This window comes from Leptidea sinapis, chromosome 28 (genome assembly GCF_905404315.1).
Source record: "Leptidea sinapis chromosome 28, ilLepSina1.1, whole genome shotgun sequence".
In the NCBI taxonomy this organism is placed as follows: domain Eukaryota; kingdom Metazoa; phylum Arthropoda; class Insecta; order Lepidoptera; family Pieridae; genus Leptidea; species Leptidea sinapis.
The window spans coordinates 8010268-8128978 of record NC_066292.1 but is presented as its reverse complement, the minus strand read 5'-3'; the positions used below and the strand labels follow the sequence as shown (position 1 = coordinate 8128978).

Sequence of the window (118711 nt, the reverse complement as noted above, 5' to 3'; positions counted from 1 at the left end):
GTTTATAATTTTTAAATATTTTGATTATATTATTACTAAAACCATAATCTCCTCCATCTGACAAAATTTTATACTTTGCAACTAAAATTATTTAAAAAAAATATGAAGTTTTTAATGGAGTCATTTACAATGGTACGGGGCCCTTCCTGTCCGAGTCGTGCTTGACCGCTAAGTACACGTGACCGTGAGGCTATTACTAGCGAGCTCATCAAGAGACTTATGGAAAGATTTCTGAATAGTTTTTTAATACCTAATTATCAACATTTGCATACAAGACTTTATTCATACCCATAATTTGAAGCCTCTGTAAAAGATGCTGAAAGAGTTAGCTTACTGCTAAAATTAAACAAGCCCGTCCTAGTAACCATAATATCATCCAAAGGAGTGTTATTATGAAAACGGATGATATAATGTTGTACTGAATTCCATTACAACACTCGTTTGGATGATGTAATGGTTATTAGGACATGGAGTGTTTTAATGTTGGCAATAAGCTAACTGCTTTAGAATCTTTAATAGACGATTTAAAGCATTGGTGTAAATAAATGGATTTATAAGAATGGCTCACACTTTACCAATGACATGACAATTAACAAGTGCCGGTCACTACTCGCTGGTCACTTGGTCAGTAGAGTGCAGAACTGCAGGAGGTAAACATGGTGCGCGCGGGCTTTCTGTATGTATGTTTGTTACTTGCGTCTGGCTGTAGCCGTGTAACGGGTGAGTGTAGTGATTAAAATTAGTGTTTATAATTTATATATCGCGGCTTAGAGAATTTATACATCTAGATAAAGTCTCATGCTGTTAGACAACCGATAAAAGGAGGAATATTTGTTTAGTGTGCGTGATAAGGTACTCGCGATTTGTATGACAGTTTGCGTTAGTGTGAGTGAATTTGCTCAATATAGAGGTTGGTTTCAAATTAAATTTTTTTCGACGTTTTCACAGCTCTCATAATCGCGGCTTTAATATTGTGTTGTACACAATCAAACATCACATTCTACATTATAATATATTGTTCTGTAATTATTTAGCGTGATATACTTCCAGACCTCCAATTTACTGATAACTGTGCAAACCAATCAATAACCGATGACAATTATCATTATTGCTTTCACATCGCGTCATAGCTGGTATCGTCCGATAATAAAAATTTCGACATCAAATCAAATCAAAATCACTTTATTCATGTAGATCACGGAAATGACACTAATCAAAATCACTTTATCCATGCAGATCACGGAAATGACACTTATGATTTTTTTTATGGAATAGGAGGATAAACGAGCGTACGGGTCACCTGGTGTTAAGTGATCACCGCCGCCCACAATCTCTTGTACCACAGGAACACCAGAGGAATCACAGGAGCGTTGCCGGCCTTTAAGGAAGGAAGTTAATGCTATAAAATATAATGAATGTTAAAAAATGTTTTTTTTTTATTACTGAATTTACCGCCACTTTATAAAAAGTTTATAATGAGAAGAAATGGCAAGAAACTTATTGCCATTCTTTTTTAAATCAACATTTACATTTTGATCATTTTACAAATCATCTCAAATACAATATAATTATGTAAAGTGATGCAACAATAATAGTCAATGCCTTACACGAGTAAGTCAGAAAAGTAAATGTAAGTTAATATAAAACATAAGTTATTGAGTACAGTAGCTGCATCATCCGCACACACCGATAATAAATAAAAGTATTATGCGACCATTTTATAAGCGATTATAAAATAAAAAAATAATTACGTAAATCGGATCATAAATCTCAGAGTAATCGGTGTACATACATAAAAAAAAATCCGATTGAATTGATAACCTCCTCCTTTTTGAAGTCGGTTAAAAAGATATAATAATAGAAAGTTATAATTAGTAATAATAGAGATAGTGCTTTGGATTTAATTACTATTTCTTTTCTTTTAATAAATTTCTTTTGTCTGTCAGGCATTTCTTGGATCATGTTGTAAAAGTAAAAAAATGGCTCTGTCGTCAATCCTATTACTCCACTGCTGAATATCTAAGTGATCGGACAGCCTGGGACTAGATTATGATTTCTTTATAGAAATGACTATACCATATTGTATATTTTTATTGAAAAGAGCGCAAAAAAGGAATGCTGGGAGAGTTTCTTGCGCCACTTCTTCTCTCTCAGAACGCAATTTGTTTCCGAAGCGGTAGTAGTATCTAGTAGTTAGTAGAAATGACATCAAAAAGAATTCTAAAGGAATCAATTTTGAGATAATAAATGCCTTTTATGCCTTTTAAAGCATATGTATATAAACGCCCCACAAAAAACTTACTAAATCGAATTAGCCGAGTAGTAGGCATAACAAGCTCATGTTTGGTCCTGGTGCTTACTAAGAATATCACAGCTTAGCAAATTACCTAATGTTCCTATGAACATACATAACATTATCAAGAATATATGGAGGTGCAGCGGTTACAATGATTCCTTAAAATTTTCTCTTAACTCAATATTGACATAATCATATCAGACCAATCTAAACTGTAATGAAAAAATAAGAAGAAAAACAAAAAAAGATGATGCACATAGATGATATATGTATATAGCTCAAACTATACTGGCCTTCAAAAGTAAGTATCACACTTTTAAAATTGGGATATCGTTTTAAGTTCACAAGATATACTTTAGAAATAAAAAGGATTCCAAAGAGAATTTAATTTTTTACATAAAAACTTTATAGTCGGTAACCTTCTTTTAAGAATTGGCTGAAAAAAAACTTCAAAAACAAAACCATTCCTTTTTCAAAGTGGACGTTTCCGAATTACAATTTTACCATTCACATTTTTCTTTCTGTTTTAAATTTTTTTCCAGATCGATGGGTCTTGTTTTAAAAATGTATGCTAAAAAGCACATGACATTTATTTATCACGCCTCTTTCAGTTGAAGAATGTGCTAGGATCATGGCTTTTCTGGAACTAGGCATCAGTATGCGTCGCACTGCAAGAATGGTGGGTGTGACGGTACGAATGGTCCAGAAGGTAAAGCGAAGGTACGAAGAGACTGGACACCATCTGAGGAGACCTTGTAATGGCAGACCCAGATGTACCAGTGCCCGTGTGTTAAGAAATATAGTATATTCAGGAGGTCGGTATCAGCGTGATGGCTTGGCCATCAAGAAGTCCTGATCTCAACCCGATTGAACATGCCTGGGATGAGCTTGGGAGGCTAGTCAAAAATCGCAGACCACCACCTACTACCCTCAGGGCACTAAAGCAGGCCCTGGTAGAAGAATGGGAGAATATTCCCCAACATCGGCTCCGAAACCTAGTGTTCAGTATGCTAACCGGCTCGAAGCTGTAATCAGAGCTCGAGGAGGTATCTTTTTTAAGTTAAAAATGTTACTAATGTATAATTTTAGTTTCTAAAAATTAAAGCCTATAAAATTTGCAACAAAACGTTTTTAATCTTAAATCTCTACCTTCTATAGTTAAGAAAAAAATTTAATTTGAAAAGTGTGATACTTACTTTTGCAGGCCAGTGTAGAGTAAGATGTAAAATATTGTTGTAGTAGAGAAATAAAGACTATTTTTATTTTTATTATTTATTTTTATATACCAATCTCATGATAATTACAGCCAAACGCAAACACGGCGGCTGGCCCGAACTTCGTCTTGTTAATTAGTTCCGATGTTCCTTCCTTCAGACTTCATTTCGCCGACAGTTACCAGATGAGTTATATGTCATCATGATAGGTTTCATAAGAAATTATATTTTGTTGGTTAGTCTTTTTTTTATGGAAAAGGAGGACAAATGAGCGTACGGGTCACCTGGTGTTAAGTGATCACCGCCGCCCACATTCTCTTGCAACACCAGAGGAATCACAAGCGCGTTGCCGGCCTTTAAGGTAGGTGTACGCGTTCTTTTTGAATGTTAGGATTTTAGGTAAGTTAGGATATCATCCACACCATCTGGATGTGTGGCGGTCCTCCACAGTGCGGTTTTCAAGGAGCTTTCTTCCGCGTACTACAAAGCTGTGGAATGAGTTTCCTTGTGCGGTGTTTCCGAGTACGACATGGGTACCTTCAAAAAAAGCGCGTACTCCTTCTTTAAAGGCCGGCAACGCTCCTGTGATTCCTCTGGTGTTGCAAAAGATTGTGGGCGGCGGTGATCACTTAACATCAGCTGACCGTACGCTCGTTTGTGGTCCTAGTCCATAAAAAAAGGTACCCATGTATCGTCCCGGAAACACCGCACAAGGAAGTTCATTCCACAGCTTTGTACCACGTGGAAGAAAGCTCCTTGAAAACCACACTGTGGAGGACCGCCACACATCCATCATTATCCTGATACCGTATGGAAGTCCAGACAGCCATATTAGCTGATGCTTATCACTACATTAAATGATAATTCCAGTTTCATTATTTGCAGTATTTTCAACACACTGCCACCACCTATAGAATAAAACAGGTGCCCTCATTTTTGTAATAAATACCAATATTACAAACTGTTATTATTCTTAATGGATGTGCGAAATATTCTTTCAAATAAAAATTTAATTTTTCAAATAAGTTTGTCATTAAAATTCTCTTTTGATGTTGATCGGAGTTACTATTGATGACGAAAACAAAGCAAAAGAATATTAATATGAGTCAAACACCCTCTGTTCACTTCCGCACGTACATATACAGGAAAACCAGTCCCATAACTGTCACGTGCTACACAAAACAGCTATTTTAAGATTCAATTGAGTGGTATACTTGTGTCTAAGGCTCTGTCCACATACAAACTACGACTCAACCCAGCCAATTCTCCCTTCCTTGTCAATCTGACTGACTCAGTCTTTCTCTATCGTTTAGCTTTTTTAAGCTATTGCATAGCTTCTATCGCGGGCCTTGAGCGTGGAGACCGAATCCAGAAATTCCGTAACGAATATAACCTAACACTTACTTACTAGATGTATATAGATATTTTGGCGCGGTCATTACAGTTGTTGTGGAACAGCGGTTATCACGTATGCTTTTTGTGCAGAAGGTCCCAGGTTCGAGCCTGGGGTACATCTTGATTTTTACTCAATTCCCGCTTGCTTTTTTTAAAATTAATTTTATCAAAAAAATAAATATTGCATAAATAAAATAAATAAATAATTATAATTGCATAAGTTGATAAAAAATGCTATGCAATAGCTTTACCGCGGCAGTCCCCGAGTGTCACACGTCTTTTTTTATTTATATTAGTTTCTTTGGTCGTCATTTGTCAAATGTAGAGTCGCCCCGACAATGGTGTGTAGGTTCGTTATTAGCAGGGAATATTTCTTATATTTTTAGATGTCAGTATCTTCTGGAGGTTCGATTGTTTATTAATCAATTAGTGATCAGAGTACTTTGAGGTGTGGATGACACTGTTCTACCAACGGATAATGCTCTATTATTTATTACTTGTGAAGACTCCACAAATGAAACTTTTTGTATCGCAGTATAACATAGAATTCCATATATTTGGCGATGTAATATTATATTTGGCACAGCGGCCGTTTTGTATTTTTACTAGTGGGAGGCTCCTTTGAGGCGCCTATTTCTGCCGTCAAGCAGTAATGTGTAAACATTATTGTGTTTCGATCTAAAGGGCGACATAGCTAGTGAATTTACGGGACAAATGAGACGTAACATTGTAACGAGCGCAAATGTAGTGCCGCTCAGAATTTTTGGGGTTTCAAGAATTATGAGCGGCACTGCATTGTAATGGGTAGGCCATAGGGCGTATCAATTACCATCAGCTAAACGTCCTGCTAGTTTCATCCCTTATTTTCATAAAAAAATAGCCGCAGTAGACTCAGTCAATCAGCCGTCTACGTACTACAGGTTATGTTATGGGAGTCTGCTGCGATTCAAGGTACCTTGGGTACCTTCAGGTAGGGATCCCTTGAAATTTCATCAGCACTACAATATTTTTAATGTGAATGCAGGGCTGATACCATAAAAAAATCAAAACATGTCCTATTTAATCAAATTAAAAAAGAAAATGTAAAACTCGCTTTCGAATTCAATCTATTTAGTTTCTTCTCTTTTTCTACTATTTTGACGGTCACTTTTAAGAACTATAACAAAAGGAACCATGTTGTATACAACTGTACAATACTGCTGTCAACAGGTCGACTTGGTAGGTACCTACTGAAAATCAGTGTTGGAAACCAATTCCAAAAATACTGAGTGGGTGTCCTTTGCATGACGTCGTATTTTTAATTTATTAATTTTACTATGTATATATGTTTTGTGTTGTCATGTATAATGCAATCTTGCATAATGCTTACTTTACTATATATACCATAAAGTGATCCCGTACATATATATAATATACTTAATATAAAACAAGGTAACTAAAACGGAGGCTCCTTTGCACATGATGCCGACTAGATTATGGGTACCACAACGGCGCCTATTTCTGCCGTGAAGCAGTAATGTGTTAGCATTACTGTGTTTCGGTCTGAAGGGCGCCGTAGCTAGTGAACTTACTGAGCAAATGAGACTTAACATCTTACGTCTCAAGGTGACCAATGCAATTGTAGTGTCGCTCATAATTTTCGGGTTTTTCAAGAATCCTGAGCGGCACTGCATTGTAATGGGCAGGGCGTTTAAATTACCATCAGCTGAAAGTCCTGCTCGTCTCGTCCCTTATTTTCAAAAAAAAATTCTCTCATTGTTCGATTAATTAAATGGTCCTCTAGAGCTGGAAATGTTTGTCCACAGGAGGCGGCGAAGATGTGCAGGCGCCGTCGGTGAAGACCCCGGCCGGTTGGATCACGGGGTCCTGGATGACGTCACGCCGCGGAAGAGCCATCCAGGCCTACCGTGGCATCCGGTACGCGGAGCCCCCCACCGGCGACCTGAGGTTTAGAGTGAGTAGACATAGAGGAGATATAGTTCCATATCAGACCTATTTCATTTATATATGGTGCTTATAACGAAACTGTAGTGGATTTGAGGCAGATCCTTCTATATAATAAATATCTATATAAACATATACAGCGGTATTGCACTATTCAACAACAAGTCAAGCATGTACCACAGAAAGTATAATTTGGGCTGATATGGAAGACGAATGGTGAAGAAACTTCGCCGGACCGAGGTTCGAGTCTCCTTAAGAGACTATAGCAGTGACAGGCATCTGTGCACAGGATGCCGGATAGATTATGGGTACCACAACGGCGCCTATTTCTGCCGTGAAGCAGTAATGTTAAGCATTAGTGTGTTTCGGTCTGAAGGACGTCGTAGCTAGTGAACTTACTGGGCAAATAAGACTTAACACCTTATGTCTCAATGTGAGAGCGCAATTGTAATGCCGCTCAGAATTTTAGGGTTTTTCAAGAATCCTGAGCGGCATTGCATAGTTATGGGCAGGGCGTATCAATTACAACATACAACCTCAGCTGAGATCAGCATAATATTATCACAACAGCATTGGTCAGCATTCCTTATTTAACCTTAGCGTTTGGTATATAAAAGTTACTAGAGGAATTCTAGAGATGATTTAGGAATAAAAAGTGTAATCTATTTATTAAAGATAAAAGATAAGATGGTTATATTTTGTAAGTTAAAAAAAGTGTACACTCATGCTGTGTTACAGACTCGTCTCCACTGACACGACGTAGTGACCATCTGACATGGAGTACCACCTTGTGCGGAGGCTTCTATTGCATGTTCACACTTAAAATTAGGTGCCAGTCGAAAGCCCATACAATAAAAATATAAGTAAGCACTTCTTCGGGAAGTAAAGCCCAAAGCATATTATGTCTCTTTTTTCTCTAGCACTGAAGAAAAAAGCATAAGATGTGTTAATGTTTTTCTCAGAACTTTGATTCCTGCCGTTGCATTCCACCATCACAGCACACGTTTCGAGCACCAATCAAACTCACCACCGGGATGCTGTGATCTTGATCAGTGTGGTCCTCGAGGAGTCCTAAATTCTTTATTTCGACCAACAAAGGATCATAATCTGTCAGTTACTTAAAACATAATGTTAGTACAAGAGTCTTAAAATCTAAGCTTTCCTAACCGAGGACCGACTCGTCAACACTTGTAACGTACAGGAGCGAACAATCGAACCTCTGCGAAAATGCCCTCAGAATACAATTGGGGCTAGCTTAGTACGTAAAGTCTTAAGACCGCAATAAAAGGTGTAACAATTTTCTTCCAGCCACCAGTGCTGATCAGGCAGTACGCCGAGGCCGTGGATGCCACTGCGGATGGCCCGGCATGTCCGCAGCCCGACATCCGCGTGGAGCAACGAGAGGACTGCCTGCGACTCAACGTGTACACCGCCGCGAATAACGGGTGCTAACTATATTAACACTACCCTACACTGAGCATCACATTTAACAAATCAAAAATATTTTTATTTCATAGGTAAATCATATTACACTTGAAATATGTCATTGTTTTTATACAACTCATTCGGAAGGCAGGTTTCCTCAGAGTAGAATGAGCAAGAAACTCTAAGGTTGCTCATTTTCAAAACAGATTAGGTGTTACAAGTTCTTATTTTAATGCACTTTACAAATCAGTTCAATTACAATATATGTAATGGGACGCAACAAATATACACAAACGTCAAACACAACACAAGAGGTATTGAGAACAGTAGATGCATCAATCCACACATGCCTTAATAAATAAAGGAATTATGCGAGCATTGTCACATAATCTTTTCCTATGAAATGTATGATAATATGTACCATATGTGGGAACTATAGCTTCAGAAACAAAAGACATATAGGATTACTATCTGGAAGTTTGTTTGTTTCGCGTTTGCCTATACCACTGAATCGATTTTGAAGAAATTTATTACAGAGATAGACAAGAGCTTGGAAAGGACATAGGTAATCTTTTTATCGCGAATAAAAAATAAAAGGCTTGGGGGGGTTGAAATAGGGGGTGGAAATTTATATGAAAGTTCGTCATTATCGAAGGTAGCACCATGAAACTTTTAAATATTTGTTCTAGCGTTTTTAAAATTTAGACCTGTGTGGGGTGAAAAAGGGGGGGTAAATAAAAGTTCTATAGTTTGTAGCTTATAAAAATGTATTAATTAACCACAGCAGATTGTAGCGTATTATTTACAAAGTGAGTATATTAAAAAATAAAAAGTGCTGCCCTAAGTTACTATTGCACGCGCATGAAGTCGCGGTTGAAGGCTAGTATTAAATATGTGCAAGGGGAGCAATGGCTGGTCTATGCGTCATACTTGTGAACGAGCGCGGCTTGTGGTACCTGATCAATCCTATCATCGGGTACTCTGCATTTTTGGTAAATTTATGTAACTAGTGAAGCTGTACATTAATGTCAATAATAGAATTATAGAAAAACATACATTGTTAAAGCAATCTGATATTGACCTAAGTGAATAATTTACTTTTCTTTCCTTTTTTCTTAATCCCTTCATATATTATTCTATCGATAGATATAGCATAACATAATCTGTGGAAGACCATAAAAAATCAGGGCGCGCTGTAAAAACAGAATTCGCCAAATAAGGAATAAAAAAAATATCGCGAGAAATAAAGAGGGCATTTTTCCTTTGCACAGGATGCCGACTAGATTATTAGTACCACAACGGTATCTATTTCTGCCATGAGGCGTTAATGTGTAAACTTTATTGTGTTTAAAATGAGACTTAACATCTTATGTCTCAAGGTGGCGAACGCAATTGTGGTGCCGCTCAGAATTTTGGGTTTTCATGAATCCTGAGCGGCACTACATTGTAATGGGCAGGGCATATCCTTAGCTTTACTTTCCCATTCAATTCATAAAAAAATCAAAGACATCTAAGAAGGCATGAGCCTTGGTGCTCGTCGTCAATATCCAGGAGTCCATGGTGTACTGTAAAAACCCCTGCAGCTAAGGAGAGCAGCTCAGAGCCACTGTTTTAACCGGGGTCGATCGAAATGCTTGCTCTCACGATGTCTATAGGAGGATTATGCAGCACCTAACAAACTCCTACTCCTACTTGTAGAAGATTATAAAATGAAATAAATAAAATAGCGGAATTTGTGAGAAATGGGGTCGGATGGTTGCTGTACAAGGGCAGTTTTGGCAAGCATCTCTCAAGTTGGATTGATGACCAAGTTCTGGCCGCATTCATTTTTGGGCACATCTATGTCCGAGAGTGGACGTCTTTTGGCCACCATGATCAATGACAATTGTTTGCTATATAATGGCGTAAGCCTGTGTCTAGCCACCGCACCAAGTTTAAAATATTATTATTATTTCAGGAGCAAGGGTCGGCCTGTTGTCGTGTACGTCCACCCCGGGGGGTTCTACTCGGTGACCGGCAGGAGTGAGTTCGCGGGGCCACACTACCTGCTCGACCACGACCTCGTACTTGTCACCATCAACTACAGGCTGGGCTCTCTGGGTAATGAGGCCTATCTATATGACGGACTGTACTTGGCTGTGATCACGTCACATGTTCTTTGTTTCTTCTTTCCCATGAGTCACTTCATTAAGGATAACGTGTAAAGGGTACTTTAAAGGTACAGACGCTAAAACAAGCAAGACTTAATCATCAAAAGACCGATCTGAAGATAATCATTTAGAGTAGGAATGTCAATTTTACCTGTTAGAACTAGATGGCATACATTTTTCGATGGAAAAGGAGGACTATCAATCACCTCGATCCATTTGACCGCGTGCAACACAGAGCAACTCGAATTGTCGGGGACCCAGTGCTCTGTGAACGGCTGGATCACTTGGCGTTGCGTAGAGACGTCGCTTCATTGTGTGTCTTCTACCGCATTTATCACGGGGAGTGTTCCGAAGAGCTGTTTAACCTGATTCCTGCCGCCGAATTCCACCTTCGCACGACACGCCACAAGTTAGGATATCATCCCCACCATCTGGATGTGGTGCGGTCCTCCACAGTGCGGTTTACAAGGAGCTTGGAATGAACTTCCTTGTGCGGTGTTTCCGGGACGATACGACATGAGTACCTTCAAAAAAAGCGCGTACACCTTCCTTAAAGGCCGGCAAGGCTCCTGTGATTCCTCTGGTGTTGCAAGAGATTTTGGGCGGCGGTGATCACTTAACAACAGGTGACCCGTACGCTCGTTTGTCATCCTATTCCATAAAAAAAAGGACTAACGAGCGTATGTGTCACCTGGTGTTAAGTGCTACTTTTGTGATAGTGTCAAGTATTATAAGTCAGTGCTCACTGTCTAACATAATGCCATAAACCAACACTGGTTTTTATTATTTTTATAAAATTACTAACTAATGCACTGTTTAGCAGCCGTTAGCTTTCTTGAGATGTGAAATCCTTTTATATTCAGTTTCTTATATATCTATCCATATAAGTAGATAGTAATCAATAAATGTAGTGTATTTATCATACAAGTAGGTCGTGCAGTTTTAAATTATTTCAGATAATTGCTTCTTACAGGATTCCTGAGTATGGGCAACGAGTTGGCCCCCGGGAACAACGGGTTCAAGGACCAGGTGGCTGCGCTGCGCTGGGTGCGGAGGAACATAGCATCGTTCGGAGGAGACCCCGAGCTGGTTACCATCGCGGGCTACAGCGCCGGGGCCATCAGCGTGGCGCTGCATATGGTGTCGCCCATGTCCAGAGGTGGCAAAATGTGTACCTTATTAAAAAAATTAGCAACCTCTTACCGCATCAGCAAGACCACGGAAACATTGCAGGTAGATGTAGCTTTGCCTTCTCCAGAATACGGGTCCCCCGACCGAGGACGCACGGGAAGGTATTCTTTCTCTGGTAGAGTCGGCACTCATTTTAATATAGATAAACCTCTACCGCCATAAATCACAGCAATATTACCGGGCATATATCCCATGAATAATCTTCTAGTCTATAATTAAAACTTCATGTGATTTACCAATCTATATCATTGACGTATCTTCAAGGCATTATATTTCAGATATTTTAAGAGTGATACATTTATCCAGGATTGTTCCACCGTGCAGTGTCTATGAGTGGGTCTCCGTACTGCCAGGTGAAGATCCCGCAGCATCAGCGTCACCTTGCCGAGAAGCAGGCACGGCTGCTCGACTGTCCGACTGACCCTCCTGCACAACTTTTGCACTGCCTGCGAACTGTACCCTGGCAAAAGTTTGGTGACTCACTTAACGGTTTCCGTGTAAGTATCCACCAATGTGATGCACAACCAAAAGTCCGCACCAAAAACCATGCAAGGTTTTTCGGGGGAACAATATAAATTAAATATGTTAATATTATTCCAGGATTACTCTATTGATCCCATCCTAATCTGGCTACCGGTCGTGGAGCAAGACTTCGGGCAGGAGAGGTTTCTGGAGCAGCATCCCCTAGACGTCATCAAAATGGGGAAGTTGTACTCGGTGCCCTACATCGTAAGCCAGACCAGGGATGAGTTCTTTTGGGAAGCATTTTGTAAGTTCCATATATTTATATAACTCATTAATTTTTATATGTACTATACCTGACCAGTAGGGTCGATCGACGTGCATTTATTTTAACACAAATTACGTACTGTCGATATTCCGAATTACTGTAAATAATAATTTGCGCCGTGCAACACAAATGTTCGATACGTATCACAGTACTAAGTGACATGTCTCACAAGACACGTCACTTCGTAATCGTAGCCTAGAGGCATTATTTTGCTATCTACATCATCTATTATAAGAACTTTTCCAAAGAGCTGTTTGGTCGCAAACCTGCAGCAAACTTTGAGCATTACTACAGGCTAGAAAGTGAAATCTATTGTAAGCATATGTGGCATATGTAATAAGAACTTATGTATCTTTCTCAGACTTCGTTTAGATTTTAGACCAATGTGCGTTATTTTTGTCGCACATAGTGCAGTTCCCAAGAGATACTCAGAGTGGACTATGTGGCAGCTGTGTCCGCGAAATCAACAGGAGAATCAGGATCCCATAAGATGCTAAAAGTATATCGCCTTTTATATATGTCCCGACTAAACAACATCTGGAAGAAAAGACAAATTGGTATCAAAAATAAGAATACACTGATACGTCCACTAGTTTGCCCTATTTTCCTGTATGGAGTAGAAACGTGGTCAATCCTGGCCCGAGAAAGGCCAACGTTTGATGCACTCGAGATGTGGTATTGGAGGCCAATGTTAAGAATACCTTGGATGATCCTGAACCAGCTCCGAATAAAAACACACTTGTCCACCTTATCCACATAATGCGCAGGTGCGACGAAAGTTTCGAGAAAGTAATTGTGGAAATACCGAAGGCTTGTTCTTCAACAAGATGGATCGACCAAATTAAAGACTCGACTCAAATTCTTCACGGTTCTTAGAGACGCGCTGGACAGAAGCCGGTGAATGTAGATCATCCGTTCCAGACGCAACCCTAATGCTGACCATGATCCTCAATCATGAGGGACCGATCCCAGAGAGATAATATTATATTCCGGTGATGCCGGAGAATATGAACGGCCTTCAGAACGGACAATCAGCTTTATTCCCTTATTCTAGAAAATTTATTGAATTAGGCGTTACTTTGCGGAAATCCATAATTATACAAATGATTTAAGTATTCTTTAGTGTTAATTCCGCCAATATTTGTCTTTAAAACAATTTGACACGTGTTTCGCCTCTACACGAGGCATCCTCAGGACGTGTTGTCTCGCCAAAATCTGGCATGAGACTGAGTTCAGTTGAGTTTCAGGAATTAACACTAAAGAAAACTTAAATCACTTGTATATCCCTTATTCTATAAAAAGCAGTAAGAGGTTACGAAAAACATACCGGTAAGTTATCACCGGCGCCTATGTGTTTCCTGTTTGGAATAAAAGACTGCTGAATGTAGAAGAGCCAACACATAAAGTCAAAATCAAAGTAACTTTATTTAATTAAGCTTAAACTAAGCGCTTTTAAATCTTCACTACAAATATTGTACTGAATTTACCATTTACTTATTTGTAAGAAGTTGAGCTCGTGAGAAGAACATACGAGAAACTCAACGGCCACTCTTTTCAATCAATTAGAGTATTTTACAATTGCTGTAATATACAAAACAAATTAAATTGTAAGGTACTGCATCCAATATATGAGTCGTGTTTAAATTTTATATATAGTATTTCATAAAAAGTAATAAATAATTAACCGTATAAAATGCATAACGTCTCTCACGCCGTGCCGCCTTAAACGACGTCTTGCGCCGGGCCTTTACTTCCGTCAACGTGCCGGCTATCCTAGAGCCGAATGGAATTTCACGTGATGATGGTAAGAGGCCTGATGGCATGACGTTGATTCTTTGGAGTCGTGGAAAGCCACTGGTGTGGGATGCGACTTGTGTGGACACGCTAGCCCCCTCTCATATTGAACATTCATCTAGAGCGGGAGGTGCAGCGGCGGAATCTGCCGAAAACCTAAAGCGGAGGAAATATGCATCACTTGGTGATGGATACATATTTGTTCCCTTTGGGGTGGAGACGATGGGTCCTTGGGGTTCATCGGCACAAAAACTCGTAAAAGAGCTATCCAGGCGTCTAACCGATTTAACAGGTGACCCAAGATCTGATACGTACCTTTGTCAAAGGATAAGTTTGGCTATACATAGAGGTAACGTTGCCAGCTTCATGGGCACCTTACCTGCCGATAGCGATCTTAATTATATTTTCTATTTGTAATTAATTAATTTTGTTAGATTATTTAAGTTTTATTTTATTATTATTTATATAAATAGCGTAATTAATTATTAAGTCATTTGTATATTGTAATAATTAAATATTATTTAATAGGTTATTGAATTATAAATGTTAACTGTATAAATATAAATTATCGATTTTTGGATGCATCAACCTTTAGAGCTAGAATGCATTGTTTGTGTTAGGATGCTTCGTGAACATGATGGGTGACATAGGCACACTGAAGTGACTTTTGACGTAAGGTGAAGAAGGAGTCATGCAATCTGGAAGAAAAAATGTTTCATTATCTTCAATAAACTATTAATTTATAATTTATAATTAAATACTATCTTCGCGCCTCGATAAGGCTACTGGAAACCCAAGCGCTGGCAGCTATTTCGGTCAACGGATCAGCCTTGCTATCCAACGCGGTAATGCTGCCAGTATTCTTGGTACGCTTCCACGTAATGATAGTTTTAATTTTATGTAGTCGTAGTATTGTAAATATAGTTATAAGATTTGTTTTGTTTGAATGATAAATATTTATAATATAAATAAAAATTGCTTATTACAGTGGTCCTCAACAACAGCACCTACTTCAACCGGCTTACTTCTAACTGGGTGGAAGCTGCGCCCATACCCTTTTTGCTTCCGGAACCTTCTGAACACGCGGCGAACAAACTAAAGAAGGTTTACTTCAATGACAAGCCGTTACTCAATAACTCTGAGACGGCTCGCGCTTTAGGGATGTTGTATGGAGACTCTGTTATTGGGTTTGGTGCTCATAGGTAATATATATATTTGTTTTGGGTCAATTATTTATAGTTCGCATTGAAAACATTTTCAGCAGCTGTCTGTATTTATTGTTTTATTAAATAGCTTCAATATTTTTTAATTTAACGTCCCACATGCCTAAAAATATATATTTCAAAATGATTACAATGCTATACAAATTAAAAATGATAAGGTAATAATAATTTGGAGTTAGGTACTCACTTAACTTTGAAGGGATAATTCTATTATACACTAGTGTCTTATATATGATGCACGTCTGTGTTCGGTTAATGGCCCTAAGAACGATCTAATAAGGCACTTTACTAGAAAGTGTGTTGAAAAATCTATTTATTTTGGTATCTACAGTACATACTAGACCGAATTTTTTTAAAGCAGATTATATAAGAATTATTAATGAACTTAATATGATAGATTGGAATAACAAATTTAGTGGTAATTTATCAGTGGATGAAATGCTAGATATTTTCTATGGTATAGTAGACAATCTGATACGTCAATATGTCCCAATGTCAAGATCATGTTATAAAAAGTATCCGCCTTGGTTTTCTAAGGACTTAATACGGCTATTAAAAGAGAAGTATAGCTGGCATCTTAAAGTTAAAAAATACAAAAATCCACTCGATAAAATCACATTTAATTTATTAAAAAATCGTTGCTCTAAGCTTCAGAATATCTGTTACAAATCATACATAGTAAGGCTTGAGGAATCTTTGAAGTACAATCCAAAAATCTTTTGGTCACACGTCAAAACTAGAAATAAAAATAAAAATGCGTATCCCAGCGAAATGTTTTTGAATGATAAATCAGCTTCTAATGGTAAAGCAGTCTGTGATTTGTTTGCTTCCAACTTCTCCTCAATATATAAGCATGTTGCTACTCATAGTTATCCTAGGCGGGACAATGCAGTTAATTGTAATACTTTATTATCATGTGAAATTTCCCGTGAAGATATCACTAAACTTTTAAAGGGATTAAATATATACAAAGGAGCAGGCTGTGATAACATACCAGCATTATTCATTGTCAAGTGTGCAGAACCCTTATCATATCCACTGGAAAAGATCTATAATAAATCCTTAACTTGCGGTGTCTTCCCGTTACGATGGAAGCAAGCCCGCGTAGTACCAATCTACAAATCAGGTGGCAGGGAAATGGTAAGTAACTATAGGCCAATCTCAATATTACCGATATTAGGCAAGGTATTTGAAAAATTTGTTTGCAAAGTACTCACATGGCATTTAAGACATATTATAACTACTCATCAGCACGGTTTCTTAGCGAATAAGTCTACCGCTACTAATTTGGTATCTTTTGTTGAAAGCATTTCTAAAACCGTAGACTCTAGATCTTCTGTGGACGTCATATACACTGATCTCAGCAAGGCGTTCGATCGAGTTAACCATTCAATCTTAACCGAAAAACTTGCTGCGTCGGGAATCGGAAATAGCCTTCTTAGATGGTTCAGTTCATACCTTGCAAATAGATCTGGTATAGTGGCAGTAAATGGATTCAAATCATTCACATATTCAATGACAACTGGTGTACCACAAGGCTCCCATCTCGGTCCTATTTTATTTAATTTGTTTATTAATGACCTATGTACAAATATCCATCATTCAGAATGTTATTTATTTGCGGACGATTTAAAAATTGCCAGATGTGTGAATTCTATAAGCGACTCTGAAAAGCTTCAGGAGGATTTAAATGGATTAGCTTACTGGTGTAAATGTAACCTTATGGTATTAAATGCTGAGAAATGTTTTCATGTGAGATTTTCCAGAAAAAGGCTAAATAGCTGTAAAGATATAGTATACAAAATAAATGATACACCTCTTAAGCAAGTTGAGCAGATTCGGGATCTTGGAGTGATTTTGGATAGCAACCTAAGATTTGACCAACACATTAATAACATTACTTCCAAGGCTTTTAAAATGCTCGGGTTTGTTCTGCGGAATACCAAGGAATTTAAAAATTCTGAAACAATGATTGTACTATATAATGCGCTGGTGAGAAGTTGTCTTGAGTATTGTTCTGTTGTTTGGAACCCTTATTATAACAAATATATAAAACGCGTTGAGAGTATCCAAAAAAATTTCTAAAAATTATTTGCTTTCGCCTAAAAACGAGACATCTCGACAGCTGTAGTAGCAGGCTAGCAAATTATAAAATGATATCCTTGGAGGATCGTAGGCAAATCCATGAACAGATATTTTTATATAAAATCATTAATGGGATGTTGGATTGCCCGCAGCTATTGAGCAAGATAAATATTCACATGCCAACTAGAGCACCTCAACTGGCAAAATATAAACCGTTTATACCTGATCGAGCAAACTCTAATCTCGGATTTAACTCCCCACTGAATAGGCTGTTGCGTCAATACAATACTATAATTTCAAACAAGCGATCTATAGATGTTTTTGGAGATACAGTAGCACAATTTAAGAGAAACCTGACACTCTGATTAGTAAAATGTAATGACCTAATTTATAATAAAAAATGCATAGACAAGATATATTGTACCTATACTATAGTATTTTAGTGATTATATTGAAGTGACTGTATTTTAGCTTGTAATGATTTGTAGAATTAATTTATCTTTTTATATTGTTTTAACATGTTAGCGTTATAGGACTTCAATTTACTTTTATATAATTAACAACTAAATTGTTTGTATGTTAATGTGCATGATGTGTTCACCTGTAATTGCAGGAACACGATTTTTTAAATTTATGTTACAATCTTATGAATTGTCTTGTGTATTCTGTGTTGGTGGACCTTGTATAAATAAATAAATAAATAAATCTCTTAATTTGTGATATCTTACAGTATCACCGTAGAAGGGGGGCGGCTACTCTTAGAAAGAGCACAGAGAGCTGTGCTCAAAGTGATTTTTAAAAAAACTCTTTGAGCACATCAACTATATAAAGACTTGGAACTTCTTTCTGTCTGATGAATATTCATCCTGCATGCTATGACAAGTATGCAAAAAGGTCTTGAATTTGCTTAGTTATAAAAACCTACTAGATAGCGGTTCGTACAAGATTCTAATGCCAACAATAAATACAACATTTGCAAGTAGAAACAAGGTAAGCTTAAAATGTTCTATTAAAAATTACTCGGTCCATCAGGTCATATTTAAAATACAGAGATGGTTACACACACTCACTAGTGTAGAAGACATGGAAGCTATTCTTAAAGCGATAGGTTCACATAATGTTAATACTTGATTAAACAGATATACCACACACACAGTGCAATATAACTTAACTTAAACTTGGTAACCATATAATGTAGATTGATAGCCTACAGGATGTCAAGTGAAGGGACCAAATATGTAGTATGTAATATTATGAATGTAAAAGACTCTGATGTAAATCTTAAAGCTTCTGACCTCAGCACAATTGGGCCAGACTCTTCCGGGTTAATTACCACACTCGTACAGAATATCGGATAGGTTAGTGTCGAGGCCTGGACGCATCCTCCCTCCCCCTCCACCAGTATATAGCAGCGTTCCTCCAAGAGTTTTTACCCCAGGATCGTCCTGGGGTAAAATCCGGCTCTGCCAGAGCCGGAGAAACCCTTTCCGAGCATTCTCGCTCGGGCCGCCCGTCGTCATCCGGGGAGGGTACAGAATCGTGCATGCCCAAGGACAAACGAGGCAGCAACATCAAAGGCCTCCTGTGATTCCTCTGGTGTTGCAAGAGAACGTGGGCGGCAGTGATCACTTGGTGACCCGAACGCTCGTTTGTCCTCCGTTTCCATAAAAAGCTCAGTTGCAGAACAGATACAGATCAGATAGTGAGGATTGAGAGACATGACTTATTGTTATTTATTTATTAATTCCTTACATCTATACATTTAGGTATTTACTTATAAATTGTATTTATGAGTATGTGTTAGTATTTCACTATTTTAAATAAAAGTACCTATTTTGTAAGTATTGTTAGCTATTATTTTCGATATAAGGACTTTAGAGGAAAAAGCCTCCTCCGTTGATTTCCACTCGTTCCTGTCTCTTGCAATTCTTGTCCACATCTTTCCTGCTGTTTAAACTATGTCATCGCTCCATCTATTATAAGCCTGCCTCGATTTCGTTTCCTATTCACAGGGTACCAGTTACAACATTGGATCATCTTTCCTGTTTCATTCTTTGTATATGTTCAGCCCATTTCCATTTTAAACGTAGAAGAGATAAGGCTACATCTTTTGTTTTAGTTTTCTTTCTTATTGTGATGTCTCTTAGTTAAGACTACGAATTGAGAAAAAGAATTCCTCTCTGACTTATTGTTGGCTAATAGTAATTAAATATTAATAACATTTTGCATAAATTGTTTATTTTTAAAAAGTGCTTTTTTGTTCATTTTTAAAGAACGCATTTTTTTTATGAAAATAAGGGACGAGACGAGCAGGACATTTAGCTTCTGGAAATTGATACGCCCCACCCATAATAATACAGTGCCGCTCAGGATTCTTAAAAAATACAAAAATTCTAAGCGGCACTACAATCACTACGGTCACCTTGAGACATAAGATGTTAGCCCAGTACCAGCCACTAGCCCAGCTACGGCACCCTTCAGGGTGCCGTAGCTAGTGAAATTACATTTTACAATAACTCCAACCATTTTTTAAGAAAATAAGGGATGAGACGAGCAGGACGTTCAGCTGATGGTAATTGATACGCTCTGCCCATTACAATGCAGTGCCGCTCAGGATTATTGAAAAATTCTGAGCTTAGTCTCATTTTCCCCAGTAATTTCACTAGCTGGGGGCCCTTCAGACCGAAACACAGTAATGTTAACACATTACTGCTTCACGGCAGAAATAGGCGCCGTTGTGGTACCCATAATCTAGCCGGCTTCCTGTCCAAAGGAGACTCCTACTGGTAAATACTGAGAATTTCCTGCACTGTTTCTTTTCTCTCAGCCATATGTTTCCGAAGCGGTGGTAGAAGGTAGAAATTTAATTGACGAAGGAATCCATTCTGATGACACCATTATGACTATACACTTTACTTATTTATATATACACTTAATACTCATGTAATTACAGGTTAGCAAATCTTATGAGTCAGAATTCTGCCGAACCAGTCTTCTACTATGAGTTTGACTACATCGGCAACAACAGCCATTACAGAGACCCAGTCTCTCACAAACCAGTTGGTAAGATATTTATTTTTAATAATGATAAAATACATTTATCTACAACTCAGGGATTGCCTGAAGAAAATTAAAATTCAAAATTCAAAATAATAATTTGAAAACACAAATTTAACACGCGTTTCATATCATTCATATTTATTTATTTATTTATTTAATAGGTACACACAACAGAATTACAACAAATACATAATAAAAAAAATAAACTATCAGCTAAATACAAGATAGGCTGCAACTCCACGAGGGTGTGTACTCAGCATGTTTAGCATAAATTAATAACTATGCAAATACAACAGTAATAGCGATTTTAAAACTAACTTTAGGTAATGTAGTATTATAAAAGAAAAAGATAGAGAGAATATATATTTGGACAAATAGAAGTGAATAATTATGGTAGTTATATTAAGATGCTTTTTTAAAAATTTAAACTAATTAAGGAATTTATATAAACTAGATTTCCATTTACAAACAGATGAACTGTGGATGTCAGGGACTTCACTGATTTCGAGTAGTAGTGCATTGTATTGACGACAGATTCTACAGATAGGGTTATGGAAGGACACGTTATTATTGCAGAACGGAATGATAAAAGGCTGTTCATGTCTTGAAGACCGATATTATCACATATTAGATATTTATTTGAATAATGATAAAATAAACTTATCTACAACTCAGGGATTCTAGTACATTCGGGATTGCCTGAAAAAAATTGTTTTTATAAATTCAAAATAATAATTTGAAATCAAAAATAAAACATATATTTGATATTCACATATTCAGCGGCATCTAGAAGCAAAGGCTTCGTTTTTGCACCTTTGCATGTCATTGTCAAATAAAAAAAAACTAGTGGCTGTTTGTTAGTTGTTAGTCCAACGACTCAAACTTATTATTGTAAGTGTAGTGTAGTAGATGATGTTTTTCTCAGGAGTAGCTCACCACGACGAACTGATATACCTGTTTTCGCTGAGCATCGCGTTCCCCGACATCGGCGTGTCCTCCTCCCCGGACAGTGTCATGGTAGACAAGCTCACCAGCATCATGTATAACTTCGCTCTCACGGGGTAATTACAATATGACTTTATCAATACTTGTTACTTGGTAGCAGGAGTACCATAGTAGACATAATATATACAAGTACTTAAACTACCTACAAACGTTCGAAATGACAGTTGACACCCTCACACAAACAAACATGCGCATCGACGAGGCCACTAAGCGGTTCATTATCATCATAAGGAACTTCGTTCGAAAAATACAGTAAATTGAGAACCTCCTCCTTTTTTAAAGTCGGTTAGAAAAACAGCCCGACAGCCCTATTGCTTCAATGGAGTGGACGCACCTGTAGGTAAGTATTTTATCAACAGGCTTAGGTTCCACACTGGTACATATGTCTATATGTCCACTACAGTGGCAGTGCTGTGTGTGCGGCGGTCGTACGCGGCCGTGCCACCGTCAAGGCACTGATGTGTGGTTGCGGTGTGACGTCACCAACAGGTACTGCTACGTGAGACATTCCTAACTCGCGGAGTGTTGTTGCGCCCGCGGCCCACGGCGCCACCTATCCGGGAGAGAGCCACTACTGTTAGATAATCTGAACGGTACAACGATGATACCGTTAGCGATTGGTCGTGACGCCACGCGGCCAAACGTCTTGCTGTGCCTGTAAACTATGATCCTCGGCGTGAGGGGATGGCCAAAAATTGTACGAGTCTGTGCTCCAATATGAACACATATAAAATCTATGTCGTTTAGTATTTAACATCTATAACAGAATAGAAAAGGTGCATATATCAATTGTGGAAAAAGTTATGGAGATTTAAATAAGTTTTGCAACTAAGGCAAAATTATTATCTATAGGTACCTACTTATAATAAATCTGTAGAGATCAAATTTCTGTACAAAGAAACAAAATGCGCAAAACTGAGTCAGGGGATGTAAGAAGAGAAATAGAACAAGTCCCCATTTTTTTGGACCTTATTGTTTCTCTGTCTGTTTGTACGGGCTAATCTCTGAAACTGTTGGACTGATTTAATTGAAAATTTACGTCATGATACCTTACATCCCCGGTCAACATCTTAGATACTTTTCATCCCGGAAAAATAAACTGCAGTTAGTTATTACATTACATTACATTATTTTACATTTATTAGAGACACTATAACATATGATACATAATTAAAAAATGTAAAAAGTTTAGTCATCTATATAAAAATTCTTTATCCTGAATAACTGACTGATGGATCAACGCACAGCCTAAACCACTGATCGTAAATACCCGCAACTGGGAGATCGATAACAGTCTGTATACACCAATGGGAGGCTCCTTTGCACAGGATGCCGGCTAGATTATATATACCACAACGGCGCCTATTTCTGCCGTGAAGCAGTAATGTGTAATTACTGTGCTTCGGTCTGAAGGGCACCGTAGCTAGTGAAATTACTGGGCAAAAGAGGCTTAACATCTTATGTCTGAACGTGACGAGCGAAGTTGTAGTGCCGCTCAGATTTTTTGGGGTTTTTCAAAAATCCTGAGTGGCAATGCATTGTAATGGGGTGGGCGTATCAATTACCATCAGCTGAACGTCCTACTCGTCTCGTACCTTATATTAATTAAAAAGAACATCTTATTACCCCTTCGAAATCAAGAGAGTGCAGTTTCCTATTAAAGTCTTCTTCGCAATAACTATTGACAAAGCTCAGGGTTAAACTCAAGTAACGGGAATTGACTCGAGGGATAGCTGCTTCTGCCAGTTGTATGTGGCATGCCCCAGAGTAGCGTGGTGGTTCTAGTTCCAGGAGGAAAATCAAAAATATTAGTTACAAAGAAATACTGCTTTAGGTGTGTAATATTTAGATTTCGTTGTATAAATATAATACCCCCGTGTTACTTTCACCAGATCAAAGTTCGCAACTATTTTAATATATATATTTCTATTGTGCGTCTGTTGTAACTGAACTCCTCCTAAATGTCTGGACTGATTTTAATGAAACTTTCTGTGTGTCTTTAGGTGGATTCGAGAATGGTTTAGATTCTCAATTGAATTACCTCCTAAACAGTTGGACCGATTATGATGATATTTTTGTGTGTTCTAGTGAATTTGAGATTGGCTTAGATTCTTAATTCCGTCCATATACCTAATATGATTATCCTGCTCATGTACATATGTTAGTGAACTCCTCCTAACGGCTGGACCGATTTTTCAAATTTAAGACGTGTGTACTATAGGACAACGTCTGTAGGGTCCACTAGTACATATATATATATATATATATATTTATACTTATTGTACCCAGTTTATCGGACCTATATAGCGCTGAGTAACACTGATTACAGCGATGTTTTCAAGACAATACGAAGTTTATGTAGATACAGCAAGAAAAAAAACTTTAAGCAAATATTGAATCCGGAGAGTCAAGAGATGACTGACGTTATGTCAAATATTTTAGGTAGCGTTATAATAACGGTAATACGCAAAATGCTCATTTGGATTTTTCCAAGTTGCAGTGAGTTATTTCCAACATATGACCGAAACATTGACTTCGATAAGGGATGCTATCTCTCATTTATTATTCACTGAAAAATATCTAACGATGCTTTCATCCCCAGAGATCCAAACCCAGTAAGGGACGCCGGAGTCCAGCGCTGGCCTGCCATGACACCTCAAACACGGAGCTACCTGCGGCTCGCTCGCCAGTCCTCCGTACAAACCAACCTCTTTGAAGACAGGTTTCGCGTATGGGAGGATTTGTATCCTATCGATTATAAGCTCGTGTAAAATTGAATGTGTGAGTGTTTGAGTCTTATAGCGGCCTCCCTCAACACAATATAACGGAGTTTAGTCCGTTAATGTTTAATGTAGAGTATCAAACAACGTAACCTGTTCTATACATTTGGAGGTATATATAATAAGTAATAACAATAAATATCTTTGACCAATTTATTGTATTATTTACCTTTATATTTATCTATATATACACATTTTTTGTAATGACAGTAAGGAACGAGACGAGCAGGATGTTCAGCTGATGGAAATTGATAGGCCTTGCCCATTACAATGCAGTGCCACAAAGGATTCTTAAAAAACCCGAAAATTTTGAGTGGCCATACTCTTGCCCTCCTCACCTTGAGACAAGATGATAAGTCTCATTTGCCCAGTAGTTTCACTAGCTACGGCGCCCTTCATACCGAAACACAATAAGGCTTACACATTACTGCTTCATGGCAGAGACAGGCGCCGTTGTGGTACCCATAATCTAGCCGGCATCGTGTGCAAAGGAGCCTCCCACTGGTATATAAGGGATTTCCACCTAGATATAATAACTCATCACGATATCTCTGGAAGTATAAGGCCTTAAGGCCTTGAAATTTGGTAGGAATATTCCTTTCGCCGAGGAGAGGTGAGCTAAGATTTTACAAAATTCCGCCCGCAAGAGTTTTTTTTTTATTATGAACAGCACAACGTCTGTGGGGTCAGCTAGTAACTTAATAAAAGAAAATCTTAATGCAGTAAAGTAAGTAAGTGCACACTCATTGACACATAGCTGCACGACGCATATTAAAAGTGATGCTCCAGGAAGAAAGTGAAAGACCCCAAGAGTGATCAGCCCGCCAGCCATATGATGACACTCACTGGCCATAAAGTAACAATCATCCTGAGAGAAGCAGTCAACAACACGAGAAAGACATTTTATTTTTTATTTTTTTTATTTTATTTAGACAGTTCCTATACTATGAGTTCCGATAACGTTTTATTTAATACAATTCCCTAATACTAATAATAATAATATAAACCATTAATTACATAGACTCTGACAGCCTTCGAGTAAATCTCTTTTAATGTTTCTCGAGCCTCCCCACGTTCTCAACTTACCTTTCATATACCACTTTGTAGTACAGCCTATGTTAATAACACATTTATAAGAAGATCGTGTGATAATAATTCACTTAGCACCTGTGATGTATTCTTAATATATTAGTATTACTCTTTTGTCTTAAAACAATATTTAAGAAAATGTAGATGGAAATTTAATATATAAAATTCTCTTCTCGCGGTGTTTATAGTTAAACTAGGCTAGACCGATTCCCATGAAATTTTGTGTGCATATTGGGTAGGTCTGAGAATCGAACAACATCTATTTTTCATCCCTCTAAATGTTAAGAAAAGTCCACCCCAATTTTTTTTTTAATTTTTTTAGATGAATTTATTTTTAATTGGTACAACATTAAAAAATACATAAAACCCCATACACCTATCTTTGTATCGCGATTTTTATAATATTCTATTCCATCCACATATCCGCAATAAGGTTGCAAGATGGCAATCGAATACAATAATTGTAGTACGATAAATTTTATGTGTCTACGATATATTTAGTAGGTCTGAGAATCGGTCGTTATCTAATTTTTATTCCTAAAAAATTTTAATTATTGAATTTTTTTATTTATTACTTTATATGGCAATACAGCGTTTGCTGGGTCAGCTTGTAATTATATAAATAATTAAATTAATATACTTTAGCTTATAGATTATTTTTATTTATTGTCACATTTTTGCTACTTTTTCACCATGTTTCAAGTTTACTATTTTGCCTAATATGTTTAGTTTACTTCTAAATAATTAATGGATCTGCTGGGTCTGTTTGAATTATATAAAATGTTATTATGCTTGAATATGACTGTTTCCTGAAATAATTAATTACCCATACTATACATACTTGAACATATTACATATTATAAAGCCGCTCCCCACATGGCAACAAACATATTTATTATACCAATGTTTTCACCTACCGGGATTCGAATGTAGGACCCAAGGTTTGAGGACAGAGTCATTTACAGACCAGCAGTAATAAAGAAGAAGTACATACACATTGTCGAGCAGCCTCCGACCACAGTATCAGCCAGGTCATCTCCCGACGGGCCTACCCCAGTTACTTCCCTTCATCTCGATTACGGTCCAATCGTCTCCATACTATCCTACAACTATTGAAGAACTTTAGCCAGTAGTCGGTGATCTCGAATGCAGTGAACAGCTCAATCACTTGTTTTCCTTCAATCAACTTGATCCCTGCCGCTTGCACCACCACACCATCCAACACTAACTAAAATATCATTTTCCATCTAGATGTGTGGCCTCTCTAGGGAAGCCCAAGGGATGACAGTGTCGCTATGAGCGCCTTGTGCCACACTGCGGTCAAAGAATGTCACTATGTCTAAACTGACCTCTAAAAGCGTTTTGCCACTACGTCCGATACAAATCCGATCCGTATCCATAAAAAATGGTCCGGTGTAGTCCTAGAACTATTTCTAACGATTGACGAAAATAAATTGAAATAGTTCTACGACTACTTCGGACCGCGTTTTCACGGGTACGGATCGGACGTAGTGCGAAAGCGCTCTAACGCCTCCAAAACAAACAAACTATCGACTCAACTGCTTCCGCTAATCTATCAATGTTTCACTTACATATTTTCGGTGTCCAATTTCAAATTTGGGCTTCGTTCACATATGGTTGCTTTGTGAGTGTAAATAGCTGGATGTGTTGTGATGAGCTGTTTGAGCTAAATTCTACTATTGCACTACCTGATACAAACTTTAGTATCATCCACATCATTTGGATGACGAACGCAAGTCGATGGAGAACCAGAGTGCGATTTTCAAGGATCTTTCAACGCCGTACAACCACACCATAAAATTAGCTTCTTCCTTGGATAATGTTTCCAGGACGCTTAGACATTGGCACTTCCAAAAAATGAGTAGGTATACTCACCTAAAAGGTAATTTAAGGTTCCTGTAATTCCTCTGGTGTTTAAGACAGAATAGGCGGCGGTGATCACTCATCGTCAGTTGTCACGTTCGCTCTACTGTCCTCCTCTATCATAATAAAAGACAGGCGTGACCCTCTGTACAGTTCAACATTACGTAAGCATGTCATTAAAGTGGAAAGTGTTGAGTTTCCTTAACCCTCTTGTTCATAATAGAATATAATCAGTTTCACGATGAAACGGATCATATAAAAACAATCTCTAACACGTCATTATAGAGGGTTTTTGATTTCATAAACATTCATATTTATAAATAAGACAAGTTGACAATTTAACATTTAAATTATTTAAAGGGACCTTATCAAAACAATTCATGACCCATTTACGTCATCATTAAACAAAGAACGACCGTGTGCTGCCGGCTCGCGGCACACGACACACAGAAACTGGAACACATTTTTGGAAACAATAAAACCACATTTGTTCGCGTCCTTTCACCATGACGAGCACTCTCTCTCCCAAGATATTCTCGGAGAGTTGCTTCCTCAGTACACACCTGGCCGCGCTCAGAGAGAGTCGAGCCGATCGCAGCCGATCTTATACGAACTCGCACGAACTGTTGAGTATGTGACCGAAGCTCAAATTGTAACGGAAATCCAGTTTAATTGTGATTTTGTGAACAAGTGATAATAATGTTCAGATTCTTTGTTTTCATGGTAAGTTTGTGAAAATTATACAAAGGAGAATTATAAATCTGTAATGGCACTTTAATACATAAAGATTAAATCTAGTTTACAAATTAAAATAAGTTTAATATTAGAGGAAGAACTTTAAGAAAAATAGACGCAAACAGTAGGTATATTATAGATATTCAGAAAGTAAAGATTAATAAAATGACAAAGTTTAATCTTTTTTTGCGTCCGATTATCTCTGGCCTGTGGTCTTTCGAATACGATTTCTAAATATTACGATTTTGTTTACGAATGTTTCAGAGAACTTAGCTTATTATGCTTCGTACATTATTTTAGTAGAATAACAATATAATATTTTTTTTTGTTATTTTTTCCTAACAACTTCCTAAAATACATATTGAGAGGAGTCTGGTTAACAATTAGTTAATACCTATGAACATTAAAGTTACTTTATAAAAAGTATTTCAATAAAGTATAAAATATTATAAATTAGTAATTATATTAATATAAATTATTTCAATATTATGCAAACAAGGGCTGTATCTCGCCAATTTATTAGTCTGGCACTTATTTAGATTTATGAATGATTATCGATACTAAATCTGGGTTTTTCAAATTCAAATATTTTTATTTAAATAGGATATAATGTCACTTATTGAAAGTCATAAACTACCACGCATTCCAAAAGGTATGCCTCAGACATGGAGAAGAACGGGACGTTCAAAATTGTACCGAGCAGATATTATTTATCTTTTTTATGAGAGATGAAACTCTTGATGGAATACAATATTCTGTCTGCGTCTGTCACTGTGAGATATCAGGTCTTAAGTCTCTACGGCGTCCTTCAGACAGAAACACATCTTGCACATATTAACTGCTTCGCGGCAGGAAAAGGCGGCACGAAATGCAGAATATCTGGCATTTTTCATTCGTGCAATTATTTATCCTTTCCGTATATTCCGATAAATCTATAAATAAATATCGAATTAAATTATGAATTTCTTCTTTATTAGATCAAATTTTCGTTGAGAGCAACAAGTTAAATACTACCGAAAATATTTTCTTGATTATTATACTACCATCAACTTATAAAGACTCTATAATCACACAAAGTTTTACTATCAGAATAACATTAAGTTAAAACACAGCTTAGAAAACGAATTAACATACTCAACTGCAATGAAACGCCTTTTAGGATTAATTAGTTTGTAGTTTCAAGTTTGGAGATTTAATAATACAACTACTTTTTCCATGATGATTTCCAATACTTAGCGAAATGATTATAACAGTGTATCGGGATGGTAACTGTGTATGGCGGAGGTAACAATATCTTGAACCATGCAGTTACAGAAAGATGAATTGGACTTACTTAATGCCTTGTTTTGGAAAAAATTCAACGAAAAGAGTTAGATTTTGACGTGTCACGTCGTGACCATGAAGTGTGACGTGATGTGAGACGCGTCACGTGTGCGAGCGTGTCAGCGGGACGGGGGCGGGGAGGGAGGGCGGTATATAACTGTAAACGGTAGTGCGTTACGTTATGCTCTACTTGACGAGCGACGCTCAATGCTCGGCACACCAGCTCGTACCTATATACGGCTTGGCATGTACTGTTCTTGGCGTGTAAGGAATCTGTTTTTTCCTTACTGTTACAATGTATGGCACTTATCAGCAGATTGGGATAGGATGCATTTATTTATCGTTCCAAGCTCGATGTATGGACATAGATACTTCATACGATCTCTGTAGTGCCGATCAGTTAATGCAGCAGTTGAATGCAACCAGTAGGTAGGTGGGTCGGTCCTGGGCCGCAGCGCTGGACACAAATGAACAGCAATTTTACCAGTGGGAGGCTCCTTTGCACAGGATGCCGGTTAGATTAAGGGTAACACAACGGCGCCTATTTCTGCCGTGAAGCAGTAATGTGTAAACATTACTTCGATTTGAAGTGCGCCGTAGCTAGTGAAAATACTGGGCAAATGAGATTAAACATCTTACGTCTCAAGGGGACGTAAGCAATTGTAGTGCCGCTCAGAAATTTTGGGTTTTTCAAGAATCCTGAGCGGGCGAGAAGGCAGAGCGTATTAATTACCATTAGTTGAACGTCCTAATCGTCTCGTCCCATATTTTCACAAAAAAAAGTTCAAAAAGGTAATGCAACCGTGCCGCTAGATACTTTAGGCGACAAGCCAACCGTGGACGCTGTCAAGATCTGCCCTGGGTAGCTCGCAATAGCCAACCCTGCCACCGCCGCGCGGACATTTATTACACCTTGGACCGTACGTAAAATGCCGAAGTTCTGAATGCTCCGTTTGAGTCTGACCTGAATCTTAACTGTCATGGAAAAGTACCATCGAGCTTGTAGTTCTGGCGCGGTGCTCTTTAGTTCAGAGCTCTCTTTTGTTGAAAAAGGCCACATTGAACAGCATTTCGTCCATATTGCCCAAAAATGGGCCTTTGATTATTATAACCTTACCCCCTATTGCTCACAGCATACAGCTCGTCAACAATTATTACATACTTGAACTCTAATCTCGTTAGTGCTGGAGTTGTTTAACGTGCTACACCATTCCTTCTGTATACCAGTGATAAACGGGAAACCTCCAACGTACATTGTTATGCCTACGATAGCTCCGAATACATCGGTCATGCTGTTGTGCTCTGTTAGGAAATCGTTGACTAGTGCCTGAAGAAATTGAATTGTATCTACTATCTAGGCCATTTTTAAGAACGTTTAACTCCCAGAATCCTCAAGTTTACGTAATAACTTACCAGTGGCAGGATCCTTTGCACAGGATGCCGGCTAGATTATGGGTATCACAACTGCGGATTTTTCTGCCATGAAGCAGTAATGTGTAAGTAATACTGTGTTTCGTTCTGTGTTTTTTTACTAATATTAAAATATTCGATTAATGTCCTATATAGTTCTACATTAAGCTAGTAAAGTTAAACGTACATTAAGAGCTGTATACAACGAAGGCGAGGGAACTAATATTTCGTTGTCAGAGTGTCGGCCACTGGGTCACCCAACACCCGACACCTGCAGTGTATTCCACACAACCGGCGCGGCATTCCTCCGCATCGCGTCCTCAATCTAGATACCGAACACAGCACGTTCCTCCACGACGTGGACGCCCCCGCGCTCTACCAACGCGAAAGGCTCCGTGGACACACGACGACTGCTAAATACATTCAAGCAACAAAGATCTCAGTTTTCTAACTAAAGGTCTAACTCTTCTGAGTTAGACCTTTAGTCAAGACTTTAATCAAGTTACGGCCTATTTCTGTATTTAACCGTAATTACCAATAGGCGATCCAAGATTGATAAAAGAATTCGGTGATCTTTGTATTTGATGATGACGTATTTTTTTGTATTTGTACGAATGTATGACACATTCGTACATTGACATATAATAAAAGCTGCATTTTAGTTAATATTGAATTAGATATTAAATACTGAAAGCCGAAGCCCGTGAACGCTGGAATTCCGTAAGGCTGTATGTTATCTCTTATAATGTTTCTTCAGCATATCAATGATATGTTGGACACCCCCAACATACATTGGTATGCAGACGACAGTACTGGTCATGCAGTATACCCGGGCCATACAGGTCTCTCTCGAGAAATTGTCGACCAGTGCCAGGAAAAACTTGTACCTTCTATCGAGTCCTGTCTTCGCGCATTGAGAAATGAATTTTGTCCAATATAACCCCCAGAAGACTCAAGTTTGCACGTTTACCAGTAAAAACCCCATTTGTCGTATCACCGCTCTTCGACAACACCTCCCTTAAAGCCTCGCCTCGTATCGAAATACTGGGTCCCGAAATCTCGAGTGATTTTCAATTCCGTGGTCATCTTGATGGCAAATCCAAATATTTAAAAAAAATGTATATTTCATTAAAAAGAGCGCAAAAAAGAATACCGGGAGAGGTTCTTGCGGCACTTGTTCTCTGTCAGAGCACCATTTGTTTCCGAAGCAGAATCGAAACTAAATGCCCTTTTGCCTTTAAATTGGCATCGAGGAAGCTGGGAATCATTAGTAAAGCACGTCAACACTTCAAGCTGGCCCACATTCTAGCGCTCTACACAACGCAGTTCCGGCCACATATGGAGTCTTGCTATCATCTCTGGTCTGGCGCACCCCTGTACTCTGTGATCACTTGTAGTTGCATAGAGACGTCGCTTCATTGTGTGTCTTCTACCCCATTTATAACGGGGAGTGTTCTGAAGAGCTGTTTCACCTGATTCCTGTCGGCGAATCGCACCATTTCACGACACGCTACAAATTTGGATATCAACCTCACCATCTGGATGTGCTGCGTTCTTCCACAGTGCAGTTTCCAAGGAACTTTCTGCTGTTAAAGCTGTGGAATGAGCTTCCTTGTGCGGTGTTCCCGGACCGATACAATATGGGTACCTTCAATAAAAGCGCTTACACCTCTCTATAAGGCCGGCAACCTGCGAGTTGAATGAGACAAGATTTATCAACAATACGTCACTCGAACGGTTGGCTCAGTGGAAAGAGCGCTCGTACGAAATTATTTTCGGTTGCACGCGAGAGGATGCGTGTACTAGTCCCGTGTCGTTCATAATTTTTTTTTTTCAATATAATTTGTGTAATTAATCCCAGAAGAGCATGCATTACTTTTGAACTATCGTCACCAAGAAAAACATTGGGTTTCGTGTAATGATACACAGGATGTGTAAATCTTATAACAGTTGCTTTCTTGACATCGACATATTTTCGTGCTCCCCTGCTGTGTTCAGACACAGTTTAGAATTAAAATTAAAATCGTTGTTATTGTTGCCAACTCTAATTTAATTGTTTATGCGCATTTTCAAATTAATTATTTCTGTGAATGTTTGCGTTTGTGACTGTATACCTTTGATTTTTCTCTTTGTTATTATTGTATGTGTGAAACATGTGTTAGGACGCATCTATATTTATAATTTATATCTCTACCTATATTGTTCAATTCTTGTGATGTGTTTGTTATGTTCCCTTGTAAAAATAAATAAATAAGTGAGGGTTATCACTTTAAAAAATAGCAAATTACTTAAATTTTGATATATATATAATGTTTAGATTATTATGTACTTTCCATGAAAAGAGGTAATATTTAGGTATTATACCTACAAAACTTAATTAAATTGATCTTATTTCAAACTTCAAAGAGTTAAGTTAATAATAAGAAGGTTGAATAGCAGATGTTTAATGTAAGGAAATATGCAATTAGAAAACAGAAATTCTCGACGGCTTTCAAAATCATAAAATATCCAAAAAGACAGTGAAAGTAGTAATACCGTACGTCTCGCCTAATGTAAACCTTAATGTTAGCAATATAGCCGCGCGGTGGCGCCGCTGTGACCCATAAACCGCGACAACATAAACAATCTCCACTGTTTACACTTCAGAACAATTTCCAATAAATTGTACGAAACTTGAACAAAACAATGACTGTTTCAAATATCGGGTATTATCTCGAACTACCGCTTACATTCGATGTCTCATGTCAATTTTGAACATCGCAGCCTACAATCTGACATGTCGTTGTGAGCAAGAAGCGTTCTCTCCGCCGTACGCTTCCTCAGCCGTCTGGACTCCCTACTCTCAATGTAAACTAAACCTTACTCCAGAGGTCTACGGTCCAGCGCGCGTGTTCTTGAGATGAACTAAAGTCGCTCGACCCGCTGTGGCCTGAGCAGTTCGGGAGCCTGTGCCGGTCTTCGTGCGAACGTTTGGGTACAAAATGCTCGCGACCTGAATGGTGTTCTGTCAATCCTGCATTTGTCTTCTAACAGTGCGCTCGCTGACGACCGCACTGTCCGCCTCGGCGCCTGCTCTTGTTGATGATGGTGGCACAATAACCCAATCATCTCGGACAGTAAAACATCGGTTGCTACCACTTCCTGATCTTCACGTGAAGAAACCGATAAATTTAAAAAGCTCCCCATGAAGTCGTACGAGGCACATAAGGAGTACAGCCACCTAACGTTGGGTTCCTTCTTGGTCTTCTAACAAACCCGTCTGGGCAACTTGACCAACAATTTTTATTAACTTAATAATAAAATAGTTTAAATGTACTTAAATTATACGTAGGCATGACATTACTATATTAATGTGATATTTTAAAATCTACAATTTATGGAGATTATGATCGTGAGAGAAGCAATATAAATTTGTTTTTAAAATTAAGAAAATATGAAAAAAAGATACCAATGTTTTCATCTATATTAAAAATATTATTATATAACTGTAGCATAAGCTGTAGGGGAGAGTTAAACCCATAATTACTATGATGGAATTTAATTTGCAACACTTCTGCAAAAAAAGGCACAAACGAATGAACATTTAAAACTGTCGATTTTTTGCGTTTGACAACAGTGCGGCCAGTATCTTATGTAATATATAACACACCGAACAGTTTCCCGTGTTAAAAAGTTTTGTTTAATTTGTTAGTTATTAGTTATAATGACCATTAGTGTTTGGGCAAAGGCGCTCAGTGTATATTAAAATACTTTAACAACTCATTGATTTGACATCATTGCTCATTTGAAGACTTAATTTATCTTCAAGTCCTAGTTATCTAAGTAATGAACAACATCAGACATGACAAAATTGTACTCTAGCATATAACCAGTAAGTATTTCAAACAAAGTTCACGTAGATACAAATATACAGAGAAAAGTTACCATATTAAGCCTTAACTGCTTGATAAGATTGTATTTGATAGTTGAGATAAATCAACAGATAATATTCCAACGATAGTCCGAGAGAACAGTTATAATAATATACTGAGGAATGGTTCCGGTGACCCACTGACCACTGACCATTGCCGCTTCATAACAACATTTTAAAATAAATGTACCTAATTAATGTTAATAATATACATTTCAATCTTGACTCATTTATTTCAAATGTTAAACAATTTGATATTTATAACGTGACTTACACTTTGGAAGAGTACTATCAGTATAATGCATATGTATTCAAACAGTATTTTTTAATATAAAAAGACGATAAACGTAAGTGTCACCTCATGGTGGGTGATCACCCCTACCCACACTCTCATAGGACTGCTCCCGGCCTATCAGATGAGTATATCTAGGATACGTTCATCACATCAGCCAGAAGACCTCCACTGCTGGACAAAGGCCTCCCCCAAAGATCTCCACAACGATCGGTCCTGCGCTGCCCTCATCCAACGTATTTCGGCGATCTTAACCAGATACGTTCATTTGGTCGATACAGGTGAGGACTGTGACCTAGATGTGCTAAACACAGGAAGTATAGTAACATTACAGTCTATTACCAGCAGAGGTTATTTAGAGCAGTCCGCGGGCGCGCGGTTCATTGACCGGAGGCCGTCACTGGGTGAAGGTCGCCGCCCGAGCGCCCAGTGTGGCCTAGTGCCCGCGGCAGTCCTCGTGCTGCAGTTTATATACGTGTGGCACTCGGAATGTTTTGAGAAACTAAAAAATAACCTTTTATGGATAAGATAATTTAAGATAATATGGATAAGATAAACCTATAACAATGTCGTAAGCGCGCCGAAGAAAGCCTGCTGCAAATTTATTGATCATGTCACGGCACCATTCCACATTTGTTTTCTTCAATTAAATTTTTCACTGCTAGCACATTTTCCTCGGTAGCAGTCGTCGACGGACTATTTCTTTCTCCATCCCCCAACGATAGTCGACTGCACTTAAATTCGTAATGCCAACGGTAGATAGCTGCTTTAGAAGGACCTTCATTCATAAACGCCGTTTAAAGTCGATCAAATGACACATTTGAAATATAAAAAACATTGCACGAAAATCACCACATGGACGTGTGGTGTTGCTCTACATTATGGTTTACTAACACTCTACGAGGTGGACGCCCTAAGCACACCTTATACAAACACCTCCATCTTATAAGGCCGGCAACGTTCCTGTGATTATATATATAGTTGATTTGATGAGGCTCGTGTTCTATAAGAGTAATTCAATGTAAGTGGTGTAATAATATATAATATTAATATGATCACTATCACTATTATATACCGTGGTGAAAAAGACTTCAACGCGCTCTATTGTGATTTTTGTGAGAGAAAGAAAACAAACATAATATACCTGGGTGAGTTACTACGAACGTTGTGAAGGTACCTAAATTTATATGTTCCAAACGGATAACGCAACACAAATTGTAAATTTTAAAATGATAATTACTATAAAATATAATTACTATTTAACCGTAAGAATTGATTAAATATTTAGGTAGCCAACGTAAAATTTAAATCAAAAGGCATTTATTTTCCTTAAAATTGCTAACCTTTAGAATTTGATGTCATTCAAATTCCTTTTTGATGTGATTTCTAACACTACCAACGCTCTGGAAACAAATGGTCAAGTCTTTCTGTCAAAGCGGCATACACTTATGCGCGTATTATTTAACATAACCATTTTTTTCATATAGTATTTTAAATAACAGGTCCTTATTTTTTGTTTTAAATAATATTAATTAGGCTTCAAGTATTGTTGTCATATCTAAGTCTACACAAGAAACAAGGAATTGCTTATTAGGTATTTGAATTTCTAATCCACACAAGGATCAATCATTATTATGTGGGTAGACGTGAAACTTTCATTATAAGAACCCGACCGATTCAAATTCAAATAATTTTATTCAAAATAGGATGTGACATCACTTTACCGCACCAACGTTTTTAAACAATTGTTTTGAATAACGTAATACTTTTGTTTTCATTTTCTGGGATCATTGTAAAAGCATAGATATACCTACATCGCCCCACAAAAGGCTGACTAACTAGATTAGGCCAAATAGTAGGCATTATAAGTTAATGTCTGTTCCTTTTAGTTTCTAGCAAATTCGTGCCTATGAACATTATCAAGAATATATTGAGAAGCAACAGTCAAGATAATTTCTTTGAATTTTGTTCTCAACAATTCTTTAGAACCTCGGTTATGAATAGCGCTAATAGCCCTCTTCTGCACCACATATATTGTATTAATATCGGCAGCGTTGCCCCATAGCAAAATACCATAGGACATAATACTATGGAAATAACTAAAGTATTACTAGTCGCGCCGTATCTATGTCAATTAATTGTCTAATCTTTTTAACCGCGTATGCTGCAGAACTAAGTCTGTTCGCCAAACCTTCAATATGGGGTCCCCACTGTAATTTGGAATCCAGAGTAATACCAAGAAATATAGCAAAGTCCACCGGATTTATCGACTCTCCGTTTACCAAAACACTTGCATATACATTTTTGATATTTGGTACCTACCTACGGTAAATTTTATGTTTGGTTTTCTTGCTATTTATCAATAGGTTATTAGCGCTAAGCCAGTAGTAGATAATATTATTACTCACCTGGAGAAAAGCTAACTATCCATCAGCCTGCGACCCAGGTCTCGAGCCCTTCGTATTAATATTAGAAGTTAAATGACTTGTATTGTTTTTAGTTTACCTTTAAATATGAAATTGTTAAATCTCCTCCCGAATGAGAAAGCTCATCACATTGTATTGTAGAGCTATCGTCGATCATTTGATCCGCTGTTATTGTGTTGTGAGAGAGTCATTTGGTCAAATTGCCGGTATTGAGTGAAACAATAGGCTGCCATTATGTACATAATTCTTAATTTCGTGCAAGAGTCCATGAATTGAGGCCAATGAAGATGTTGTATAATGATAGGGTAGGTAGATAAGTGAAAACTTCTTTAGCATCACTGTGATTTGAAAGTGGATGAAACGAAAAAGCAAGACGAAAAAGAGACAGACACATAAATTCATAAGATTTAACGTGGGAGAAAATGAGATAGGAAACATTATACAGTGTTTTGGTATCATACTTACTGCTACTTTGTACATGCGATGATAGTTGAAGAAGAGACATATGAATTAATATAAATAAATAGATAGAAATATGCTATAAGTCGCCCACAGTGCAATTATCCTCTTCCCGATATTTAACATTCATCTCATTATCTTGAAGGTGTCACTTCTACTACGCTTGAATTGCACACATGTTATTTTTTTAGTACCTACAAGTTTCGAGCTTGTAAAGAATATTACTTAGCAAGGTTTTATTTCAGGATATCTTATGAGACGAAATGCTAGTTACATAGATACGTAGATACTCAATTTGTTTGGAACAAATTCACGATTTACCGATATCATTGCTGTCGATTATCTACTGACATTACCGAAATAGCTTGAATAATAGAATATAAATATTTGGATTCTTGTTGGGTGGAATAATTCAAATTAAATAACTAATTGCACAAAGGAGGTGGAACAAAACTTGTTTTCACATCATTATTATCTATGTATCATTAAATATCAAAATTTTATTTTTGTCAGGCATAACTTCCATAATTCCGGCATCGGCGGTATCGGCATATGGACTTAAATATTTTTTTAAATTCTACAAAACTAAAAGTTTATTTGTTAGCAAAATAATTAACTTATTTGATGTTTTGCTTAACTTAGGATTACGAGCGTAACCTTGTGGTCATGTCACCATATTTGTTACTGTGGACGTAGATGACACCAGTGTGTTATGTGGCAGGTGGTGTCTGCGCTGGTGACGGGCGAGCCGCCAGCGGAGCAGCCCGCGTCCAAGGCTCTGTCGGACGAGGCACACACACAGACAGACAGCGAGGAACCGCCCGAGGGATACTATGCGTTCGTCGAGTCTCCCAACGCGACGCCACCGCGGTGAGTCGTCCGACCACTCGGTTTTGGTAAACTTTGGCACATTCCATACACCTGGTTTATTTACTCATGTGCCGTAAAACAAAAATCAAACTTCGAATATATTGATTTCGAAAGTAAACGGTTGATTCTACAATTTGGAATTCTCTTGCCTACTACAAACCATTGTCCAAATAAAGTGATCCCTTTTTTTATGACAGTAAGGGACAAGACGAACAGGACGTTCAGCTGATGCTAATTGATACGCCCTGCCCATTACAATGCCACTCGGGATTCTTGAAACAAAAATTCTGAGCGGCACTGCAATTGTGCTCGTCACCTTGAGACATAAGAAGTCTCATTTGCCCATTAATTTCACTAGCTACGGCGCCTTTCAGACTGAAACACAGTGTGCTTACACATTACTGCTTCACCGCATATATAAGCGCCGTTGTGATACCCATAATCTAGCCGGCATCCTGTGCAATGGAGCCTCCCCCTGGTAAACTCGTAAACCTCTATTCAAACTCGTCTAACATAATATAGTAAGCAAAAGGAGAGACCGGTTAGGCTTAAATGAATTATTGAATACGTACACGATATGCGAACATCTCGAATGTGTTGCATAGTGTCCTTTTTGTGCAAACCAATCACAGCGAGTTGAGAGTATTCAGAGATCATTTACGCGTCACTTGGCGGTCTGTTCCCGTGGTTTTTGGCATCGACAACCCTATAAGGAACGACTGACTAAGTATAAGATGGATGTATGTCTTATGTTATTTTTATAGCATCATTAACCATATACATATATATACAGGGTTATTGGTAATTCTACGTATTCCCGTTAGGAGTTGATAGCGGTGGCTATTTGCCATAATTTAAACCCCCATATGTATGATGAAAAAGTGAACCATTTTTGAGTTATCAGGAGTTTTAGCTTTTTAATAAAAAGGCAAAATTACAAATTCAAAAATTTATTTAAAAAAATATTTGTATGTTACTTGAAATCCCTTGGTTATGACGTGAAAACAAGAATTATAAACGAAGCAAATGCGATGCGGTAAAATCATCATCATCATCAGCTGGAAGACGTCCACTACTGGACAAAGGCATCCCCTATAGATCGATATAAGCAAGTGTTTCGGTCTGAAGGGCGCCGTAGCTAGTGAATTTACTGGGCAAATGGGACTCAAGATCTTATGTCTCAAGGTGACGAGCGCAGTTGTAGTGCCATTCAGAATTTTTGGGGTTTTTCAATAATCCTGAGCGGCACTGCATTGTAATGGGCAGGGCGTATTAATTACCATCAGCTGAACGTCCTGCTCGTCTTGTCCCTAATCTTTATAAATAAAATAAATAAATAAATAATTTCCACGACGATCGGACCTGCGCTGCCCTCACCCAACGTATTCCGGCGATCTTGACGAGATCATCGGTCCATCTTGTGGGGGGCCTACCAACACTGCGTCTTCCGGAACGTGGTCGCCATTCGAGGACTTTTCTGCCCCACCGGCCATCTGTCCGTCTAACTATGTGCCCTGCCCACCGTCACTTCAGTTTCGCAATCATTATGACGGTGACTTTGATTCTCCTCATTTCTGATTCGATCTCGCAGGAAACTATAATTTAACTGAAACTTTAATTAGGCTTAGTTACAAAATGTCTTAATCGTTACTTATTGTTATGGTTTCGCGAATGACATCGCGATCCAAGTTAGCCCCATTATATGAAGCTTATTGGCGCAACCAATAGTTGTTAATTGTTATTACTACTAAATTGTTACTGGTTCTAAATTTTATTTTACATTTGTATTTTTTTAAATGTATATTGGTTATGTTTTTAATTAATTTTATGGAAATTTTATAAAAATGACCTTAAGCTTAGTTCGAATAACGAATTTCTCGCCTGAGGACCTACTCCTAAAATCAATATTCGATATATCGTGGCATTAGTCGTGTCGAATCCTACTCTTAGTTATATCGTATTCAATTTCGAAACAATGATCGAATGAACGAAACATTTTTCAAAATTATCAGTCCTAGCCCTACTCTTAGTTGAAAATGTCAGAGACGAATATTCGAATTTGACAAATAATCAAACGTCACTTTTACGATAATCTCAACGACACCTTCTAGGCTGTCGTTGCTATTATCGTTTCAAGTGTATACTTACTTACTTAGTACTTTCACACATTTCTCCCTTAAAAAGGTAGTTAATATTATGGGTGTTTATAACTAACCGTACTAACACTTGTTGCCAATTCTTCAGTTCACAAAAAAAACCACGGCTATTTAAACCAATCATTTCCTTTTAAATCAGCTCTTTCAGATAAATTAAAATAAAAAATCTTACTAAAAACTTCAATCAGATAAATTAAAATAAAAAATCTCTACACCTTGACCTTGGCCGAATCGTCGACATTCAGTCGACGGAGCCAGTTAATTAAAAAAAAGTATATTTGACATACAATAATAATATTTAATAAATATTATTCAAATAATTATATGCGATTTACTATACAACAGGTTTTTTTTACTACCAAGTAAGTTGAGTCATTTTGTTGATCGTTTATGCGTAGAAAGTAATGCAAATGGCCGCCTGAGAAATAGGAAGTCGACAAGAAGGGTTGAATTACTTTTTTTTACATTTTATTATGCGCAAGTTTAGTTTTATTTATTCAATTTTAAATGGTCATATTAAATTCATTATATAATTTTTGAATAATTACATGTTGTGTAAATGATACCAAATTGGTGATGCAGAGTCCGGCATGGTCCTTAGCACCTAAGCTATGTTTTGACTTTTGACACTTATCAGCGACATAGAACAGATAATATTTTGTTTTTCAAGGTTTGCGCATAATTCATTCCCTCTAACATCGTAAAAAACTCAAAATATTAGTCTATGGTAACGATGTTGTTACGATAAACTATACGGAATACGAATATTATTTGTTAGAGTAGGGTAGGTGCGATATATTCGGAGTATTATCGTTTCGTTTTGAATATATCGTTGTCGATTTTGCGAGTAGACCTGCTGCTTCCTGTGTGATTGTGATTTTTTTTTGTGTTTCTTTAAAATAAGTTATTAGTTGTTATAACATTTTAGGAGAGCTAAGATCATGGCTTTTAAAATAATCCACAAGCCAAGTTTCATAATTTTTTTTTGTTTTTCAGGCTTTTAGTGAAAAAAAAATTGTAATAATATTTTTTTTTTGTCTCGCATTTTTAAATTTGGGCGCATAATTGTCGTCTTAATATTGATAAATAATCAGTGGTAAATTGTTTTTATAATGGCATCTGTGTTGGTGTCGACAGGGTGCGCGCGCCCCCCTACCGGCAAGTAGCCACCGAGTGCGCGCAGGGGGCGGAATCCCGCGCGCACGTGTCTGCAGACAACCTGTGCGGGGACCTCAACCGCGGCATAATTCCGCGGAACCCCATGGGCCAGAACCCTAGCGGGGAACCCTATCCTTTGTAAGTATCCAAATAGAAATCTAATATTGTTTAATCAGAGACAAGGCTTCTAATCTATATTGCCTATATAAATACTTCTTAATTATACTTACATAAGTTCCAGACGTTTTAATTTTGTACCATTGGCCAGTCGTAACAGCTGCGTTATTTCACTTCCAACTCATCCCGTTTTGTGTCTGTTCCACGAAACTTGTGAGATCAATGGAGTTCAAGGTACAGCTTAGTGTAACTTGAAGACACATCATTAAAAAGGAAATAACGAATGAATATGTATTCATGTACCTAATACTCAATCCACATATGCAACACAAAATACGCGTTAAATAAATTATCGTAAGAACAAAAACATTTAATTAATTAGGAACAATAAATTAGGATATCCCCACCATCTGGAAGTGTGGCGGTCCTCCACAGTGCGGTTTTCAAGGAGCTTTCTTCCACGTACTACGAAAAGAAAGCGTATACACCTTCCTTAAAGGCCGGCAACACTCCTGTGATTCCTCTGGTGTTGCAAGAGAATGTGGGCGGCGGTGATCAATTAACACCAGGTTACCCGTATGCTCGTTTGTCCTCCTTTTCCATAAAAAACTTAAATGTTTCAATCTTTGTCATACCTATGTATTAATGATATAAACTATTAATATTGCTCCTATCTACCTATGTGTATAAAATATTTATATTTTTAGTTATATTGATTCATTATATGCTGAATTATTCACTACATGGTTTATTGATAATGTTATCATTATATTATTACAAGCGAAACCCAGTCAAAATAACATGTAACAGACAAAACTGCAACATGTGCTTCACAACTTTGTTCCCAACACATTACAATTTTGATTTGTTTGTTACGACTGTTTTATAGCGCTTACGTTATTTCTGGACGTACTTACTGTCCCTTTCTCTGGTATAGGGGTAAAAGGGATAGGTACTTCAATGTATACCCTATTCTTGATAATTTAATGTATGTTCATAGGTACATAAGTGAATTTGCTAGAAACTGTCATAGCCATAATGTTAACACCAGGAATAGACATAAATATAATGCCTACTACTCAGCTAAGTCGAGTTAGTATGTCTTTTGTGGGGCGATGTATATGCTTTTACAACAAGATCCAAGAAAATGTTCAAAACAAGTATTGCCTTATTCAAAAGAACTGTTAAAAACGTTTGTGTGGTAAGGGTTACTATAACATAAATGACTTTTTTAATGATACCACAGATTGGGAATGGAGCGACCGCCCTCAGGCTATTAAGTAATAAGTTTAATTGTACAATATTACTTTGTAATCATATTTCTTTGATGAACAAAAAAGAGGCCCGCTGAGTTTGTTACGCCCATTCTTCTCAGGTCTGAGGCATTCGTTCTAGAATGGGTGGTAGTTTTTACCTTTCAATAAGTGATGTCACATCCTATTTTGAATAAAAATATTTGAATTTAAATTTGTTTGGTTCACAGTGAGCTGATCCGTAACCACACCCTCCGCTACCTGTCCCGTACGCTGCCCGTGCTGCGCGCCGACGACGCCCTGCCGCGCGTGGCGCACGTGGCCGCCCCCTCCCCCTCCCCCGCCGGCTACGGGCCCCCCGCGCCCAACTCGCTGTCCGAGCTACAGCACAACAGGTGGGCACTCCTACATTGTTCTCAGGGCCGTGCATTGGTTTTCAAGCAAGGTAGGCCTGCGGGTCTCCCGCGCCCAACTTGCAGTACGAGCTGCAGCACAACAGGTGGGCACTTTTACATTGTTCTCAGGGCCGTGCATTGGTTTTCAAGCAAGGTAGGCCTGCGGGTCTCCCGCGCCCAACTTGCAGTACGAGCTGCAGCACAACAGGTGGGCACTTTTACATTGTTCTCAGGGCCGTGCATTGGTTTTCAAGCAAGGTAGGCCTGCGGGTCTCCCGCGCCCAACTTGCAGTACGAGCTGCAGCACAACAGGTGGGCACTTTTACATTGTTCTCAGGGCCGTGCATTGGTTTTCAAGCAAGGTAGGCCTGCGGGTCTCCCGCGCCCAACTTGCAGTACGAGCTGCAGCACAACAGGTGGGCACTTTTACATTGTTCTCAGGGCCGTGCATTGGTTTTCAAGCAAGGTAGGCCTGCGGGTCTCCCGCGCCCAACTTGCAGTACGAGCTGCAGCACAACAGGTGGGCACTTTTACATTGTTCTCAGGGCCGTGCATTGGTTTTCAAGCAAGGTAGGCCTGCGGGTCTCCCGCGCCCAACTTGCAGTACGAGCTGCAGCACAACAGGTGGGCACTTTTACATTGTTCTCAGGGCCGTGCATTGGTTTTCAAGCAAGGTAGGCCTGCGGATCTCCCGCGCCCAACTTGCAGTACGAGCTGCAGCACAACAGGTGGGCACTTTTACATTGTTCTCAGGGCCGTGCATTGGTTTTCAAGCAAGGTAGGCCTGCGGGTCTCCCGCGCCCAACTTGCAGTACGAGCTGCAGCACAACAGGTGGGCACTTTTACATTGTTCTCAGGGCCGTGCATTGGTTTTCTAGCAAGGTAGGTCTACGAGCCTCCCGCGCCCAAATCGCTGTCCGAGCTGCAGCAGAACAGGTGGGCACTCCTACATTGTCCTTAGGGCTCATAAAATTTATTGAAGTAGGTGTTACTTTGCGGAAATCCATAACTATCCAAATGTTTTGAGTTTTTCTCCAAAATCGTCTCGTGTCATATTTTGGCGAGTCAACATGTCCTGAGGATGCTTTGTGTAGAGGAAAAACACGTGTCGAATTGTTTAAAAGACAATTATTGGAGGAATTATCACTAAAGAAAAACTCAAAACATTTGGTTAATTTGGATATGATATGACTAAAACTGATGGAAATCACTTAAAATTATAAAAACTTTTTAAATATTATTAAATTGATGTTCAGTATGTGTAGGAGAAGTTTAATAAGCGTCACGTTTTTGTACAATATAGTGATAGGTAGGTAGGTAACCGTGATTACACGCTACAATACTAGAAAATATTGGGGATTATGTTTGAAAAGATAAGTCTGGTAGGCTGTATAAGATAAAAACGTAGTCGTTTTAAACGGATACATTTACAAAGTTCAGTCCCAGCCGATGTTCAGACGTTACTAAACACAGCAGATTATCTGAGCGAGCGCCAGGCACTACATCTGCTTAATTATTCTCGACTATTAGAAAATGAAATTTCCAAATATTGCTTCTCAGGAAGAAAGTACCTACGCTCTAGAAGCAGTGTTTCTGCCACTGTACATTACCTAATTATATTAAATATTCATGACCACCCAGACTGGAGGAGCGCGGCAAGCGGTCCGCGGACGCGAGGGACATGCCCATGGAACACCGCGCCGCAGACGGCAGCGACAACCGACAGGGACGCAAGCTGTGCGAGGGAAACGGAGTGTGAGTGTTGAACCTACTTATATTTGAATAGAAACAAGCGCCATAAACACGTTATACAAATTAGCAATCCTATCCGAGCATTCCAGATATTTCAACCGTTATAACTGTAAACGTGTCCTTAACATTACTATGATCACGTCAATGCGTTCGAAAGAGTGATAGTTTATAAAAGAAGGCAAACGGGCACGAGACATCCGCAAATCCAGGGGTCGAGAGATGTGTTGCAAGATCCTGAAGTATCGGATCGGGAAAATTGCAACCGGTAATAGATTCCACAAAGTGCCAGTACGAGGCAAGTTGAAAACCGGGCGGTTGTGGAGTGCCAGACGTCAACTTTCCATTTTGACGTAATGTCCCTTGGTGAAATTCGGCCGCTGATATCAAACCGAACCACTCCTTAGCTCCCCGTGATAAATGCCGTTAAAGATGCAGAGCGAACCCACATCTCTACGCAACGCCTAAGGCATGCAGTCAAATAGAAGAATCTGTTACCACCCTTAACATTTAGGGGGATGAAAAATAGACGTTGGCCGATTCTCAGACTACCCAATATGCACTCAAAAATTTCATGAGAATCGGTCAAGCCGTTTCGAAGGAGTTTAACTATAAACACCGCGACATGAGAATTTTACATATTAGATAAAAGTTGAACTAATTTCATTTATACTTGTCTTAATAAATAAAACTGTTTATATATATTTAAAAAAAAAACATTATCGATTTAACTATTCAAATTCAAATATTTTTTATTCAAAATAAGGTTCAAATCAACACTGTAAAATATTATTTATTCAAAAACGGCAAAAACTACCTTAACTTACCCTTGGGTAGACCCAGACCTGAGAAGAAGGGGCGTATGAAACTCAGCGGGTATTTTTAAAATAAAATATCTTTAAAATTTAGATAAGTTCGTACAACAAAAGATGTGTCAGTTTGTAAAAATTCTTGGATGTTCAAACTTCTCAGGCTGTTTGAACTTTTGTTGATTCTAATCAGCAAGGTTTCTTTTGGGTTCAGAGTGTCGATACCAATTTATTATTATTCACTGATATGGTGTATACTGATTTTGCCAAGTATTTTGACCAAATTTGTCTAAACACTACAAGTAATATAGAAAAAAGGACTCAAGTGGTTGTTTGAAGGGTTTCACTGTTCGCATCACAATAATAATATATAGAAATAAGTTCCAGTGGCCCTCAAGGATCCAACTTTGGGCCGTTATTATTTAAACTCTATATAAAAGATATTTTTGTTATTATAGCTAGTTATTCCAATATATTTATTACTTTACGCAGATGTTAGAATATTTCACAATCATCTTTCAGACACATATTGTGTCGAAAATAAAATGTTTTTATATTTAGATAAATATCATCTAATTAGCGTTATAGTAGAAAACACAACATTAATAACAGAAATAGTTTATTCGGTAAAGATTTATCACGTATTACACTGCTTCGTCATATGGATATCGTCATAGACTCTCAATTGTCATTTGTACCGCATATAGATTGTGTAAACAATTGGGATTTATTTTAAGAGTGTAAGCCTTACAAGTCTCAATTAACAAAATTAAAATTACATTATAATTGTTTGGTACCGACTCATCGTGGGTTCGTCTGCCAGTCTTCAAAGAGGCATACTTTTATAGAAACCATATGGACAGAATAGAAAGAATTTAAACAAGTTTATAGGATGTCTAGATTATATATATGTTTGGTCACGAATATTTGGACTATGAGACTATCAATGTTTTAATAAGTTTAATACAACACAATGTTATTCAGAATTTCGGATAGCAGGATGGTTTACATTAAAAAAATAATAGTTAAAAAAAACTAAAAAGTACGCTTTATTTAAAATTCAACTAAAAATAGAAAATAAATTTAAATTGAAAATAGTGTAAAAATATATTTTATTGTAAAAAAAAGCGTGGGGTGTAAAAGAATTATTATTTTAATATCTTAAAAAGCACCCCACGCTTTTTTTACAATAAAATATATTTTTTACACTATTTTCAATTTAAATTTATTTTCTATTTTTTAGTTGAATTTTATATAAAGCGTGCTTTTTAGTTTTTTTTAACTATTATTAATTTTTAATTTCTTATTCAAATTAGTGTAATGTCATCGGTCCTCGATAAATCTACAAAGTTTGAACGAAATCTAGCCGTAAAGTGGGTCAAAATCGCGCCCAAAGAAGTCGGTTACAAACATACAAACATACAGGTGAAGCTAATATAAAGCGTATAATAATAGATATTGAGCTATGTCAATTAGTTTAATAATGCTGCCTTATATATAAAATAATTAAATTTAAGTTGTACCTACGTCCTACCTCAATAATTCTCCACTTTATATGGACTGTTAATTAAAATAAAGAACTATAGGCCTACTTAATTTCAGTTTATAAAAAAAATACTTTATACGTAAGGAAACAACTGTGTGTAGATATTAGATAAACTAATTTATTGAACACATGATACGGCCGGAGGGGCTGGGTTGAGAGGCTGGCTCTAGACAGGCCCGCAGCTGGTGAGGTCCCCGACCACAGTGTCCAACACGTCGGGTCTGGTTCCGTCCAGGAGAGTGACGCGCCCGTCTTTTTCTATCTGTTTCAACATAATGTACATACAGTAGGTATTATTGGGAATTAAACACATTTATTACGAATTAAGGAGGTGCTGTAAGATTACTAGTAACCCAAACAGAAGATCTGGTATGGACACTCCTGTGTCAGTTTGACAACTCACAGCTGCCCAAACTGTCTCGGTTCCAGTACTCCGCATACCGCTTCATGCCTTAGTGTTTTGCTCAATTGTCTTCATTGTAAATTTATTATAGGGATTGAAGGAAATTAGAACGATATTCTTTGTGCGATGTTTCCGAGTCGATAGCACATCGGAGCCTTTGTGTAAACCCACACCCACCTACAAGGATGTCATTGTACGTGGTGTTCCAAGAGTTTGGTCAGCGGTGATCACTCACCATCAATTGACCCGCATGCCCGTTTATCCTTCTATCCTCCTAACCGCCACATAACACAGAGCTGTTATGCAGCCTCACATGGTGCTCTCAAAATGAAAGACAAAGTCGTGATCTAAAAGCAGCCTCACCTCAGCCCGGTACCGCAGATGCTCAGGCCACACGCACTGCTCGAAGTAACCGTCGATGTCGGGCGGGTCGTACAGTCGCATCGTGCGCCGCTCGAAACAAATGCCATACTCCAGTATAAAGTAATATCTGTCAGTTGAAAACAGATTATGATCTTATTAGCAATTATATTGTCATCATTGTGAGGCAAGAGATCTCTTGAAGACTTCTTCTCAATGTGATACCACAAGGATCTGTCCTTGGACCATTCCTTTTCCTTGTTTACATGAATGATCTACCATACCTTCTAGACACAAATGATATTAAAATTTAATTCTGCTCAAGCAATAAGTAATCAAATTGTATTGTATCAAAATCAAAAATTTTGATAAAACTTAGCTACAACACAAGGTGAAAAGTTTTCTCCCAAACTGCCAATATCAACTAGACCTATACCAAAAACACCAATGGTCTGCTGAGATAGTCCTGTTACTAAATAGTTATAATGTGAAATATTTAGTATGCAATACTCTTATGAGATGATTCTCTTTAAAAGAAGAGAGTCTCTTTAAAACAAACGACTTCAAAAATAATTTAAATCCTAAATTAAGTAATTCATCTCCACGAGGTAGGAGGAGTATAGTATATTGTTATGGGGCAGTGCGGCCGATATTAATACCATCTTTGTGCTGCAGAAGAGGGCTTTTCGCGCGATTTATAACCTAGGTCCTAAAGAATCAAAGAGAAAAATTTAAAGAAATAAACATTATGACTGTTGCTTCTCAATATATTTTTGATAATGTTCTGTATGTTCATAAGCACAATGAGGAATTTTCTAGAAACTGTGACATTCATAATGTTAACACGAGGAACAAACATAAACTTGTTATGCCTACTACTCGGTTAGTAAGTCTTTTGTTGGGCGATGTATATGTTTCTAGAATATGATCACAGAAAATGTACAAAACAAATTTGTTATGAAATTTAAAAGAATTGTTAAAAACTTTTGTGTGGGAAAGGTTACTATAGCATAAACAATTTTCTTAATGACACCACAGACTGGGAATGAACACACTCAGGCTCTTTAATTATAAATGTTTATTGTACGATATCACATTGTAATCCATATTTTAATATTTAAAAAAACATGCCCACTGAGTTTCTTGCGCCCATTCTTCTCAGGTTTGAGGCAGTCTTTTTTGAATGTGTGGTAATTTTTGACGTTCATAAAGTGATTTTGAATCCTATTTTGAATAAAAATATTTGAATTTGAATTATCAGTCAAACTGCTGAATATTATAATAATAATAATGTCTATTCATACTTTGAGGTTGAATGGAAGAAAATGTATTGGACAAACGCAATGTGAATGAATCTGACACATGCTAGCAGTGAAGATGTATTTATTTTGGTTCTTGATTTATTTAATAACTGACCTTAAATTACATAATTCCATAATAGGTTTATAGTTCAACACAGTGAACCCTTCAATGATGACAAATTTCTTTCCGGGAACCTCCAACTTGCCCTCTGCTCTCACTTCACAACTGTAGTGACTCTTATTCTCACCCCGCATCAAACTGACAATATCATTATACATTGTGTCCATATCCAGTGCTGACAATATATCATAGTTATTATGATCTAAGTTCTGACACTTGACATGATGTGGACTATCATCAGGGTAGAAGTATTTATCTTGATGAAACACATACACAGGAACTAATAAGTCTTTAAGTCTATTTGATAATGTTGTCTTTCCACCACAAGTTACACCTGATATACCTATAATCACCCAGTTGGACATCTTTATAAATATGGGTACAGATGGTATAGTGTAAAACACATGAGCCCCCCGATAAAAAAAAGTCCCCAAACAGCACAGAACAGAAGACCCCACTGTGGATTTGGAATATATTTGTAAATAGGAAGCTCTGAAAAAAAATTCAAAAAACAAATATTGGTGAAAACATTAAATAACATCTGGTAATGAGAAATACAAGTGACTTTAGACCGACCGTTTATCTGAGTCCTCGCCTGCGGGGTACAGGGGCGCGGGGGTATGACGACAAAGGGAACTGAGGCAGGTGCGGGCGGCGGGGGCGGTTAGTGAAATGAGCGATTACAAAAATTCGCCCGCCTGTCTCAGTCCCCTTTGTCGTCATACCCCCGTGCCCCTGTACCGCGCAGGCGAAGACTCAGATAAACGGTCCGCCTATACTAGCTGAGTTTTGCATTTTTTTATTATATTGACACACTTATACAAATTATCTTGCCACAAACTAGGCATAGCCTGTACTATGGGTACAAGACAACGATATATAGTACAGTATATAGTAGTACACACATAAAACATATATTTAGATAAAACTAGCTTATTAAAATATTGATGTCAGTACCAATAACACAATATGTAAAACAATAACCATACAATTTGTCTCAAAATGTATGGTTATGGTTTGTAAAGTGGCTTTGGTACAGTTCACTGCAGCCCTGTTTCACTGAGACCCATGTGATGTGTGATAAATTAATTCTCAAAATGTAAGCCTCATTGATATGAATTACTGTAATAAATTTTGATACATATACAATAACAAACATACTATTCTTATTGCAACACAACCGTAACCTACAATCTAGGTTTCTATTGTATATCTTCACTCAGCCATGTTTTATTTTCTACATACATAACGTAACACTATAATATATACATTTAACATAATAACATTAATAGCCCTAGCAGTTAAGTATGAAATTTATGAAAAGAAACTTAAAATGTCTTCAAAGTTAAATTTGAAAATAAAAATTTTATGAACAATGTGGGATTTTGAACCCACAACCTCCGGAGTTCCGTGCTGGTGCTCTAACCAACTGAGCTAACCATTCGAGTACCACCTCATTATAAAATTCTGTTTACTTTGTTCAACTCTCAGGTTGTGGCTTCATCTACAGGATCTACTTTACAGTTGATAACCTGCTCAACCCTAATATTTTAAAGTGATAACCCTCACTTCTAGGATTAATAACATATTGTTTAGATTTACAAGAGGGACATCTCAAGTAAATTTCCTAATATGCAAAATATTGGGGTTGAGCAGGTTATCAACTGTAAAGTAGATCCTGTAGATGAAGCCACAACCTGAGAGTTGAACAAAGCAAACAGAATTTTATAACAAGGAGGTACTCGAACGGTTAGCTCAGTTAGTTAGAGCACCGGCACGGAACGCCGGAGGTCGTGGGTTTGAATCCCACATCATTCATAAAATTTTGTTTTTCAAATTTTATTTGTGTATTAATCCTAGAAGTGAGGGTTATCACTTTAAGAACATAACATATTGTTTAAAATGTCTATTAGAAATAATACATAATAGAAGTAGAAATCCTAGAATATAATTAATAATGTGTATAGAGTCTGAGAACCAGTTTAATAAAATATGTAGGATTATGTTTTAGAAAATATTGAAAAATTTAAAAGATTTTAATTAAATAGGTACTCACCGTCGTCTATGAAGGGATATGAGTTGACCCAAAATATAAACAATGTAAATACAACTAGAGTGGACACAAGAGTCACTTTCCCAAGCACTGCGTCTGGTAAGTCCATAAATACATTATAAAAATGTATGTAGCAAAAGTTAGCTACAAAAATATGTGTTTTCAAATGATTCAAATGACTCTTCAGGAAATAAAATTGACTTTTCGTTCTCCTTCTTCGTTTCAACTTTCTCAAGCAATGGTTTTCCTTTAACAGCTCTTTCTAGTATCTGTAATAGTCATAACACATAAGCAATCAAAATAGTTAGCACAGAATAACACATTATTGGTATTAAGTACATATTGTCCATGTGCAACTCACTTTCTGAGCAACCTCAGAATTAGAAACAGGTTTTGACAGTTCAAGTAGTTTTCTAATGTTATCCTCTGCAGTATTATCTACTTTCTTCAATTTTTCTTTCTGGTTTCCCTGTTTAGTTTTGCGTCGATATGGATTGAATGGATCTGAAATAATGTGTTCTTAAATTAATGGTTAGGTAGGAAGTACAACAGTTTATCACTAGGTGCTGATAAATTATTTATGAATAGAAATTAAGTATATTTTTATTACTCAAGAGCTTATCGTGTCGTCAAATATACCGTTGTAAACGCCAGATAATCGTGGAGTCGGTAGTTTTATTTTTATTACAACCTTATGACGGCATTGATATGGCTCACTATTCCAACTCCATGATACCTAGTGGGTACAATTAAATGACGTAACACTTATGTACTATGTTCTGTGACATACCTTGACCCACACTGTTTGTGCGCCAGCTAACTTCCGTACGCCGCTTGCTTTTCTTAGCACCACCGTTTTCTAAAACATAACCTTTATTTGTAATTTTGATTAAATGAGTTTTGATTTACTTAAATATAACCGAACATCCATACCCTCCTCATCAACTAATGTTAGAGCTTGTCGCACTAAAGCAGAGGACATTTTAGATTGTATCAAAAATACATTGATATTTATTTTACAACAATTATTGTTAAGAAAATTGTATAAACATAACCTCAGCAGCACTGTTTATGTCAATCACTTCAAAGTTTCATACTTCAAACCGTCCATAGATAATACAATTAAACTAGAGTTCTAACTATATGTAAATAGAGCTTCAAATTACATGTAAACATAACTAACTTCAAAACTTTTCAACTTAAAACTTTTGAAAGTGCAGTGTGTGAGTGTGTAACAATTATTCCAACACCTACAAACTACAAAGGTTGACCGAGTTGCTCTTTGATCAGATGACATGTCAGCTGACACATGTCTGAGACATGTCAAAGTCACAACGTCATCTAAGTTAATAAGATATAAAAAAAAAACTACGTTTATCTTAACCGACTTCAAAAACTGAATTGACAACGTTTTTGAAGTCGGTTAGAAATGTAAAACTGACAGCTAGATAGAACGAAGTAAGAAAGAGGAGTAGTTCTAAATTCAACTTTATATTTTTTCTGTTTGTTACCTAATACTATTATAAAAATTAAATTATAATTAACAAGCATTTTGATATAGAAAGTACTTACTTTCTACCTACTTAGGTAGGTATCTAACGTTTGGTGAATTGGATCTGAAAATGAAAATAATAAAAGAACACCGCTAGGTGTTTATCCAGTGGGTGGCTCCTATGCGCAGGATGCCGATTGCCGGCTTGATTATGGGTACCACAACGGCGCCTATTTCTGCCGTGAAGCAGTAGCTAATGTGTACCTAAACATTACAGTGTTTCGGTTTGAAAGGCGCCGTAGCTAGTGAAATTACTGGGCAAACGAGACTTAACATCTTATGTCTAAAGGTAACAAGCGCAATTGTAATGCCGCTCAGATATTTTGGGTTTTGCAAGAATCCTGAGCGGCACTTCATTGTAATGGGCAGAACGTATCAGTTACCATCTGCTGAACGTCCTGTTCGTCTCGTCCCTTATTTTCATTAAAAAAATGCATTTTTCAAAGAGAAGTATTTGACATGAAGTGGCAAGATAGTTCAAGCGACTACAACCAACCATTTTCAAAGGGAATGGAAAAAGTACCATCGAATTAATCTAGAGATTTAGCCGGAAGGAAGGCATCGGAACTTATTTAAATAGAACCATGTATCCTAGCCGATTAGACTTATTAAAGTTGTTGTAAGACTTACTATTTTCTTTAAACATAATTTCTATTTCTTTAGGTTTTGATGGTATTGTTCCGCGTAACAAATACTAAATAGGTACTTATTATATAACGGGCACCCAAAACTTTTCTGTACAACTATGGCAATCAAAGAGAAATCAAGCAAAAGAGATTTGGATATCCATTTAATTAATTATTAGAAACAATAATTGTGTAGGTATTAAAAAATTACAAGTAAAGTAAAGTGTCCAAAATTTGAAAATATCAGTCTTAAAAATGTTCTATTCGATTCGAGTGTTTGCTTGTAGCACAGTAGACATAATATTATGTACCAGTATGGAACCTAAGCCTTGTTGATAAAATACCTACCTGCACGTGCGTACACTCCATTGAAGCAATGGGGTTGTCAGGTTATTTTTCTAACCGACTTTAAAAAAAGGAGGAGGTTCTCAATTCGACTATATTTTTTACGATTTCCTTATGGGGCGTTGCGGTGCGTAAAAAAGTAAAAAGCGTAAGAATTATAATTAAAATTATAATAATAGTATAACAATAAATCAATCTTATATACTACACTACCTTATAGTTTAAAAAATGAAAACCGGAGTTTTGATGGAGCCGAGTTCAAATAGCCGTATACCACGCAATAAATTTTTAAATAAAATCTCCCCAAAAGACCCCAAAGATTTCCACCACGATCGGTCCTGCACCAACCTGTACTGCATCCAACGTATTTCGGACCGTCGGTCCATCTTATGTGGGACCTACCAACACTGCGCCTTCCGGTACGTGACCGCCATTCGAGGACCTGCCCACTGCCAATTCACTTTCGCAATCATTTGGGCTGTGTCGGTAACTTTGGTTCTCCTACGGCTTTCCTTGTTTCTGATTAGATCTCGCAGGTTAACTGCGAGCCGAGAGGCTTTGAGCTTTCTCATAAGGTCCATAGTTAGCGACCACGTCTGCGTCCAGAAGCAGATTATATTTAATTACGTTACGTAAGATCCTTTATTTTTGACAAAATGAAGTAGTTTCCGACGACAGAATCAATAAGCCACCACTACCTAGTTATCAGCATGACGCATTTAGTCATATTTTTATCCATATTATGTTATTTTTTCAGATTCTGCATGTTATACCGAGCAATAAGCGGTGAAAGTAGTGGACCAGAGCGACGAGAAGATCCCGGGGTTCCTCATAGTCCGCACACCCCTCACAGACATGAGGTGAGGAGCAATTTATATCTAGTTTTAATGGTTCAGGGTTGAATTATTATTTTTAATATCAGAGGGGACATAGTGTAATTGCAGGCGTGAGGCTAAATTTATAATTCGGAATTAATATCTACATAAAATTAAACTTGGTAAAGGGTTTTTATATATAGGCGCGATTTTCGACAGCGCATAGCTGCCATCTTGTTCGCTTAAAGTTCATCATGGAACGCTACACGCTACAACAAGGCAGAAATTGTTAAAATGTATTATCAAAAGCAGTGCTATATTGGCTTAACGTTCCGTGCATTGCGTCCTGAGGGTTTTAGAGCATTTGGCGTGTGACCCTGCTTTCGGAAAAAAATATCTTCAGGAAATGAGCCTTATTAGGCTCATTTCTGATTGAGTGGATTTGTTATCAAACAAAACTACCGGATTTGAGCGCCGAAAACCATGTAGGCTCATTTCAACGTTGCTGTGATTCCTCTGGTTGTGGCCCGTACGTACTCGTTTGTCTTCCTTTTCCGAAAAAAACCCCTAGTTCAATTGAACAGTCAAATTTGACTGTGACATGACTTTAAATTTCTGTTAACTTTCTTTGACTTACATCACAACATACAAGTACCCATCTTAGTTAATAATTTTTTATATGATTTTTTTATTTTTATTTAGTTTTTGACTCAGATTTCTGATTTTTGTTATTATTATGTAATTAGGGTCCCCCCACACCATGTCCGGCGCGCGTCGAGTACGCGACACCAGTGTTCGCCCGCAACTACCAAGGTGTTTGGCGCTATGTCGTACAAATACCTTATGAAGGATACTTCACGCAGACTGTCGAAGTCACGCGGTATGTGGACTCTGTCTATATTGTTTATTATTCGTGGCATGACTATGAATAAACCTGTATTACTTGATAGTAGAAGGTTACACTTCATCAGTGGTTGCATTATACGATCGTTGGTGCCGTCAAACGGCCGTTCCCAATATACTATCTACAGATAGGAATAAATTACTACCTTCTACTGACAGTAATTAGCTGTCAATAATCTGAAGCTGTCCCAATATACCCGATAAGTCATTCTTATCGCCTTATATTGGGAGGCGTGAATTGCAATTTCCAAACTTCTAAGCTTCTATGCGTACGCTGCTAACCTGTACGTCCTTCCATTGACAGACAGCGTGTATGGATAAGGTAAGATACCGTCGATAAGTTTATTGGGACAGAAAAGTCAACGATAGTTACGGACTGAATATTGGGAAGGCCGTAAGTCTATTACAACATCGCCTATTTTTGACGTGAAGCAGTAATGTGTAAGCATTACTGTGTTTCGGTGAAAAAATAGTGAAATTACTTGGCAAATGAGACTTAACATCTTATATCTCAAGGTGACGAGCGCAATTGTATTGTCGCTCAGAATTTTGGGTTTTTCAAGAATCCTGAGTGACACTGCATGGTAATGGGCAGAGCGTATCAATGACCATCAGCTGAACGTCCCGCTCGTCTCGTCCCTTATTTTCATTCAGACCGAAACACAGAAATGCTGACACATTATTGCTTCACGGCAGAAATGGGCGCCGTTGTGGTACCCATAATCTAGCCGGCATCCTGTGCAAAGGAGCCTCCCCCTGGCTAAATCTAAGTTTGTGGCGCTGGATGCCATGATGGGATTGCGGCCGCAATACACATGCAATACACACAATAAAGCGACACTTGACACCTCAATTTCAAAGTCACACTGGCGGCCACTGTCTGTCTTTAGCCTACTATTAACTGGCTTAGTATTACACCCACACTCAGTAATGCAACATGTACGTATGTCAGGTGCATGCAGTCCCGCTGCCACTACCTGGACGGCGGCTGCCTGAGCTCCCCGCGCTGGGTGTCCCTCCTGGTGGCCGAGCTGCACTACCCTCCCCCGGCCGCGCCACAGCACCCAGAAACGGTAAGGGATCATCCGGGTCGTATTCCGTAATAACAGACGTACACGATAATATGTAATATAATACCGCACACCGCACGCTGAGTGGCTTAGCATAGTGCAGTATATTATAATTGTAACAGAAATTAAAACGTGAACTGACTATCTATAAGTTTGCATGCCTTATGGTTTAGGATAAGAGCATCTGTTAATTATAAGCCAACAACATCTTATTATTACCTTATCATGCAAATAAAGATGATTTGATTTGATTTGGAATGTGAACCTAAACTCTAAAGGCCTGTATCCAAATAAATTTTATTTAATGCCGACAGTGGCAGATTTACCAGCAGGCTGAGTAGGTTGGACCCTAGGGCGGCAAATTTTAAGGAGCGGCAAATTTAGTTCTTAATTTTTTATTTCGATTTACAAATTGAAAATAATATTATACACACACAAAATACGATTTTCGAAAAATTGGAGAGAAATAAAAATCGAAATATAGTCCTATAAACGGTACCATAGTTCTCAATGATACTAACCATACGGGAAAAGTTGATGTAACGAGGATGATGGAGCACAAATTATAAAGTTGGAGATTTATTGATAGAAAATTGAAATGATTTTGTGGACTAAGATATCAAAATTTTGAGACGGCCAAAATTTAATAGCCTGCGGGCGGCAAATCTGTAAATCCGCCACTGAATGCCGAGACTTACGTAGATATGTACATACATAATTATTAAGTTTTACTAATATAACAAGAATGTTATGTAAGAATACAACAAAAAAAAGGCATTTATTTCAGGCATAATATAATAAGACCTATAGTTACAAAAAAATTTAAACACTATAAATGGGTGCCAAGTTAAAAGTGAAAATAATTTAACTAAAATTATATATTGCACATATTTATGCAGTCATTTTTGTTCTTGTCCATGTGAACAGTGATCCAGTGCTTAAACACTGGATTCCTGATGTCGTCAGAGACAGCCACGAGTATTGTTGTTGTCGGAACGTCGCAGTCTCCGCCAGAAAGTGGTACCGCGAGAACGGATTATCGCGAAAAAATATAGACTGATGCAGGCATTCCTTTTTTAAAACATTTTCATTTACTACTGAGGTGTTTGTTATTCTGTTAACTCTAATAATATGCTAATTAATGGATGCACGTCGTATTTTCTTAATAAATCACTTAAAAAGGATTAAAACGCGTGTGACTGTAACTGCACTTTTATTATTCGCGTATAAGGTACATTTTTTATAATTTATTTATTTAACCCGAGGTTTCATCACCATTGCAGGAGTACATTTTCAGAGGGTCTGCAGTCCCAAATGTAACTTTTACGCAAATAACTAATCTAAAAACCAATGGTTTTATTTATATTGTGAGATTTACCATCCTACTACTATTGTGAGATAAAATGAGATTACTATCCTTACATAAACACCTAGCTGTGAGAAAGACACGGAATAGATGAAGACCACGAAACTGTTTTGAAACATTTTAGTGTCCATTAGTCTCCTGTCAAATTGGATGCCGTTTTAATAAATGGAATTAATCCCTGTTGGCAGAGAGTTACACGCATAAACTTAGTATACTACTGAAATAGACGAAACCTGTGTGAAAGTGAGATTACTATCATTACATAAAAACCTAGCTGTGAGAAAGACACGGAATAGATGAAGTTTGTAACGATTTAGTGTCCATTAGTCTCCTGTCAAATTGGATGGCGTTTTAATTTTAGTGTTTTAATCGTTTTTGTTCTGTTTTTTATTGGATATTAATTAAAAATACAATGGTGTCATGTTCTGTATTAGATTGTGTTCTTACATATAGCAACAATCCAACTAAAGAAACATTCCGCAGGTAAATATTGATTCTTCAATACTTCATTCGTGATCTATAGATCACTATTTATTCACTCCTATTATTACTACATTATTATACTCACTATAGATATAACACGAGTACAATATTTTCGTGGAAAATATGTGATGAACACGTGAATATGATGCCGTTTATCAATATTTGTCATAGGGATTGTCTAAAAGCAAAATACTACACACTTCACTAACTCACTAACACATCTGTAAAACTAGCACACATGAACATTTTAAATTTAGTCTCGCCGTAATGAGGAGAGTGTTGGTCTATCTTGCTAGTATACTAAGTTTATTGTTACACGTCCAATGAAACATAAGGTTGTCTGCTGTACATTCATATAAGTAGGTATAACAAAATAATAAGTCAACCTGTCTGTACATTAAAATATAACAATACATATCTAAGTACACATTGTACATGTATGTAAGAGAGTTTTCTTCGGTTTGCCTCTTTGTTGCATACAAATCCGAAAAACAGCTGAATTGAATTTTGTTTTCATTGATGTATTATACAAATGATTTAAGTTTTCCTTAGTGTTAATTCCGCCAATATTTGTTTTTAAACAATTCAACGCGTGCTTCGCCTTTACATGAGGCATCCTCAGGACGTGTTGTCTCGCCAAAATCTGGCACGAGACTGAATCAAAGAGCCGGAAGCCGCTCTTTTATACCCTCGTCCCATGAAATGACGCGCTGTGATTGGTGGGCTGTCGTGACGTATTACCCCCGGAAGAGATACGTAACAAAGGTGATGGGACTAAATTTGTTTGTTCATTCAACAAAGTAAACATGATGTATTGTGTTAAGCTTCCCGTAACGTGTGTTTGTTTCATTCCAATTATTTCAATGACACGTATCTGCCTGTTAATATAAGTCATTAAGTGGTAATTTTGACACAGGACTACCAGCAGCAATACGGAGCCCCGGCCAGCGAGCCTAGCACCGAGAAGCCGCTGCACTGTGACGGCCACGACGACCTCGGCTGCTACCAGGTATCTGTCGACGGACTAACACCAAATATAAGAACTTAGAACACTAATACAAAACAAATAACTTTCGAATATATATTATACCAGTGGGAGGCTCCTTTGCACAGGAAGCCGGCTAGATTATGAGTACCACAACGGCGCCTATTTCTGCCGTGAAGAAGTATTGTGTAAACATTCCTGTGTTTCGGTCGGAAGGGCGCCGTAGCTAGTGAAATTACTGGGCAAATGACACTTAACATTTTATGTCTCAAGGTGACGAGTGCAATTGTAGTGCTGCTCAGAATTTTTGGGTTTTTTAAGAATTCTGAGCGGCACTGCATTGTAATGGGTAGGGCATATCAATTACCATCTAAGCTGAACGTCCTGCTCGTCTCGTCCCTTATTTTCATAAAAATAAAAATAAAACTTTCTTTCCTTTACACTCCACTAGCTCAAACTATATGCAGTTAAAGCCTACACGCATTTGCGTTTAAAATATTTGATCGCGTTCAAGAGCTGTCACTGTCGTTATCGTAACAGAAACGTTGATTTACTACGCGAGTGGGTCAGGGATTGGAAAATAAATACAAAGCATAAAGGGACGAGCCTTTATTGCGTTCACTTGACTTGCCCAACGTTGAATTTTCTCACCTTTGGTCGACTTACTGAGCCGTGTAGAGTAATGATAAGAGCTGTGTTAATTTCCAATGTTTCGTGTCGTCAGGTTCGTCTGTACTACGACTGGTTCCTCGTCCCCGGCTCCTGCAAGTGTTGGCGTCCCGACTACTTTGCCAGATACGTTCGACGCAGGCATAACGAACTATAATCACCGGAACATAGAGGACAACGCAGGGAAATCGTATTAAAATATTTATATTTCCAAAGCTTAATATAATTTTACTAAATTTTAACTACTACAGACTAAGTTTTAGCACAAAGGTGATATAGAATGCATTTTTAACGATAAGGCGGGAGGCATCCCTAAAAACGAACTTCCTTGTGTGTGTGGCTAGATTATGAAAATTGTTACAATCTGTTTCCTTTTCAACCTGTTGGATTATTTTTTTAATATCATAAAAAAGGGCCAAATCAACCGAGTCTTAGCGTGATAACACGCCCATCAATCCTAATGAATTAATATTAAGTAATTCACAAGAGAGCAAAATGTATTTTATTAAAAACCCTTTGTGTCTCACAAGTAATACATATTATATTAGATTGTGTGGCGCAATTACCAGATCAATCGATACCAAAATTCAAGCGTCTAGTTTTATCAACAACGAAGTTATAGGGAGATCGAAAATGAGAAGCTTCGAGAAAATGATGATATGGCCGTGCCGATTGTTTTTGCTAGACACGGCTACAATATAGGTGGTGACAGCTGACAGCTGTCAACAATACTCTCAAATGTTAATCTCATACGTGCTCGGTGCTGCCCGCGGCTGCCAGATGCAACTGCTGGCAAGAATACATTATTTAGTATCTTGTAAATTATTGGTTGACCTTATTTATTAATTTTTGTATCATTAAATAAAATTTGCTATGAACATAGTCTTAAGCTAGTTATTGTATTTCTTGGTGCTAAAATTGTGAGACTGTCTTTTTAAGAATCATAAAGAATAGACTTTTAATTAAGTAGTACGAGTTAAATATTTAATTAATCATCTCACAACGAAGTTTAAGCTTAATACTTACACACTTAAGTTAATAAAGGTAATTAGGTAGATATTTGTTATACTGTCTTGTAATTTAAGCTACCAACACGCATTTATAGTTTGTAATAATTAGTTATTTATTTCTGAACTATTAAATTATAAAAAGTTTAGATTTTTTATTTTCTCAAAATTATTTCCTAACCTATAATATATGAGGAAGAAAGAATCCCCGTATCATTTTTAAAAGGTGTCACATGCGCATTGCTGACGTCACAATTGTTGACTTGCTGGTGATCACTTATAATTGATTACTTGGTACCTTCGTATATTCCTCGGGCTGCGTAACGACGTCCCAGAGAGGTCCTATACCGTACGACAGCTCGAGCACGAATGCCTTGCCTTTTTTTGCAGAGGAGGAAAATATACGTATTGAACACCCCGAAACGGGGTCTGACTCGGGTGTCAACCCCTACCGACTAAAAACCTCCTCTGTGCTGTCAGCCATAAAGGCTTTTACAGCGACATAGTACGTGAGCCTTGGAGACTCGAACCTCGGACCGGCTGTGTACTTGTAGGAATTATAATTATTTCACTGGCTTTGAACTCCACACTTCTAAATAGTTTTATTCCATACATGATACCGCTTGACCAACAGCACGTTACCTCGTGTGTGGCCGTATATATACGGCGTACGTGCACGTGTTCTCGATGCTTCTTAACAAAGTAGTTACGTAATTTAGTGCACTCAATCTCAAAAATGTATATCCGAGTGCTCAGTTAGGTACAAGAAGTGTCAAGATCGATCGAGTTCTTGGGAATTGTCTGGGCCACGAAAGCAAACATCATATGATTACCCTCAGACAAAGTAAGAAAAGTCCGTCAATGCCTACTGACTCACCTGTCAGCCGGCAGTTGGATCCTAAAGCAGGCGCTACGCCTCTTCGAGTATCTCAACTTAGCGAAGTTTTTTTGAAGAAATTTCATCTACCCCCCGCGAACGATGCATTGCCGAACGCTGCAGCGCCACAGCAATCGTCTGCAAAAACATCGGACGCGGTGCGAAAAGACCTAGAATGGTGGCTAGTCAATGTAAGCCAGAAAACTCAAATTCATCCAAAAAGGTTACCAGTCAACTACGCAGTAACAGATGCCTCGGACATTTAATGGGTAGCTCTGGTAAACAACCACATGGTTGGAACCGGAATAATAATCAAAGGAAGTGGCACTGGAAACTGAAAGAAATGTATGCAGTAATCGCCGTCATCGTTTTAGAAGGGATAGCCCTTCAGAGTTCAGCAATAATTTTGCAAACCTACAACAAAACTGTCCTTTCTTAAATAAAAAATGAAGGCGGAACGAAGTCAATGAAACTCCTGGAACTGACAAAGGAACACTTGGCACTGACACATAGACTGAACCTTAATTGCTCCCACATCACGTCCAGGACTGTACAATACGGAATCTTTCCGACCATCTCTCGCGCAACCGCGCCGGCTCGGAATGGCATCTGCTGAGCGCGATAGCTGCAGCGGTGATTATTCATCTTGTGGGGCACTCTTCTCTTTATTATGTTGTTCTATTAAAAATAAATTTTTAATAGAACAATTACTGCTTTCTACCACTAAAAATATTTCGCACCACGAACCGGAAGACGCAGTGTGTGTAGGTGCAAGATGGACCGACGATCTGGTCATGATCGCCGGAATACGTTGGACGAGGTCAGCGCAGGACCGATCGTCGTGAAAATCTTTGGGGGAGGCCTTTGTCCAGCAGTGGACGTCTTCTGGCTGATGATGATGATGATGATCCTCTCTGGCTGATACATCTTACCTCTTCTACTCGGTATAATCGGGAACACTCCTTTATACCACGGGTTTGTGTGTACTTTTACGTCAGGGAGGATATCTGTTCTCGACGCCTAAGTATCCTTGATGGACCTATCCGTTATGTGGCTACGCGTAGACTACGACGACCATACGTGAAACTACACATGCCTGTATAGATCCCATAGCAGCAACACAGAGGCTGACCGGCTCCTTGAGCACATCCTAACGGCTTCAGATACCGTGTTGGAGCAGATCGCCACTGCAGATATTGTGTTTCTTGGCGATTTTTACGCCCACCATTCCGAATGGCGCGCCAATGATACGGGGAGATCTGTTCACGACTTCGCTTTAGCATATGGCCTGATCCAAGTGGTTATTGCGCCGACGTGAATATCAAAACTTCCAGTAAACTGATTGCAGAACATTAGGCCCTTAAATATAATCACTTCAGGATACAACGCGCTTTTTTTCCGCTAATATGACAAATATGGTAGGTCTGGGTTTTAAAGGGTAATAGTTGTTTAAAATAAAATCTAAGTATATTTGAAATACTTTATAATAATACAGAGTATGTTACAAATGGACAGATGCATACAACATACTTCTATACACTTCTTATCTTTGACCTACAGTACAATGCGCCCTATTAGGAAGTTCTCCGTATAATGAAACCTACTTAATAGAAATGCTTACCTACAAACTTTCTCAAGCATATATAAGAGGATAAACTAGTTGGGAGATTTTTTTTTATAATTAATATTTATTGTTTAGTAAAATTTCTGGTGCATTTAAAAATATTCGATATTGACTTGATATCCTAAGATCCCACTGCTTGATTCTGCACGCATGTGTTTTTAAATGGCTACCTTTAGCTAGCAACGATGGTTTATCGTAAATAGTAAATATAAAACTTATTTTTTTTTTATGGAATAGGAGGACAAACGAGCGTACGGGTCACCTGTTGTTAAGTGATCACCACCGCCCACAATCTCTTGCAACACCAGAGGAATCACAGGAGCGTTGCCGGCCTTTAAGGAAGGTGTACGCGCTTTTTTTGAAGGTACCCATGTCGTATCGTCCCGGAAACACCGCACAAGGAAGTTCATTCCACAGCTTTGTAGTACGTGGAAGAAAGTTCCTTGTAAACCGCACTGTGGAGGACCGCCACACATTATTGAAATTAAAAAAATACAGCTGACCGTAAATAATAAACAATAATAGGTATATCCGTTTACACTTGGCAACCTTTGCGGCTGTCAACGTTCATTTAAAATTACTTTTATCATAAAAACACATACCAGCATAATCGAACAGTGTGATCTTGTACTATGATATATCACATTTTAACTTTAACTATGCCAAGGATTACGATGGTGCCACACATTACGCAGTCTATGTTAAAGTCAGCGTTAGTGTTAACGTAAAATTTGACTTAAGCTAAAACAGCAAATATAATGCAACCCAGCCTAAATTATCAGATTCCTTTTACATTCATGATCTAAATATAAGTAGGTATGGCCTGAGATTACACGAGATTGTCTAATGTATGTAAGAACGTTACTTGAAATGGTGTTACATATACTTATATTCACAAATTCTTTTATAAATGTAGAAGGTTTTATAATTTCACAAATAGACATATTATACTCAGCACGTACCATTTCTGTGATTCCTTTTATATTCATATCACTGTAACTTATCTGAAACATTTCGACCGAGAGAAAAAAACATGTTAATATAAATTCGGTGCAGCGAAATCTCTTCTATAGTAAGCTAACCTAACCTAACCTATGTTTTATTACTTTAGCATCATCCAGGATTGAAGAGTGACCCGGCCTTTCGTACAAACTATGGGTGCGACGATAAATTAGAGTTGCTAAACAGTGGATTAATTCCCAAAGATCATATCGTTGACACGATCTATTAAATAATTACAGATTAAATTGATTATATTTTATGAACAGAATATGTAATGTTTCTAATAAAGAACCTGCCACAAGTCAATCTTACAGTAGAGTCAGTGGTCGTAGTATTGTCGGCCGTTTTCAATATCGTATCTCTAATTATCTATTACCTACGGATACATTGCTGTCACCGTTTAATGACAAGATCTTATCTATCTATAGTTATGTCCAATATAGTTATAGTCCAATGCTTTATATCCATAAGTTATTGAAATGTTGTAACCGTAAAATGATAGATTTCTACCTCTACCTCTAGTAAGTTAAACTAAGGATAGATAGGTTATTGGAAACGGCCACTGAAGATCATCTAATAATGTGTGTTGTGCAAATTGATTCCGTTTTCTCGTTGTACAGTTACTCACTCTTATATTAACAACAGTATTATCGTATCCGATGTGTACGATTTGCAGCATTTTTACAATACAATAAGGTGAACTCATTCCACTGTACCTCGAATTATATTTAATTAATATTCATATCCTTTAACCAGGAATATCTTATTTTAGAAACTGTATCACATTATGTTTAATATAAATCACAATCTTCACAACATATTTCAATAGATCTCGTCCATCCTAACTTAATATCTACTTCATGATTATAACTCAGCGAACAGTGTCGAATATAAGATATATAAAACTAAAGGGCGATCATTTGAAAACTGGAATAGCGCGTTGATTCCTCACTATTTCTTCCAGGTTTCTGCAACCGGTTTGGTGTTAAACCGGGATAATGTACCATTCATTGGTATGGAGATGGTAAGTGACCGAAGTAAAGTCACCGAACGTAATTAAACCAGCAGGAAAAGTCAAGGTGTTCTTGCACAGCCTTTCGTAACGCAACATCTGTAACTCTGCGCCTACTAGCGCATAAACTCTCTGGATTCAACCTCATCGCAAGAAGTGGGTTTGTTATGTCCACCATGATAGTAGAGTCGAATGAACTGGTACGTGGCGGGGATCAAACCGACGCCTCCCGAATGAGATGCGATCAGCTATTGCCGGCGCAAACATGGTGCCAACACACATAAAAAACATCAGATTTATCACCCGCTTGTCTGTTATACTATAAGAATCATAAATGTACACGCCGCACGACAACTATTGCTACATACATAGTCTACACTCTACAGTGTCATTGTTCACAGCTAGCACACTCTTTGTGATTCCGGTTGACTCGTTCTCGATGAGCTGGCCCCACAGTGAGTTTCTCCGCCTCCAGTTCCAGGGTTCACCTGGTTCGTGGTGTGTTCACTCCGCCCGCTGCCGGCCTGGCTAGATGTCGAAGCGGCTTCTTGGTCTTCCAAGATATTCGCTGATTGAGTGTTGTGGATGTGTACAGAAGGTACGCCGTCTTTGGGGTTGTTGAACTGCACGAAGCACGCGGAGTAAGGGGGAGGTGGCTCCTCGTATATGTCCTTGTCGTGGTCGCGGAGGACGTGGAGGTTGCCGAGGTCACCACATGAGGAGTACGGCGGCGGCGGTAGCTCGCTGAACATCTCCAAGTTGGTGCCAGACGCAGCCGGCATCTGGTCCAGCTCGTGAGCTGTCTCCGAATGATCTAGATAATGAGCAACAAGCTCAATTAACAAAATTGTAGTACACAAGAAACGTGAAGATTCGTTGGCTGTCCGTCAAATATTCAATTTAATAAAATACTTCCTAAATGATGTTCGAAATGAATTGTTGTTATTGTATAAGATCTTTTTTTTCAACTTTCCCTTAATAAGGCGTTAGATTCGCGATTCGTTAATGCGCGACATTTGACGCGATATGGTCGATATTCAATAGTTTGATTAATTCTTTAATAAAGGCAAACTTCAATCGTGTATAATCGTAGCTGAATAAATATTTTATTAAGATAAAGGTTAAAAAATACCATGTGATCCTCGTGGTGGTCATAGAATCTATAAGTACTATGAAATATTATTTCGAATAGTAGTTCCTATGGTATTTTGAAACTGTGATGCCAATATTTTAACATTAGCTATATAAGTATAAGTTTAACCCACAAAAAGGTTCCAAGAGCACGCTCATAATTCAAGAGAGCCGGATGGTATTTCTGCTTCTGAACTTCCAATGTGTGCTCCAGACCTGACATCAATACTAAACGCGTCTACTCGGAACTCCCACCAGATCTACTCAGGTCAGGGCTAATTAAAGTCAACCCTTGACCGTCCGATACTCAAAGAGGTGAAGACAGTTACATATAGTAATATTAATATTAACTTTTCCTCTCCGAAATCATGGAAATCTGGATTACCCATATATTTTTATCAAATCGGACTGACAGCATGGCTTGCTATATCAGATGAGTTCCAAGAACTGTCTTTTAAGGAGGGAGAAAGTATTATGGTCATTACTAGTAATTAGTGTCGACTATATTATAGCCTGTAAGATAACAACTTACTGCTTGTGGCGAGAACGTTTGGTGTCGGCCATTCTTCCGATCTGCTTCGTCGCCCTGGAATAACGAATAAATAAAATTTTAGGACTTACACATTATGGATACGTGGTATCATACATAAATACACAAATCTCTCATAGGTGGTGCTTATCTGTGGAAACCTCACTAGACTCGACTTCATAACAAGTTGGGTAGCTCCAACCTCAAGTGTCACTTTGTGCACAAAATGAACTGGTGACATAATTCTCGAGTACCGGAGCAGCGCTACACGTGTTCCCTCTGCAGAACCGTACATTCTGCTTCTGTTTATGACAGGAACTTATGAGGTGCGTCTCCAGTAGCTGCCGCCGAGGAACCTGTAAGTGGCTCAAATCATACCACCAGCAACAGTAAACCCGCCCAGCACCTGACAGTGGGACGCTCCTTTGCACAGGATGCCGGCTATATTATGGATACCACAACGGCGCCTATTTCTGCCGTGAAGCAGTAATGTGTAAGCGTTATTGTGTTTCGATCTGAAGGGCGCCGTAGCTAGTGAAATTACTGAACATCTTATGTCTCAAGGTGACGAGCGCAATTGTACTGCTCAGAATTTTTGGGTTTGTTCAAGAATCCTGAGCGGCACTGCATTCTAATGGGCAGGGAGTATCAATTACCATCAGCTGAACATCCTGCTCGTCTCGTCCCTTATTTTCATAAAAAAATGAAACGCCCTCCCTTTCCTCCCAGAGTGTGGGAATTCCCTATAATATGACAGACTCGTGACGTACATCTCCAGTAGCTGCCGGCGAAGAACCTGTCCGTGGCCCGAACCAGGAACAGCGCCACCACCAGCAGGAGCAGGCCGGCCGCCCAGCCTCTTGTGGCGCGCCACACGGCGTCGCTCTCCTCTCTACTCTCTGCTTTTGGCTGAAATTAGTTTTTTTTATAGAATAGGAGGACAAACGAGCTGTTGTTAAGTGATCACCGCCGCCCAAAATCTCTTGCAACACCAGAGGAATCACATGAGCGTTGCCGGCCTTTAAGGAAGGTGTACGCGCTTTTTTTGAAGGTACCCATGTCGTATCGTCCCGGAAACACCGCACAAGGAAGTTCATTCCACAGCTAAGTAGTACGTGGAAGAAAGCTCCTTGAAAACCGCACTGTGGAGGACCGCCACACATCTAGATGGTAAGGATGATATCCTAACTTGTGACGTGTCGTGCGAAGGTGGAATTCGGCGGCAGGAATCAGGTTAAACAGCTCTTCGGAACACTCCCCGTGATAAATGCGGTAGAAAACACACAATGAAGCACAATAGTTTTAGTATTAGTATGTACTTCACATTCTTGGGGTTATTTCGCGTGTTCTTTGTAATGCCAGAAATGTCCAATTAAGAGATGCAACAACCTTATTAACATCGACTAACTATCATGGCAGTGTTGGTAAGGATTTTTTAATTTTAAATTACCCGAAAATTGGCTTCTAGCCACTATAATAAATTTGAGATCTATATTCGACGAAATAATTAAATTTCATTTTATTTCAACATAACATCGGGGCACTCGCGAATAAAGATTTTATTTTCCATCGCATCTCGATCAGTGTCAAATAGAGATATGACACAATAATTTTTGGTTGCCAGACAGGATCCTAAAAGTTAGGTAAAACCCTTGCAATCTCAATCATGGCCTCTTGCACCAATCTTACTAGGTATAGTGTCACTTCTATTCTATTATCATTTTAATGTTAAAACATTGTTATTATTATTGTTCATTTCAAATAAATGACATTATTATTGTCATTATTATATGATAACTACTTATATCTAATAGAGTATATATATTTATTATTCAAACAAAACAAATCTTATAACTATATTTACAATACTAAGACTACATAAAATTAAAACTATCATTATGTGGAAGCGTACTGGCAGCATTACCGCGTTGGATAGCAAGGCTGATCCGTTGACCGAAATAGCTGCCAGCACTTGGGTTTTCAGTAGCCTTATTGAGGCGCGAAGATAGTATTTTGAACATTTTTCGCGCCTCTGGGCCCCACGGGCCAAATGTTTCGACACCAAACGGCACAAATATGTATGACTTACTGAGACCAACATATAATATCGAGTATATATTGTATCTATAATATAATTACCACAGTATCAAACAGCTCCTTTAGATTCCTGGGGAGCACGACGGGCCGCCACGTGGCCAGGGTTGGCGCCCCCTGCTCCAGCCGGCTGCTCATTCTGAAACACAACCGTACTCGAGAAGGCGCGGTTCTCTCAATATGTAAGCCGTTATCAAGTGCGCGTTTTTTATGGACAGTTACGAAGACAGTGACAAAACTCACTTAATTACGTATCGAGATTATAAGGGCCTACAATATAGCACTACGTTCATGTAGATTAAAACACTTCATTTACACGTACCTAAATGTTGATTTTCATGTTGACAACTTCTCATCGACGTTGTATTATTTAATATAATATACTTAGTCTGGCTATAAATACTGTTATAATAAAAAATAAACAAAATATTACATTTGAATTTGGAATCTGTCATTTTTATGTTATTGTTCATTGAGTTTTCTCATTTTGGCGCCAATACATTGTACAATATTTTGCGATATTAAAATGGAGTGGGGTGATAAAGAGAACCCAATCGCTGTGATTGCATTACACAAAGTAGGTATGGAGCCAAATGCAATTTTTAAAACTCTCCATACACCTGGTTATAGTAAAATGTTTGTTTACTGGGCTATTTATAGGTACAGTGAGGCCTCCTCTGTTTGTACCAGAAAAGATCTTGCCGTCCACATAGTGTTCGTACGAAAAAGGTGGTCAAAGCAGTAAGGGAAGGAATTTGAAGAAATCCTGTCCGAAATCAAAAGATTTATCTTGTGAGATGAATATAGCACCTAGAACCATGTGGCGTATTTTAAAAGATGACTTAGGACAATAGAAATGAGTCTCTTTTGTGTTCCTGTAACTGGCTCACACTGGCACACTGGAACTATTTTTATACAATATAAAGGTTTAAGAGTGTATTGTGTATGTGTATTGATGGAGCACTTTTAAATTAATAAATAAATAAAATCTAGATAGAGCAGAGAACTATTGTGACCTAACTGTTGACTGTTGCTGTCGCCATATTGATTAGTGCGAACTGTTTCCAAACGACAGACGATAAACAGACATGTTTTCATTCCGGGCATTAGTTGCTGCACCCGTGACCCGCGCAGCATTTTTTTTTGTTATGAAAATATGGGACGAGACGAGCAGGACGTTCAGCTGATGGTAATTAATACGCCCTGCCCATTACAATGCAGTGCAGCTCCGGATTCTTGAAAAGCCCAAAAATTCTGACCGGCACTACAATTGGGCTAGTCACCCTGAGACATAAGATGTTAAGTCTCATTTGCCCAGTTTTTTTTTATGGAATAGGAGGACAAACGAGCGTACGGGTCACCTGGTGTTAAGTGATCACCATCGCCCACATTCTCTTGCAACACCAGAGGAATCACAAAAGCGTTGCCGGCCTTACAGCCAGCCGACCAGTAATTTCAGTAGCTTCGTCGCCCTTCAGACCGAAACACAGTAATGTTTACACAATACTGCTTCACGGTAGAAATAGGCGCCGTTGTGGTACCCATAGTCTGGCCGGCAACCTGTGCAAAGGAGTCTCCTACTGGTGCCATTGACTTGGCATCCGATATATTATCACTGTTACCATCTGTTTGGTAGGTGCTTGGTGCGCCCTCACCGTATGATCTGGTGGCGCGGCTTGCCGTAGCCTTGGTCCTGCGCGGCCGGCCACTGATAGCGCCGCTGGAAGTCCCTGAGCCGCTGCAGCTCGGTGAGGTGAGCGATGTGCAGATGCGCGGCCAGTTCAGCCAGCTCGTCCACGGTGAGCGGCCGCTGCCTCATGCGGTACGGGTCCCCCGCCGGCGCCCGCGGCTCTGTAACTGTATGTTTTAGATTAAATTAACGGTCTGTAGACCGTTACCTTTTCGAGGGTTTTACAAAACGGCAAAGAAATAAGAACCCAGAGACGTATGGCCTTATTTTGTTGAGTGAGGTCGCTGAAATGCCTCAATGTACCTTAAAGAACTACGAAAAGACCACACTAGCAGTATAAGGTTTCTGAAGTTCGTAGTCCTTTAGCTGTATCACATATCAATTTCCCGATACGGTAATTAATCTATCCTTGGGCCAATATTCAAAGCATGAATAATCTGGCCACACATTGGCTATACAACCAGCGATCTCGCCGCAATAAATAAAAATTTTAGAAGCTAGGGTCCTATGATCATTACCTTCATGGGTATGGAGCAACTAGTCTATTTATTGAGATTTCCGAATGAAACTTATTTTATATGACAGCTTGAATATTCTGTTTTTTGACATTCAATTGTTTTTTTATTCGCATTGAAAGATGCATTAAAATTAGACTAATTTTTAAATACGCGTTCCGGCTTGGAACTTCTTTAAATAGAGGAAAAAACTCGCAATCAATGTTACCTTGGAGAGGACACGGCTAATTAACGCACGTTTTAGTTTTAATCACATCCGTACAGAAAAATTCAACTTGAATAATTAACCCAAAAGAAGTTTAACGATGATGAATTTACGAAAGGTAGTTCAATATCTGATGCCGGTATGACATTGATTCGACACAACTTTAATGCTTGGGAGAAATCAGATAACACTGTAGGAGAATATTCTTTGATCTTTCGAACGCATTTGATTGCGTAGAATGTAGACCATTTTACTAATAATGCTAAATTATTATGGATTAAAAAGCAAATCACTTGATCTTATGACTTCATACTTAGCTAATAGAACCCAGAAAGAAGTAAATATTATTGAACATTCATCGGGAGCTGTAATATGAATCGGCGTGCCTCAGGATTCAAACCCAGGACCTTTCTTATTCCTCGTCTATATTAAATATTTGCGATTTGTAGCCTCGAAAGACACTTCACTAGTTTATAATATTGACAGAAATCACAGAATTTAGATACAATAAACCTGTGCTTAGAAAACATATCTGAATGGTTCAGGGTGAATGATTAGTCACAGAACGCGAGTAAAATAAAATGTATTGAAGTCTTTCTACCAAATGTAAAAAAAGTATCAAGGAGTATTATAACATTAAATGGTACCTTTAAAATTTGTAGACTCTACTTCGTTTCTTGGAATCGAATTAGATGAATATCTTCAATTGGTTCACATTGAGACAATCTCAAATAAACTAAGTGCTACTGACAGTGATACTTTTTATTTCCATAGAATTATGTCATATGGAATTTTGCTATGGTGGAAGGCAGCACGGAAAGCTCCGTAAAATCTTTTCGTCCCAAATACTACAGTGTCTGAAGACGAAGGTTTTCAACCAGTGTGTGTTGCTAGTGATGACTTACATTACGCAGACGTGGTCACTAACTATGGGCCTGATGAGAAAGCCTCAGAGGGCAATGGAGAGGGCTATGCTCGGAGTATCCCTACGAGATCGAATCAGAAATACCGACATAGACCAAATGATTCCAAAGCTGAAGTGGCAGGGCATAAAGTTCCACGGAAAGAAAGCTGGTGGCGCAGTAAAGTCCTCGAATGGCGACCACGTACCGGAAGACGAATTGTTAGTAGGCCCCTCACAATATTATCAAAAGTGCCTTCCCGTAAGTTAAGGATGAAATATTGGTGCACCTAGGCTATGTTATGATACACGCCTACAATAACTTATTTTGAACGCAATATTATAAAAGCTATGATCTTAGACTGGAATGGCAAAACATAATAATTTATTGTTTCCCCGTATTCCAGTAAGTCCGACCGATTTGTCATTTCAGTTGAAAAAGTGCAGTTTCCCCAGAAAGCAGCATTTTGCAATGACAATATCAAAGTACAAGGAGAGACACTTTAAGTTGCAGGTGGGGCCATCTAACGGACGTACCACGAGTATCAAACCAGTAAAATCTGTTTTAGCATAAGATGTAAAAAAAAACGTTGTTCATAAAAATTTATTAACCACAGAAGTTTGTAGGTAAGTAAGCAAAGTGACTATTCCACGCGGACTAATTCGCGGGTAAAAGCTAATAGGGAAATCTGTTATTCGCATTATTATTGTAAAATATTATAAGTTATTTATCTTATCTGTAAAATGCTGTTGGTTTCGAACTTAGATAATTTATACGTCTAGATAGATTCTCTTACTGTTAGACAACCGATAAAAGAAGGCCAGGTTTAATATTTTAGTGTGCGTGTAGCTACGTCTTAGGCTGAGATCTATAGAGCGTACTTAGAATTTGCTCAGACTTTACTTACGTAAAACATAGCTGAGTGTAAGCTTAGCATAATATTTGATTTCGTTTTTATTGTCATTTGACAGCCTAAAAGCTGAAAATATACTGAGATTAAGCCAAGATAATTCAATGCAAAAGTTAAGTTCGCGTTTTATCACACTCAGCTAAGTCAGCCTTACCTTGGCGATTTGTATGTCACTTTGTATAAGGGCGTATCAACTATTTTACCCACACATTAGACAGGTCAGAGATATTGTTTTGAAAAAAAAAACACATTAATATTCCCTATTGTGATTTGTTTAGGACATCAGAAGTATCATCTACTTAAATAACCTATAAGAGCAGCGACGTAAAACTATATTTTAGATAGTTATTTGAGAATATTACAACTCAAAACTGTCAAAAACTGTCACCTGAGTTACATGCATACAATGTTACACAAATGGTAAATTAAACACCAAACGATTAATCATTTTTGTTTATTTACTCTGGGATGCATTATCAAACATTTTGGCATAATCTGTTTTCATATTATTCTTAAATTAAAGACATTGGTCTCTTGCGTTACCTTTAGACAAATAATTACTAATATTTCTTAATAAAACTTAATACATAAGTGTGCGAGCATTGCTCAAAATCGAGGATAACTCTGAACTCAATTTTTATCGACGTTTTCACAGCTGTCAAAGTCTATCTTGACGTATAAATGATCTAAGTTTTCTAATATGGTCCGCTACCAGACCGCTTTCGATGGTACGGCCGTACCAAAACCGATCATGTGCTTATAATAGCTTTACTGATAATTAAAATACCTCATTATGCGAATAGTAAACATTATTAATGTTAATTAGTTTCCTTGATTAAAACATAACACATTTATTACATCATCTCTCAACCAATCAATACTACGGATAATTTAGTGTTTAGAGTTCTAATAAGAATCTACAATTTTGTTTGATTTTCTCACACGACAATTACAACAATTATTATTTATGCGAGTATTAAATATTTTAATAAAATACTTTTGAAAAGAAATTAATTTTAAAATATATATTAAATAAAATTGAGTACATTCCTACTAATATTATAAATATGAATGTAAGTTTGTTTGTTAGGCGTAAAACGCTGGAGCTGCTGAACCGATTTAATGAAATTTGGTACAGCGATAGACTAGACCCGGCTTATAGGCTTTCCCGGAAAAGTTCAAGATCCCCGTGGGATTTGTGAAAAATTGAAATTCACGTCGATGATCTATAACCATACCAATAGTAGGTTTAGTTTGCCGTAGCAATGTTCCTCGAAATAAGATTCATATAATGTGTTGGAAATGGGAGGGAAAACGGGAACCGGAACTAAAATAGGACACGAGCTAATATTCAATTCCAAACATGCTTATTATTCTTAAAAACATACGCGAACGAAGTCGCGGGCATCAGCTAGTTATTTTATGAAGTAAGCTGGAGGCCCCTTTTGGACATGGAATGCTTGTGCGTGTGACACAGTATAAAAAACACTGTTAAAAGTATTTTAATTAAATTTTAATGGTTATATAGAATATTACCAAAGTTAATATTTTTTACGTAATTCCCTCTGTTAAGAGTGACAACGGCAATGACTCACCCTCAACAGCTCCGAATAGTCGTTTATTTTTCACTTCCATTGTGAGTATTGTCGCGTTTTCAGTTGCTTCACCTTAAAACTCTGCCACTATGACTGTGTTGGAAACCTGTTCCTTATCAATGCCATGTTATTGTACCTTGTTATGACTGTACTCGAGTTATTATCAAAACTGGCTGGTAAGTAATTGGAAAACAGCTTGGTGTGCACAACACACTGCTGTCGTAGCGAGGAGCGAGTGCGCATGCGCGGAGCGACGACGCACTGTGACACCCCAGCGTACTATTCTACACTCGTAGATATTATCTATTTACTTTTATTGTATCATCGGGATATTTTGTTGTATGGCAGAAGATATTGTATCTATATATATAATTCTTCTGTGCATGTGTGAACTCCTCCTAACGGCTGGACCGATTCAAATGATTTTTTCTGTGTGTGTTCAAGTGGATTCGAGAATCATTTAGATTTTCATTTTAATTGAACCACCTCCTAAACGGCTGTACTGATTTTTATGGTTTTTTATGTTGTTTCAATGAATTTGAGGATGAGTTCATAGATAATTCTCCTGCTCATGTGTATGTTCGTGAACTCCTCCTAACGGCTGGACCGATTTTTCAAATTTAAGACGGGTATACAGGACAACTTCTGTCGGGTCCGCTAGTGTATCTATATATATAAATGTTTAGTTTATCACCTGTACTTAACTAGAGGAAAATCTATCCGTCAGTCTGTTACTCTTTCGTGTGTGAACTACCCAATTACTTATGTGATATGCTACATGTGTATACATTGTGTTAAAAAACCTTGTACGATAATTGACACGTATAAAGTAGAATACGAAGATACAAGTTAAAATAACATAAAAAATCTCTGCACTATACAACGATTAACGAATATTGCAAAGCACAATTCACTGGGCCATTAAATAGTAACTATAAAAAAAAATTAAACTTCTTACATGAATTTCAATTTTAATTTTAACATATTGTTTAGATTTACAAGAGCGACATCTCAAGTCAATTTCCTAATATGCAAATATTGAGGTTGAGCAGGTTATAAACTGTAAAGTAGATCCTGTAAATGAAGCCACAACCTGAGAGTTGAACAAAGAAAACAGAATTTTATAACGAGACGGTACTCGAACGGTTAGCTAAGTTAGTTAGAGCACCGGCACGGAACGCTGGAGGTCGTGGGTTCGAATCCCGCATCGTTCATAAAGTTTTGTTTTTCAAATTTTATTTGTGTATTAATCCTAGAAGTGAGAGTTATCACTTTAAAAACGTAACATATCGTTTAGATTTACAAGAGCGACATCTCAAGTCAATTTCCTAATATGCAAATATTGGGGTTGAGCAGGTTATCAACTGTAAAGTACATCCTGTAGATGAAGCCACAACGTGAGAGTTGAACAAAGAAAACAGAATTTTATAACGAGGTGGTACTCGAACGGTTAGCTCAGCTGGTTAGAGTACCGGCACGGAACGCCGGAGGACGTGGGTTTGAATCCCGCATCGTTCATAAAGATTTGTTTTTCAAATTTTATTTGTGTATTAATCCTAGAAGTGAGGGTTATCACTTTAAAAACATAACATATGCGACATTAATCCTCGAATGGCGACCGGAAGACGCGGTGATGGTAGGCCCCCCAAAAGATAGATTAAGATCACCGGAATACGTTGGATGAGGGCAGCGCAGGACCGATCGTCGTGGGAATCTTTGGGGGAGGCCTTTGTCCAGCAGTAGACGTCTTCGAGCTGATGACGATGAATGTGACATTAAGAATTAATAACCGACATAATGTTAAACGGGGCAGCGTGAATTTCGAATATTTAAAAAACTTACTGAGTAATTGAACAGCTTCCTGCATCGCAGTTGAGTCGTTTGAGCTTATACTCTACAAGCTTATGTTTGCATATTATATTTTTAAATTCATCGCGGATGCGTAAATAGAGAGTAGAAAGAATTCGAATTCAAATATATATTAATTCAAAATGTATAACAAAAAAAAAGATTAATGTCTTGTGTACTAACTTTATAACAGAGTACTAAACGGTGGTCTCATATCCATATGGCAACGGCAGCAAACAAGAGGATTAATAGATAGGCGGATCAATTAATTCCTTTTCAGTCTGTTTATGTTTTTTTTAATGAAAATAGGGGACGAGACGAGCAGGACGTTAAGTTGATGGTAACTAATACGCACTGCTCATTACAATGCAAAGGATTCTTGTAAAACCCTGAAAATTCTGAGCGGCATTACAATTGCGCTCGTCACCTTGATACATAAGATGTTAAGTCTCATTTGCCCAGTAATTTCACTAGCTACGGGGGCCTTCAGACCGAAATACAGTAATGCTTACACATTACTGCTTCACGGAAGAAATTGACGCCGTTGTGGTGATACCCAGGTTGTTTTGTGAGGAGTTGAACAATAAAAGGTCGTTCGGGTTTGGACCAAGACGGTGCCGTGTAGTCAACAAGCTGTTCCGAGGCTGGTTTTACGACCAGTAGCAGTAGCAATAATCATATCGCGACAACATGGGCTTCATAGACGACGACTACGTTTGCGATTAGGCACCACAGTGACGCAACGCGATCAGGAGACCGACGTGATAAAGAAAGATTACAATTGCAAGCAAACTGAAGTTTCGTAGTGACTTTATTTATTATTTCTACTCCTTCTACCCCCTGCAGCCTTCTCTTTTTTGGCCCGCACTTTCCTCCCAGGAAAGAAATCGCGAGCCAACGTTCTCTTATTTCTACGAATATTTGGAAGCACATGGGGGACATGTATCATTCATCAGGTACGAACAAGAGTCTACGATATGAGAATAGCCACACTGTTGCCCTCGTTACAACTTGTTTACGGTTGCGCAACGTTCAGCGTTCTAGACTCTAGAGCTGTTCGTGCCGTCGCCGCCTGCAACATACACCCTTCATTATTAGTATTTTTTATATAACTCTCATTACTTATACTCATTACCTACTTAATGCGGCTTACTACTATTATTTCACTTTTTGCCTATTATCAACAAAAGTACCTTTTATGTCTATATATATATTGTAACTTTGTTCTTAGATTAGATATCGCGTAAATTTTACATTTTTATTATTATTTTAGTTAACGCACCGTTTCAAGATCTTTTCAGATCTCGTTTTCAGGGAGATGCAGATGATATGAATGTAAAAACACAACTAACAAGCGTTAAAATTACACGCGTTTTAATCCTTTAAATAGTGTTTTATTTAAATTTGTATGGTGTTTGGGTGTTAAGCAATGCGAAAAGGTGTGTAGCCATTCTAATGTTGAATGTTCAAACGAAAATCGCTGTACATGAAAATGAAAGCGGAAAAAGTTGCCGAAGAGTAATTAAGTATATCTGCTTAGCTATAATACATAAATATAAAACATATATAAAGTTCTCATGTCGCGGTGTTTGTAGATAAACTCCTTCGAAACGGCTTGACCGATTCTCATGAAATTTTGAGTGCATATTGGGTAGGTCTGAGAATCGGTCTACATTTATTTTTCATCCCCTTAAATTTTAAGGGTGGTCCACGGCAAATTTTTATTTTTTATTTTTTTGACATTTTTTTTTTAATTTGTTTGATTATGAGTCAACATTTCACCAACAGTGAAATTTTCACCCATCTACGAGCAACAGTTACTTTTGTATCGCGATTTTAATATCGGCAATACAACGTTTGCTGGGTCAGCTAGTAATCTATACTAATATTATAAAGCTGCAGTGTTTGTTTGTTTGTTTGAACGCGCTAATCTCTGGTACTACTGGTCCGATTTGAATGATTCTTTGAGTGTTGGGTAGTCCATTTATCGAGGAAGGCTATAGGCTATGTTATTTTTCAAAATTAGGGATCCGTTGTAAAATTGCTATTTTGTAACACAAGGTGTAAAATCGAATAAAACTATCGCGTGAATTATACTTTATATGGCAAAACAACGTTTGCCGGGTCAGCTAGTATATAATAAACATAGATACAGGTGTCCCAAGAAATAGTGTAAAGTAATAATTGTCCAGATGCTGAACACCCCTAGGCCTACCTGAATCATACACATGTATGTTACGCGAATTTGCGTAGTTTTTTGAGTTAAGATTTTTTTTCATATCTATATGGTATTGTCGCGTAGCAACGCTTCGACGTATATGACGAGACTTGTCAAACGTCATATCGTGCAGCATCGTACATGACGAGTGTTGTCAAACTTCAAGACATTGATAATTTCAACAGCTCCGTCAGCAATACTCGAAGCTTTAGCGTAAAAGTGTTAACTTTAGACGCTGTAGACCCGGGTTCGATACACCTACCAGTGAATGGAATTTTTTGGGTTTTGTAAAGTTAATGGAAATTTCTAGTAAGTTCAGGATCAAATCGAACAGAAAAAAAGGGATGGAAAATGTGTAAGCAGGATAAAAATAATAAGAATAATTTTATAGTACAATTTAAATTTAAAGATGGAATGGGAGAACATTTTAAAAATAGAACAGATCCGGGGGTATATAAGCCGTACTAAGCGTGGCCTTCGGCAGTTCTAGTTCTGACTCGAAAGTGTAAAGAAGAAAAGAAACAGTGGAAGTGGTCCAAGAAGAAGAAGATAGAAGGGACTTAGTGTTCGGTACGGTGTGATGCGTTGAAGGTACCGCCGCCCACAAATGGAACAGCGGCAGACCGGCGAATTGCAAGTTCAGAAAAAGTGAACGCAAATAAAGACTCGTTCCTATAAGCGGAGTATTATTTCCAATCCCTGACCCACTCACGTGTCAGTATTTTCTTCGATTAATGCGTAGTTTGCAATGTAATTGTAACTGTGTTCTTAGATTAGATTTTGCGTAAATGTTACTTTTTTATTATTATTTTAGTTAACGCGCCGTTTCAAGATCTTTTCAGATCTCGTTTTTAGGGGGACTGCAGATGAAATGAATGTAAAAAACAACTAACAAGCGTTACAATTACACGCGTTTTAATCCTTTAAAAAGTGTTTTACTTAAATTTGTATGGTGTTTGGGTGTTAAGCAATGCGGAAAGTTGTTTTGCCATTCTCATGTTGAATGTTCAAACGAAAATCGCTGTACATTTCTGTAGTATTATCATTTATCTATATTAATATTATAAAGCTGCAGTGTTTGTTTGTTTGTTTGAACGCGCTAATCTCTGGTACTACTGGTCCGATTTGAATGATTCTTTCAGTGTTGGGTAGTCCATTTATCGAGGAAGGCTATAAGCTATGTTTTTTTTTTCAAAATTAGGGATCCGTAATAAAATTGCTATTTTGTAACACAAGGTGTAAAATCGAAAACCTATTTTTGCGTGCGCTGCAAAAACTATTGACAATAGAACAAAATGATGTAGAGGCTATTATATAGGCAATATTTTACTTACTTATAAAACTATCGCGTGAATTATACTTTATATGGCAAAACAACGTTTGCCGGGTCAGCTAGTCCATCTATAAACTATGTGGTACTTGTATTAATCAAAGAAAATACTATTACCGATACTTTCAGCTACATTTTTTCCCCCTCCTATCCCGTCGTATCTAGAACAATGTAAACGCGCCACCAGACAAAATACAAAATTTAAAGCAGTTCAAACTGTTGCAACTCTTTGTTTTTATTTCTCCGAACGGAACGGAAACTGATCCCGTACGAGATTCGTTCACAGGATTATAATTTTCTTTGTTTTGTACTTATTGCAATTCTTTTGTGAATTTTAGAATTAAATACATAAGAAATAACTTGGTGTTTCTGTTAGTTAGAAATTCTGCCACAGATTGCCCTTACTGTAAGTACTTAAAGAGTTCCATTGATCATCATATTCGACTACGACAATTACTTGACCATAACGACGGTAGGTGACTCAAATATACAGATAGCATAAAAGGATTCGGCCGAGTATCGTTAATTTTCTAAATACAAATCACATCAAACTACCTTTGAAATAAAAAAATCCGTTCAAATAAAAAAAGAATCATCGAAATCGGTTGGCGCGATTTTGAGTTAAACGTAAATTAGTCGCGCATATACTTATAGCAAATTTAGGACTTTTATGGTTATCTTATGGATGCCATTGTCAGATCTGGACCAATTTGCATTGGGGTCACATCGAAAGCACCAGCTTTCTAATAAAAAAAACATGTATCAAAGCGGTTCACCCAGTCGAAAGTTCTGGGCAAACATAAAAAAAAATATCAAAGAATTCAGAAACTCCTCCTTTTTTGATGTCGGTTAAAAAATGGGATTACAAAAAATTTATTATGCTTTATTTAATTATGGAATGCCGAATCGACAATGAAGTCATCTCCGATCTTTAGCTTGATTCTTCGGCGTTGGTAGAGATGTGGGTTGTCTGTACAACTTCTAACGCGTATATGACAGGGAGTGCTCAGAGTTGTCCCAGTGCTCTGTGAACGGCTGGATCACTTGGCGTTGCGTAGAGACGTCGCTTCATTGTGTGTCTGCTACCGAATTTATCACGGGGAGTGTTCTGAAGAGCTGTATAACCTGATTCCTGTCGCCAAATTCCACCTTCGCACGACACGCCACAAGTTAGGAAATCATCCCCACCATCTGGATGTGTGGCGGTCCTCACCAGTGCGGTTTTCAAGGAGCTTTCTTCCTCGTACTACAACGCTGTGGAATGAGCTTCCTTGTGCGGTGTTTCCGGGACGATACGACATGGGTACCTTCAAAAAAAGCGCGTACACCTTCCTTAAAGGCCCGCAACGCTCTTGTGATTCCTCTGGTGTTGCAAGAGAATGTGGGTGGCGGTGATCACGTAACACCAGGTGACCCGTACGCTCGTTTGTCCTCCTATTCCATAAAAAAAAAGTTATGTAGTTCGGGTTGATATCAGCCACCGAATTCTAACACCGGACATTACGTTAAAATATGAAATTCCACCTTTAACGTTTGTCGTTCTATAAATGACATATTTTGTGAGGAACTTCTTGCGTTGCACAGTCACTTTGTAGAGTCAATTACCGGCTGCTGGTATACCGGATGAACTGATGACTTAATTATAATAATAATAATCTTTATTTACATTTAAATAAGGTCGGTCTTACAATCGGTCTTATTTTGATTAGTTTCTCTTATTTTACCCACAAGGCATGCAAATATATATCTAGTAAGTATCATATTTTATTTTACACAAAATTTAACATAACCAATAAGTGTTATAAACTTCTAAGTTATACAAAGTTTATATAAAATCCGAATAAGATAGTAATTATTTTATGTGTCAATTTTCCTTAAATTTAAGTAGTAATTTATTGAATAAAAACAATTATTTACTAGCCATATTGTACATTTAGTTGTATCAATTGATAATTACAGGTACAAGTAAATTTTTTGGATATCGCGTGTTCCTAGAAGAGTGAAATTTCGTTTTGAGGGACTTTCAATCATAGAACATTCTTCCAACTTCAAGGCTAACAACCCATCTCTTGACTGATCTCTGTAGCTGCGGATGTCCATGGGTGGTTGCCCGACCACTTCCCAGCACATTGCCAGTCTGCCTAACTTATCTATATATATAAAAGATAATGTATGTTCCTTGTATGTTCCCTAATAACTCCTAAACTATTCGATAGATCTCAAAGAAATCTTTTCTAATAGACTCGTTGAAGCTCAAGGAAGGTTTACATATTATATTATAATTTATATGGCAAAACAACGTTTGCCAGGTCAGCTAGTTAATTAATAATTTTGAAATGAAAAATGAATGCGGAAAAAGTTGCCGAAGAGTAATTAAGTTTATCTGCTTAGCTATAATAGTAATAATAATAAAAGCCTTTATTAACAATCTATAAATAAGTGCAGTTACATTTCTTATCTTAAATCTACTATTTTAATTTGATTATATAAAAGTACTTATGTAATAATTTACTATATTAGACACCAGTTTCTAGATTGTTTTGCTTTTCAGCATAGGCCTCCCCAAGTTTTCTCCACAAAGATCTATCTCTTGCTGTCCTCATCCAAGTTGCACCTGCCACCTTTAGAATATCATCTTCCCATCTTCGATGCTGTCTTCCTTTATTTCTGGTATTATATCTTGGACACCATTCTGTCACTTCTTTAGTCCATTTCTCAGCCTTACTTCGTATCATGTGTCCAGCCCATTTCCATTTCAGTTGTTTGATATATTATATCTATGAAATTGGTTCGTTTTCTTATTGTTGCTAGCCTAATTTTATCTTTAAGTTTTATGTTAAGTATACTTCGTTCCATTCTGTGTTGGCATAGCTATAATACATAAATATGAAACATTAAACGTTGTTGTTGAAAGATATTTCCAATATTTTTATAAGAATCTTATTATAAAATGAAAGCAATCATTTGTCAGAGACAAATGATATTCTTTCGAGTTTACTGAGGCTGGAAGTGGGCTGGTTGTGTTTGTTTCTGGTATGAATATTATATCTTTCATACTTAGATTAAGGATTGGTCTCCGCTGCGCTCCAACTATATACCGCAGGCGTAGTCGCAATTGCGGCAACTAATACGCCCAAGTAGGCGTACTTGAGCCAGTCTCGAACAATATGTGACGTTGACGTGCCATATGTTCTGTTAAACTTTGCTAATAATTGAAACTAAAATGCCGGGTTGCGTAGTAAAACTTTGTTAAAAGAATACTACAAGAAATAAGAAAGACACTGGGATCACACATCATCAGGAAGTATTTTGTATTTTATTAATTTAAATGTTAACTCGAAGCGTATGTTACAAAATTTGATAGATAGCATCTAATAGTTACCGGTAATAAAAAAGCTATTGTTGTATGGTAGTGCGGTATCTAGTTAGAGCACAGCGAAGACCAAACCTTAATCTAAGCTTAAATATTGTGAGGTAAAGTGTAAAGTAGAGAGTTAACTGTGTTAACTGTGCACGCTAGTAGTTCGTACGAGTAAGGTGCCTCTGCAATGAAACGACTGCGACAGGTTAACGCATTTATTGTCCAACACAAGATACGGCGCTCACAACTATTCTCATCGAAGGGATAGATAATACACATGGGGAACCACAACAAAAATCTTTAAACAATTCAATACAGCAAATTGCAAATGTTTTTTGTGACTTGTCACCATTCTCTTGCAGTTCTCATAAAAGAGATGTTAAAAAAAATTGTAATGGATCCATACATACATACACACACTCACGCCTTGTTCCCGTCGGGGTAGGCAGAGACAATAGAATGCCATTTGCTTCTATCCTTACAAACCTCACGCGCTTCCTCTACATTCATCACTCTTTTCATACATGCTCGCCGGTTGCGGGTGCTTCGGACCTATTCTTTTCTCAAAACGTCCCCAATTTGGTCGACGAATGTTCTACGAGGTCTCCCGCGACCGACTTGCCCACACACACTTGCCTTATACTCGTATATTTGATGCGTCATTCTTTCTTCACTCATTCGCTCCACGTGTCCAAACCATTTCAGCTTTCCTTTTTCAGTCCTTGTCACAACATCCTCTTTCAAACCACAGCGCACCTAATGGATACAGTTATGAATATTATTATAGTTAGCTGGTGCACTAACATCAACAGATTGCTAAAGGGCAAAATAAAGATCTGCCATAATAATGCAACTACAATGCAGGCATTAAATTATTATAATAAGCACAATAGAAAGAAATAAACTTTTCAAATAATAAATATTATTTTATTTCACCTAAGAATCACTTTTTTTTTTCATTTTGCATTGGAAGAGTAGTTTGTTATTTATTTGAAGTTACGTAAATCTTATGTGTTTGTTCCTATTCGAAGTTACTAATTATAACACGACTTGTTGTAATAACTTATCATAGTATGCCTCGACTTATTTCGGAGGGTACGGGCTTACTGAAGTGTAACCAACTCACCACAAGAAATGTGGCGCAATGCCCTTACAATATTTTTTTCATTACTCATACTCGGAAAGTAATGTTATTTTGATCTGATTATTGGGTGGAAAATGCTGCTTCCCTCCATAGAGAGGGAAAAACTCATACAAATTACTTCCCATCTAAGGGCCGGAAGGAAATGTAAAAATAGGATTCCCTTAAGAGTTTTATGTAAAAAAAGAACTAATTAAAAAAAATGCTGCGGCCATGTGACTTTCTAAACAGCCCGTGTGAACTTAGCGCAAACTTCTTTGAGCGGAATAAACTACAACAATTACGCGGTAAGTTCCATATTTGAAATTTAAAAAGTCGACATAAATTGGCGCGATTAGGTACTAATCTGTGCTTAGATAAACAACTAGCCGACCTCGCTGCGCTCGGGCGTCTAAATACCTCGGGAATTGATTCTTTCGACCCTCGGTTAACAATCTACTATATCATCTTCTGAAAATTGTTGACATTTTTATGAACATATACTTAATAAGCGTACATATTTGGTTGGTGTTGTGAAAAATTTTATAAATCTTAAATTTTGATCTAAGCGACTTTCCCTTCTATAAATTACCCGCACAGCTCTTTTCTGCAGAATAAAAGTACTCATTAATTACCCATATGACATAATGCTGTGGAAGTAACTAAAATATACCAATCTGGCAACATCGATATCAGTTGAGGAGCGTCTGTTTGTCATTTCTCCCTTCGTCTTTTTACTGCGAACGCACAAGTAACAACTTCATGATCCACCACTTTGCAGAAGTTGAACTTTAATGAGAAGAAGTGGCAATAAACTCATTGGCACACTTTTAATCCTTATAGTTTCATCAATTTAGCTCGATTTAAATTAGTTAGTTGAGTGCAGTGATAGTGTAGAGCAACATCTGTTAATAATTAAAGGTATTGAGAACATTTTATCAGTATGTGTAATGTTTTATTTAAAAATTTATAACCTTAAAATTAAGAACTTTAAAATATTTAAGTGTTTCCAAGTCAGTGGTCAACGGACGAGCTCAATCACCATTAAGTGACCTCTCTAGATTGATTCCTTCGAAACTCACTTTGAGTTGACCAAGTCGTCATCCCTTCGAAAACAGGTGTCAGTGCCGCTCAGGATTCTTGTAAAGCCCAATGAGCTCGCTCACATTAAGCGGCATTACAATTGCGCTCGTCATCTTGAGGCATAAGATGTTAAGTCTCATTTGCCCAGTAACTTCACTAGCTACGGCGTCCTTCAGTCCGAAATACAGTAATGCTTCACGGCAGAAATAGGCGCCGTTGTGGTTCCCATAATCTAGCCGGCATCCTATCCAAAGGAGCATCCCACTGGTGTAGAGAAATAAGAAATTCTCCCGCTATCATTATTTGTGTTCATTTAAAAAAAAATCAAACAAAATATATGTGTTACGATGTTGATTAATATTATCTAGTCTGGTAGGCTGATCGGTCTAAGTTGAGTTATGATACTTATTAAGCAAAACCTGGTTATTTATTTAGTTGAGTAGGTCTGAGAATCTGACAACATCTATTTTTCATCCCCCTAAATGTTAAGGGTTTTGTACACGATTTTTTTTTTAATTTTATGACATTTTTTTTTTAAATTTGTTTGATTATGAGTCAGCATTAAAAATACATACAACTTCAAATTTTCACCCATCTACGACATCTACAGTTACTTTTGTATCGCGATTTTAATATCGGCATTTTATTCGGATTTAATATAATGCAACGTTTGCTGGGTCTGCTAGTTATATATAACAATTTAAATAATTAAATTTCAAAAGAGTTTACCAACTATAGGAATTATAAAGAATTGAGTGACACTGAGATCGGTACTATCTGTTATGTGGGGCATGGGGGGCTTATTGGTGACAATTGTTTGATGTTGGGGGTCGCAGGGGGAATCTCTGAGGGAAGGGAGGGACAATCTGTGTGTAATGAGAGATGGATCGATGGTGTCCGACACTCCGGCGCCGCACCCTCAGTAGCTCCGGGACACAACGAGAGCAAAATGTTATCATATAAATTGTTCTTATAATTTAAATAAAAGAACTCCGTTCGAATTCTTGTTAAAACACTGGTATTATGGAAACGAACGTTTCTTTCACTGGGTTTCACGGGCCAAGTGTCTCGACACCAAACGGCACAAAGATGTATAACTCGCTGAGACCAATATATTTGCGATGTTTGCTGTCTTCGGCAGTTGAAGCAGCAGCCCCAGCACGAAGCGACAACTAAGCGAAACTTTTCAATTATTTGAAAAAAAATTTAGCTCAATCAGATATCGGGAAGCATTATCAACGTTACTTGCAATATTTGAACTTAAACAAATACCTACATAGCTATATACCAACCAACCCACAAACAAATGTTAAGTAAAACCTTGCAATAATAATAAAATGGTGAAAACATACCGTGATGTACTCTCTTCCCATAAACAAAAGGATCATACAAATATAAATATTATCAAATACTTTCTTACCTATGGTAGTCCTTGGAGAAGTTAAAATATGATTTAATTTTATTCACGTATTATTCATGCATACGGTACAGTTAACAACCATATTAAAAATATATTTTCTCTTGTTATGTTAAAATATTCAAGCTTTCAATTAATAAAACAAAACGTGTGTCGCGCTAACCCTGAGATTGTCCACTGTCTGTGCGAAAGTCAACCGGTTATATCCGGTTCAAGCAGCCAGTGGACACACACATGCCCCGAATCATTATAGTAGTGCAACCATTTCGCGTGTCTTAATGAATATTTGTCTCTGTACCGTTTAGTTTACTCATGTGGTGACCGGTGTACCACCGACCTAACTGATCCGAATCTTTGTGTCTAGTGAAACTGCAGTCGCCATTCGACTGTGCCTAGGGCTTGCGGCTCTGGGGCATGCGGTACAAACATACAGACACACCACCAAAATATTATAACATTTAAATGTCAAGTTATACAAAGTGACTATTGCCAATATTTACATTAATTAATTTAGTACAGAACTGTTGAATTTACAATGAATATTTTCCATTATTTTTGTAATTGAAAAATATAAAAAAGTAAAAAGTAAAGGTAAGTAGTATTACTAAATAATTAATAATATATTAAATGGTCAGGTATTTGTCTGGTTTCAGTTCGAGCAAGTTAAAATTCTGAATATATGTTGATGTTATCTATTTAATATTAGTATTGTTGTTATGAATATGTCTGCCAAATTATCTGAATTTCAACCCTGGAGTTCCCGTACAGAATTACCAATTCGATTTTTTTATTTACCAGTAGAAGGCTCTATGCACTGGATGCCGGCCAGATTATGGGTACTTCGACGGCGCCTATTTCTGCTGTAAAGCAGTTATGTGTAATCATTATTGTGTTTCGGTTTGAAGGGCGCTGTAGCTAGTGAAATTACTGGGCAAATGAGACTTAACATCTAATGTCTCAAGCGCAATTGTAGTGCGGAATAAAGGTTAATTGACAAAGAAAGAATGATATTATTATTACTTATAAATAATATATTGTATGGAATCTATTTTGATCTTCGTGAATCATGGGCCACTGGAAAAATGCAACCACTGATGAAGAATTAATGACTCAATAAGGATTATCACAAACTATTGGTAATTCCTCGCTTATGTTGATACACACCCTGGACAAGTGGTTCTGCATCAAAGCAACTGGAAATATTAGCAACTTTAAATTTTAATTAATCCATATGAATAGCTGAATATTTTCAAAATACACCTAATAATTGTTTCAGTAAAATACTATGTAACCCACATTTCAATTTAGGAATTATTGCATTGCTTGCCTCGCTATAATGGGCTCGAGCTTAGCGCAGCTCCACCTTCGGCCTTCCAGCTGGGTCATCATCAGAGTTCCTGCTGATGTCGTTTGTCCACCAGGAACTTTAACGCTGACAGCCGTTACGCGACAGTAACTTTAATTGTTATAGAGCTGACAAATATTTTGATCCTAAAGTTAGTTAGCTAAAGCTAAACTATATGGTGTATGTCTGAAAGAAACTGTCCTAGTCGGCTATTGAAGCTGTTACTCTAGGATGCTTTCCATCCCCATGACGTGCCGAGTAAGTCAATCTGAAGCATGTTGAAATTCGACCGAAATTCAGTGAGTTGATCTGAAGCACTTAGAAATACGCACGCCTCATTCGATTTCTGGTTTTATGAGGTGTTATATTTGGGACACGTGCTTAGGCACGAGAGGTACGAACGAAAAAGTTGCCGGAAGAAGACGTGTAGGTCCCAGAAAAAAGACTTAGCTGCGCAACATCCGAGAGTGAGGCAGAACCCGCTCGCGAGGAACAAAAAGTTAAAATTACAAAGCCAACCTTCGCTAGTCAGAGAGGCACGTGAAGAAGAAGAATGAAGTGTTAATTTGAACTTATAATAGAATGAAGACGAATAATGTAGGTATAGTTTTGAACAGGTAGATTCGAAGATCCTATACAAAAGTTTACAAAAAATTGCGCGGGAACATAACACTATTTCTCACATACTCAATAAGGCGTACAGTACTTGCTGTACGCCTTATTGAGTAGTTAACGAGTATCAGCACAGCTATCCAACAGTCCCCTAGATTCTCAAAGCATTTATTGTACGTGACGCAGAATACAGTGCGTTCAGTGCAATCAGCACCCGCTGGTCCACAGGCTGCTCCAGTACAGAAGTTAGTGATTGATGATTATTGGGAATCGAGCAGGTCTCCGGGTAAACTATGACCTGTTCTCACTGCTGACCGCCATGTCATTTAATCACCGTTGATCGTGCTGGTACTTACAATGATAACCTTTTATAATTATTTTATTACCAGTATCCTAGTGTAAGGCTCCTTTGCATAGGATGCTGGCTAGATTATGGGTACCACAACGGTGGCTATTTCTGCCGTGAAGCAGTAATGTGTAAGCATTACTGTCATTCGGTCTGAAGGGCGCCGTAGCTGGTGAAATGACTGGGCAAATGAGACTTGACATCTTATGTCTCAAGGTGACGAGCGCAGTTGTAGTGCCGCTCAGAATTTTTGGGTTTTTCAATAATCTTGAGTACTGCCATCAGCTGAACGTCCTACTCGTCTCGTCCCTTATTTTCATGATATTTTTTTTTGTTTTTTATTATTATTTTATTTCCCCCAACCGCCTCTAACGTAAGCCTCAATGATGACAGGTATGGGTGTGGTGGGTGCCCTGGGCGGCTGGGGCGCCGTGTTAGCTCTGGAGGTGGGCGCGCCAGCCGCGTTGCTATGCTGGCTTTGTTGCTGGCCCGACGACTCCAACTCTGGTATGTGTGCGAGTGAACGGTGACAATAAACATTTGAGAACTGGCCACTTGTAAACAATTTAATCAAAAAAGAAGCTAAACTTTTGAAAATGGAATGCCTACCAATATAATTGAGTATGCATTTTAGTCATTTGTCATGGCTCCATATTTTCTGTTTTTACCATCTCTCATACTTTTCATAGAGTCCGAGTTTCTTCAATATTTTATTTGTCGTATTCGTATTCTTGTAATAGTTTCAATACGATTAATTTGTTGTATTTCTCGTGATCTAGTGATATTAATATCAGGCGCAATGTAACATATTAATATACACCAAGGTGATACATGTTTGTAATTTCTAAGTTCCAGCCTATGCTAAGAATCTGCTGTTAATGTTATTTGACTGCAGAATGTTAACGGAATTGGTTTTGATCCAATAAAGGAAATTGTATTTAATACAAACATTTGGCGAAACCTTCAAATTTTGGTCAAGACTTTACTAATTATTATTAGTAAAGTCTACTATTTACTATTGGAGTACCTACTAACAGGGCATAAACTACAAATTAATTAATTAGGTAGTAGTTAGGAACCTATTACTAGCTGATTAATAATTTTGTTACCAACTAACACAATAGGTAGTAATACTATTAGTAGCTATATTTGTAGTTTTGCCCTTTTGTGATTCTTATTTAGTTTCTCATATACAGATTTTTTACATTATTCAGACACTCATAAAGCACAATTGTTATTTTGAAGCTTTTTTAATTGAAAATTTCTTTTAAATTTCAGACAGCAGCTCTGGAAAGCATCCGTCCAAACCAGTTATTACCGACGGTAGGTGACGTTATAATACATTGACTACGTAATTCGAATGCTCGAACTTATTCGAATTAGACGTCGATCGAAACAGTAACAAAATATTAAAGGTTGGTGCTGGTGTAATAGTAGGTTGTAGGATAGCTTAGTCTAGAGTCTAGACTCTAGAACAAAACAACGCAAGCAATCAAACACGCGAGGACAGACGTCGTTGATAATATTTAGTTTTATTTTATTTAGGGCTTGGCACCGACTTAAAACTTATCTATATATATATAAATGAATTGCTGTTTGTTAGTCTCGCTAAAACTCGAGAACGGCTGGACCGATTTGGCTAATTTTGGTCTTGAATTATTTGTGGAAGTCCAGAGAAGGTCTAAAAGGTGAATAAATATGAAAATATTTGGAATTAAAAAAAAAACAACAATTTTGTTTTTTCCTCTAATGTGTCCCCCGTCGGTCGTTCAGAAATTAAATTGAAAGAATAGTTTAGAATGAATAACTAGTTAGACTGTCTAACTTACTCAGGAGTTAAAAAAACAAGCTTAATTTTAGCTAGGTACCCTATAGTTATAGATTAACTACAGTTGATGATGATACTATGATGGCAATACAACGTTTGCTGGGTCAGCTAGTCTTTAATAATATTTAATTTTATTTATTTATAATAGTATTTTATTAATATTATAGGTATTAGGTTTGCAAAAGAGGTTTGGTAGGTAGGTATTAGTTTAAATCTTTATTTACTTATTTTATACTTTACAGTTTTTGATGTCAGTTTTTCGAAATGCATTTTTTTTTATTATTAGTTTATAGTTTAAATACTTATTTTCACCGGAGTACTAATATAAATATTACTGCATGGCTATATCATCATAATATCACTGGTTCAGAAGAAAGAAACAAATAAATCGTAGGAATTTTAACTTTTGAAATATCTGAATGTGGTAATGGTGACCAACACAAAGTAAGTTTTATAGGTTTTGTAAAAAAAATATAACTAGGATAGAGAGGTTAATTTGATAAAATTAACTTAGATCATTTATACATCTAGATAGACTATGACAGCTGTGAAAAGTAGAAAAAAAATGAGTTTAGAGTTATCCTGTATTTTGAGCAATGCACGCATACTAACACAAAGTGTCATACAAATCGCGAGTGTAAGATTTAGCTTGTCACGCACACTAAACTTATATTCGTGGCCTGTTTTTGTCGGTTTTCTAACAGCAGAAGACTCTACCTAGACGTATAAATTATATAAGAAAACTAGCTGACCCAGCCAACGTTGTATTGCCGATATTAAAATCGCGATACAAAAGTAACTGTTGATCGTAGATGGGTGAAAATTTGAAGTTGTATGTATTTTTTAATGCTGACTCATAATCAAACAAATTAAAAAAAAAAAACAAAAAAAAAAATCGTGTGGACCACCCTTAACATTTAGGGGGATGAATAGATGTTGGCCGATTCTCAGACATACTCAATATGCTCATAAAATTTCATGAGAATCGGTCAAGCCGTTTCGGAGGAGTACGGGAACGAACATTGTGACACGAGAATTTTATATATAAGATTAAAATAAATACCAAGCGAGGCAGGCAAGTGCTAGAGCCAACTTCTGTGTGTTACCAACACATCTATATATTGTGTTATTTAAGACTTTGATATTTTTAAATGATGGCTGATTATATTATATTTTTATTTTCATCATCATCATCAGTCGGAAGACGTCAACTACTGGAAAAAGGCCTCCTCCAATGATTTCCACGACGATCGGTCCTGCGCTGCCCCCATCCAACGTATTCCGGCGATCTTGACCAGATCGTCGGTCCGTGTTGTGGGCGGCCTACCAACACTGCGTCTTCCGGTACGTGGTCGCCATTCGAGGACTTTACTGCCCCAACGGCCATCTGTCCATCGAAATGTGCCCTGCCCACTGCCACTTCAGTTTCGCAATCATTTGGACTATGTCGGTAACTTTGGTTCTCCTACGGATGTCCTTATATTATTATTATTTTTATTATATTAGACAACTATTGCTTCATTTTGTTTCAGAATCGCGCTCGGGCGCTCGTCGTCGCTCCGACCAGTTCTTCGGCGGTCGATTCGGCACCAGCGCTGTCTCTCTACATTTGCCCAGTACATCAGGTACTGCCACTGTAAGCCGTATCTTTTTATGATAATGAACTCATATTCTCTGCCATCTCTACAAAAGTATGTCCAATAATCACAGATGTGTTGATTTTACCTTTAATGTGCTGTGGCCGTCCCATAAAAAAGGCAACAAATTCAAAAATCTTACAGTCAACACTGCTATACACAAATAAAATTTGAAAAATAAATTTTTATGAACGTAGCGGGACTCGAACGCACGACGTTCCGTGCCAGTGCTCTAACCAACTGAACTAACCGTTCGAGTGACGTATCGTTATAAAATCTTGTATGAAAAAAATTTATTTGTGTATAAATCCAAAAAGTGAGGGCTATCACTTTAAAAACATAAAAAATTGCTAATAAAGTAACTGAAAACTGGTTTGATACTTGAAATTGTGCAGAATAGTAAATTATTTGGGTTAAATAAAAAAACAGTAGGTACATTTAAATATGTATTAAATACATCCCTTATCTAACTATCATTACTAACAGAAATGATGAAGGGTTTTGGAACGGAGTTGGCTCTGTTTCGTTTTTCCAGTCCTATACTTCATGTTTGTTTTCAGAATCAATAATATTATGATCTGTGCATTTCTTAGAATCTTTGGCTATATCTCTATTAAGGTTTACTAATGTTTTACAAAAAACTAATGACAAAATATGATCATTTTAAAAATAGCTCTAAAGAATTTATCATTTGACAAACATCTCATTTAGCAAACATATTACTTCCGGATTTAATCTTAAATTTAAAATATATAAGTATATATATGTAAGTGTAGATTTAAATTACGTTTCTTTTCAAATTATCATTTGTCATGCGTTTTTTTCGAATTGGACACCCACTATTATCAGTTTAAAATTATATGTATAAAGGGGAATAACAATATTGTAGTGACAACCCTGTCCATTTTGACCATTTAACATTACCAATGAACTCGTAAGCTCGTTTCTTTTAACCATATTTTTCCCAGATAGTGTTCCTATTAAATTCAAACTTCGATAAAAGGTATAACCGTCCACTTTTATCCATACTTTAATTAAAGTTTTTTAAGTAAGTACTTACTTATTAATATCTCTCTCTCTCTCTAGAAATAATTTAATTTACGATAATAACAGTACTTGCTTAAGTTCGCCTAACTTCATCTAACGAAAGACTCACAAAGATTGGAACTTCAACAGACTTTTAATTCTCATTTGATTAATTTTTTTAGGAGTCAAAGTTCCTCTGTCAGCGCACCGGAGCCACGAGGAAATACGAGGCCATCGGAAATCCCAGCTTGAGCCGGCAGCGGACGAGACGCGGTACCACTCCGCTCCAAGCGTCATCGACGAGGTGCTGCACAGGAGAGACTGGGAGAGATCCACCAAGGATCTATATATACCGCTGAGACCCGAACAAGAATCAATATCACTAACGGAACAAACCAATGAAACGAATCAATCCGATGAACAAATTGTCGGAAAAACCTGCAAGAAACATTACACGAATATTAAATCATCGCGTAAGAAGGAATCTGATGCTGACATTAAAGATACCGACGCGACTGAAGCTTCCTCATTTTATATAGGTGATAGCTTAGAGGCAAAACAAACTGAGTCGAACAATGATATAGTTAAATATATACATACAGGAAAGCAGACAAAACAATCTTTGAACGAGAGTATAAAGAGCAAAGATCGAAAGATGTTGGTTCCCGTGGAGGAGTTTAAGGTATCACTGTTTGTACAGAATGTAGAGATGGATGTCGACAGGTCAGGTGCTCAACATCACTCGGTCGAGTCTCGCTCAAGCTTGTATAATCCTCGACCACCGGCAAATCCGCCGCCTTCTGTTGGTAAGTCCTATTTAACATATAATGATGTCAGGTATATTTTAGTGACTATTGATGCTAATGATTTGACAAACTCTAAATTTTGATTATTTCGGTAATATTTTTTATATATCAAAGATGATCAAAGTAAAGTTATTTAATAATGGTTACGAAATCTTTGTTTCTTCGGCTGTAAAATATATATTTATTTAATTTTTTAATAATTACTCGGGCGTGTCACGTGACCGTCATTTTTGGTGGATTTTCTTCCACCTTTATGAAAATTTATACAAGTATTAGTATTACTCAAATGCTTTGAGTTTTCTTAAGTGATAATTCCGCCAATATTTGTCATTAACCAATTAGACACGTGTTTCGCCTCTACACGAAGCATCCTCAGGACATGTTGACTCGCCAAACACTGGCACGAGACTCTAGTGAGTTGAGTCTAGTGCCAGTGTTTGGCGAGTTTGATTACGTTTAAATTCGGCGCACCAACGAGCTCCCGTAGAATACTGTCGAGCATTTGCAACTTAAGTGTCCTGTGTACCTTAACTTGTACCGTACTGATATTTTTCAGACAAATTTATAAAGAATCTTCTAGATTAGTTTTGTGAGTGATAGTGCCACGTGTCCTTAGCAGCACATCTGCATTGTGGCTTTGGATGGTAAAACTTTCCTACTAGAAGTTATAACCGACTTCCAATAGTAGCTTAGCCGCTGTGTTCCTTTGGTCCGTGGGCTATCCGGACAAATGGCAGCACTGTCAACATATGGACTACTCCAGGATGGTACCTACCAGATCTGGAGAATCCGTCCCTAAAGTGGACTTACGTTAGACTGTGTAACAGACGCGGTCGGCTACGATCTCTACGCGACATACCTGTGGGACGGCGAGCGGCTTGGCGCGGAGCAGTGGTCTGCGGCTACCGCGCATTGCGTGCGCGGCCGCCACGCTAGCGCCGGCGATGTACTCGCACCCCCTGCCCCGCCACGCCCGCACTCCACGGCGCTCTCCGGTAAACTAATTACTTATAGTGAAATTATTATTATTCAAATTCTTTTAAAAACTCTTTGGAAGAGTTAAATTTTTTTTGATACCACTGATTCTCTGTTAAAATTTCATAGTTCTACTAACATCTTCCCATTCTTGGCGTGCGTGAATGTCGCTATGCCAACTTAATGGCTGACAGGCTTGCCCTGCATGTTTCAGTATGACCACTCTCTCTGTAAGTAGGGAATAATTAAACGTAATTGACTGGCTATGTCCGGTACTTCGCTGCGTTGTGTTCACCTGAAGCCCTATTACGAAAATCGAAATACGAAGTTTCGGTTGACGGATTGTACATTTTCCAATTACGAAAGTGATCGAAACGAAGTTCGTGATTAAACATTTTGTCTTTCGTTTACCTTATTCCTAAATTCACTTATGTCTATGGTTCCGAAACGATATCCGTGCACACGACTCGGGTCCGAAGTACTTTCGTAATAGGATTTAATTTGGAGATCTTCGTTCTTTCGTTTCGGACCGAAACTTCGGTTGTCGATTTTGGTAATAGACCTCCTGACACGTGACACGCGTTGTGGTCGTGACTCGTGTGCCGCAGACAACCACAGACGATCAGCCGCCCTGTGAGATGAGGCCTATTAGAACTATATTTTGCAATAACTTACTGTGTCTGTAAGTAATGATTGTTACAGAAAGTGACTTAGACTTGGATCTAGAAGGTTCCGATGAGCCTCCCCCTGCCTACCACGAGCTCGAACACTTGTCCATCGCCAGGAAAGAAACAGCGATTTAAAGCAGCACATTCCTGCGAAAATCTCCTGATTATCTTCAAGCTTTCAAAAGTTTTAAAGGCACCATTATAGAATGTTCAAGAAAATTTATAAACTAGAAGAAATGAAGAACATAGTTTTAGCTAAGCTAATTATTACTATCAAAATAAAATAGCATTGCTCTGGCATTTTAAGAAAAGTGCTTTAAACAAAAATGTGGTATTTATAGTTGGTATAAAATTTTTGTCAGTGTTCCTATCAAGTTTTCTTTTCTTTGAGTTGAGTTTCTCTTCTCAATCAAGAGAAAACTTAATAGATGAGCTGTAGCCACGAGAAAGACATAACATACACATAATTAATTGTAGCTATATAATATTGATGTAATTTGGAAATGGCGTGAGTTCGAAAGTCAATAATATTTCCTGACGTGAATTTAAAATCAAATTCTTTTCGTTTGGACCAACCCTAGTAATAGAAGAATTTCTAGTCAATACAAGAGGTCAATATTTATATTATAATTTTCTATATTTAAGTGCAATTAGGGTCTTAAGTACAAAATGAGGTTATTTTTGGCTCAAAGGAAATATATTAGTTATAATAAATATGTGCTTGATTGTGATAATATTATGTGTTTGTCAATTCATTACATTTTAATTGGAAAACATGGTTATGAAGAGTAAATCTTAAATATTCTGTTAATTAAGTGTCCTTCTTGTTATTAATATAATTGAGGATATAATAGAACTACAATACAAATTATGATTACAAATTATTTCAAGAGATACGTAAATTTTAACAGATTTCATCTCAGACCACATGCATGTTAAAATTATATTTTGTAGCTAGATTGAATGAAATTACTATAAGTATGAACTTATTTTTAAATTAAATTTTGTAGAAAATTAAATAATACCTCGTTGTTAACACGTTGACAAATTATATTCTTGTAAAGTCAAATTGATCAAGTGATTGTGAAAACTATTTTTGTTACTAAGAAGCAGAGCAAAATATATATAATTCTTGATGAAACCCCTTTATTTCAAGTGAAATATATTTAATTTTATTTCCAACCAACTTCTTTACAAATTAGTTTATAATTATTATAAATTTGTAAAGAAATTGGAAAAACATTGTTATCAAATTATCTAGCTCTATAGGACATTTATTATAATTCTCTGTTTATATAAAAAAGTCGCTGTCGTACAGAATTATCTAAGAGTGACAGTTTGGAACCTACTGGCTACCACACGTTCTTTGTTACTCTCTTAGATTTAAGGATAAGTTTCTGCTGCGCTCCAACTAAATACCGCAATACCTAAGATCAATAGCTTTTTTATTACGGCAACTATTAGATGCTTGTGTGCGTGGCATCTTGACACTCAATGGCATCTTTCAAAAAATTTTGTAATATATGATTCATGCTATTTTACTTTGAAATTATGTCATTTTACTATCATCTCTGGTCTGGCGCACCCCAGTATCAGCTCGATCCATTTGACCGCGTGCAACGCAGAGCAGGTCGAATTGTCGGGGTCCCAGTGCTCTGTGAACGGCTGGATCACTTGGCGTTGCGTAGAGACGTCGCTTCATTGTGTGTCTTCTACCGCATTTATCACGGGGAGTGTTCCGAAGAGCTGTTTAACCTGATTCCTGCCGCCGAATTCCACCTTCGCACGACACGCCACAAGTTAGGATATCATCCTCACCATCTGGATGTGTGGCGGTCCTCCACAGTGCGGTTTTCAAGGAGCTTTCTTCCACGTACTACAAAGCTGTGGAATGAGCTTCCTTGTGCGGTGTTTCCGGGACGATACGACATAGGTACCTTCAAAAAAAGCGCGTACACCTTCCTTTAAGACCGGCAACGCTCCTGTGATTCCTCCGGTGTTGCAAGAGATTGTGGGCGGCGGTGATCACTTAACAACAGGTGACCCGTACGCTCATTTGTCCTCCTATTCCATAAAATAAAAAATCTTAATAATAATCAAATACAAAATACTTACTGATGAAATGTGATCCCAGTATCTTTCTTATTTCTTGAAGTATTATTTTTACATAGTTTTACTACGCAACCCGGCATTTTAGTTTCAATTATTAGGAAAATGGTACGTCAACGTCACACATCTAGCTAATAAGCTGCCGAACTTTGCGACTACGCCTGCGGTGTCTAGTTGGAGCAGCGGTGACCAATCCTTAATCTAAGGTAACTCTGTTGTTATTTATAAAATTTAAACTGTGGTCTTAGTAAATATAATATACTTATAAATATGTATATAGCTAAAAATATGCAAATATAACGTAAACAATGACGGGATGAGATTCTGTGTCAGAACTGTCTAGCAGTTCCAATGATTATATATTACGAACAAGGCTTTATTATGCTTCCACTATATGTCTGTCTATCATAATGTTATCAAATAACAAAACTTCATTAAGATTCATAGAGATTACTTACATAACATCAACAATATTTAGTCGTTCTTACTTATTATATACTTGAAATGTCTATGAAACTTGAATTGAAGTAAGCGATTGGCTTTCTGCCAAAGATCTTTTGTTATATTATTAGTGTGTGTTACGAACTCTGATTTACTGTCCCAAATACTATTATGTAAATCATTAGTAATGAATCTGTCCTCGGAAAAAAACTGTAATACTCACATAAATATTTATTTTGGATCTGTAAGTTGGGTTGACAACGAACCAATTCCAGAGTCATCTAAAACATTTACAATCTTATCCTTGAAAGATATATTTTTACTTCCTTATTTAATTTAGACACAGATTTCTAGATAATTTAGACATAAATTACGAGCCGGCAAACCCTCGAACATAGACTCGCGCGAAAGCTGCAGTTGACGTATCCAACATCCATAATGGACTGAATCGTCACTATTATAATGAATAGTTTGGGAACAACAACTATTCCAATAGTGCAATTTATCTCTGAGGCATCATGAATATTAATTATAATGTACAATATAGTATATACTACATAATACCAGACTAGATAATAACCAGTAACCTAGTAACCGGTTAGATTATGGGTACCACAACGGCGCTTATTTCTGCCGTGAAACAGTAATGTTTAAAAATTACTGTGTTTCGGTCTGAAGTTACACCCTAGCTACTGGGAAGTTACTGGGAAAATGAGAATTAACATCTTATGTCTCAAGGAGACGAGCGTAATTGTAGTGCCGCTCAGAATTTTTGGATTTTTCGAGAATCCAGAGCGGCACTGCATTGTAATGGGCAGGGCGTATCAATTACCAGCTCAACGTTCTGTTCGTCTCGTCCCTTATTGTCATAAAAAAAAGAGGATGGATCTCAATGTAAGCGTGGTAGCCGATCCCGCCACGGTGGATGTCTGTTCCGACTTCCGCCCGAACACAGGCTGGCAATGTTTACGCTTATGATAAGCTGAGGCCTTTCTCACCATTAAGAATTCCAAAATAGCATTCCGTCGCTCTGACGTGCGAGACAACTGCAGCTCCGAACAATAATCGTGAGTCAAAAACTCAAAAATCGGGATATCGTTGTCGGCAATATCTTTCTCCAATAATAACGAATTTTTGTAAACTGAATGGGAAGTAGATATTATGTAACCGACTGTCTTAATTTGCTTATTGTTGTTAGATTTGAATACTACGCTTACAAGGACAAAAACTGGAACACTTACAAAGGCAAAAATATTTTCATAAAAAGCAAAGAACAGAGAAACAGATATAATGATAATGTTAATATTTGAAAATAATTTTGATGTATAATATTACCAACGAGAAAAGTGTCGAGAACTTGTAAGCTTAGAGTTTTCTCTTTATAAAATTATTTTAAGAAAGTACAACTATTTACTTATGTATCCCGGTTGAAAGCAGTTTTAGCATTATATGTTTAGTGTGTAGGTAGATGGTGTACTTTTTATTGTATTGTTATAAATGTCGTAGTTAGTTATTATTATGTCAATAATTTGTTTTTATTCTGTGTGCACGATGGACTAACAATTGTTATTGTCAAATATTTATTTAATTATAAGTTCATCTGAATCTAACTTGTTGGTTTCAATCATCATCCGATACATCGATGTATCTTATCTTCAACGTGACACGGTTTACAATCTTGTCTACATGTCACAACTCAATATTCAGTTATCTGTACTTATACCATTGCAAATTATGGATTGAACTTCCTTGTGAGGTGTTTCCAGGAAGGTACGAACAATGGTACCCATACCTTCAACAAAAGCGCGAACCACTCTAAAAGTTCAGCAACGCTCGTGTGTTTTTCTGGTGTTGCAAGAGAATGGGAGGCGGTGATCACTTAACACCATCACGTACGCTCGTTATTCAAGTGACTTTCAAGCCTTCTTAAGTGCGTGATCGGCACGGTGCTCTGTATCAGGCAGTGGTCCGACGATCCCAGAGGAGGGTCAACGGATACTAGGTAGCCGATTGGATATGAGGTCAACAGTAGGTCCAACAGTGGAAGAAGATGTATGATCTTCCACATCTGGGATTCGCGTTGGCGCAATAACCAGTTGCGTCAGACCATATGCTAAGACGAAGTCGTGAACAGATCTCCCTGTATGATCGGTGGCACGTGAGCCTAGCTATTTGGCGTGGTGGGCGTTAAAATAGTTAAGAAACACGATCTCTGCAGTGGGGATCTGCTCCAACACGGAATCTGTAGCCATTTGGATGTGTTCGAGGAGCCGATCTGTGGTCAGTCTCTACGTTACCGCTATAGGACCTATATAGGCATGCGTAGATTCGCGGATGGTCGTCGCAGTCTACACGCAGCCAGATGATGGATAGGTCCTGTCCACCAAGAAAACTCAGGTGTCGAGGACAGATATCCTCCCTGACGTAAACGCACACGTCAGCCGTGGTATAAAGGAGTGTTCCAAATTATACCCCGGGTAGGAAAGGTAAGATGAATCAGCCAGGGAGGATATCTGTGTCTCGGTTAAAAAGAGCAGGGCCGGCTTCGCCGTCTCCAGGTGAAAGTGGACGGCATTTAAATTTGAGCGAAGCCCCCTGATGTTGCAAAAGTTCACAGCGATTGTGGAGGAGGGTGGTTTGAGCCTCCTGCTCTGTTTGCCCCGAGTCAGCGCAGATTTGCCCCCTCCAGAATACGCGGGGCAGCTTGGGCAACCACTGTTAGGTACAGGCCCTAATTGTGGACGCCCAGGGACGGATTCTCCAGGGCTGCATAGCCTGGTACCGTCCTGGAGTAGTCTCTTTTTAGTCTGTGCTGCCATTTGTATTTGGGAGGGGGGGTGTAGGCCTCCGGATACCCCACTCACCGGACGAAACACAGCGGTATAGCCGCTATTTCACGCCGATTTCGAGTGGGGGAGTGGTATTTCTCCGGGCGTGCCGGCCCAATGCGGTTGTGTCTGTGAGGACCCAACATGGCACTACCACTCCTAAAAAACTTTTTCGTCGCTTCTTAGCAAACATTGAAAATAATATGTTTTACATTTTGTGGTTACGTGTCTGATTCTTGGATTACATTGAGCTAACTCCTCATCTTTTAAACTGTTCCACTACACACATCATTTGAGATTTGCAGATGACCATACTATCCTGACAGAAACAACAGAATCATTATGGCAAATGAGAAATTAAAGAAAAATTTGCTATAATAGAGAGCAAAAAAGTTGGTTTTAATATGAATACCCAAAAAACTAAACCTTATGGGTGTTGTGTATTAGGGTTTTCTTCATGTCCTTCTTCTTCCCTATTTTTTTTTTTGTGATAATTTTAAACGTTCAGCTGATGGTAATCGATACGCCATCCCCATGATAATGCAGTGCCGCTCTTTCTTTTTCTTCTTCTGATTCTTATAAAACCCAAAAATTCAGAGCGGCACTACAATTGCGCTCGTCACCTTGAGATATGAGATGTTAAGTCTCATTTGTCCAGTAATTTCACTAGCTACGGCGCCCTTCAGACCGAAACACAATAATGTTTACACAGTACTGATTCACGGTAGAAATAGGCGCCGTTGTGGTACCCATAATGTAGCCGGCATTCGGGAGCATCCCACTAGTAACTGGTAACGAGTGGGTACTAACACCGGTGAATCGTGAGTAAAGCTGATTTAAATAAATATACCTGCTTTTGTTTTTTTGTTGTCTGGAAGTTTGCTTCAAGCGGTAAGACCGCCCATTGCGTATCCATTGTCTGTGATTATTGAAGATATTTCATAAAATTTTATCATTAAGTCTGTTTGGGATGCAGTGTGTATCTATCTATATAACTTTTCCGAAATTACACGTACGCTAAAAGACGTAACTGGGACAAACATAGGTGTCATCTGTTGACCTCAGTGAATAAATTACTTTTCGTTTGTTTGTTTTACAAAAATGCGGCTTTCAAATACTTTTTTTCCACGAATAAACGAACTGAGGAATGAACTTCCTTTGCTACTAGATCAACACGATGCGAGTTCCTTCTATTTTATTCGTGTAATTCATTTGGGATACCAGAGAGTTGGCCGTGATTATCACTCACTACCACTCACAAGTGGCTCGAGCGCTCGTTCATCCATCCCTTCAAAAACAATTATAAAAACGAAGATGACAACAAGTGTGCTGAGTACTAACAGTGCCAGAACTTTTTTTCAGTGACTTTCAAACGGTATACACGAAACGTTAGACTTAATACCACAGATTTAGCTGATCCACTTTTTCTGCTTGTGCAATAAATGCTTCTTCTGTAGGTACTTTAAGTTTATAATATAGAATTAGCTTTCGTAAACTTATGAATTTGTTTTTTTGCTGCAAACTTTATTTACTAGTTGAGGTTTCCAGCTGAGATCTCTATCAATAGTCATACCAAGAAATTATGAACTTTCTACATGTGTAATAATAATATTTTGGTCAAAAGGAATACTCATCCAATCCATATTGTCAATATGATTATTATTTTTATGTGTCGTTTTATCAATATTTATATGTAGATTGTTTTTATTGATCCACTGTATTTTTTTTATTTTGTTATCACCGAATCTCTCTCGCTTATCCGTGGTACAATAACAGATTCATCATCCGCAAATAGGACTGTTTAATGAGAGGTCACTTCGGGTTAACATATAATAAAAAAAGAAGGGGGCTCAGCACACTGCCCTGGGACACCCCGAATTTATTTACTTTAAATTTGATTCAAATTTGTATGTTCACTTGTTTTTCACGATACAGTCATGCCTCGTGTGGAAAGCGCTGCTAATTTTATGTTTAATTTGTAGTTTTATGTATCCATTTTGTCAATAAATAATATAGATTTCATTGTTTTTTTAAAATTTTTGCGATGCCTCAGGCTCATTAATTTTAGTTCTCATTATTTACTTAACACATTGAGCTGTGTTGTGTGTGAACTCATTCAACTCTGTGCCTCTGATTAAATTATGTTCTAGGTTAGAGAGCAACTGTTCATGAGAAACGAAGTCAAGTATGAAGCCGTCACGTCCTGTGATCGGTGATTGGTGATCAGTGATCATCTACCGCTGAGTGAGACCGGTGACCACATGTCGTAGTTGACTATCAAAGTAACAAATAAAACTAGACAAATACAAAACTATTGAATTTATAATATTTGTATAACAATAATAGCCAGAACAGTTAATACAAAATGCGTTTTATATTAATAGCAGCATTACTGACAATTTTAAATTAATTATCTTATATATAAATAATATCTTAATTTTATTTCTTCAACATTTGGTCCTTCATACATGACCATTGTGGGTCAACGGAGCCAACCAACATCACTGGTAACCCGCCCGCGTGTGTAATATAAATACAAGATAGTATCGTAGCTCTATGTAGCATAGTATATTATGTGATGAAAGTAATGTGATATATATCTTAATAATAACGATAAGCCACTTTTAACAACTCTTTAACCTCATAAATATAGTCCTTTTGTACATTGTTACTTATTTTACTATTCAACAATACATCCCTGCTGAACCATCATTATTAAACTAAAGAGACATGAACATGTACAAATTGTAGAAGAAAAATCAAATATATTATACATCCATCAAGCTTGATCGGGATGAAGATCCACTATAGATGTCCTTGATCCAGGATATACAGTCCTGTAAATTCTTGATGTTGATCATGAATCAAACTGAGACAACTCAACATCAATGTGTGACTCTCGTGAGTATCATTTCTGCCCTAGTGTGCTACTGACTGGTGTCAGCTTGTTCAAACCAGAACTCCTATCATTTATTGGTTAAATATTAGTTATTATTATACAATTGAGCTAAGTTGCTTAGTATACACGAGGCTGTGGGTTGCAGTAATCGTAAATCAGCCGAGTGTCTAGTGAGTAAGTTGCTCACGAGTTTCATACGCACTTATAAGTACACTCATGCTTTAAATCCTCTATTAAAGATTCTAAACCAGTTAGGTTATTGCCAACATTAAAACACTCAATGTCTTAATAACCATTACATCATACAAACGAGTGTTGTAATGAAATTCAGTACCACATTATATCATCCGTTTTCATAATAACACTCCTTTGTATGATATTATGGTTACTAGGACTGGCTTTTTTAATGTTAGCAGTAAGCTAACTGTTTTAGAATCTTTTAAAAAGGATTCATATTCAAGATATCTGCACCCAGCAGATAAAGTCTTGTATGCACCTGTTGATAGATAGGTATTAAAACACATAACAGTATCTTAAATAACTATTTCAACATACTTGCTCGTAAAGTGACTTTTTTTGAGCATTTTCAATTTAACCGTATAATACAGTTTTTGTTTTTTTTTAACAAAAAAGAGGTTTTATGCCGCAGGAAATCCATTTAAATTTTTGGAAGATACCTCTCATACGACAATGAACTTTAATTATTTTCGTGAAGTAAGATTTTTATTAAAAATAGATTTCATCTTTTAAATTATGTTTTGCGGTCATTGAATTAGACGTCAGTTCACGCGAAGACTACAGTCTACAGACCAGCACCAGGGATTGTATCATCAATAAAGAGGATTGGAAATAAAATAACGGAACTATATGAGTGAAACATATACCGATATCATCTCAGTGGTCGGCATTTGTCGGTCTAAGATATATTTTATCTTATTTCATGCTTAGATGTGTTTTTGTTGCTGCACATAGCTGTCAAATGCTCACCTTTACCACAGAGTAGAGATAGTATAAGTCTTACATAATTTATACGTCTAGATAGAGTCTCTTGCTGTTAGACAACCGATAAAAACAGGCCATGTATACTAGTTTAGTGTGCGTGACAAGCTACGTCTTACACTCGCGATTTGTATGACACTTTGTGTTAGTGTGCGTGAATTGCTCTTAATAGAGGTTAGTTCTAAGGCAAATTTTTTCTACGTTTTCACAGCTGTCATAGTTTATCTAAACGTATAAATGATCTAAAGGGTAAGTACTAAGTACTACGTAAGCAATATTTGGCACATCAATTATTACAGTCTTTCAAACATACTTTAAGCAGTATAATACATAATATTATAAACAATTTGTTATGTTTTTAAAACCCTCACTTCTAGGATTAATACACAAATAAAGTTTGAAAACGAAATCTTATGATCGATGCGGGACTCGAACCCACGACCTCTGGCGTTCCGTGCCAGTGCTATGCCAACTGAGCTAATCGTTCGAGTGACGTATCGTCATAAAATCTTGTATGCTTTGTTCAACTCTCAGGTTGTGGCTTTATCTATAGGATCTACTTTACATTTGATAACCCGCTTAACTCCAGTATTTGCATTTTAGGAAATTGATTTACATCTCAAGTCAATAAGACTACTATATTAAGTCAGAATTGTAGCTCAGTTTGAAGAGCACGGAAACTGAGAAGTCGTGGGTTCGAGTCCGGCATCGTTCATAAAATTTTGTTTTCAAATTTTATTTGAATACATATTATGATAACCGGCGCGACAGTCACTCAGCGACGCCCACTACCACCTGCGGCACCACTCTCCTCTCGCACAGTTCTATACTCTCTTCCTGGTTCCGGTTCCTCGGCGACTTGAGTCCATTGCCTCTGGGCGGCCTTGTGGGGGCTCGAGGGGGCGCGTGGTTGATGACCGTGGGTGGAGGCAGCGTGCCGGATCGCGCAGGTCGCGACGGGTGCACCGTGTCCGTATGGGCAGGAGTGAGCGACACGGAGCGGTTGGCATGAGCTGCTGCAACCATACAGGTGGTTGTTATGTGAATGATTTAGCAGTGAGCGCAGTTGACGGAACAAATATTGTATCAAATTCAAATACAAATATTTTTATTCAAAATAGGATGTGACATCACTTATTGAAAGTCAAAAAGCTACCACCCATTCCAAAATGAATGCCTCAGACCTGAGAAGAATGGGCGCAACAAACTCAGCGGTCTTTTTTTATCGAATAAATATGTTTACAAAGAAATATTTTACAATTAAACTTAATATTTAATAGCCTGATGGCGGTCACTCCATTCCCAATCTGTGGTTTCATTAAGAAAGTCATTTATGTTATAGTAACCTTTACCACACAAACGTTTTTTAACAATCCTTTTGAATAACGTTATACTTTTGTTTTGAACATTTTCTGGGATCTTGTTGTAAAAGCATATACATCGCCCCACAAAAGACTTATTAACTCGACTTAGCCGAGTAGTAGGCAAGTTTATGTCTGTTCCGTTCTGTTTATAACCGTAAGCGAGAAATACAATGGTTGACCCCAGGTCAAACGCCGCAACAGTATCCTAGTCCTAAAACAAAGGTTACCAATAAAGTTATGGTAGCTGTATGGTGGTCTCAGCATGGTGTTATTCACTATAGCTTTCCCCTTATCTGGTCAATCAATAACGGCAGATGTCTACTGTGCGTAATTCCTATCAATATCAGCAAAACTAGCAGTGAAACAGCCCGACACATGATTATCTTCACCATTATTAATAACTCTACAAGAACTGCAATTAGAAACCATTTGTCACCCTTCGTATTCGCCAGACCATGCTCCTTCGGGTTTACCATTTTTTTCGGGATTTGGACCATTTTCTACGTTATGAAAATCTGTTTTTATCGGTTGTCCAGCAGCAAGAGGCTTTATCTAGACGTATTATTCATATTAATCCGACGTTTTTTGTTTTGAACATCTCTCAGAAAGATGCCATAAAAACAAACACATATACAAACATACCAAGCTAATTAAAATGGGACAGACTGTTTAAATTATTGTATTGTAGTGAATAATTATTGTACTGAAGTAGCTCCAGCGTCTTTCTAAGCTGAAGCTGAAACAGCTTATTATCATTATTTTATAATTTTAAAAAAAGAGTTACAAAACACAACATTTAAATTTAGGTTAAAGTTAAAACACAAACCGATTTTAAACATAATAATATTCATGCCAATGTTATTAGAATTCATCGAATTATAGGCCTTTATTGTAACAATATTATTTTTAAATAATCTTTTAATGAAAGATATAATTTATATTCAAAGATGTTTATAATGTAAATGCGGACATCTTTAACTGTAACTTTTGCATGAAATATTTTATGTAGGTTTATTAAGTATCGATGATCTAACCCAATAAAAAGATAATAAACGTTATTTTAACTTTTTATGACAACCCTATCAAAAAGGTAACAAGTTTGCCAGCTCTTAAGAAGCTTTGTCTCTGTACCGTTTAGTTACTCATGTGTCCTCACTCTATTGTGTGTGTGTGTGATACATACAGTCGTGAGCGAGCACGAAGCTGCGTGGCGAGCGCGGCGACTGACACAGACGAGCCATCGCCGACGCACTGGAGCGCACCGCTGCACAAATTACGTTGTCATACATTACAACACTTGATTCAAATTTTATCTAAGTCACAGACCGTTATTCACATGAAGAAAGGAGAACATAGCTAGACTACGAGAACTAGAACTAGACTACGAGAAACTTAAAACATGCCCTAGAGATCTTTATAAAATCAGGTATTTTAAAGAATTTCAATTCATTCCACAACTTAGTAGTAATTGAATGTTCCTTATTGATCACAATATATATGAACATTAAAGATCCCCCCAGACAGTAAGGTCAAACGTGAAATTTAAATTAAATGTATACTCAATAATAATATTATATCTGTAGTAAAAAATTATCAAGCATTTGATATCACAGCAAATATTGAGTAACTATATTCCTTTATAACCAAGTGTAAAGCAGAACTCGATAATAATCTGGATACTGACCAGGCTGCACCGGGTAAGGTACTGTCTCGGGAGGAGGAGGACGTACTGACTGTACCGGCGGAGGGAGTCCTTGCTGAGATATCTCTGGAACCATCACGAGCCACATTACTATTATAAAGTAATTTAAAATGGGATTGATAGAGCAAAGCGATATAATATGAGCGGTATAAGCTAATATATCTGCTACTCCAAATAAGCGTCAGGGTGTACCGTGTCTTCACGCACTCGCAGAAACAGATCTGATTCTTGAAAGATATGACATATCGTAAAAAAGGCTCATTTATAAGGAAATAGTTCTACAAGTTGTAGTACAAGCACAAAAATCCTTTTCTGAGGGTTAAACTAAAAAAGTTGTCTGTTGTAGTCAATTAAAGAGCAGCTAATCTCGGGAAGCTTTAGTATTCACGGTCTCAGGGACTAAGCAAAAACCGTCAACCACGACCTGTACGCTTTTATGAGAAAAAGAGACGAGACGAGCAACTCTGCAGTCTGGCGTCGTAGTAACCATAGTAACCAGTTGTTAGGTAGTGACGAGGGCATTTACTTATATGTATGCGGTACGCTATGATGGCCGTTTTGACATATTATTTTAATAGTGATGTGAAATGTCCAATTTATTCTCGAAAAAAATATAATCAAATCTAATGGGGGTTCTGTATTGCGTCTTGCATCATATCCCTTAATTTGAGCCCACATCAACTCAATAGCATTATATTCACAATGGTAAGACGGTAACCGTATGACGGGATGCCTAGCAATATTTTTTCATATTGGCTATCTGTGCATAAAAACAAAAATAGTAAATAAATGTCGGTGCCATGACCAAGACGCCTGGGAAGAGCTTTATTAACCTTTCCAGATAGATTATAAGTTTTTGTGTATATTTTACCTTTTATCTTTATATAATGTATTAGAATATCATTACTTTTATATAATGTATTAGAATATTACAACTTATTTGTTTCATAATATGTATACTGGGTAATTTTGCCTTTAATAAAAACTTATTATTATTATTATAACTCTGTGCCCATGTTCTATCGCTATTTCGTCAATGACGTATCGGATCTTGGTTGGTTTGTTTTCTTTTAAAAGACATACTAATTCCGCTTTTAACATATTTATGTTTGCATCTACGCCATTTTTTTGAAGCCATGCGACGATGTCAGCTTTGTTTTGAGATTGGCCAAGTGGCTTGTCAATTTGCATCGAGAGGTATGGGGCGTTGTCCATAATTATAATAGATGGTTCAAGGAGGCTACACAACATTGAGGTAAACCATTCAGTAAACTTTTCTCCATTCATTTCTTCATGATAGTCTCCAATGGTTTTTAAGCAAAAGCCATGAGAGAACCTTCGACAAACCCGTTGATGGTTCCGACGTGACAAATTATAAGTCGCGATTCTTTTCCAACAGGAACATTGAACGTAGATGCTGCAGTGTCATCGGTCTAAGAACGGTTTATAGTATGGTTAGCATTAAGCCATGTTTCATCCAAAAACACAACATTTTTGCCAATTTTCAATTTCTTTCACTTGCCGTAAAAAACTATATCTTGCCATCACGATATCAAATCTTTCCATCAATATTTTGCGTTTGTTACATTCAGTTCTGTTGTTCATACAGTTTTTGTTTGTTTACTTTGGAGCCAGCCTCGTCATATTTTTCTTTAGTTATTCGTCTAACAGTTCGGTGACCAATATTAAACGCATCAGCTACGCGTTCAACCACTGACTGAAATAGTTAGGTACAAAAGCGTATAACGAACTCGCGTGTCTTACTGTTTAGAACAGTTCTCTGCGTACGTTCGGCCATATCGACGAAATCCACAACAAAAGGCGTAAACAGAGTCCAAATTAACAAGTAAGGGTCAACAGTAATGCAGTATCAATATCCGAAGTCCAAAGCTAGGTCAAAACTATATCACAATCGCAGTGAACTCACAATTTGTACTTTTCGATGCAACGTCAAGTCGAAACTGCTTTGTATTTCATTGAGCGTTGACGCGAGTTTGCCAGAGATTGTAGTTGTGCTGGCCAGCGATCCTATGTGACGATCGTATTAGATTTCATTTTTTTAAATATTGAATTTCGAAACACAAATGCTGTGTTTTGTGGTAAATAAGTACACCAATAATTAGAATCACATAAAAATAAAAAATAAATGTTCGCGGGGCTCTAATATAGTTTAGAAATCAATGTAATAAATAAATTTTGTGTCCTAAAATTATACATTTGATAAATTTTTATGAACGTGCAGTTAGCACGTTACTATTGACAATAAAGAACAGTTATTTGCTCCTTCAGTGTAATTATTAATTAATACGAAACTTCATGAGTGGACAAACGTCAACGCATGTAAATATCTTCAATAGGTATAGATTCCCCTCCCATTGCAGGAACTTGACAGAGATCTATCGGCTAACTTCACGGTGTGTCAAAATAATAATGCACTTGATTTTTTTACAAACACGCCATAAAGAGACTATCTTCAGAATGAATTGAGAAATAAACTTAACAAAGAACATTTCCTGTGAGAAAATCAAGAATCAAAACAATTCCTGTGAGCAATTCGTTGATGAAAAATCAATTTCGCGATATTTTTTGTGCATTATAATATTTTTATAATCTAACTAGCTGACCCGACAGACGTTGTTCTGTATATAATAAATAAAATAATGTTTTTATATGAATTTGTCAATAATATATCATAACATCAAAAATTACTTCGTAAAATATGCACCCTGCTGTCGTAATGAAATTGTTTCACAGCAGAACTGTCACACCTTGCGTCAATAAATTCTCTCATAGAAATTATGTATGGACATATCAAAGGAAAAACAAATTTGTTGTTTTTATTTAATTTAGCAGCATTTTCCTATTTATTCACCTTTTAAACCTTCTCTGGACTTCCACAAATAATTCAAGAACAAAATTAGCCAAATCGGTCCAGCCGTTCCCGAGTTTTAGCGAGACTAACGAACAGCAATTCATTTTTATTTTGTTATATATGTATATCTATCTAATATATAAAATTCTCGTGTCACGGTGTGCGGAACCGAACTCCTCCGAAACGGCTTGACCGATTCTCATGAAATTATGAGTGCATATTGGGTAAGTCTGAGAATCGGACAAAATCTATTTTTCATCCCCCTAAATGTTAAGGGTGGTCCACACGAATTTTTTTTTTAATTGATTTGACATTTTTTTTTAAATTTGTTTGATTATGACAGCATTAAAAAATACATACAACTTCAAATTTTCACCCATCTACGACATCAACAGTTACTTTTGTATCGCGATTTTAATATCGGCAATAAAACGTTTGCTGGGTCAGCTAGTTTTAATATAAAACTTTTGTTTTTATATATTTATTATGGTTTACTTACGTTTGACGCGTTTGACGCAGAAGCAGAGGCAGTAGGAGATGAGCAGCAGAAGCAGGGACAGGATTCCAGCCAGCGCCACGTAGTAGGCCGTGTGTGAGGGAGGCCGCTTGCCCGCGCCAAACCCCACCCCCACCCCCATCCTGCACAATCCCACTGCTCAAGCTACATACAGGTGTTTCCTGTCGGAGAGACCCAGGCTAGTTGAAACTATTTTCACATTTTGTTTGATACACCAAATACTAAATACAGAAATCGTATGATATTAGTACCAATCAATAGGTTATTCTTTATACTTGGGAATGACTTCGAAGTCTTTGTTTATGTTTTTTTGTATTTCTGATACAACTTTTGAGGGGTAATGCAAGCATATGTCATCTGCATACACTCGACATTTGTTTACAATGTTTGATACACTATTAACATGAATGGCGTAACCTACGGGATCAAACACGGAACCAGTAGACGGACACCAAGTCTAACGTCCGCCTCCTCATCAGTCAACCATGGTGCGTTGCTTCCTTTTTATAAGATAATTTTGAAACCAGCTCTGTGTTGGACCACGTATACCACACTCAACCATCGCATTTAATAATGTATAATATATGTATAATCCAGGGTATTGAATGCTATTCTATAATCAATAAATAGTGCTATGAATTGTTTAACTGAATCTAAACATTCATTTATATAATCCCCAAATTCCATGAGAGCAGTAACAGTGCTGCGTCTCTCCCACATTTCGAAAACCATGCTGAGTATCTGATAGTATGTTATATGATCTTCTAAGAATTTATTTATTTGGTAAACAATATTTTTTCTATAATTTTATCTATAGCTGACAGAATAGCTAAGATAGTAAGTCGCTGAAAAATCTCCTAATAATGTCCATATATATAGAAGAATCAGACATTGCCGATAGATTAAGCAGAAGTTGCCCAGACCTTACAGAAGACATAAATGAAGTGATTGAAGAGATGCCGTAGAAAAATTTTAAACTTCAAGATAAATTAGATAAGGCTGAGGAGATAGCAAATCAGTTATATGAAATATATTTCTTAAAAAAACCACCTCGAAGATTACGCTACATACGAAAACTAACTCAACTTTCAACAACTAAACAAAACCCTAGAAAAATCTAAATGTACTGCGCCACTACTGCATCGAAGAAAATAAATGTTAGTATTTATATGGCGTAACTGCAATTTTTTTAAGAATAACAAAACAAAGCTTGTTTATTATGCATTAGTTAGGAGTTTATTGGAATACTGTTCTAATGTTTGGACTCCTCAGTATCAGTACCACAAAAAAACGTTAAAAAACGATTCCTTTTTTACTTGGCATCTGACTGAATCTCATTATTTGTCACTCTCACAATTCTTTATCATTATTATTTAAATAAATAAATAATAATTACTAAATGTAATTGTACCATTTAATTTTCAACATGTTGAGTTTGCCTATGATTGGGTTTACACTCTAGTCAAGTAGTCAATATCATGTGTAATAGTTTAAGATCATGTGTAATAGTTAAGATCATCTGATTGTTGCTCTTACTGTTAATTTGTTTTTTCTATCTCGTATGTTTTATGGGTTTCATTTTCTGCTTGTATTTTTCTCCGGTAAAGAGCGAGATCTCTCTAGCATAATTTGAAATGGAATATGTATATTGTTTGGGTATGCTCGTTTTTACTGATCTTTTGCTCTTTTATAGTTATATTACTTCAATTATTCACGATGTTTTTGAAGATATCATTTGTAATGTAGGTGTGTATTTCACTTCTTCTCTTTTTTTCTCTTAGAATATTGATCTCTTTTAGAAGTGTTGTATTGAGATGAGGGTCGTGATTTCCTGCCACTAACACGACTTTAAGCCCGTTTACGAGATCATCTTCTTTTTCTTTCAGCGATTCACATATTCTATTCACGGGTTCCACATATTTTTGAAGAGTTTTGATATCTCATTTGGCAGCACTGCACTCATCTTCACCACAATCGTCACAAAACTAATAGTAGATAGGTAGCTATAAATACAGAACTATGTTTACATGTACACCGCGCTTATTTCTTAAGGATAACATTCCGACGAAACAAATTAACAAAATACATACGAATTGACAACCTCTTTGTTAGAAGTCGGTTGCAAAACATATACTGATAGATAATATATACAGAAGATACCTGCTGCATTATTTATGACTAGCGAAAATATATTTTAAATGAATTAGTTGATGGTCCGGTGTAGTTGTGCAGGTAACAACTTAACAACTGGGTAACATAAAAAAGGGGGGAAAGTAACAATATATTTTCGATGGAAAAGAGAAATATTTAGTAAATGAATAAGTGAGTTATGGCGCCACAGAAGATGTAAAAATGTAAAATGGAGAAAGGAATTCCTGCGTGCTCGATATTGGATGTGTCTAGATGACGATGAATCATTTTGTAATGTAAGTTAGTAATCAAACGAGCAATTTTGCACTAATTGCTTCACACGATACGACCCCGGCTACATCTCTCTGGCCCCATCTCATCTCCTATCAAATCGGAATAGGACCAATAGAACAAGTGCGGTTTTGCGAAAGAAATAGTTGTGGTGGCACTACTTCCTCGGACAAACATAATTTAAGCATATATTTTAATTTTAATATGTTATAGACTTACCGGTAATTTTACTTAATTCTAAATGTAAACTATCAATAACACATTTATCATAGAACAAAACACACACCGTTCCTTAGAATACACACGTGTCTATTTACAAACAAATACATTTAACAGCGTTAGGTTTGTAAGTTTCAATAGCAGACCGAGATACTTCGAGTATGGTAGCCAGTGGACGGTGGACGTAGCCCTGTGTCTTGACTAGTGGACTTCAATCCCACTAATGTGGTGTCACGCGTCACGCGGTACGAGACACAGCGGGCACGGCCGGCCAGACAGCGGCAGCAACAAGTGTACGCGACATCTCGACGCCTCTCCGCCTAGGGGTGCCCGGCTACGACCCTTAGCAAATCTTACTCATAAAAACTACCTATTAATTTTTTTTTCCTTGAATTTTATTTTTATACAATAATATGTCAACCTAATCATCACTACCACCGCTTCGGAAACTAATAACGCCCTGAAAAAAATGGAACTAAAAATACCATGTAATATAATTTCTTGGGAAAAATATTTTCACATATGTAAAGTAAAGTAAAGTATTCATTTATTCATGACAACACAAAACATTATATACATAGTAAAATTAACAAATTTAAAAATACGGCGTCACTCAGCATGTTTTGGAATTGAAATAAGGATCACCCCAATTCCAACACTGATTTTCAGTAGGTACCTACTAAGTCGACCTGTTGACAGCAGCCGTAGACAACACGGTTCCTTTATTTAAAGGTCCTAAAAGTGACCGTCTGCAAATATTACAAAAAGAGAAGAAACTAAACTAAGTTATATTGAATTTAATGGGAGTTTTAAAAGATTTTTTTTATCAAAATAAATAGGGTATATTTTGTGTTTTTTTATTATTATTATTGAAGCTGTTTATTTTCTGATTATTATTATTTTTGTGCCTCTAAACACTATGTATGTATAAACCTATACTTAGTAAAATCTCCTTAAAAGGCATAAAATGGCATTTATTTTCTTAAAATTGATTCCTTTAAAATTCTTTTTGATGTCATTTCTTCTATACTAGACACTACTACCGCTTCGGAAACAAATGGCGCTCTGGGACAGAAGAAGCGGCGCAAGAAACTCTCTTTGGCTGTACTATTCATATCTGGCTGGTTTTGATGACATTAAAAAAAAACTTATAGCGAATTTAAAACTTTTATGGTGTTCTCGTGGATGCCATTGTTAGATCTGGACCAAATTGCAATGGGACCACACGGGAAACACCAGCTTTGAAAAGAAGAGGAGCAATCACCATCACAGTCATCATTCCTCTCCTCTGATTAATTTGAGACACGACTCGCCCAGTTGGACCTTAGTGTCATAACTGAATACTGATATTAAGTCCATGATCAAATCTTAATTAAAGTCTGCACTAGATCCTATAAGGAAATTGAATGTGGGCCAGCTCTAGTTAAGTCAGTGGAATTGCAAATTGCAACATAGACATTAAAAGACATTAAAAACCTAAATTTCCGCCACAGTGCACCAAATATAGACTTGCAGTGAACACTCCAATGAGAACCTAGTGTCCGTGATTGTGCAACTTGATAAGATTATCTCTTGTCGCATTTTAGAAAAAGATATTCTGGTTTGCCCAACGGTGGCTAAGACGAATCGAGACTCAACGAGACCGAGATCAGTCATCATCAAAATGACTTCCCCTCGCTTGCGAGATACTGTTTTAGCTGCCGTCGGGAAATATAATAGAACTAACCATACTAACAAATTGAATATTGTCCATTTGGGAATTGGAGAAGAAAAAAGATTCATCTATGTTGCCGAGCACTTATCCCCTGCTAATCGATCACCACATGCCCAAGCACGAATCTTTCGTAAGGAACATCAGTTCAAATCGCATAACATCTTGCTCAAATTGAAGTGGTAAATTATAGTAATATTTTGAGTACTGATGACTTAAAGTTCTTTAATTCTTGTGTGAAGTTTTTAAAATACAAATTATATTAAAAGTGTTTTAACGGTGACAGCGGGACAAGCGTGTGCCGTCACCTGATGGTAGGGGGGATCACCTCCACCTAAGCTCGCTTGCAAAACCACGATTCACAAGGGCTGCTGTTAAACGAAGATCGCAAAACTGAATCCACGCAATTCCTTGTACTTTTCCTGGATTAATACGCAGTAGGTACAGCTCCCACTTCCTTCCACGTGGTGTTCAGCTCGTCATCACGTTGGTATTTTCTTCTTCTTTGGGTTCTTTTCTTCTTTTCTAGAGCACCATTTGTTTTGAAGCGGAACCTGTGCGGGATTTATCGAAACCAAAAAGAAGTCTCGTGAAAAAAAAATATTTGCACAAAACATTCATCAAATCTAATCAAAATCACTTTATTCATGTAGGTCACGGAAATGATACATATGAATGACAAAAAAAATATTTTTTTAATTGAATTTACCGCCAATTCGAAAAGCTCGAGCTTTGGCAAGAAACTCATTACCACACTTTTAAATTAACATTTTCATCGTTTTACAAATCATTTCAATTAGAACATATGTAAAGTGATGCAACAAAAATAATCAAACATTCAAAATTGTCAATGAGTTACACGAGTAAGTAAAAAAAGTAATTTTAACAATTTACATTAACAATTATTACAAAACAGAAGTTGTTGAGTACA

General features: G+C 37.4%; 5 protein-coding genes and 2 long non-coding RNA genes across 9 annotated transcripts; 3 read left to right on the top strand and 4 right to left on the bottom strand.

The window, feature by feature from the left end:
* The first annotated feature begins 575 nt into the window (after positions 1-575).
* LOC126972966 (esterase FE4-like) lies at positions 576-24504 on the top strand. 2 transcript variants are annotated; one of them, XM_050820069.1, is made up of 11 exons: positions 576-720; positions 6711-6859; positions 8158-8294; positions 10232-10374; positions 11398-11583; positions 11922-12112; positions 12216-12384; positions 15188-15401; positions 20461-20570; positions 21493-21628; positions 24175-24504. In XM_050820069.1, the coding sequence occupies exons 1-11, from the start codon at positions 657-659 to the stop codon at positions 24341-24343; spliced, it is 1668 nt and encodes a 555-aa protein (XP_050676026.1). In that variant the 5' UTR covers positions 576-656; the 3' UTR covers positions 24344-24504. The 2 variants fall into 2 exon arrangements, with proteins under 2 accessions (XP_050676026.1, XP_050676027.1); XM_050820070.1 differs by lacking the exon at positions 24175-24504 and having other exon boundaries at positions 21493-21632.
* A 3392-nt stretch (positions 24505-27896) lies between these two features.
* LOC126972991 (uncharacterized) lies at positions 27897-62139 on the top strand. The gene is made up of 10 exons (XM_050820111.1): positions 27897-28048; positions 38602-38750; positions 42044-42202; positions 43665-43829; positions 45471-45584; positions 55452-55554; positions 56256-56389; positions 57365-57485; positions 60248-60340; positions 61041-62139. Exons 1-10 carry the CDS (start codon positions 28025-28027, stop codon positions 61140-61142), a joined length of 1164 nt encoding a protein of 387 aa, XP_050676068.1. The 5' UTR covers positions 27897-28024; the 3' UTR covers positions 61143-62139.
* LOC126973025 (nicotinamide riboside kinase 1) lies at positions 48030-52325 on the bottom strand. The gene is made up of 4 exons (XM_050820154.1): positions 52175-52325; positions 50113-50610; positions 48700-48826; positions 48030-48195 (listed from the first exon to the last, which is right to left on the bottom strand). The coding sequence occupies exons 2-4, from the start codon at positions 50481-50483 to the stop codon at positions 48100-48102; spliced, it is 594 nt and encodes a 197-aa protein (XP_050676111.1). The 5' UTR covers positions 50484-50610; positions 52175-52325; the 3' UTR covers positions 48030-48099.
* Positions 52595-53430, bottom strand: LOC126973038 (uncharacterized). Its single transcript, XR_007731251.1, has 3 exons — positions 53227-53430; positions 52962-53030; positions 52595-52675 (listed from the first exon to the last, which is right to left on the bottom strand). It is a non-coding gene; the product is annotated as an uncharacterized LOC126973038 (long non-coding RNA).
* Positions 62140-64335: 2196 nt separating the features above from the next.
* On the bottom strand, positions 64336-76312 carry LOC126973006 (uncharacterized). The gene is made up of 6 exons (XM_050820130.1): positions 76079-76312; positions 71917-72118; positions 70307-70400; positions 68938-69076; positions 68171-68224; positions 64336-67321 (listed from the first exon to the last, which is right to left on the bottom strand). The coding sequence occupies exons 1-6, from the start codon at positions 76116-76118 to the stop codon at positions 66909-66911; spliced, it is 942 nt and encodes a 313-aa protein (XP_050676087.1). The 5' UTR covers positions 76119-76312; the 3' UTR covers positions 64336-66908.
* Positions 76313-88843: 12531 nt separating this feature from the next.
* Positions 88844-98496, top strand: LOC126972994 (uncharacterized). Of its 2 annotated transcripts, none has more exons than XM_050820117.1 (7): positions 88844-89030; positions 91151-91265; positions 92037-92081; positions 94119-94211; positions 95432-95788; positions 96883-97050; positions 97733-98496. In XM_050820117.1, exons 2-7 carry the CDS (start codon positions 91154-91156, stop codon positions 97831-97833), a joined length of 876 nt encoding a protein of 291 aa, XP_050676074.1. In that variant the 5' UTR covers positions 88844-89030; positions 91151-91153; the 3' UTR covers positions 97834-98496. The 2 variants fall into 2 exon arrangements, with proteins under 2 accessions (XP_050676074.1, XP_050676073.1); XM_050820116.1 differs by having other exon boundaries at positions 88844-89046; positions 91152-91265; positions 95432-96055.
* A 6931-nt stretch (positions 98497-105427) lies between these two features.
* LOC126973041 (uncharacterized) lies at positions 105428-116284 on the bottom strand. Its single transcript, XR_007731254.1, has 5 exons — positions 116070-116284; positions 113412-113590; positions 110023-110106; positions 109522-109602; positions 105428-107990 (listed from the first exon to the last, which is right to left on the bottom strand). It is a non-coding gene; the product is annotated as an uncharacterized LOC126973041 (long non-coding RNA).
* Between the last annotated feature and the right edge of the window lie 2427 nt (positions 116285-118711).

What these genes read in the sequence shown, in the direction of transcription:
- LOC126972994 (XM_050820116.1), top strand. Translation starts at nt 91,154, where the DNA reads ATGGGTGTGGTGGGTGCCCTGGGCGGCTGGGGCGCCGTGTTAGCTCTG. An exon ending in GCCCGACGACTCCAACTCTG is followed by an intron (nt 91,266 to 92,036) that starts GTATGTGTGCGA and finishes TTTAAATTTCAG; the next exon opens with ACAGCAGCTCTGGAAAGCAT. An exon ending in AAATCCGCCGCCTTCTGTTG is followed by an intron (nt 96,056 to 96,882) that starts GTAAGTCCTATT and finishes ACTGTGTAACAG; the next exon opens with ACGCGGTCGGCTACGATCTC.
- LOC126973025 (XM_050820154.1), bottom strand. Translation starts at nt 50,483, where the DNA reads ATGTCCAACTGGGTGATTATAGGTATATCAGGTGTAACTTGTGGTGGA. An exon ending in ATGGAATTATGTAATTTAAG is followed by an intron (nt 48,827 to 50,112) that starts GTCAGTTATTAA and finishes TTCAACTGACAG; the next exon opens with ATATTACTTTATACTGGAGT. An exon ending in ATCTGCGGTACCGGGCTGAG is followed by an intron (nt 48,196 to 48,699) that starts GTGAGGCTGCTT and finishes ATGTTGAAACAG; the next exon opens with ATAGAAAAAGACGGGCGCGT.
- LOC126972991 (XM_050820111.1), top strand. Translation starts at nt 28,025, where the DNA reads ATGTTCAGATTCTTTGTTTTCATG. An exon ending in AGCGGGGAACCCTATCCTTT is followed by an intron (nt 42,203 to 43,664) that starts GTAAGTATCCAA and finishes TTTGGTTCACAG; the next exon opens with TGAGCTGATCCGTAACCACA. An exon ending in CTGTGCGAGGGAAACGGAGT is followed by an intron (nt 45,585 to 55,451) that starts GTGAGTGTTGAA and finishes TTATTTTTTCAG; the next exon opens with ATTCTGCATGTTATACCGAG.
- LOC126973006 (XM_050820130.1), bottom strand. Translation starts at nt 76,118, where the DNA reads ATGGAAGTGAAAAATAAACGACTATTCGGAGCTGTTGAGG. An exon ending in CCGCGCCACCAGATCATACG is followed by an intron (nt 70,401 to 71,916) that starts GTGAGGGCGCAC and finishes GTTGTGTTTCAG; the next exon opens with AATGAGCAGCCGGCTGGAGC. An exon ending in AGGAGCTGTTTGATACTGTG is followed by an intron (nt 69,077 to 70,306) that starts GTAATTATATTA and finishes AACTAATTTCAG; the next exon opens with CCAAAAGCAGAGAGTAGAGA.
- LOC126972966 (XM_050820069.1), top strand. Translation starts at nt 657, where the DNA reads ATGGTGCGCGCGGGCTTTCTGTATGTATGTTTGTTACTTGCGTCTGGC. An exon ending in TACACCGCCGCGAATAACGG is followed by an intron (nt 8,295 to 10,231) that starts GTGCTAACTATA and finishes TTATTATTTCAG; the next exon opens with GAGCAAGGGTCGGCCTGTTG. An exon ending in CTACAGGCTGGGCTCTCTGG is followed by an intron (nt 10,375 to 11,397) that starts GTAATGAGGCCT and finishes TGCTTCTTACAG; the next exon opens with GATTCCTGAGTATGGGCAAC.